Raw genomic sequence first — 144,179 nt, 5'->3', positions numbered from 1 at the left:
CACATTCCAAGAAATAGTCAGATACCTGACTAAGATGAAGCAGAAATAAGTTGTACAAATTGTCATAAATTTTCCAGGTAGGTTTGGAATTTTTTTGCTAAATATCAGCATAATTTGGGTCACTAAACCTAGATAATATCTATTCCACAGCATTAGAAACAGGATAAAATTTGTGTGTTCATTTTTAAGGATTCATTTTGAGTACTTGTCTTGGAATGGGACAAATAAGGAGCAGGGAGGTGTAAGAGGATGATGAGGCAAATAGTTCAGGTGACATGTTCTACTGTGAAGCTCACCTCCATTGTTACAAGGAGTGAGGGTTATGAGAATTAGGAATGGCAGAGTATGGAAACAGGGATTTGTAATTTTAAAGTCTTTCCAGATGATTCTAATTTTCTTTCCTTTTTCATTGAAAACTGTTAATTTTGAGAAAAGAAATTAGGTTTTTCGGTAAAGGGATTTGGAAGCAGCTGGTAACCACAAGATGGCCTCAGGGTTTTTCTTTTGAAAATTAATTTGGGGAAGGTATTCTATAATGTTGTAAAGATTTTGTTGGGTATCCGATGGACATGCGTCCTATTTGGGAGACCACCTCAGGGATACTGTGGATACCTGATCATGGCATTGTACATCAGAAGCTAAACATTAATGAATGCCAACTATAATTTTATATATATAATGTGATGGTTCAGTGTGAGGTCGGAGGGATAGTGGATGGGGGGAGGGGGGTTCACAGTATGAGGGATATAAATGATGAACGTCTAAGTATTACCTTGTTTTGTACACCTGAAACTAATAAATAAATTAATTAATAAAAAAAAAAAAAAAAAAAAAAAAAAAAGAAATTAGGTTTTTCATTTTATGGGATCATAGGAGATGTTCCTTATTAAAAAGCTATTAATATTTATAAAAACATATGTTTATGAACAAACAAATATAGATAATTTTTGGCATTAAGGCTGGGTAAACGGTTTTTTATGTGCTAAACTGTCCTACTCCCCTTGTAAATTAATACGTATCTAAGAGGCACTCGACTGGAGGTGAGGTTTTGGTACTTGCAGAACTATTCCCATTAAGTAACTCTGGCTCTCTCAATATTTTATTAGATTGGGAATAAAAAAATAAATTACAGATATTGCACATTATCAACACTTCAGATAGAACTGACTTTTGATTATGAATGAAAATGTAAAACATTCACCAGAAATATAAATAAGACTAACTTCTTTTGGATTTTCACCTATGTGCAGCGGCTGACTAAAATGAGATGAAGAATACATGTATGTTTTAAAAAATTAGACCCAGGGCATATATGGCATTTTAAGAATACTGATTATAAATTATTTCTGAGTATACAATATGGTTGGGTTAGGGTGAAGTCTTTAAGAAGAAGGGTTCCTCTCTCTCCACATTCTCACTGGTGTGTTGCTATTCAGTATCTATTCTCCAGGTAGTATTTGATTTGGCTCCTTTTGTCATAATAACTGCCATTCACTCAGGTGCTAAGCCTGGAGACCATTATGGAACCAACATCTTTATCAACTTGGTATAAGGAAAAACCAGCTTGTCTTCTGTGGGAGAGAAAAATAGGTGATCCAAAAAGTTCTAGAATAGGGTTTTTCACTGGATGAAAAATCCTCCTTGCTACATTTTAGCATGAAACAATAGGAGAACAAGCAGTTCCCATAATTAGCAGAGCCTATGAGACATTGTTTGTTCATGAAATGATACTGAATTATGTTTGCAGCCATAAGCCTTAGACAATGTAAATTGCACTTTAGATAATGTAATTTAGATGCAGGTATTAGGTAAATAAATCTAAAAAAGTTAGAGGATACAAGCACATGTTCTTGACTGGAAGTTATATATTATGTCCAGAATTTCTTAATTTATTTTATCCATGTGAAATCCTTTATATGGTTGAAAATTTATTTTATAGTGTTCCTCATAATCCATTTTCTTCTTCATGTATCTCTCTTTTGGGAGAGGCTACCAAAGACTAAATGTTATTGTAGAGGTAGAATCAGAACACACAATTTAAAATTATAACACTACAATGTCCTACTAATGTATGTTGGGAATTCTAGAGATTACCATTATGTGGAAAAAAATAAAAGAAAGTTATTGATTACATCCCAAAGTTAACAAAAGATTACAGAGAAAATTATATTAAGGTCTAAGACAAAAAAAAAAATCAAAACTATGTGTGTGCAGTATAAAGCTACATTGAATTAAAACAATGAACTGAATCTACGCTTTATAACTATGAACTAAATAAGAAAATAAATGCATGTAAGATATACAATATTTACAAAGAAGCAACAAGTCAAAGTCAAGATGATAATCAAAATCAGAGACTTCATCTTGTCTTAGGGTCTTCTCATCTTGTCTTAGGGTCTTCTCAAAGTAAGCAGCAAGAGCTGTTTCATTGGTGGTGGGTAAATAAAAGAAATACCTTCTTTTTTTTGCTAGATTTTAACCAAAGGAAAAACATTTATGCATGTTATGGCACACCTATGACAGTCAGTATTTCCCCTTTATCCATGGAGGATATGTTCCAGATCCCCAGTGGATGCTCGAAATCACAGAAACCCTATATATATACTATGTTTTTTCCTATATATACATACTTATGATAAAGTTTAATTTATAAATTCAGCACAGTAAGAGACTAACAACTAACAATAATACAGAACAATTATTAAAATATATTTAATAAAAGTTATGTAAATGGTTCCTATTAAGTAAAATAAGGGTTACTTGAACACAAGCACTGCAATACTGTGAGAGTCAATCTAAGGTGACTAATGGGTAGGTAACCTGTAAAACTTGGATACACTGGACAATGGAATGTCCCTGGTTAGATGGCCTGAGATTTCATCACACTAATGTAATTAAATTACATCACATGTAATTTAAAATTTATGAATTGTTTATTTGTAGAATTTTTTATTTAATATTTTCAGACCATGTTTGATTACACATAATTGAAACTGTGGAAAGTGAAATTGCAGATAAAGGAGGACTATTGTATATCACCAAGTTTATTTAAAAAGTATCAAGTCCAACAGATATATGTAAAGATTAAGAGTAATAAATTTCGATAGCTACAAATAATAGTTAAGAATGTAGACAAAAGTTAGTGCTTGTTTATTGTCAAGAAAACATATAGAACTTCCTTTTGAGCTACTACTATTTTACAATCACTAAAGATTTATTTAAGAAGGTAAAACCAAAATATGATCAGGATTTTGGTGAGACATATCTTTTTACAGCCATTTGTTCTATTAATTGAGTTATTTTTTAAAAGAAAGCAGTATGGCAATATGCAAAAGAAACATGAAAATGTTCATACCTTTCACTTAAAGAGACTCAGTTCTAGAAATTATCCTTGATAAAATGACCAATAGAAAAAAATTTTAAATGTTTATTCCAATGTTACTTATAATTTAAAAATATGGATATTAAAAAAATATGGATATTAATAATCATGAGGACTTTGTAGAAATTTGAAAAACGTTTATGTTATAATGATAAGTGGAAGTCTAATACCACACTGAATGTAAATTGTACAAATAGATAAGGATGGAAAAATGTAAGCAAAAATTAAAATGTGTGGTATGATGGTTTAATATATGTGTGGATTTTCTGTTATTAAAAAATTTATGGTGTTATCTTGATTTTATAATTTAAACACATAAAGGAAGTCAAGAAATTGTCATCAGAATGCATTCTGGCTCTGATTTTGACCTTAAATACTTAAGATACTAGACAGAAAAATTTAAACATGCACATAGAACTTAAAAATGTATACAGTTATAAATATGAAATATTTTATTAACCTTGCCATCAGTATTATTTTTGTTATCTATCAGTAACTTTTAGAAATTTGACATTTCTGCTAAACTTTTTATTTTATTTTGATATAATCATAATTGCTAGATTTTCTTACCCAAATGAAATGACAAAAACAAAACAAAACAAAACAAAACCAGCAAACCTAAATCTCTTCAATTACAATTACTATACAATTAGCCTTTTTTCATGATTTTGCATTCACATATCATACTTCAGTAATGAAAGAATGTTTTAGTCACTATTCACTTAACCAATTTTTCTCCCAAAGAAAAAAAGTAGTGAAATTTTGGTAATTATTTATACTTACAAAATCTTAGCTACAAATGGGACGGCTTTTCTAATCTTGAGTTATAACACTTTTATAAAAGCATGATAGCCACAACTTAACTGATGGAGGAGAATTACTGTTTTAACAATGACTTTATTCAATAGGACATCTTGTGATTTTAAGAGAAAAAAACACTGGATTAGTAGTCATAAAAGTTGAATTTCATTCAGTTGTCAAACTCTGGTTACATTACTTAACCAATGTGAAGCCCATTTTTCTAGTTTTAAAATTAAGTAATTAATTTATTTGATGAAATTGTCACATTCCAATATTCCAAGAATAAGAATAGCAAACCAAAATAATAATTGTATCTACATCATGTGAGAATAGTCACAATTTCAAGCAAAATATATGACACATTTAGATATTTATGTGCCCTTCCCTTTATAATAAGAGATGAATTAAATGGAAACATTCAATTAATTAAAAAATCAGGCCCAATGAATTCTTGCATAATTTGGTACAATAGATGTTTCTGCTACTGAAACATTTTCATTTTTTTACGTTACAAAACTAAAGTATTGATTTATGTCTAAAGGGATTCACTTTAAATCTATTTGGGATTCCAGAGGACAAACTATTTTTATTATCATGTTTACTGAAATTATTAACCTTTTGCTAATAAAAGTAGATAGAGCTATGGTTGATGAATTTGTTATTGCATTGTCATTTTTAAAATAATTATGGTATTTCCTTTCAAATGCATTGTCTTTTAGAACTCTGTGGAAAACAGTTTGAGATCTCATAATAATTACACTAATTAGAAACTGGATTTAATCAGAGCTAAAGAAAATTAATTTAAGTTTTACAAATTTAAAAAATGATACCGTAATAAGGGATTTTCTCACTCTGTCCAGCAATGTCAGCATTGCCTCAGCTTCTGAAGTTTGGAAGCTCAGAGAAAGAATACAAGTGATTCAAGCTTTATAAAGGATTTCTCCCCTCTCCTTCATCCTTTCTATTTTGTTTTTATTGTTAAGCAAAATATTATTATTATTATTTAACATTTGCTCTGGGCTAATCTATTTCCTGAAGCAAAAAAGGTGTGGTATAATCTTCAAAAGTTGACATTTGTCCTTTTCATTTTACTCAGAAGTGTTCTGACTAATTGTGCATCAGCAAAAGCAAAAGCTTATTTTTATAATTTAAAGATATTTCTCTGAGTCTATTTCTTTCCTTTGTTTTGGTTGTTTTCTTAAATAACTTGACATTTTATTAATTATTAAAGCAATAATTAATGAAATGACTACAAACGCTAGGTTTAGTAAACATTTTTGTAATTAAGATTGCTGTTTACATTTGCCTTGCTACTACTATTTGCGAATGTTGTGGACTCCAAGCTGGCAGAAAGTATTTGAAGACGGTAGCTTGTTTTGTATTCATGTTTAGCTTTCTAATGTAAAGTACTTCATTCCTGAACGTTAGTTTTTAGAGATTATAAAATGAGCTCAACTGAAACATTGGAAGCTAGCTGCAAACATTGCAGACTTCCTTGACTTTTTGGGACAAAAATATGAGAAAATGATGACTAATGAACCATGTTGACATTCCTTAATATGCATGGTACCACTAAACCAATAATAATTCTTTAAACAAATTGTAACAGAAGGTATGTAGTGCACCACAGTAACTATCTTGCTCAGGAGAAATGGTCAAGTTATTGAACAATATGAAATGTGAACATTTTGGTAGTTTGACATTTGTTTGAAGTCAGTAAGTTTTACTTTTCATGAAAATGGTGTTTATTACCAGAAAGATAGGACAACATCATGTATTTACACATGGAAGGTCTTCTTATGGGTAATCAGATTTGTGATGCTTTTCTTTCAAGTTAGCTGTTAACCTGGCGATGAACTGAAGATCAGATAGATGAAAGAAGATCCAGACTTTTAATCCTAAAGGTGAATTTGAAGGCACTGGACACAGCTTCTCCTTAGTTATTGGTTTTTAAATTTGTTCATATCTTTAAATTTTTTTTTTAGGAGAGCAGCCTATATTCTAAATCAAGTTACAAACCTAGATCTGTGTGCTTTACATGAAAAGTAATTTTGTACATGAAGAGGATGACTTGAGAATATAAGTAACTAGCTCTTAGTTTCAAAAGCCAGTATTTTAACCAAGATTTGTTTATCTTCTTAGCTTTTTCTTTTCATTGAACCAAAATATTTTGAAATATTTTTAACTTCTGTTAAAAGAATTTTTGATGAGTTATTATAATGTGTAAACTGTAGATAGAGAAACTGTCTTAGACATTTTTGTGTCTTTATCAGCTAGTAGATTTTCTTATATAAATTTAGGTGATGAATAATGCTTTTGGCAAAGTAAATACCAGCGGTGCCAAAAAAATACACATTTTAAGAGATGTCATCTATGTATTACTTTTTGAAGTTGAATTGAATTATGGTAGCAATGTACAGTATGATGTTCTTTCAAAAGATGGTTTTAATCAAATGAATGTTAGCGTCATTCATTGTATTACAATTTTAATACTGTTTTTTCCTTTCTTAAAATGTGTATTTTTTTTGGCACCCTCTGTATATATGAGCTTCTTTCTTTTTCTGACTTTGTTGTAAATTATATATAATCCAAAATTCTATAAAATGAGAGAAAACGTGAGAATTTCAATTCACAAGATGCCCTCATTACAGAGAGGCAGCCAACTTGGCTAAGAACAGCTACTGATTGGGACTGATGCTGGAGCTTTCAGATTTCTGCATAAAATTTTCATATCAAGGAGTCTATGTCATTGAGATTGTGCTTATTTTATTATCATCCTGATTAATAGTATAAATGGAAGATACTGATAAATATTAGAATAATGTTCCTGCTATGGTTTCTTGTCTGTTTACCTCTTGTTTTCTCATCAACCCCAATCCAACTTTTGCTTTTTCATCAAAATAATCTTTCTAAAGTACAGTTAACAAATTAACCCCTTGCTTAAAATTTTGATGCCTCCCATTGTCTATATCAGCATTTCCCAAACCATGTAACATACAACATTAGTTCTTGGAGCATCAGGAACACTTCATATACTTATTCTCATTTAAAGACTCCAGGAAATTTACCCCAGAATTTTATCAGTGCATTTTACCCTAAAGCTCTTTTAAACTCTTACAAACAAAATTAATTCCAGTGAAACTAGCTGAGGAAATGTGAGCTGTTAGTTATGTGAAATTTTAACCCTAAATTGCTACACATGATGTGATGGTTAATTTTATGTGTTAACTGGGCTAGGTTACAGTGCATAGTTACAAACACTAGCGTAGATGTTGCTGTGTAGGTATTTTATAAATCTGATTAACATTTGCGATCAGGTGACTTTAAGTAAAGCAGATTACCTTCCATAATGTGGATAAGCTTCATCTAATCAGGTGAATGCCTTAAGAGTAAAAACTGTCAATTCCTAAAAAAAAGAGGAATTTTTGCCTTGAGACTGACACAATGCAAACCCTATTTGAATATCCCACCTGCTGGTTTCCCTTGTGAATTTTGGACTCAAGACCACAATATCAACTTTTATTAACCTGTACTATGGATTTTGAAATTAACAATCTCCAAAATTACGTGAACCAATTTCTTAAAAGAAATCTCTATCATCTATCTATCATCTATCTATCTATCTATCTATCTATCTATCTATCTATCCATCATCTATCTATCTATTATCATTTATTTATCACCTTATCACCTGCCCCCTGCCCCGGAGAACCCTGACTAATATACGTGTCTGACACAATTTGATTGTTTTTGCTTTTGTAAGGTTATAATATCAGTCAAAATTTGGTATATCTGTCACCAGTCTCTCTTAGATCCACTGTGCTCTAACCTTACTTCAGTATTATTGAGCACACCAAGTATGTTTATACTTCTGATCTTTTCCACTTCCTTTCCCTCATCTTGAAACCAATGATTCCCTTCTTGTCCTGGTAAGCTCATATTCATCTCTAAGTATTTGGTTCACACCATCCTTCCTCTGGGAGCATTCATAGCCTAATACATGAAATCATTATTCACCGTTTCATGGAATTCATTCATTTAACATGCTTATTGAACATTTACTATGTTCAAACTTCTCAGAATTGAGCAGTGGACAAGGGGGATATGATCCCTTCCCTTAGGATGGAACGGTCAGCCATGTTTACTCAGGACACTAGCTTATACCTGTTGTTTTGAAGTCATTATTAATAGTCCTCCTTTCAGTCTTAAAAGTGTTCTGGTTTTAATTATAAATTATGTGATCTTTTTAATTATCCAAAGATGCAACCTATTAGGAAAGATAAATATTAAACACAAATTACAGGCTGAATTATGTCTTTTCCTCTCCAACCTCCAAATATGTTGGAGTCCTAACTCCTAGAATCTGTGAATGTGACCTTACTCAGATATGGGGTCTTCTCAGATATACCCAAGTTATAATGAGGTCATACTGGATTAAGGGGTCTAAGCCAATGACTGGTGTCTATATAAGTAGAGAAAAATTTAGACAGAGAGATACACAAAGAAAATATCATGTGATAAGGGAGACGAAGATTGTCGTGCTATATCCATAAGCCAAAGCATGTCAAAGATTGCCCGCAACCACTAGAAGTAGGAAGAAGCAAGGAAACATCCTCCTCTCAAACCTTCAGAGAGCATAAGTCCCTGCTGACACCTTAATTTCAGATTTCTATTGTACATAACTGTGAGAGAATACATTTCTATTGTTTTAAGCCACCCGGTTTATAGTAATTTGTTATAGCAGTCATAGGAAAGTAATACAACAAACAACTTAAAACATTATGGGTGTCACATAAAGCAAGATATTGTGTACCGTTGGGCATTGTGATGGCAGAATACAGATGCCTACATGGAAGTGACATTTAAGGCAGTTCAAGAATGACTCAGGGAGAGTATAGCATGTTCAGTGATCCTGAGAGAAGACATAGCTTGATGCTCTAAAGAAACCTAAAGAAGATCTATATAGTTGGGATTTAAGAGTAAAAAATGACAGCAGCATATCATGAGGCTTCATAGACACGCAGGGTCCCAGTTGTGGAGAATCTGACAAAAATCATGAAGATTTCGTACTTTATCCTAAAGTTGGTGCAAAGTCACTGAGCATTTTGAGTATGGAGATGGACGTGGCATGATCAATTTCTGCTACAAAATGTCACTCTTGCTTGAAAAAACCTGGGATAAAGAAGTGGCAGTGGGGATGGAGGCAAATGGATTCCTGAGGGCCCAAAGGTAAAAACTTTTTGTTGGGTATGGGGAATAAGAGAGAGAGGTGTGAAAGAAGAATCCCAGTTTCTGGCTTGGACAACTGTGCACGTGGTGTCTTTTGCTATGATAGAGGATATTAGAAAAGAGAAATTTGAGGGAAAGGGAATTTCAATTTAGACTTCTGTTATCTTTGAAAAATCCAAAAGAACATACCAACAGTGTTGTGGAAATAGACTGCAGATTCAAAATTTAATTCTTGAATCATTTATTTACTCTTAATGTGCAACAAGTAGAAGAATTGGGCAATGCCCATATACCACACACATAATGGCCCAATTCTCCAGTCTTCTTGGTACCTTGAGGTTATGAATATTCTTTAACACATCCTCATGTAGAGCGTCTTAGAACTGTTTTTCTTTGTGGTCAGAAGTCCTTTCATCTTAAATCTCTCCTTCTCCCTCTCTCTCTCCTCCCCTCATATTGCTATCAGGAATTTCTTATAACGTAAAAGATAATTTTATGTCACAGAGCAGGAGTAGCTGTGAGTAAGGGATACAGTGTGGACTGTGAAAATTATATCAGCTTACATTAGGACAGAGGGGAACTTTGGGTGGAGGTATCTTGTGTTAGAGGGAACTGTGGATTGGATCAGCTAGTGATTCAGAGCCATTTCTAGCCTTAGGGCTTCAGGCATGTGGTGACCCCAACTCTTCACATTTTTCAGTCTTTAGCTTAAATCTCACTTTCTCAGGAAAGTTGCCATTTCTTATGTGCCTAGATTTTTCAACTCTTTTTGGATAAATATACAAATATAAATATACATGTCCTTCTAAGTTTTTGTATTATTTATATTTAAGTCTTTGATTCATGTAGAATTTATTTCAGAGCATGGTTTTAAATAGCACTCTAGCTTGATTTTTCACCAAGTACTCAATTGTTAAAGCAAGATTAATTAACAACCACATCCCATGGTTTTGAAGTCCACTTTACCATATACTAAATTTTTATATTAAAATGTATTTCTGGGTTTTAACATGCTACCATAATTATTTTAGTTTATAGTCTACCTCATGGCGTAAATCCTTATTCCTTTCCAATCCATCTCCCCCCCATGTATACCGTTTATGGTTCATCCAATGCTTTGGCTTTTTATTGTTTTAATATAATAATAAAATTACAAGTCTCTATAAGTTATTCCAGAAGTAAGTTATTCTTTAAACAAACAGTAGATTTTCATTTTACTTACATCCCTCCTAATTTGAGAATTCTGCACTAGAATATCAAACACATCTACATACAATAAATCAGTTGCTGTCAAAAAGATTTATTGAAGAAAAATCAGCAAAGTGAAAACAGATTCATTTCAAAAGTCTGTGTCAGAGTGAAGTTATTTGTCCTTGAATTGCTAACCAAAAGCATGAGAAAAGTGTGATATCAGTGCTTAAGACATGAAAAAAATTGACAAAAATTTAGGAAAGAAGTGTTAAAGAAAGAAAATTAAATTGATTCATGTTTACACATAATATTGATTTTAATAAATGTACATGTTAGTAAAATATTTTGCCTTAGTTTGCTTGCAACATGTTCTTAGAAATCTGTAATATTTCTTGTATGTGGGTACAAAACAATTACTAAAGAGCCTTAGTTTTTATATTAGTGAGGATTACAAATTATCTTTTTAATAAATAAGAATCAGTGGTTGTAAATGAAAAAATCTGCTTAAAATAGGCATTTTAAATCTTTTAATACTATAGTAATTTTTTTTGAGATATGCTATTAATTTGATTCTCTTCATTTCTTTAACTCATACTAAATTATACAATTGAAGGTTAATTAAAATGACATATATCATTAAATATAATAGAAAGTGAGACTTCTTTATTGTTCTCTCTTCATATCCCTGAAGGCTGGGATTAAAGATTTTATATTAAAATAATGACTTATTGGATAAATCAATTAAACTTTATGATACTAGGGAATTCTTATACTGCTGAGCTTCATAAGTTTCTGTAAACATATTCTGCTGCATGACCTCTATCCCTAAGCATCTGCATTTTCTAAGTCTAATACTTGCCTTAAATGCACACCCACATTCTTTCTTTCATTACGTTTTTGCTTGCTGGACAAACTTCTTAGGTATTAAAACGAGCTGTCTAGGCTATTGTACATACAATTCTACGTGGCATTTCTTGTTGCTTTCAAGTAGGGACTCATCAGGTTCTTTTTACAGTAGTTTAAAGATGCCTACTTCTGTTGTAAAAGTGTCTTCCTTGTGGTTTGTGGTATCTAGGTCAGGTAGAGTTCTGGAAAATGCCTTCATGTCTCTAGTTACAGGTTCCATGCTATTATTTTCAGACAAATCTTCTTTTTTTGTGGTAGATGAATCTTCCATGAGCTTCATAGGTACTGAGTTAGGGAAGGTCGCCTCCCATGGGACAAGAGTTGTGGGGAGCGAGGAGGCTGGCGTAGGGTTAAGAAAAGACAGCAGCCAAGAATAAAGTATAAACGGGGCTAAGGGACTCCAGCCTCAAGGACTGAGCCTTGAGTCTGGCCAACACATAGCTTTTATTAGTTAGGTGTGGAAGTAAAAGAAGTAAAGCTTATCAATCTCAAGATCTGTGAATCTCATATATTATAATAGGAAACTGATTCAAGCCAATCACCCTTGCCTGCAGGCAGCAGAACCATAAGTCTCAGGATGTATATACTTCCCCAAGGGACAAAACCTTTATGCATATGACTAGATGGAGAGCACATCACTGAATCACTTCCCCTGCAGGTTGTGGGAAGGAATGCAGCCACAGAGGCAGAGGCTCTGCTTAGCCGGAAGACGGGTGCCCACCTCTATTGACCCTGCAAGTTCCCCAGATGGTCCCCACACGACTGTGTCTGGCTTGTGTTGTCCCCTCCATGGGGAATCTTACCCATTATTGACTAGCCAGCCATCTTTTTGGGGCCAAACAGGGAGATAAGGTGTAAGCACAAAGGTGAAGCGAAGTCCCTGAAAGGATCCATTTCACAAACTCTCCTTTCTTTAGGGGCAGGTATGAGGAGACAGATGAGTAGGCTGCTGCATGGCAACAAAAAGGGACAACAAAGTCATATCTGGATTCAGTAGCAGTAAGCAAAATGGGATGGTTCTCTGCTTCATTGGCAATATCTCTCTCCTTGCGAACACTGACTCCATCCACAGACTCTTTATTGGTTAGCAGAATATCTTCTGGATCATCTTTGTCTATTTTGACAGTGTTAGTAAGTTCAAACACAGTGATGATCTTTTCCTCATCAGCGGGCTCATCCTCTGGAAGATTCAAGTCAACTTCTATTATTTTCTCTTCTGTAAGGGAAGTTATGTCTGGAATAGTGGGAAACTGTTTTTCAGTAGCGGGGAGATTTCAGTCTCAGAAAACAGAGGAATCAATGATCTGGACAGCCTCATCAGCAGTGACATTGGATTTAACTAAGGAACTATAATTATTAATATCAGGTTCACCATACTTAGATGGAAGGGCAGAGGCGTCAGTAATGCCGGTGGTGCTTTCCTTTAGAGTGCCAGAGACTTCAGAAGTTATTGAGACATATTTATCCCCAGGTCAATGGTATCCAAGAGACAATCTTCTTTTGCCATGTTAGTGGAAAAATCTATTAAAGAAACAGAAGCAATTGGTGATGAGACATTACCAATTTTCACTGGAATGAAATTTTCAGTAATAGAGTTATTAGCCATGGAGTTTGTAGTACCTATCAGAGTGGTAATTTCTTTCTCCAGATAGGCGGACTCCACATCTTCTGATTTTAGCCTTTCCTTGGGAGATGTAAGTTTGTTGCTTGTAGTTGTTGAAAAATCACTTTTTAGTGTATAGTCATTTACTGAAGTAATGTGGTGTCCTTCTGAAGTAATAGTTGTTTCTGATCTAGGAATAGTGTTCTTAGTCCCAAAGAGAATGGTTGCCTCAATTGTTGTTTTACTGCTTTCTGTTGGAGGATAAGAATAAATTTTTGGCAAGCCATCTTCAGCCATGGGACAAAGGGGTACCTTGCACACTCAGAGGCCTTTCTCTGGGCCCAGTGGTTTCCCTAGGCAGGAGAGTGGTGTTCATTATAGTGATCAAAGCACTGGTCATCATGGTGATTGTTGTATCAACCACAGGGCCAATGGCACTGGCTCTCCTGGGAGGTTCTTTCTGTGCTTTGATTGGGCACCTAGTTGCAGGAGTATTACTATTAGACGAAAAGAAAATAAGAGTCCTCTCTGATTATGGAATCAACATTCACAGCTGAATATTTCAATTGCAAAGAATTTGGGAGTCCCCATGTTTCTGCTTATAAGGCATGTGCCTTCTAACATGGAGTTAGTGTCATTTGAAACAGACATAGCCGAGTCTGCCAGGTACAGTTTAGCGTCAAGTGGGGAAAGCTCTGGGATCCACAGGATAATCAGCAGCAGTTTCTAGTTGCCTTTCTTTCAAGTAACTGTCTTTATGAAATGAAGCACCTTCTCTTGAGATGCATGATATTTAAATGTCCTAAAAAAATCAATGGCATTTTGGCAGTGAATGTGTTGCAGAAAAACGGCAAAGACCGAGAAACTCAAGCGGCACGCGGGGATCAGGTAGAACACAGCTTTATTATGCTGGCGGGCTCAGCGGGATCCTTCCCAAAAGACTGAGCCTTTAGCAAGGTCTTGAGCAAGTTTTTATGGGTTGGGGACTTCCTTGAGTTGGGGAAGGGGTAGGTGTCGTCTGGTGATTGGCTCAAGGTGTGGCTTGGAGGGGCTTATGCGGAAGTGGGCTGGGGCTTAGGCTGGGGACTTTTCTCTCCACTAGGGCCACCATTTTAGCTCCGTTCCACATGGCAGGGAACCATTTTAAGGTCAGTTTCCCCATCAAATGAAGCTGCAGAGGTAATCAGGTAGCAGGAATTTCAGTTAGTTCTCTTCTTCAGAGAGGGAATTCTCAGTTGTTCAGTAGGGATAATAAAAAGTAAATTACTGGTCTATTAGAATCTTTGCAATTTGTCTTCTTCATTGTAATTCTTACTTTTTCTTGAATTAACTTGAATAACACTGAGAATGTCAGGTTTTGCAGTTTTAATTTTTCTAGGAATGTTTTTCTGTAGAGAGTGTTATTTCAGCCCCAAAAGAATTTTCTGGCAGGGAGTTAGTGTTTTATGCAAAAATTCACTCAGAAACAGATCAGGTGAGGAATAAGTGTATTAGCCTTGGGAATTATATTCTCAATTTCAGAGGGAGGGTTTCTATAATGATGTTAGTTATATTAGTCATCATCATTTTCTTATCATCCTTAAGGTTTAGCACATTAGATGGAAGGAGATTGTAGTCTGGTGTTAATCTTTTCCCAGTGTCTTTAGAAGAAAGAGGATTTTTAGACTCAGACTCAACTAAATCTGAAAAATGGCAGCCAGAGTAGTGGATTCTATCTCAAGTGCAAATGTTTATTCTTCTTAGATATGGACTCAGCCTCAAAATATAGTATCTTAGTTCATTGGCCACCTATAGTTATATCACCACTCTGTAGAAATATCAGATAGGTTTTAAGATAGAAATTTTTGTTTTAAAGATTTGGACAGATTTTCCAGAAATGTCTTTATTTCAACAGGAGGTCACAATTATGGGTTCCAATGTCTTTATTGATGTAGGGGATGGCATCAGCATCAGAGACGGGAGGAAGTCTCAAGTCCTTTATTTCTACCAGAAATACTGTCAATTCCAGTGACAGTAAAGGAAGTCCCAGAATAAAGACATTATTTGGATTGAATAACTTAATCGGAGGTTTACTAAACTCTATTTTTCTTTTCCTCAGCATCTGATGTTTGTGAAGCTTAATTCAGGAAAAGGCATGATATAAACAGAAGACTTGGTGTCCTTTAGGGAGAATTCTTTTTGTGTACAAAAAAGGAAAAGAGATGGGAGATGTTAGCTGTATACCTGCTAGAAGTTATCTTGGAATATTTGGTATTTATGTTGAACAGAGAGAGAATAAGGAGAAAAATATTCAATTTTTGAGACTTTAATCTCTGGTTAGAAATGTCAAGTGAAATGGTGATATCATCTTCATAGATACTAATTTGTCAAATAGTGTTTAATTTCAGGGATTATTTTGTGGTCAGAACAACTCTGCTGATATTAATATAGCTGTGAGGTGGCATCACATTGATTGTAGTGTAACAAAGCCTTTCTCTCTTATGGAGAATGTATTACCATTATCCATGTATTTAAAATCATTGACCTCAAAAAGGACACTTCAAATTGAGAGTGTGTGTCATCCATCAAAGAGCAGAAAGCATATAGTGAAAATCCTTATGGGACTGCTGTAATTTTAGCAATCTTGTGGATGGAATTGGAGTCATCTGCTCTAGGGAATATAGTGTAGTCTTATTTTACCAGTAAATCATTACCATAAAATATATTATCTGACTTAGGAACAGAGGATCAGATTTTATAGATAAGTTTCATTTTATTTGAATAATAGTGTCTTCCATTGTTGTTATGTGCAATTTTAAAAGAATCAACTCATACAGGTTGTGTCTCCTATGGACAAGAGAATTCTTCTTTTAGAAGGAGTCTATATAGCTTTAGATTTTATAAATTTATTGGAGAAATTGAGTTATTAACCTTCATTGAAGTGATTATAATCATTACTGGAATGTAATTGCTGAGGAAGTTTCAGGTTCAGTATCGTCATTCACAAAAGAATTCCCACTTTCAGAATCAGCAATGGAAGTGAGAGGAGAAATGACCTTTTGAGATTGGGTTATATCAATATCTACATTTTTGTTCTCTTCCCTTCAGTGATTGGAACGTTGGATACATGAGTAAGGGAATTGTAGTTGAAGGATGTGTTGGCTGTTGGGTTACCATTTCTCTGTTTTCAGGTAAGATGGCATTTGTAGCAGGGTCAATCATGACTCTCATATCTGCTTTGCTTTTGGTAGGCTCCTCAGGGATATCCTTTGAAGTAATTATTTCTATCTGTGACTGAGAAATATCAGCCCCAAAGAATGTGTTCACTTCAACCTCCTGTTAGCTTGTTGTCCAATATAACTTTCTTGAAGCCTAGATGATATTTTTTCTACCTCAAAAATGGATTCATGTGTAGCATTTGTGCTTCCTGAAGTTTGAAATTCAGTATCTGTTGCTGTGAGACTCACTACATTAAATTCTAACTGAGAATTTCCTTCGACTGCAGAAATGATCTCCATGTAAGATGAAGATTTTTCATCAGTAGGAATTGTGGTAATTACTTATGTGAGGAAGTTTGAGTTTTCAGCCATAAAGTGGGTTTCGTGAGGAACAGATTCACTTGAGAGGGAATCCTTGGGTATTTGAAAGCTTGAATAAGCTGCTACAGGGACATTGTCATAATCCTTATAGCTGATTTATTATTGGCAATGTCATTTTTATTCACAAAATAAGGGTTTAGGTTAGCATCTTTTGGAGAGTTTGTTTTTACCTGGATAAATGAATCATTCCCTATTATTATATTTACATCTGTAAAGTTATTTACTTAAAATTCAGTACCTATGTCTTTCACTGAAGAAGCTTTAGTTATTTCCTTTGTGTAATACACATTTGGTTTACTATATTCATTAGGAAAAAGAGTAGAAAAATTCATGGTTCTTTTCTTGGGTTCTAAGTTTTGATTACCAGAGGCATCAATATAAAAGATTTATTTTTGGTGACAACGTTAGCAGATGCGTTAGGTTTGACATTGGCCATATTGTCCAAAGAACCAGTGGAATCAACTTGGAAAACAGTTTAGACCAAGGGGACCCTTTTGACTTTTAGTATTTTGTCCTTCTGAGACAATGTCATCATTGAAGTAAGATGAGTCTGTAGACAAAGGCTCTGATGCTGCTAATATTAACATGGTTGAGTAATAAACATTTTACAAGTCTGGGGGTTGAGGTTTTTTTAATAGGAACATTAGAAGTTAGAAAGAAAATATCAGGTAGTTCCATAGATGTCTTAGAGACATGACACTCTCTGATGATGGAAGGCTATAATGGCCAATGTTCTTAGTGGGTATAGTAGGAGCATTTGGCATATTGGCAGCCATCTCTTTAAAAAGGTAAAAGGAAGTAAGAATTGTGTTGTTGCACCTTCTGTGTTTTCATTCACATTGGAGATGTCATCACTGGAAACCTGAGCTAAAGGAATATTACTAAACCTTGAATCAGATTCTGCAGCTATACCTGTTTTATCTTCAGTAAAATCAATTATACTAGATATAGTAGTGTCTGCTCTCTTGGATAGCAATGTCTTATAAATGGTAGGTGATATGTTTCTCCTGAGGAAATTATCAGTGTTTTTAAAAGCATGATTAGAAGTATCAATAGTGAATGTCTATAGGTTTTCTGTATGGAAAAAGGGAATTCTCAATTATTTCATTTCCTACATCAAGGTCTTCAGAGAGAATTGTGGTGTTATCATCACCATTTATGGTACTTTTCCCCACAGCTGTTTTATCAGAAAAAGTAGAAGCAAAATTCTAACTTGCATCAACTACAAAGTGAGTTATGGGTCTATGAGCTTGGGTATTGACATTGGCATTGGAATCTTTGAGAGCAATGGTATCAATGTCAAAATTCTTGTTTTCCTGTCAGGAATCATAGCTTGGCAATTTTATTTAGCTTCATACTCTGGGTATGCTGTTTTAAATAGACTGAAACAGCAACTGTGGTATATGGTACATGAGACACATATGTCTTGGGAGGCATATATAAATGCACTAATTTTCAAAGGTAATTATTTGCTCTATTCTCTAATTCAAAGTCATGCTTATCTGAGACATATTTAGAGCCATTGTCATCAGACATAATAATTATATGGTCCACATATGCTGGAGTGATTTTACCAGCAGAAGAAATGTCAATACACCATTTCTGAAATGTTTTCTGTAAAGTAAATGATTTCATATTTAACAGCAGTCTCTCTCTCTATGTTAAATCTGTACTCACATATATTCCCTTTAAAAGTGCTTGCCATGTCTTTTTCAGAGGTGATAATAGGTAAAAGGATAACTGTATCAGATACAATAATTATTTTCTCAGGTGGAATATTATAATTAATCTTTTTTTGTGGTAACTTCCCCTCTAATAGTAACAGGACCAAGTTCAGGATATTTGGAAGTTCCCATGGATGTTCTGAAATCAGAAGGAAGAAAAGTTGACATCCATTTTAGGCAATATAAATCAGTTGGAGTGTGTGTGATGGACCCTCCTGTATTAGTGACTTCATCATGACAGGCAGGCCTACATGCTTCTGGAAAAGTTAACATGGAATCAGCTAGAAAGATTCCTTTTAAATTGGGAAGTGTTCAAGGTTTGAAGGAAATAACATCACATTTAACAGTGAAAGAATCATTCATATTGTTGTCATCCTTGGAGAGAGGATTGGACTCAGTTGCTGATAATAGGTGTTTCTCCATAGCTAGGATGAAAACTAAAGTATTTGTAAAATGGTTTAATTCCAGTTTAGCAGCCGGATCTTCTTAATCGAAAAGATTAGCTTTTTTTCAATTCTTGTAGACACTATTATGAGAGTCTCTAGGGGAAAAGGCTTTCATTATTGCTTTTTGAAATTTGGAATACATTTTGTCTGTCTTAATTTTATAATTCTCAGGGGTTTCTGTATTAAGAGAGAAAAATGAACCAAATTCACTATCTGTGGTATTATCTGAAAAAGGAGTTGATCCAGTCAGAGCAATATTCTAGGCCAATGGATAGGAATGTAAGCTTGAGTTATTATGATCTGTCTTTTTGGAACATTGCCTCCATTAATGGCATCAGCATATTCAGTTGCCCTCTCTAACACTTCTGACATAGTTATTAAAGATTCAGACAGTTTTCTGTTAGGCCAGAGGTTTCAGGATTTTCATTTAAGGAATAAAGAATGAGTGTGGCAGATGTTAATAGAGACGAGAATCCTCTAGATTTAACATTATCTCCTCCAGGTAACATAGTATCACCATCCTCATAAGTCCCTTCCCTGGAGAGAACAATGGAATCACCCACGGTGTTAGTTGCCTTATTCATAGATGAGAAAAGGATAGAGGCTCTGTTGTTTGCTTCCTTAGTATTTTTATTGAGGAAGGGAAGATCATTATCAGGAATGACATAGAACTCAGCCAGAGGAATAATCTTGTTCTGTGAATGAAGCATATCTGCCAAGTTTGGTGTATGTTTATTTGCATCATATCTGGTGGTTTTTGCTTCATCTGGGAAAGCATTATTATAAAAAGCAGATGAGACATCTTTCCTGTTTAGTTGGTCATTATATTCTTTTTTTTTAAATTAAAGTTAATCGGGGTGACAATAGTTAGTCAAGTTACATAGGTTTCAGGTGTACAATTCTGTAATACGTCATCTATATATTGTACTGTGTGTTCACCACCCAGAGTCAGTTCTCCTTCCATCACCATATATTTGACCCCCTTTACCCTCATATCCCACCCACCTCCCCCCTTACCCTCTGATAACCACTAAACTATTGTCTGTGTCTGAGTTTTTATTTCTTCATTTGTTTGTCTTGTTATTTTGTGGTTTTCAGTTTTATATACCACATATCAGTGAAATCATATGGTTCTCAATTTTTTTCTGTCTGACTTATTTTGCTTGTAATAATCTTAAGATCCATTTATGTTGTCGCAAATGGCAATATTTCATCTTTTCTTATGGCAGAATAGTATTCCATTGCAAATAAAAACAACCATGAGATATCACCTTTCACCAGTTAGAATGGCCATCATCAACAAGACAAATAATAATAAGTGTTAGAAAGAATGTGGAGAGAAAGGAACCCTCATACACTGTTGGTGGCAATACAGATGTGCAGCCACTATGGAAGGCAGTGTGGAGGTTCCTCAAAAAAATTAAGAACAGAATTACCATATTACCAGCAATGCCTGGGTATCTACCCAAAAAAATCTGAAAACATTTATCCATAAAGATGTATGTGCTCTGATGTTCATTGGTCATTATATTCTATACGATTAGTGATCACAGCAGAATCAATGGGATAAGTCGTGAATATCTTACTCTTTTCCATTCTTGTCATTAGTTCTGAGTCTGGAACAAAATGGGTATTCCATTTTTTGCACTGTAGGGAAAATGCTGATGGTATTGTCTCCAACTAGAGAACTATTTTCCATAATTGTTTCATCTAGAAACTCAGGTGGAAAAGATCCACTTGATTCAGTTAAGGAATAAATCATCTAGGAGCCTACGTATTAAAATTGATAGTAGAACTTTTGACAACAGTTGCAACATTGTGAGAATTAGGGTTTTCCACTCTGGTGTTTGGTGTTTTTTGGTAGTTTTGATATCAATTGGAGTTCATTGGGATAAGTATTCCAAGATTGCAACACTGGCGTAGGGTGCATGAGACTCAAATACATTAGAATCATTAATGTGATCTTTCCTATAAGCGGACCATTCCCTTTCTTCACTAGTTCAAAATCATAGTTATCTGCAACATATTCAAGGACACTGTCAACAGGCATAATAGTTACTATATCCTCATTATTTGGAACAGTTTTACCTGCCAAAAGGATGTCATGTGCCTCTTCCGAAATGTATTCTGTAAAATGAGCTATTTTAGTGAATATATCTTTCTCTATAAACATCTTGTCTCCAAATTTATTGTTATTAATAATGTTTTTTATGTCTCTTGTTGAAATAATGATAGTAGGTGAAATAATGGCCTTGTCAGATGCAGTATTTCTTTCTCCAGGTGGAATAATATTATTAATCTTTGTTGTGGTGTTTTTTTTTCCATTCTGATAACTGAATCAAGATCAGAACACTTAGATGAACTCATGAATGCTTTGAAATCAGAAGGAAGAAGAAACAATTCCGTGATGGTAGGCCTATGCCCCACTGGGAATATTTGCAATGATCCCTTCTCTGGTAGTAGACTTCAAGAGAAGAACTTTGAACATTAGACCTATATGCTTCTGGAAAAGTGAATGTGAAGTCAACTGAAAATCCTTTTGAATTGCGGGTGCTTGAGATTTAGTAAAATCAGCACTGAATTTACCAGTGAAAGACTTATCTTTCAAAGTGCTTGCATCTTTTGGGGAAAAAAAATGCCTGCTTCAGAAATCTGGACTTCCTCCTCCACATTGTTGTCACTTTTGGACCGAGTATTTGGTTCAGATACTGAGGGAAGGATTTTCTCTATAGCTGAACTGAGAATGATTGCATTTATAATCAAATTTAGTAGCTGATTAGAAAAGCTGGCTATTTTTCTTTCTTCATAGACCCTATGTTGAGAGGCTTTTGTAGGAGAAAAGGCTTTCATGATTGTTCTCTTATTTTCATGATTGTTCATCTATATCAATTTTAGAAATGTCAGTAGTGTCTCTGTTTACCGAAGGCATTGAATAAAACTTATTATTTATGGGGTTGTCTGAAAAAGTAGTAGGACCAATGGGAAGTTTAGTTGAGGTCAAGGAGTAAGGCTTGAGGTCTGTTTTATTTTTAATGGGACCATCACCATCATTAATTGAATTAGGGTATTGAATCATTGTCTCAAACATGTTTGACCATAGAACTAAAGGATTAGCAAGGAGTTATTTGTCAATGGGTCAGAGATTTCAAGATTTTCAGTTAAGGCATTAGGAATAACCATGTACTTTTCTGGGATTTGTAGAGCTAGGAATCCTCTAAACCTAATATTGTTTTCCGGCAATGTAGAATCACCTCTTTTATAACAACTATCAGTGGAGAAAGTAGTGGTATAGTCCACAGCATGGACTTTATTCATAGATGAAGAAGAGATTGAAGCCCTGTTATTTAAAATTTCTGGATCTTCATTGATAAAAAAAAGTTTACCATCAGGGATGACATTGAACTTAGTGAAAGGAATAATGCTGCCCCATGAGTGTTGCATCTTGGCCATATTAGGTCTAACTTTAGCATTGTCCAATTGGGATGATAAGATGTTTTCTGCTTCACCTTGGACATCAATGTTATAAACAGAAGATAAGATCACTTTCCTGTATAATTGATTCTTATTTTTTAGTGGAAAGGTGATCACAATGGGATCAATTCATTCCTCTGGGAACAGCCCTCCCTCTACCATGGTTGCCATGATTTCTGAGTCTGGAACAAGTGTATATTTCATCTTTTTGTCTTCCGGGAGAATGGTGATGTATAATTGTCTCTTAGAGTGTCCCTTTTCATAATTGTTTTACCTAGAAACTTGTGAAAATTCTTACTTGCATGAATTATGGGATGAGTCATGGATCTGAGAACCTTAGAATTCAAATTGTCAGTGAGACTTTGGGAAACAAGAGCACCAAGGTCAGAACTGGTGAGTTCCTCTCTAGATATCAGAATTTGCAGTATTTCTTTAATTTTGATCTCAGTTGGAGCTTCTTGAGATAAATGTTCAGAGGCATCAGCACTGGAGTAAAATGGATGAGACTGAACTATTTGGGAGTCATAACAGAGAGTAATTTTCTTAATAATAGGATTTTTTCCCCTCCTGTAGTTCAAGGACATATTCATTTGTGACATGTTCAAGAGCTCTGTCATTAAGCACAATGCTTATTGCATTCTCATTATTTGAATTATTTTCACTATCTAAAATAATGTCTGAAATGCTTTCTGTAATAGGAACTACTTCATATTTGGTGATTATATCATTCCCTACAAAATTATTGGGCACAAATCCATTATTAAAAATAGTGTTTAATGTGTCTTCTGTTGAATTATTGATACATGGTGAAATGATGGCTTTTTGAAATGCAGTATTTCTTTCCTTAAATGGAACATTATTATTAATCTTTGTTGTAGTACCTATTTTCATTTTGACAACTGGATCAAGTTCAGAATATTTAGATGAACTCGCAGAAGTTGTGAAATCAGAAGGAGAAAGAGTTGATTTCCAAAGTAGTTCATAGGTTTCAGTGGAAGTGTTATGAAGCAAACCTGCTCTGTCTGCGTCTTCATCAGAAGGAGCAGAGTTTTTATACTTAGATTTTAAAGTCTGTTCCAGAGACATGGTGGAATCAGCTGAAAAGTTTCTTTTTAAATTGGGAGGAGCTTGAGGTTTAGCAGAAATATTAAATTTACTAATGAAAGAATTATCTTTTAATGTTCTTAAATCTCCTAAAGCAAACTTGCCTGCTTCAGAAAAGAAGAGTTCCTCCTCCTTGTTGTTACTGCTCTTGGAGAGAGCACTGGGTTCAGTGGTTGAAGGAAGTGCTTTCTTCAAAGTTGGAATGAATATTATTGCATTTATAATGTGACCTAAATCAAATTTAGCAGGCATGTCTTCCTCAGCAGAGAGTTTAGCCATGTTTCTTATCTCAGAAGGGAAAGGGCTTTTTTGTCTAGGTAAAAAAAAAAAACAAAAGCTTTCATTATTCTGTCCAGCATTTGAATATCTGTCTTAACTTTAGAAATGTTAATAGTTTCTCTCTCCACAGTAGATGTTGAATCAGCCTCCTCATTTGTGGAATTTGTGGTAAAAGTTATTGAATTAATAGGAGGAATAATTGAGTCCAAGGAATAGGGCTGAAGGTCTGTTTGAATTTGAATGTCCTGATTTTCTGAAATATCAGTTCTATGAATGAGATCAACGTATTCAGTCATTCTCTCTGATACTATCCATACTAACTTTGAGGAGTCAGTCAAGGAGTTATCACTCCTTAGGACAGAATCCTCGGTTAAGATTTTAGGCTTGAGAATGACACTATCAGTTGTTAATAGAAATGGGAATTCTCTAGATCTAATATTATTTCAATCAGGTTGCATAGAATCACCCTCTTCATAACTATTCTGAAGGGAAAGAGCAGTGGTATCAGCGATAGTGTAAGCTGTCTTCATAGGTGAAGACGTTGAAGCCCTGTTTTTCATATTCTCAGAATCTTCACAAAGGGAACTTCACTATCAAGGTTGACATTGAATGTAACTGAAGTGTCATGTGGTGAATGGTAACTCTCTGCTTTGAAAATTTTGTCTTGATTATATTCTGACTTGGGTGAAATAGTGGATTTTTCTGGTCATAAAGAGCAGTTAATATGCCATATTGCTTATAGAGCTGGCCTCTGCTTATTATTGGAGTTGCACGTATGGTGAGATCAATGATTTCGTCTGGGAATATCCTACTTTCTCTCAGAATTTCCATTGATTCTAGCTCTGGACCATTGACTGGCTGAATCCATTTGCCTTCTGGTAGAATGGTGATAATGTCATTTCTACTTAGGGTGCCCTGTTTCAGGGCTAAATCATCTGGAAACTTGGGGGAAAATTTTCTATTTATATCTGTTAGTGAGTTATGGTTCTAGGTGACTTACTTTTGATATTGGTATTGTAATCTTTGAAAAAGAGACCATTTTCGTCAGAATCAGGATTTTATTTTCCAGAGTCAGCATTTTGTATTTTTGTTTGGTTTTGAGTTCTACAGAATTTTCATTCAATAGACTCTCATTGACATGTGCAGTGGGGAAGGAAACATGAGATTCATATTGATGGGAGCCCTTGAACAAAGGAAGGTGGTTTTTTTGTTGTGGGTCTCTTGTTTTTTTCTCCAACATAAAAGGTATTTTCCTCTGATACATATTTAAGAGTATTTCATCAAGCCCAGCAGTCATTAAATTCATATTACTTGGTGTGGGGACAACCCCAGAAAGCAGTTTCTAGGCTCTCGACCTCACATAGAAAGGTGCTGGCTCAGGTAGTAAATGGCCATCAACTGTGATTGGATGGCCATCAGCTGTGGCTAGTTGGCTGTCAGCGGTAACCAGTGAACCATTGGCCACTAATATAACTGCTGTGGCTACGCTAGCAAAAAACGCTAGCAAGAAGACGGTGGCTGGCAAGTGCGGATTGCCATGGGGGCTAGGAAGGACAGTGGGTTGCAGATTATGTAGATCTTGCTTCCTGTGTCTCCAACCCAGCCTCCAGTGAGACTATAATTGTATGACTCCCCTACCTATCGCTCCATTGGTGTTCCTTTTTGGCCTCACCACATCCTGCGTTCTTATGTGGGGAGTGGGACAGCAGGCCCCGCAGGCCGCCCCACATGACACTTGGATTGTTTTCCCCTGCCAGAAAATCCACATCTGACTCTGCTGAAAAGTCCTTTGTAAAAGGAATTATTTCATATTGAGTTTCATTACCCCTTTCTGTAGAATCTATGTATCTTTTTCCATTTATAGTATTCCTCATGTCATCAATAAAGATAATATTGTTAGGTAAAATGATTTATTTGTCAGGTAGGACAATTGTATCATTAGATATAATAGGCTCATCCATCATTTTTATGTTGCTCTCTCTCATAATGAGTGCTGGATCAAGTTCAGAATTACTGATTTTAATAAAATCAGCAATAAAATCAATAGGAGTAAGAGTTGGTTTCAAGGGTAAATGATATAATTTATTATAAGAATTTGTGATAGACCTCTCTCAGTTATCATTATCAAGAGAAAAGGAGCCCCTAGTCCTGACCTTTGTCAGCTTTGTTGTGCTCATTGTGGAATTAGGGTAAAATATTTCTTTCAAAGTTCCAGGTGCTTTCTGCTCAGCAGAAGCAACATCAGGCTTCAGAATGAGAGAATTTACCTCTCTTATCTTCATTGGAATTTTGGCTTCAGAAATATAAGATTCATCCTCTATAACAGCTTCATCTTTACTGAGGAATGCTTTACCTTCAGTTTCTGAGGTAGTGATTTCTATTGCAGATGGATTGATTATCTGTTTTGTTTACATGGTGACTTATAGTAGGTTTCATTTATCTGTCCTTATTTTGTGGATTATAGGTTGAAGGGTTATATTGTGTGGAAAGTCCATGGTGTCAGTTTTATCATTAGCACCCCCATTCTCAGCGGTAGATAGGTCAGCGGCTACATTTATATATTGGATTCTCTGAAAAAGTAATAGGATCTTCCAGAGGAACAGAGGAGACCACAGAGTAGGGCTAAGGATCACTTTGCACCTTGGTGACTTCCCAGTTTTGGTCAATAATAGTAGAGTATTCACCAAATGGCTCTGATATCTCTAATGTCACAGATTTATTAGCTATAGAATCATCATTTTCACTAAAAGCAACTGCAGTTTTAAGTCTTTCCTGATTGGGAATTACAGAAATTTTAATCGTATGGATAAGACACAATCTACCTCAGGCATGGGGGAATCACCATTTTCATTGCTCTTCTTAGAGTCAAAGACAGAGGCCCTAGGGGAAATGGTGGTGACATTTGCTGGCATTTTGTTGCCATTAACAGGATTAAGAGAAGCTGTTTTGATTATACCCTTAGTAATTTCACCAGATAGTAGGTATTCTCAGCTTGAGAGGCAGTGTCCTGAGCCAAGCAGTTAATGATCCTCTGAAGGCATGACTTCACTGAAGTCCATTTTATTTTCATTGACTTTTGATTTTTCCTGATGTGATGGAGTCTTCTGTCTCTAGGGCAGCTGTGTTACAAACATTAGATGAAATGCCTTTCCTGTCGAAATGACCTTGATGTTTTATGGGGGTAGAGATCTCTGCATGGCCAGTAGGGACAGCATCAAATGCTCTGCTCTCTCCTGTGGTAATTGTTTCTGTGTGTGGTACAAAGAAATATTTGATTTTTTTATTTCCCAAATCAGAAAATTCAGGGAGAATGATGATAGCACCATATTTACTTAGAGTATCCTTTCCTGTAGATGATTTTTCTAGAAACGCAGGAGGAAAAGTCTCATCTGCATCAATTAGAGAGGGTGTCATGGCTTTTAGATGCTGAGTATTGAAGTTTTTGATGTAATCTTTTAAAGAATTGGCAAGAATATCAGAGTCAGACTTTTCTTCTTTGAGAATAATAGTTTGGTATTTTTCTTTAGTTTTAAATTCAGGATAAGTTATTCTATACAGAAGACTCTTTGAGGAGGGTGTATGAGATACCAATTCATCGAGTCCATGTGTAAATTGAATAGGATTTGTAATAGGACTATTTTTTTCCTTCTCTAGTTCAAAGGTGTACTTATTTGAAATATATTCAGAATCACCTTTATCAGGTTCGATAATGATCAAGTCCATAGCGTCTATGTTATTTTCCTTTGCCGAAGTGGTCACAGGCCTACTAATAAAGGAATCATCTCTCAATGTATTTGCATATCCTAGTAATAGAGAAGTACCTGTTTCAAATACATGGTTATAATTTTCCATATTTATGTCTTCAGAGGAGAGAGGAATGGAGAAGGTCACAGGTATAATGCCTTTAAGAGAATTTTTTATGCTACCTTTAGCAATTTGGTTTTTTTCTGTACCTGGATCAGTTTGCTCATCAATATAGGTTGCATAATTTTTCCTGGAAGTTTCTTTACCTAATAATTCAGTTTTTTCCATAGCAGAGTTTATATTATCTTTCATAGGCACCCTAAAATCTGATGTCATAAAGAGAGATTGTTCAGGGACAAAGTTATATATTTTTGGGATATTTTCTTTCATCACCAGATAAAATACATCACCACCAAAGAATGCATCATGTTCAGCACCACTATTACTATTTTTTTCAACCACCTTTTCTTGAAACTCAGGATTAAATTTTTCAAGTAGAGGTTTTGAGATGTCAGTCATAAAGGATGATGCAGGATTCTCAAATTCAAGTTGATCAGTTGTGATTCTGGTTGTTCCTTTGAGGCTGATGGAGTTATCTACATCAGAGTTAAGAGAATAATATTTGGCTGCCAAGTTATTGCCTTTAGAAACATTATCACCTGCAATAGGTATAATATGAATTTGATCCCACACATTTTCTTCTTTAAGCTTATGTCCCTTCTCTGCCATAATGGGGAGATCTGCCTCATTGTTTAATGTTATATCTTCCTTGAAAGAGTTTTCAGATTCATATCTTAGGATATAAAACATGGTGTCAGCATCTCCTTGGGAAGCAGTGGTGACGGCTACAGTTAAAGCTTCTGGGGTAGACTTACTCTGAAAAGTTTTGGGTATTATAATATCCGCCAAAGAGGTCTTTTTTATAGGTTTTGTTGCTCGAAGAAGGGCAACTGACTTCATTAAGGTAGAAGAATCAGATGTTAATAAAGTGCCATCATCTCTAGATACATTGGGGTCATCTCTGGAAATGGTAACATCATCTTCTAGTTTATTAGGTTTATTTTTAAAAGTATTAACTTCATTCATAGTCTGAATGCCTTCCTTTATTGGTGAGATGGCAGCTATTGAAGCCACGTCTGTTACAACTTCAGGGTTTTTATTTACATAGGAAATGTCATTGGCTACAGTAGTAATGTCAAGAGGGATATTTATTATTTCAGTCCTAGCCATTTTGTCTTCATTGGCTAGTGTCTTAGCATTACTTAGAGTGATAGAAGCAGGGGTTTCATAACCATCTCTGTAATCAGTAAAGTGTGCATTGAGTGATAGTTTATGTTTCATGATGTGCTGAGCAAGATTTGGATTCTCCATAGTAAGTGGATTATCACTGATTACATTGTAGTACATATTGGGGAGTATAGGGTGATCCATTCTTCCAGTTTGGAGGATAGAATTGCCAGGTAGAAGGAATTCAATGCTATCTGCTGCTTCCACATTTTGTTTCACAGTTGCACTTCCACCCAAACCATTAACTATTGTTTTGGTAACCATTGTCTTAAAATGTATTTTGTCATTTGCAGGTTTAGTGACATCATATAGAACATCAATATTTTCTTCCCCAGTAGTGGTAAGGTCTCTGTCAGTTATTATTACTTCAGCAATAGGTATAATACTACTTAAACGGGAAAGAGACTTTGTGGTATCGACAGTCACAAATCCATTCCTTTTAAAGCCACTGTCTCCAAATTCAACATACTTGAAATTATGTGCAGGTGGAAGGTCTTCCTTTCCCTGATAAACATCCGCTTCCACTACAGACTTTACTTCCACATAGGGAGTTAATTCTTCTTCATTAGCTATTTCTTTGTCTATCAAACTTCCAAATCTTTTTCTTGGTGTGAGACTGCCAGGTGTCTTTGCAGACAGGGAGGCAATGGTTATAGTGGGCCTTCTTTCTGGCAAAGTGGCCTCATTAATCATCGGTTCAGAGCTGTTAATCATGTTTATGGTTCCCTTACCTGAACTGGCAGTGAAATTGTATTCATCACTGGGAGAGATAAAATTAGCTGTAAGGAAAGCAGACTCCAGTGGAATGTTCAAAGGGTCTGCTGCTTTGTTCACAGGATCTGATATCCAAGTACCAGTCAAGGAATCATCTTTAATTAACGGGGAGTTTGGAGCTTGATCATTTCGGGCAGTAGACATTAAGGTAGATGATTCTGCTACTGGCAGAAGAGTGTATCTTTTGTTCATAGGAAAGTCTGCACCAGGGTTAGGACCTGCACCACCATCAGCCTGGTTGTTATTAGTAGATAAACTAATGGTTTCATCCACAGAGTCAGTAAACTTATCTAAAGAAGTGATACTGAACTTTGGATCTGAGATCATGTCAGCTCTACCATCTTCACTAAAGTCAACAGATTCAACAGTTCCAGGGTGAGTGATAGAAATCATAGGGCTGATATTGCTCTGGAAATTGGATGTTTTAAATGGAGTGTTTCTTTCAATATCCATTTTGGCTTTGGCAGTATTTGTAGTAATTGTGGGTGTGGCTCCACGGTCACTTCTGTCATTAATGAGGTTTGTGTGTTCCATTGCAAAGGGCTTTATTTTATATTTCAATAGGGGATTGAACATATCAGGGATGTCCGAAGCGAGGATGATTCTGTTTCCTGCTGTTTGGGCATAATAATCTGCCTCAGGGTTAATAGAGTAAACTTTTCTTCTAGTTTCTGTCATGGAAGTGTCTGGGTGAAGGAAGATGACTTCCTCTACAGTTCCATTATTTTGGTTCATGTTTGCAATTTCTTGAGCCATAGGAAAAACAAACTCAATTCTATCAATGTTCACAGGCTTAAAATTGTTCCTATCAGTTTTGCGATAAACATTGGCATCGATATTAGAATGGTACGTAGATATTAAATCACCTACTTTAGATCCAGTTGCTTCAGCAATATTGTTATTGTTAGGTGTTGTGATATTTTCTATCTGAACAGTGTGTCTGCCTTCTATTATTGTACCTTCCTTTGAAGGCCAAGTTATTTTAAAGTTAATATTGTTGTTAGTTGTTGGATCTATGGAGTTAGAATTAGCATAATGTTTTGTAGAAGTGATTCCATTTGTTTTGGAAACAATTAAGTCCTCTGCATGCATCATATTTTTAGCTACATCTAACATTGTTTTGGTATCATCAGAATTACTAATAACATTATTGCTTTCCTTATACATTCCATAATTAAGAAAAGGATTTGGGGGATTGATATTGGAAATAGTATTAATGGGGTTGATATTGGAAATAGCTTCATCAATATCAGTGGGAATCATGATAAATTTGGTATCAGCCTTGTTGTAAGTACTCAGAATAGGAATAGATTCAAAGTCATTGCTGTGTTTTACAGAGGTAAGGGTAGGTGTTTGAGTATTATCTGTAGTTCTATTACGATTCTTGATGTCTGAAACTTCAATCACAATAGGATTGTCTTTCTGACGAAGACCAGGAACATTGCTTACAGCTTTGCTATATTTTTCCAGGAGAGTGGTATCAATTATGACGTTTTTGTCCTCTATGTCAGGAATATCAAGTAGAGTTTTGTAATTTTCTAGAATGTCCGTGGCATCAGTTTTTGCTCTATTGTCTTCTTTCATCAGAGTTGTGGTACCAATAAAGGATATACTCTCTGGTTCTGCTTCTTCTTCATAGGTAGTAGTAGGAGTTCCAAGGATGTTGTTTGTGTTTGATACGGCAATGGCATTCTCCTCTTCAGAGGCATGAAACTCATTCTTAGCACTTTGGAGGTATGCAGCAGGATTAGGGGCAAAGAATGGTTTAGATCTTCCAGTGGATGGGAAGAAGGGTTCAAGACTCTGAGTTGCTTTGGAATCTGTCTGAAAGTGGGGAATAGCAATGGAATCAGACTTATATTCATGAGTAGTTATGGATACAGTTGCTGAGATGCTATTTTCCCCTGAAACAGTCATCCTGCACTGTGTTATTCTGGAGTTGGGTGCAAATCTAGAAATTGTGCTATGGACAGCAGAAATGCCCTGCATAGCAGCACATGAAGGTGAAGCATTGCTCTTTGGAGCCTTTGCTGAAGTAGAATTGTCTACTCTACCCTTGGCATAAGAAAAGATAGCTGAAGTCTGGATAACTGTGGGCTAATTGGTGTATAACCCCCAAATTGGATAAAGTTGTATATGTTAGCTTGAAGAGCCTCTGAAAAATTTCTCTTAGAAAGAGATCCAGAGAGCCTTGTTACTCTATCAGTAGACTCAGAGTAGCTGTTTTAATCTTCTGTACTGTACAGAAATTTATTTTATTCTTAGGGTGGAAAAGAGTTGACTTGCTATTTGGCTGTCTGATGAGGATAAAGGTCGATGGCAAACAAATGTTGATTTGCCTGTGTATTTCCTGATTCCCATTATACTAAAGGGAAAGAAGTACAACGTTTTTGTGAGGTTCCCCTTGCAAATTATATTTCATTAAAAACCTGAAATCAATAGTCACTACATTAAATTGATAAAATAAAGCAACATTCTGAAGGACTCTGCTTTCTTCTTTATCCATTGGTTGTTGAGTTGATCAAGTTAGAAATACAAATATCAGTGTAAAAAGGAATAGTATGTTAGGATTAAGTGCCCTCTATAAATATAGATATGTTAGGGTTTAATACCCTCTGTAAAAGTACATCCACATATCCAATGGCAAACTTTTCATAAGGAATTTCTTATGTGTAAAACATATAGATAATCTTATTCAAATCCTATACTATCATGCATTATAACTTCAGTTATCTTTACATTACTATGTATATGATAAATTTTTTAAAAAGGAGATTTATAAATAGAAAATAGAATTTTAAAAATTCAGTAATGTTTTATTTAGTAAAATATTCTTTCTTGCATTAAACATAAGTTGATAATCTAAATCCATTCTTTCCCTCCATCTAATTTTTAGTTCCAAAAATATTATCCAAAATACTGAAACTTACCGGGAAGTAAGTCACAAAATTCAAGATGATCACAGTCAGAATTAGAACGTTCATCTTGTCTTGATATTCCCTGCAACTAAGGTGCAAGATTGTCCTATGTTACATTAACACATTGACAATTTGAGTGGCAATTTAAAAAACATCGGAAATAATCTCTACTTTATTTTAATATCATTAACATTAACTAAAATGCTGGTTTACTTAATAAGATAAACACAGTGCCTGAACAATTCTAGTGCATTATTAGAAATGATAATATGCCGGACAGAATACTCTGTTTCCTGAGGTCAATACCATTTTAAGCCATCAGTGAATACAGGAAGAATGTTGACTGTTCTCCATAGCTTATAGAGAATCAAGGAGCAACAATGTAACTAGCAAATACATTTTGGACAGAGTACTTCAGTGAGGACTTCATTATATAAATTCACCCTTATTCTTTAGTTAATAATGATCTATTTGTTGCATTTTTCAGGACTCTGTAGACAAAAGTTAATTTGTTGAATCTATATTCAGCCAGAGTTTTAAGATCTGTCTTTGTAGATTCCTTAAACAAACAGTTTATAAGAAGGAGTAGGTATTTGATGAAAGAATAACTCCAAACCTGATTTATTCAAGCATTTACCTTGAAAAGGAATTTTTCCTTTCAGCTGCTTTCTAGCCTTCACTCTTGACTGTATCAGCCTGGTTCAGCAATGCATGGAGATGAAATCCTTGCTGAGAAAGTCTAAATCTAAAAAACACTGCTCCTCACTCTTCTCCCTTCTTTATTTCAATGGGGACACAAAAGCCTTCACATATAAGGGATTGCTTTTGAGCTTATCCCAAAACAAAAGAAAGGAGAGGAAGTGGCTGTTTGTTTTGTGCATGTCATCTCTCAGGCTCAGTGTGACCCTGTTAGCTTATCTTCAAATTGAAAGGCGCAAGGTTCATATTTTAAATATTATGAAAACTTTTAAAAGTTAACTCTCTAGCCTCTAGTGCCATGTCCTCCCTGTTTTCCTGTTTTGTGATTAATTGCCCCTTTCTCAGCTTCTACAGCAAAATTTTGATTTACTATAATAGCATTTAACATGTATTGCTATTTATTAGTTAACATTGGGATATGCTCTATGAGGTTGTAGTTTTTGTAAGGACATAATTTTATTTGTTACATAGTCTGATAATTATGTTTATAATATAGAAGAAGAGTAAGTTTTAAAAAAACAACATGCTTATAACAATCATTTTTTTCCTCTTTTGTACATGAGTTGTGTAGATTCCATGCTGATCTCTCAGGCATCTGCTTCCTTTGGTAAACTCAACACTGCTGATAGAGCTATTAACTTCAGTTTCTGAAACTAATTGTCTATGTGGAACCCACCAACGGATATCATCCCTATTGTGTCACTTGCTAAGGTAATTCCTTGGTATACATTCTAAAACCTCCATAAGAATTTGAACTTAAAATTTTATTGACTTTTAGTTTCTGCTATGCAAGGCATGGTGCAACAGTACCTTTATTAAACCATTAGTGCAGTACCTGAACTTAATTGGCGTGCTATCTCTCCTCATTTGAAGACACCTAAAATTTTACTTACTGGTAATTACAACTTTTTTTTTTTTTTACCCTGCATACTTCTTTCATATCATGTAATCCTAAAATTCAACAATAATGATTGTGACATATGGGTCTTACTAGGTAGAAAGACAAAGTTAAACTTCCTGTAGTTTTTTCCCCCCTTCAGGCTTCCTCAATTTCCCTATCTTCTGGCTCATCTTAGTGTTTTCTGTAGCTGACATTCTTTTATTACACATTGGAAGAAATACTGAATCCCCAAAGTTATGTCCAAGACTGGCACTGGATTGTTCCTTTAATGGAGATGAGTATTGATGCACAAAGCTTCTATGTACATTATAATGACCTCCAGATCAAAAGCAATGTGTCATGAGTTGAATAATTATAATGTTATCACTTTAGTAGCTTGGAAATCCCATTCCTCTGATATTAAGTATTTATCTTCAAGGGAATTAAAGTAATTGTTGGAAAGCTAAGTGCAGTAATACATACTTAAGGATGGAATGTTCATTTGATTAAAGATGATGTTTGCAGATCTTTTCATTTCAAGTAAGCTGCCAGAGTCAGACTCAGAATCCCTGGTTGGCACTAGTTCATCTTTATAAGATCCAAGATAGCTAAGATTTCTGCCTCATTGTTTCCAAAGTTGAACCTGGAACAATAAAATCAAGGGTTTGTCTGTTAAGAAATCTTTTCTTTTTCTTTTCTTTTTTTTGTAATCCAAGAAGTCCTAATCCATTGTCACATTTCATCCAGGTGAATCGTTCATTTTTTTATTTCACATGCTTTCCAATTTATGATCTACTCACTATTTCTATAATGAGTTAGTAGGCTAACACCAGTGATTATACTAAAATAATCACATTGAAGCACGAGATACAGATTGGAGAATGTGTTATTGGTGTGCACATACAGTTATGATTCTTACATGGAAAAAGTGAAGCTTATAGGCACAGCCCTAACTGACTTTTACAGAATTCTTGTTTTGTTTTATTGAATCTCCAAGCTTATCAGTACTATAAGTTTAAGGGATGAGAATACATATTGGTTTAACAAGTACTTAGTGTGTCTGTGAAAGGTACTGGTGGATAAACAGAAGTAGCAGATACAACACTTACTCTCAAATAATTTATAATCTATCTGAGGAGGAAAGGAATGTTTATGTTAACCATGTTCATTGCCATTTGTTTATTTATTCATTCAAGTATTAACTGAGTGCCTGTTAACTTTAAGGTTCAGCTCTAGGCCTGAGTAACATAATGGGGAGCAAAACAGGCAAAATCTGCCCTCTGAGTTACATAATCAAAGGACTAATTTGGGGGTTTCAAAAACGGAGAAATAACTTTTTGGGAAGGTTCTTGACTCTGAAGTTTGAGTAAGTTTTGAGGCTGGAGTTGAGTTGGGGGAACATGTTAAATGTAGGAAAAGGCATGAGCAATGGCACAGAAATGAGGATTCTCAGGGCTGATTGGGGTTAAGAAGAGGGAATGTCTGATCTCTATACTTCTGTCTTGCATTCATGGCTTGGGACAAGAGTAAAATCAGTAGAGACCTAGAGGAAGCTCTGGGAACACTGAAGCTAGTAAATTCTCCCGTCTTCTTCTTCATGTCACTACGCTCACTGGGATCAGGGTAGAATCTCACACACCTGGAGTAAGACTGGCCATTTTGGAGCCTTCATATATATAGGCCTTCCATATATATGGAGCCTTCCATATATAGGCCTCAAGACTTCAACCCCTTCCTAACCCCAAACTCAGCAACATTATCTGCCTTGAGACTGAGAAGACTAACCTTACTGTGACCTTTATTCCTTACCATATCCCACATATAGCTCCCCCTAACTGAAGACATGGATGTACCTGTCATTATTTTAAATCTTGTCTCTTTTCTTTTCCGTACCTCTGTACCTTTGAATCTGGAGGTGCGTTAGAAATCTCCCTTGTTCTTTATTGATGCGTCATGACATTTTGTGTCTCTCTCCAAACTTTCACTAGTTTGTACTCTGGTGTCATTAGTATATAACTCCTGTTACATATTCAATTAGTCATCTAGTAACACTCAAATCACTTCCCCTCTTCCTGTAAAGGTCTTGTTTTAGTCAGGGTTCTCTAGAGAAATCAGTAGATTATATATAGGAAGAGATTTATTATGAGCAATTGGTTCACATGATTATGGAGGCTGAGAAGTCTCATGCATGCTCTGCCATCTGCAAGCTGGTGATCCTGGAAAGCCAGTAGTGTAATTCCAATCCAGGTCTGGAGGCCTGAGAACCAGGGTAGCTAATGGTGTATATCTATCCTGGTCCAAGGGAAGGAGAAAATAGATGTCCCAACTCAAGTAGACAGGTAGGAAGAAAAAGGGCAAATTCCTCCTTCCTGGTACCTTGATCTTAGCCTCCAGAACTGTGAGAAATAAATTCATGTTGTTTAAGCTACCCGGTCTGCGGTGTTTTGTTATGACAGCCTGAGCAGACTAATTCAACAACTCAATTCTTCCCATTGCTCAGATCAAAAATTTTGAAGTCATCCTCGACTATTCATTCTGTTTTATACCAAACATTCAATTCTTGAGCAAATATTGATGGTTCTGTCTTGAAAATATATCCAGAATCTGATGACTTTTCACCAGCTCCACCACTATCATCCTTATACAGGCTTCCATCAACTCTCACCTTGATTACTGTTTTTATATTTTAACTAGTTTTCTGCTCCACTTTTTATTATCATTATACAGGCAGCTGTAATGTTCTTTTTAAATATTAGTCAGATCATGCTGCTCAAAGCCTCTAGTGACTGTTCAGTAAATAAAATTAAAGTCTTAAAGGTCCTGCAGAATATTTTCCCTCATTACCTCCCAGAGCTCATTTTCTGTTTTCTCTATAGCTCATTTTGTTCTAGCCTTGTTTCCTTGTTGTGGTACCTTGAATGTTCCAGTTATTCTTAGCCTTGACAATGAAGAAGAGGAATGACAGTAATTAGAAGCAGGAGACTTAATTTATAGACTGTTAATCCCAGTCTAGAACAGAGGTCATAAATCTCTGTAGAGGGTAAGTTTATATGAAAATAAAGTATTATTTATAAAAAAAATTATTGGGAGAGGATCAATAGAATATAATGCGTATTAAGAAGAGTTAAAGACAGTGTTGATATTTGTAGCTTGGGCAACTTTGAGGATGATAGATGATTGTAGAGATAGAGATTATAGGGCAGAAGGCTCTGGGAGGCAAAAATAACACATTTCTTTTCTATTTTTAAAAATTATGTATTTATATATATTTTTTCAATTACAGTTGACAATCAATATTATTTTATATTAGTTTCAGGTGTACAGCAACAGTGGTGAGACATGTATATAATTTATGCAGTGCTTCCCCAATTAGTCTAGTACCCACCTGGCACTATACATAGTTGTTGCAATATCATTGGCTATACTCCCTATGCTATACTTCACATCCTCGTGACTATTTTGTTACTACCAATTTGTACTTCTTAATCTCTTCACCTTCTTCATCCAACCCCCTCATCCTCCTCCCCTCTGGCAACCATCAGTTTGTTCTCTGAATCTATGAGTCTGTTTCTGTTTTGTTTGTTCATTTATTTTGTGCTTTAGATTCATTCCACATATAAGTGAGATTTTTAAAAATCTTTTAAACTGTAATTTTTACTGTACCTTTTCTATGTTTAGATATGTTTAAGTACACAAATACTTACCATTGTGTTACAGTTGCCTACAATATTTAGAACAGTAACATGTTGTAAGGGCTTGTTGCCTAGGAGCAATAGGTCATAGCGTATAGTTAGGTGTGTAGTAGGCTGTACCATCTAGGTTTGTGTAAGTGCACAAACATCTATGATGTTTTCACAATGACAAAATCACCTAATGATGCATTTCTTAGAACATATTCCCGTTATTAAGTGGTGCATGACTGTAGTCCACTTATGTACAACTGCTTAAAATGTATTGATTGTGATACTTATTCTTATGTTTGAGCTCGTATACCTGCCAATTTCACTTTTGAAATACCGTCTGAGTGTTTTCTTACTTGTAACCTCATCAGATTCCTCTACAACCCTTAAGTATTTTGTTAAAAATTATATAGTTTCTAGAGTGGTAGCTAGAGTTCAGTAATCTTTATTTTGAAAAAAGAAACCAAGTGATTGTGATTTAACTGTCTCTAAGCTATCTTTTGGAATTACTATTCTAGAATTCTAAGCTTTCTGACCATTGGCAGAAGTACTAAGACACTTGGATTCCAGTTCTGGCTTTGCTACCAGATGTTCTGAATTTGAAAAAATCCCATACCTCTGTATCCTATATGTAAAATGGGAGAATATCTCCTCAATTTCACAGAATTACCAACAAAAAAAATCAAAATTTGGGCAGATTAGAAGCAACCAGCTGTTATGTAAGGTGTCTGAAGACATATAGAACATTAGTGAATTTCCCCATCTAATTCTTTGCATGACACAAATAACCTGCCATTGAGATGTGCCTTTGCATTGCTTTTCCTGTGTGGAAGGAGTGCTACTGCCAGTTACAGGTGTAGTGGCTGTGGCTATAGTAGCAGGTGGTGGTTGCCACTGGGCCAGTGATGGCCTTAGCGTCAGGTGTGGTAGTTGCTGCTACCATTGTGATGGTTGGAGCAGTGGAGGTTCCTTCAGGAGGTAGAGTGGTAGCGTCTGCTGCAGGTGTGGAAACCACAGGGCATGCTGTGGATTTTGCAGGAGTCATGGTAGCTGCAGTACTTATTGCAGGGAGCGTAGTGTCATCTACTGAAGCAGAGGTTGTGTCATCAATGGAGGCAGATGTCTCAGCTACTGGGGAGGCAGAGTCCAATTTAGAGATTAAAGCTTCAGGGACTGGTAGAGATGGAACCTGATGGAGTTGTAGTGGCAGCTGCAGGGGAAATGTCATCTAGATTTAGGAATGGTCTCATTCACTGGAGTTGTACCTTCAGTGGTTGAAGAACCAGGTTCAGTGGAGGCAGCAGTAACTGGGATGGTGGTGGCAGTGCCTGGTATACTGGTACTGGCAATAGTTGTGGCACCTGAGGCTGATGGTATGGTTGCAGGGCTTTCAGCAGCTGAAACGACTGCGGTGGTGGCTACTATAGGAGCTGTGGTTGCAGATGAAGCAGCTGTTGCAGTAGTAGTCACAGATGTGGTGCTTGCTTCTAAGGCTGTGGAGTGAGTGGCAGCAGCGTTAGTGGTTGTCTCAGCTGCTGGTTCAATGGTAGCCTCTTCTCTTGTACTCGTAGCTCCAGGAGACTGGGTGGTGTTTTTACCCAGACTGGTCAACACGGCAGGGTCAGCAGTAGAGGCTGAAGTCACAGCGGGTGAAGTGGAATCACCTGCTGTATTTGAGGCAGCAGCAGCATTTGTATCACCGGTAGCTGAGGTTGTGACTGTAGCACTGGTCGTTGTATCCAGCTCTCGGATTGTAGAGGCTGCTGCTCCGGTGGTGACTGTTCCCACGGGTGCTGGGGTAGAGGACCCAGAAGTTGGAATAGCAGTGGATGTGAAATCTGTTTCTAAGGTTGTAGAGTCTGTTGCACCAGGTGTGACCCCATCAAAGTAAGGTGTGGTGACAGCTACAGTGGTTGTGTCCCTGACTGACTCCGTTGTTTCCTCAGTGCCCAGGGTAGCAGTCTCAGTGGTCGTGTTATTTGCTGTCTCAGAGGTAGTCTCAGCCACTGGTGAGAGGGCAGAACTTGATGCAGCCATGCTGCCAGAAGCACTGGTGGTTACAAAACTTGGTGCAGCTGTGCTTCTGGGACCCGATGCAGCTGTGGTTGTGACAGAACCAGAAACAGTCGTGGCAGTTCCGGGTATTTCTGTGGTAGCAGGAGCAGGAGTTATGGCAGCACTGGCTGATAATGAGGTAGCAGCAGCGCTGGTGGCACCGGTCCCTAGGGTTGTGAAAGTTGTTACAGTTGTGGCTCCAACACTTGTGGAGGTTGTGGCTGCAGCAGTGGTGGCAGCCATGGCAGGGGAGGTGGTCCCTGTGTTTGCTAACATTGTGGAGGCAGCTTGAGCGGTGGAATCGTCTGGGACAGTGGGGCCATCTGCCTTGTTTGCTTCAGTTTCTGAGGCCTCTGTAGTGAAAGGAGGTGTGAAGGTGGAGGCAGAGGTTATGAGGGTGGTGGAGTCCACCTCTGGATTTATGGAGTCTGCTATGGAAGTAGCAGCCTCGTGGGATGTGGCTTCCACTGAAAGTGTCACTGAGGCCACTACAGACACTGGGGCTGTTGTAGTGGAGGCACCTATTGCTGCTGTCATTTGAACTGTGGTGACAGCTGTTGAGGACAGAGTTTCAGGTGTTCTGGTGGCTGCATCTGATCCTTTAGTTACAGGGGTTGGGCCTTCAGTGCCTGTTGGCCTTTTTGGAGGTTTCGGTTCATAACAGAGTGGCCTATGAGGCAAATGAGTGTGGTGATAATGATGTAGGTGTGCCAGGGCATGTGGGGTATTTGGCCGTGGTCCTGGTGGAGGTGGAAAGAAGTGATAAAATTTCCATGGGCACTTATATAGTAGATTTGGTTGTGGACAAGGACGTTTAAATGGAAAACGATGAGGTTTAAATGGAAAATGTGATGGAAATATTATGGCTTTGTTATATGGACACTTTTCCGAAGCAGCTTGAACAGACTTAGATCCTTTTGGTTTAGAGCGTTTCAACCTTTCTTTGGCAAGTGTAGATTTCCTTGTTTTAAATTGTTTTACAGTTTTGCCAGCTAAGTGAGGTGGTCTTTTTATTCCTTGTAGGGATTTAAGCTGATTTACACCTAAAGGTTTAGACAGTCTTTTTTTAAATTCACTTGGCCTTTTCTTTGCTGTTAGAGATGTTGAACCAGAGGCCAACCCTTTCTCGGCAGAGGTCAATGTATTTTTCCTAAGTCTGACTTGTGGATTTTGTCTTTGTGATACGTGGACAGGTTTTTTCTTTTTATTTGATGTCCTAGACTTTGAAGATAATTGGCTGGCTGATTTTTTAGTCAATACAGGTGGGACAGAGGTATGAGGATGGGCTTGAGATTTCCTAGTGACCTGGGTGGGTGGAGATCTGCTTCGTGATGTCCTGGCATGAGAACTTTGCACAGGTTGACTGTTGATCACCTCCCCTATTGCCTGGTGATGTAATTGCTGACTCTCACTGAACTGAAGGGGGAGAAAATTAGAAGATATTACCAAGTGAAACACTCAACCAATTATTGTTTTGTATTTTCAGTTTAGTTACAGAAACTAGTCTGCTCTTTAGGCTGTGATGTGCTTTGGTATTGAGTATAATATAAATTTAGAATAATTTGCACCACAAACTTAAGGCACAATATGTGGGTGATTAGGGAAATGACCTGGGCATTATTTTTGAAGCTTAGAGTATTTGCTAAGGAAATCCAACTAAATATAAAAATGTAATTTGATGAAATCCAATTAATTGGTTTTTCTAAAATACCACCACCAAATCTATAAAAATTTGTTTTTTCCTTAAAGACTAGAGAGTGAAAATCATTGTCATGTCCTTTGGGAATTAACAAAAGAATCCTACAGGCATGTCACATGAATTCATGTTACATGAATCTCAATGAAAGTTTTACAGCTAAAGTCCAGTTTAAAAATTACATAAAAGAGAAATATTTTGTGTTAAATGCAGAAAGTTGGATATTTAAATATCAACAAAAATCTGAGTTTCTCTTGCCTGTCAAAGCTTTGTCTGAGGCATTGAATGTTGTAGGAAGAATTTGACAAGGAAAATAGTGATAGCAGAAAAGAGAAGAATCCTTGGAGAGAAGCATGGCTGGTTAAATAGAATTGAACAGATACTTGAAGATTGCCTGTAATTCTAAAAGAAATGGTGGATATAATGCTCTTTAATCCAAGAGAGATACAAGGAACTGGTGAATAGTACATAATTAAATCAGAAGAGCAAAAGATGGTATTTTTTAAAAGACTCTGCAAGAGATATAAAAGGGAAAAGCAAAAGGCCATAAAATTCAAGAGACTCAGGCTCACTCAGAAGAGTACAGAAAACCTTTGTGAACATGTCATATTTAGATAAGGCCAAATATGTGAAATATAACAATTACTTATTTTAGATACTAATAGAAGAGACTATCTTCCTTTTCACTGTGTTTATGTCTTGAGTGGAAGAATATATTACAGCTTTTGATTATGAGAACATAATAACAGACTCAGAGACTGAGTGAAAAACAAACTTGAGAGATGCATAAACTCAGCCTCATTTTTCAGAGAGGAACTTCTTTACAGTGGAGGCAGTGGGTGAACATGGACATTAAGGAGACGTGCAATCTTGATCATTTCTCTGCAAGTTTAGTTCTAGTCCTTCAAATTTATTTGGAGATTTTCTTATACCTTACTCTCCTCAACTAATAGTCATTCTCTTCTGTTTCTCTCCCTCTTTTTCTCTCTTTATTTCCCTCCCACATCTCCCTTTGCTTTGCCCCAAATTCCAGGTGATTATGAATAGACATATTTCTATGGGTGTTAGAAGAAGGTAATTGTTCCTGTTTCTTTCCATCTCATGTGACCCTTCTGTTTTTCGAAATTCAATCCCATAATGTAACTCTGAACCCCATCTCAGTGTTATGCAGCTCTTAATTTCAGGTAGTTCGAGTTTTCAACTGTATAGAATCTTACCAGGAAACAAACGGCAAAACTTAGGATAAGCCCGGTCATGACTAAAGTCTTCATGCTGTTCTCTTAACCCCTGTAAGTAAAGAAAGAAGAGAAATGATTTGTCATGTGCTTTACAATGAAAGAATGAGTTTTTACCAAACTGCTCAATGATACAAATTTAAGTTTTAGTAGCAATTTTAAGAATAAACAAAAATTTCCTAAAATTAAACTTAAAATGTGTATGTAATATTAAAAGATAAACATACATTTTTTTTGAAGACACCATCATTATTTAAAGACACTAAAAAATTAGGGTTTCCCATTTGGTTTGCTAATGAGACGTCTTTAAATTCTCACCTAAAAGGAGAGCTTCATCTTCTATTGGGAATTATAAAAATTAAGAAATTCTTCACTTGCCCATTATCCACTCACTGTGTGTGCATGTGTGCTTGCATGCACACATGTTCACACACGCACACACACATGCACACACACACATCCTACTTGCCCTACTCTTCCAACCTTTGTAATTTAGGAAAATTGTAGCAGTTCTGATGTAGAGTTCTAGGAAGGTACATTGTGTATTATCAAGCTGAGCAGTCAGCTTTATGGAACTCAGTTTCCATATGTATGAGTGACATGGTGCACTATATATATTTCTGTGTTGCAAGACAGGTTTCATGAAATCCTATTTGTCTTTTGCTCTCCTCCTCCCTTCAATTTATATTTTTAGTCTACTGGAGCCTACCCCTGTTCTTCTGAAAATATTTGATAAAATATTATTACGTACTTTTCCTGTGATAACTCAATTTTAGATGAGGTACACATCACAATTAAACATTTCGAATAATCAAATCTATTTCTGACCTGTGTTAGTTTAATTTTGAAGAATCTTATGTTGTTCTTCCTGATATAAGACAGTTATATGGGTAGAAAGTGTATGATGTTTCCACGATGCCTGTTTATTAGGATGAGTATACAGAAAAAAAAATCTCATATGAGAATTTTGTGAAAGGAAAATAAAAAATAAATGCAGCCTATACCTATGATAGGAATTACCTTTGGGAAGCTCAGTATAAATGAGCTAGTTTCTAATACCACATGGCTCGTGAGAATGGTGGTGGGACCATTAAAAGATAAACATATATTTTTTGAAGACACCGTCATTATTTAAAGACACTAAAAAATTAGGTTTTTCCATTTGGTTTGCTAATGAGACTTCTTTAAATTCTCACCTAAAAGAAGAGCTTCATCTTCTATTGGGAATTATAATAATTGCTGTCAGTGCCAACAGATCAACTTTTAGATCATCATAGAAAACCTGTGAAATGACATGGTGTGTCAGTCTGAGTCTGCACTGAACTGTTTACATCATCGTCTTTTGCTGTAAACAGTCTCTTTCAATTGTTCCCTGTTTCAGTGAATGGCACATTATTCACCCAAAAGTTAGTGTGAGCTAGAATCCTGAGTCAGTTTTGACTCTCCTCATTGTCTCATGTCTGTCAGTCACTGAATCCTCCCTATATTTTACCTCCTAGACAGTGCTTTGAATTAGTTCAGTTGTCTTCATCTTCACCAACAATATCCTACCCAAGTTAGCATCATATCTCACTTGGGCCACTTCTTAGCACAGCAAATATTATTATGTAGTAGGCACTGTTATGAAAAAAAAATGGAGATATAGTGGAGAACAGTACAATGCTGTGACCTACTGGAATTTTCATTTTTATGACTACCAAAATAGTCTCTTAACTGACTCAAAGTCCTGCTTTTAATTAACTACTGCCATTGTGATATTTATAAAATACTTGTGATATAAAATACATTGTGATATTTATAAAATATAAAATCTGATTAGTCTAGTTCTACAGATAAAATCTTTCACTGGTTTCCCATTGCTCTTTTTTGTACAGTTAAAAACAAAACAAAACAAAACAAAACAAAACAAAACAACCCACCCCCAAATTCTTCAAATGGCTTATAAGACAATTTGCAACTCTACCTCTCATTGATCTTCAGTCACATCTCTTTTAGTTTCACCCACATTTGTGTGTGTGTGTGCGCGCGCGCAAGCTCGTGTGCACGTGCATTTATGATACTCCTTTCTTCCTTGAAGGCCTTTACATTTTCTATCTCACAATCTACTGCAATAAGGCCTTTTATTCCACATATATATTAGAACAAGTCCAATCAATTTAGCTAATGGTGTGTTTATTGTCAATCTAGTTCTTATTTTATAGGATGGAATTCTCTCTAGTTTTTGACAAGGCATCCTTCCTCTTCTCTTGGCTTTTGTAACACCACCTTATCCTGGCTTTCTTTGTACTTTGCTGAAGTTCTTTTTTAGGTTTGTTTATGAATTTTATTCCCTCCCTTCCCACATTAAGGTTCTGGTATCAGTCTTGTATTTTCCTCACTCTATAGCAATGGCCCTGTGTGATCTCCTGCATCTACCTAGAAACAGCATCAAACCATATGCTGACTTCTAAATTTATTGATCAAGACTCATATATCCAACTCTTTCATGAACATCTCCATTTGGTTGTAACCATTGCATCTTTAACCCATGCTGTCTTAAATTGAACTCCTAGCTCCATCTTGATTAAGAGACCAGGATTAATAGAGAAAGTAAGATTCTTGAGTAGGAGTGCCCTAGAAGCATTGTCATAACCCACACAATTACCTTGAGTGAGGTGTCTCTTTTGGATCTTGGTCTGCGCTTGCTTCTTTTGACACATCCAGTGCCTCTAACACTTGATACCTGTAGATGTAAAAATAACTAATAGAATGCTTCTTCCACCTAATAAGGCAACTGTGCCTTCCCTTTGTACCTCCTACATTTCGCCTATTGGTTGTGGTGGTGGTGGGTGGGACAGGACTAGAACAAAAACATTGCATATGTGGGATTATTTCAGTTTAATTTTTAAACATTTGTGCTTTGGATTTTCTGTTCCAGGAGAATTGAGAACTTTATCTTTTACTTGGAAGTGGCAACAGTAAAATCTGATAGTTTCCAAAATTCATAAATTAATACTATAGCTTCTATGTATGTTACTTTTTTAAAAAACTATGGTTCAATTTCTTACTTGCAGTTATAGAATAAATTACATATTGTCAAAGATTCCCAACTGTTTGGAATTTGACAAACTTCATTTTTGTAGTTTGCTTCAATATTCCAAAGTTTAACAAAATTGAAGAGAAAAATGTCTGAAAGGACATAATAAGAAAATATAAATCATCTTTCTTGTACTGAGTTAAAACACATTTAAACACATAAACTCAATGTGCCCAGGTTAGTGAAATTTGTGAGATACATCTACCCCATTGCACTCCCTCTTTTGACTTAGAATCCCCCAAATTTTGAAGAGCACACATTAAATTATCTAGTAATCTACTTTCTGAATACTTTTACAGTTGCTGTGACCATGCAATGAGAGGTGTAAATAATTTCCATTTTGTATACTTGTCTTTATTAATTTTTTACTGATTGTTTTAGGGTGACATTATAGGTGATGGACTAATTTTTTTTTTCAATTACAGTTGACTTTCATTATTTTATATTACTTTCAGATGTACAGCCTGGTGGTTAAACACTTACATAATTTATGCAGTGATCTCCCTGATACAATTAGTACCCACTTGGCACCATGCATAATTATTATAATACTATTGACTATATTGCCCATACTGTATTTTATATCCTCATGATTCTTGTAATACTGATTTATTTACAATTTTTACATATTCATCTAGGTTAAATCACCTACCAGAACAAATGTCAAATTCTCTGATTCTGAACAAAATAGCTATGAGAAATCACCAGTGTATTCGAGAAAAAAAAACACACAAAAGATATTAAAGGCAATTCTCGAATGGTAAAAAGAACATTGAACTTGAATCAGAAGGCCTAGATTTTACTCCACAAGTTCTGTCATTTTATTGCTATGTAATCTTGGTGACCTTATTTGTAGATGCCATTTTTTCATATATAAAATGAGAATCATACCTGTTTTGTTTACCTGAATGAGTTGATGTTAGAATTAAATTGGAATATTCACTTACTTTGTACACTCTATAACACTATAGGACAATATTGTTTGTAATTTATTTTATATTGAATTTAAACCTAATAACTTATTATTTATTGATATATTTAATATAACTTTTAATCTCAATATTACTGGGTTTGAAATGACAACTTGCACATCCACTCTGTAGAAGGTACCATGGATTCAATTGGAATAAGACAGACCCAATTTCTGCCTTGAGGAAATAGGAATTTATTGCAAAGCAGTATAACACAAACAGAAAAGAGTGGCTTTGATCCACTGATATCTGTCCAATAGAGCAAGTACACCTCCACTCAGACATTTATTCTGGACAAATTCTCCTCATTGACATTTTCTTCTGGTAATCTTGTAAAGATCAGAAGTCAGGGTTTGGCTGCCCTTAAATGACTGGGTGTCTGCGTGATAATCAATTTGATATGAGGGCTCTGTGATGACATAGACATTATTGTCTTTTCTGAAAATTGAGATAATCACTTTAAAGTTAATAAAATTATATATACTTATGACCGATACACTGATTTAACTCATAATGAGGTGTGACACTTTGGAACTATCATAACACACTTCTTTATGAAGTCAAGATTGTTTTAGGTGTTCCAATATATGATTTTCATTTTACTTGAATATTGGAATATAATATAAAGGAGGCTAAGGAGTTTGGTCTGCATATTCCCTAAATTTGAGTTTCTACATAATGTTGTAAGGAAGGTACTTATATGGAACTTTTATCATATAACATTATAAGCTCTATGTTTATGTAAAAATTATTCATGCCTTCTCCAATGTGAATTCAAGGATACTCAAGAAGTTTTAGAAAAGTAGACCAAGCTTCTTATGATTATCAATAAAATGTATTATACAGTTATTAATATGTTATTGATATAAAGAAAATAAATTATTAATCATTTCACATTTAAACATAGATCAATATTAAATAAAATAATAAATATCTGGGCATATTTATATCAAATTCTTGGTTATTAATATTACCTTAGACATATTTCTATCAGGTTGTGTTGAGAAAAGTAGGAGACTAATTGCTGACATGTGGTTCATATCCAATAATTAGAGAAGGAAGCTTCATACCAACTTACACTCTGTCTTAAAATATAATGTTTAGAAAATCAATGCAATGTAAAAATACTGCCTATTAGAAAATTTGAGAGGAAAATAAATATATCATATATATTTTTGAAGGAAGGAAAAGAATGGGTGGATAAATAGAAACTATAATCTTAGATTAATTCCAAATAGTGGGTAGCAATTTAGAAAAAGGTGAGAATTTGCAGGTATACTGTCATTTGAGGAATAAAAAATGCATTAAGTAGACATATCTTCATTCTGACATGTATGTGCATATACAAATTCTAGGAAAAAATCTATTTTATTTCAATTAACTTCAGTGTGAATTGTTTTTTATCATTTGCATTTGTAATTTACTGATAATGCTTGTTTCTCTGCTCACAGTCATTATCCTCAACTCAGCATTATCACCATGATCAACCTCAAAATTATGGCCTTTTTAAATAATCAAACATGATTCTCCTCGATAGTGTATAATTTAAATTAGTAAATTTGTTTGTTGAATGGATAAATAAGTCAGAATTCAAACATATATATTCTTGTATATGGTGCTTTTTCTGAAGTACTGAAACACCATATTTTAGTTATTGATTTTTGGAACTGTTTGGACTCTTGAATTCAAGTGTTGAAGTAAATATACTTGTAGTAAAGTAAAATTTGCTGGTAGTAAAATAAAATAAAATCAATTAATTTTGCAAAATTCCTGTGACTTTATAATGTATAATGACTTTATAATAGTATACAGATCTCTTTTAAGAGAAATTTAGGTTTTTTTTGTGTGTGTTAATTCCTGTATTCTTGTATTACCTTTTACAGAAGAATTGTGTAGCCACCATTGGTTCCATATTGATCTTTTTTTTTTTTAAATTTATACTCTTTTCTTATACTGCCCTCCACACCTAGGTATTCATCCATTCTTATGTTATTCCAAAACTGGTGAGATAATCAGGGAGTGAGTTTCTCCATTCATTCCATGCTAGTGCTCAATAATTAGATGAATCTAACAAAAACTATTACTTATTTATTGTTACACAACAATAGATGCGTTATCACTAGTTCTATACAATATTGTACTGCAGGTCCTAGCAAGGGCAGTAAGGAATAAAATAAATAAATAAAAGACTGTAAAGAAAGAAAACTCTCACCATTTGCAGGCAACATGCTTATGTATGTAAAAAATTCAGACAAATATACAGGAAAATGATCAGAATGACTAAGAGAATATAGTAATGTCACTGTATAAAAGGTTAATGTATAAAACAATTGTATTTCTATGTATTAGCAACAAAGAGAATATAAAAACAACTGCCATTTACAGTAACATAAAATACTTATTAAATTTAATGATGTGTTCAAGCTTTGCACTAAAAACTATAAAACTATTTGTTTGGTATTCTGACATAACAAATTCCCATAAATTTAGTTGCTTAAAAAATACAAATTCATTATATTACAGGTTTTTTTGTTTTATTTGTTTATTTCGATCTTTAGATTCCACATATAAGTGAAATCACATCGCATCTGTCTTTCTCTGCTGACATACGCCGTGAAGCCTAATACCCTCCAGGTCCATCCATGCTGCCACATATGGCAAGAACTCATTCCCTTCTATGGTTGAACAATATTCCATTGTATACATGTACCACCTCTTTTTTATCCACTCATTCATTGTTGGACACCCAGGCTGCCTCCACATCTTGGCCATTGTAAACAATGCTGTAATGAACATATGGATTCACATGTCCCCTCGAAGTAGCGATTTGGATTTCTTCGGACAAATACCCAGCAGTGGGATTACTGAGTCCATCTTTGTCTCTTGTAGCCTTTGAATTAAAGTCTATTTCATCTGGTACAAATATTGCTACCCCAGCTTTTTTTTGTTGTTTCCATTTTCATGAAATATCTTTTTCTATTCCTTTACTTTCAGTCTGTGTGTCTTTTGATCTGAATATATGACAGTTCTTAAAGTCAGAAATCTAGTATGGGTCTCACCAGACTTAAACCAAGATGTCAATAGGCTTCATCTCCTTTTGAAGTCTCTAGGGGAAGATCTGTTTCTAGCTCATTTGAGTTGTTGGCAGAATTTAGTTCCTTGTGATTGTAGGACTGAGGTGCCCATTTTATTTTGGCTGCAAACTGAGTTGTTGCTAGCTTTTTAAGGATGCTGCATTCCTTGACTCATGGAATGAAGATAGAGCTCCTTTCTCCATCTTCAAAGCTGTACAGTCTTTCTGGTGTCATATCTCTGACTCACCGTTCTGCTTTCTTTGTTTACTTTTAAGGATTTATGTGATTAAATTTGACTCACCTGGATCATCTATGATAATCTCTTCATTTTAAGGTCCTTAATCTTAGTCATATATGCAAAGTCCCTTTTGCCATGAAGGATAACATATTTTTGGTTCTGGAGATTAGGCCATAGACATCTTTTGTGGCCATTATTCTGCCTATAATAATTATTAATGAATTAAAAATGACCTAATAAAACAGAGGATTGTATCATGTTTATGAATTGGAAAACAATAGTCTAAATATGTGAATTTATTTTTATTGTTAGACCCTCATGTGAGTCCCAAAATGTTGTGGAAATAATTCTCTAAGAAATGAAGGAAAAAGAAGAAAAGAAAACTTGGAAAAGTGGAGAGTTGTTTAGATGACTTTATACACATTGTTGAAGAGGAATTGAATCTGTCAAAATTATAAAAACTGTCATCTAACAAAAATTATATGAAGCTAGTGAATAATTATAATTAAGCTGAAAATAATTTTAAAAAGTATTTGATGAGTCTTTCAAGAAGTGTTAAATAAAAAACAGAGTGCTGAAAATTAAGGAGCTCAGTCTTAGAAAACCAAATAACAATATGGTTATATGACCTGTGTTTCTGAGTAGTTCAGGTTGTGAAACAACCGTGCACTTAATGTTTGAGTGGAAAAACTGTTTATTGCTTTTGATTTTTAAGACAGAATCAGAGGCTCAATTAGCTGAAAGCAAGTAAGTTTGAGATATGAACCCCTTCTTAACGTAGTCTTCAGAGGACACACGACCCACACATGCATTTGAGATGGGAAGATATGGAACTAGAATGGGATAGAAGCACAGGATTTATTAATCTCTTTCACAACTTGAATTCCTTCTAATCTGTCTAGAGAATTTCCCAAACTTCTCAATGCTTTCCACACTGCTTTTTCTTTGAATTCCCTATTTACTTACCCTTTATACTTTTGATCCTCCTTTATTTTTTTTATTTTTATTTTGTTGTCTTCTAAGCCATCGAGAGTCAGTAGACATGGTCTTATGGTTGTTGAAGGAAGGAAAGAATGATCACTTTTTTTTGTCATTTCCACCTGACATTGTCCAGTTTTTAAAAACAAAGTGCATTTTCTCACCTCAAAATATATTCCTGTGTTATATACACGTATTTCTTAATGTTAAGGACTAGACTTATTAAGGGGATCACTTCATAAATGTTATAGGTGTCTAACCACTACACTGTACCTGCAACTAACATAAAATAATATTAAATTTCAACTATAATTAAAAAATAGTCACAGATATATAGTATAGCATAGGGAATATTGTCAATAATATTCTAATAACTGTGTGCAGTCAGATGGCTAATAGACTTATTGGGGTTATTACTTTGTGAGTGCATAAATGTCAAATCACTATGTTGTTTTGTACATCTGAAATTATTATTTTTTAAACGTTAGGGAGTTCTAGGTTTCCAGTGTACAGAATGTTCACAAAGAAACAAGTAGCAATGGCCAGAATGAACCCGAGCAGTATTAAAACCTTCATTTTGTCCTGTCAATCTTTACAAGTTTCTAAACAAGAGAATTTTATATTAGGTCTCTGCCCAGAATTACTTTTTCAGGAAACCCTTCACCGTCTCTTTATTTTCTCTTTTAGCATTTAATGATTTTTCATAATACTTATCAAATTCATACATGAGTTTATGTAATTATGAGTTTAAAGCTGATTTTCATCCTAGATTTGAATTCTGTGAGGGCAGAGACTATATTTATTTTGGTTATAAATGTATTCCATTGTGTATTTTAGTGCCTAGCACATAGAAAACCATACGTAAATATTTGTAAAATGATTCATTATATATATCACTGCAGATATGTATAAACATGTTTCTTTTTACTCGAATTTTATTCATCATAATGAATATTAAATTTCTTGTTCTTGATCTTTTCAATGACCTAAGCTCTAATTCTTTCATGGTTTTATATTAGCATTTAAACATGTTGAAAACCTTCTATGTCTCCAACCTACGTTCTGCCTCTATTTACTGTCTTATTTCTCTTCTATGCTTCATAGTCAGTCTGCTTGGAAGGCATCAAATAATAATCTGAATATCTAACCTTTTCTTCCTTAGGCCACTACAACCTGGTGTCTCCCATCACGCCTTCCTTGAAATTGCTTGACAAGTTTCAAATAGCTTGTTAAGTTTGCTAGTTACAAACTTTGTTGTCAATACTTTACTTAACCATTTTGCAGTAATTGATATTTTGACCAGCTCTTCTCTTCCCTCTCATCCTCTGTTAAATCATCCCTTCCTGGCTTTTCTCTTAGTTCTCAGCCTCTTTCTTTTTTCCATTCCCTTATAGGTTGGTTTTTCATAGGATCGTACATCATTTTGATTACAATCTCCTGTAGAATTTCTTCATGTAGCAATCCCTTGGTATAAATCTGGTGGTATCTAGGTCTATTGTGAAGTACTCAAAAGCTTAATGAACTGCTTCTATTTTTTTTATTATTGCTCTTCTAACCCAGTCTGCCCCCAATTGACCTCTTAACTTTTTCAAGCTTCTTTTCCTCCCTTGAGGAATTGGTAGAGAAGTTAATAAAGAGATCTGAAACAGGAACACCCTAGAGCAAGGGTTATCCAACTAGGTACCTTGGCAGGGTGCTTTCCCTGGATCCTGATCATGAGTTGTTCCATTTTGAACCTGAACAGTGTCCCCAAATGACTTAATGCCTTTTGATGATCATAGAAGACTAATTGAATGATTCTTGATTTGATAATGTAATTCGGTTTTTCTGTGTCTCTCCTACTTTTCTGGGATAAAAGGAAGGTAATGTTTAGGGTAGAGGAAAAACATTTCATGTAGATATGATTGCTCCAAGTTAATCTTGGAAAAAGAGCAACTGTTTGAGAGGGGAGAATACTCCTCTTGACCCCTTTTGTGTTCTTGTGCCTGGGTTAATAATAAAATTGACACAAAACCAGATTAACAAGAGAAAAAAGCAATTTAGTATGTGCACACAGGAAATAAAAAATGATGCTCAAGATCATAATATGATGCTCAGAGAAATGATTAAACCAGCTAGATTTTTATTACTTTCAATGAAACAATATAGACAATAAAAACAATATAGACAATGAAACAATAGATTTATGAAGAATTAACAAGATGCTTAGTTTTGGGTGCTCATTAATGAGGAATCTAAACAAAGTTTGAGCTTGGGAGAAAATTTGTAGAGGAGTAACAAAATTTGTTTATGTAACTTTTTTGGCCCTGGATTACTTAGCTCTAGTGATAAGGATATTGCTTTCTCTCAGCCCTCCTGGAGCAAGGAGGGCACCTTTCACATGGGTGAAGGTGACTGTAGTGATATTCAGCAATGTGGTATGTAGCACTTTCTCTAGGATGAGTTTGCAAACTTAATTTTCTGACCTCATATATTTGATCCCCTTTACCTTCCTAACATCCCCCTTACCCTCTGGTAACCACTAAACCATTGTCTGTGTCTATGAGTTTTTATTTCTTTATTTGTTTGTCTTGTTCCTTTGTTGCTTTCAGTTATATATCCACATATCAGTGAAATCATATGGCTCTCAACTTTTTCTGTCTGACTTATTTCACTTAGCATAATAATCTCAAGATCCATCCATGTTGTTGCAAATGGCACTATTCATCTTTTCTTATGGCAGAGTAGTATTCCATTGTGTATATATAACACAGCTTCTTTATCCAAGCCTCTATTGAAGGACACTTTGGTTATTTCCATGTCTTGGTCACTGTAAATAAAGCTGCAATGAATATCAGAGCACATATATCTTTACAGATAAATGTTTCCAGATTTTTTGGATAGATACCCAGGAGAGGGATTGCTGGACCATATGGTAACATAGGTACTAAACTTACGGACCTTGGATTCAAAGAGGATTTTATTAACTTGACCTCAAAGGCAAGGGAAGTAAAAGCTAAAATAAATGAATGGAACTATTTCAAACTGAAAAGCTTCTGCACGGCAAAAGAAACCATCGACAAAACAAAGAGTCAACCATCTGAATTAGAGAAGATATTTGCAAACAATGCCTCTGATAAAAGATTAATATCCAAGATATATAAGGAACTCATACAACTTAACAACAAAAAGACAAACAATCTAATTAAAAACTGGGCAGAGGACCTGAGTAGACATTTCTCCAAAGAGGTCATACAAATGGCCAATGGACATGAAAAGATGCTCAGCATCACTAATCATCAGAGAAATTCAAATAAAAACCACAATGAGATATCACCTCACACCAGTTAGAAGGGCTATCATGAACAAGACAAATAGTAACAAGTGTTGGAGAGGCTGTGGAGAAAAAGGAACCCTCATACACTGTTGGTGGGAATGCAGATCGGTGCAGCCGCTATGAAAGGCACTGTGGAGGTTCCTCAAAAAATTAAGAATAAAGAAGGATTATTTTAAGATAAAAACAGATAAACCTGAAATATGTTCAGCCTGAGGAGAAAAATAGTCTTATTTTTTTCTTTTTCAATTCTAAATTACTTTTGTAAATTATTGTTGATTCAGCATTGTAAAAGGGAAGAAGAAATCTGTGATGGGAAATGAAAATAATAAATCAGTGTAGCTTTTCAGGTGAGCTATAGATTGATGGGAAAGTCTCTCTCTCTCTCTGTCTCTCTCTCTGTCTCTCTGTCTCTCTGTCTCTGTCTCACTCTCTCTCTCTCACACACACACACACACATACACACACACACAAACACACCCTATAAAATTAAATTAAGGACCTACTTATGTCTTTGAGGAGATGGAAGTTTTAAGGTAGCTACTTGGAGAGGAGGGATAGTGATAGGATTTCTCAGTTTGGTTCCACTTGGGTCCCAGTCTATGAGTCCATGGTTACCGTGGTGAGTAGGGGGTCAGTCCCAAAGATGCCAGTGACACTGTCCATGTAAGATGGTCTTGCTGGATCTAAGAAGCTCATTTCTTGCTCTACCAGTGCTCTATAGTTGAGGAATAATTTAAATATTCCTTTTTCATATAAAGAAATATTTACCGGCTTCTGGGATCCTCTTGGTATTTACCAGGGCCTAATGATCATGCAGGGGAAGAAGGCATGCTCAGTTTACAGATTCTCTGAATAATGTCTCTGCCCCCAGTTTTATTGCATCCTAGAAAACTCATGTCCTACATAAGAGATTCCTATTATTCTGTAGGTAACTCCTTTAAGTTTACCTGTTTATTTCCTTTCATAAGAATGAAATTTGCCAAGTTAATAAATTACCCTTTTAAAGTATAAGAGACATATTTTTGTTTGGTAATTTAATCAAGGTCAGTGAATGAGATTTCAGTGCCGAAGAGAGGGGAATTAAGAGGATTTAGGGAGTCTTGCTCTGAGGACATCAAGGACTTTTTAAAGTGGGGTGAAGACAAAAGACAAATTCCACTTGTATGTCAATTATTGAAGCCTCTGAAGTGAATTCAGTCATCATAATAAAATGCAATGATAATTCTTATGGTGCTTCCAATATATGATGTGATATGTTGATGATAGACAAGGAAGAATAAAAACTACTAAAGGTATGCTTAATGAACTACTATATTTTCACTGTTAAACATTTCAGTGTTTCTTGTGGTATATTCAATTGATATTCAAAGGCTATGTGTAGTAGATAGCACTTCTAGGTTCTGAGCAGTGTGAGCAGTTCTCGATTATAAGGCATTTTATATTGGAGCGGTGGTCCCTGGAGTTGAAGGAATAACAGCGCCTGTAGTACTAGATTCTGGAATTGCAGTGGAATCCTCAGCAAGTTCTGGGCCATATTCATATTCAGATTCAGAAGCTGGAACATAATCTTCAGTGTACTCTTCAGGGTTGGTGACATCTCTTTCAGGAACAGTGTTAACAGTTGTATTGCTAGCAGTGGTGGCATTAGGGAGGGCAGAAGTGATATTGATCATGAGAAGAGTAGTACCAAGGGTGTTCCCTCCTGGAGCAGCTGTTGTGGTTTTAACAACCTCGGTAGTTGCAGTATCAGTTGCAGTGTCAGTTGCACTGTTAATGCTCACTACAATGGCTGTGGGGCTAGTCGTAGAAGCAGTTATATCAATTCCTTCCATAGTTGTATAAGTATTTATAGTAGTGGTTCCAGTTGCAGAAGTGGTTTCACCTACTGCAGCAGCAGTAGTGTCAGTCATACTAGTAGTTGTGTCACCATCAAGTGTAGTGGTGTCTTATCCGGTGGTGGTGGTGGTGGTGTCAGTAGATTGGGTGATAATTTGAGATGCAGGGGTAGTGGTAGTAGGTGAAAGAACTTTTGTGGCAGGTGTAATTTGAGTTATGCTAGTAATATCATTTGTAAATCCAGTGGCTGTCATGGTGATATTTGCAAAGACAGTAGTCAGTGCTGTGTGTGATGCAGTCGTTGCTTCTACAGAATTCTCAGAAGTCTGCTTTTTTGGTCAATGTGTACAGGGTATAGGCTTATGAACATTAGATATCTGAGTTTGAATTTGAGATGGTTGAGATTTTACTGAATAAGAGGGTGGTGAATAAGGCTTTTGTCCACAATGCTTGGAATCACGTAGTAATGTTAGATACATTGAAGAATGGTTACATAGCAGAATGCAAACGTCTCATCTTCCTTTGTTTGCTTTTGGAAGCTAAATGCTGGCTTCTGGAGAATTGTATCCTTGAAACTTGATGGCTGAAGACTTACCAATTCTTTTTGAAATGAATCTGGAGCCTGGTAAATTGTTTGGTGGAGACTTCTTAGAATAAACTCTCCCTGTTTTACTCTTGGAAAGCTTAGACTGGCTGTTTAGACTTAAGAACCAGAAGGCTCCTACTGCACCTTGGGAAAATGATGTCTAAGTGCCAGTTGGGCATTTGGAATCCTGTTTGCTGTCTTTATAATTCATTTCTGTGAAGCACCGGAAACTGAAGACCTTTGTCCTATATCGTGTGACAATCATGTCCGCTTGGGTGTATACTTGGTAACTTTTGACTGTTTCTGTTTAGGCTTAGCAGTTTTCTTTTTCCTTTTTTCTTTTCTTTTCTTTTCTTTTCTTTTCTTTTCTTTTCTTTTCTTTTCTTTTCTTTTCTTTTCTTTTCTTTTCTTTTCTTTTCTTTTCTTTTCTTTTCCTTCCCTTCCCTTCCCTTCCCTTCCCTTCCCTTCCCTTCCCTTCCCTTCCCTTCCCTTCCCTTCCCTTCCCTTCCCTTCCCTTCCCTTCCCTTCCCTTCCCTTTCCTTTTCTCTCTTCTCTTCTCTTCTCTTCTCTTCTCTTCTCTTCTCTTCTCTTCTCTTCTCTTCTCTTCTCTTCTCTTCTCTTCTCTCTTCCTTTCCCTTCCCTTCCCTTCCCTTCCCTTCCCTTCCCTTCCCTTCCCTTCCCTTCCTTTTCTTTTCTTTCTTGTTTATACCAGTCTTGGTGGGGGATGACTGTTTTGATTTACATTTCTCAGCTAAAGTCAATTTGGTTTGCAGGTTTAAGGATTAAGTTCTGATTTCTTTTGAAGTCGATTTTGATGGAGACAGTTTTTGTGCAGTCTTGTTATCTAGAAGTTGCTTTTTGGTAGACCTTTTTGCTGCATTTTGGGAATATAATGAGCGCTTAGGTGTAGACTTGGAAATTAAAAAAAAAATTAACATTAGATGTTAGAGATTGGTTTGGTAAAACTGATAAAAATGATTTTAGTTGATTCCTGGTAAGTGAAGCCTGGCTTGATGATTGCTTTGACGTCTGGGCTGGAACTTGTTTTAGTGTATCCTGGGCATGTGAGGACTTTGTTTTCCAGTTTTGGAAAGTGTATTTAGCTTTGATAGCTTCTGTCTTGATTGATCATTTGTTTTAACACTCTCACTTCTTTGCAAATAAAAATAAATAATTAAATATGTATGACGTCAAGCCACATTGGCTATTTAAAGATATTTACTAGTAAATATCTTTAAATAACCCTTACAATTTTTTTTTTTCAGATTAGATTTCCATTTCTTTGTTTTCTTTTTTTAAATATTACTTTTGGGAGCAGTTTTAGGTTCACAGCATAAGTGAATGGAAGGTACACAGAGTTCCCGTATACTGCCTCCACATACTCACAGTCTCCCCCACTATCATTGTTACTCAAAGTCCATAATTTACATTAGAGTTTACTCTTGGTGTTATACCTTGTGGGTTTTAACATTTGTATAATGTATCCACCATTATAGTATCTTATAGAATGGTTTCGCTATCCTAAAAAGTGAAGTTTCACTACTTAGGGTAGTTTTACTACCCTAAAAACCCTCTTTGTTCTGCCTGTTCATCCCTCCCTACCCCTGGTAACCATTGATCTTTTTACCCTCTCCATATGTTTGATTTTTTCCAGAGTGTTATATATTGGAATCATACAGTATATAGCCTTTCCAGACTGGCTTCTTTCACTTAGTAATATGCATTTAAGTTTCCTTCGTGTCTTTTCATGGTTTAATAGCTCAATTTTTTAGCACTGAGTAATATCCCATTATATGGATATGCCAGTTTACTTATTCACTCACCACTTAAGGACATCTTGGTTGCTTCCAAGTTTTGGCAATTATAATACACCTGTTATAAACATTCATGTGCATATTTTGTATGGACAGAATTTTCTGATTTTTCATATGTATATTCCAATTGTATGAATAAATAGAAGAGACATAATAAAATTTATGGTAAAATTTTAAAGCAATGTAGCATGCATTATCTTGGTAACAAGCACCATAATGTTTTTTACTCTAAGATGTTTTGTGGTATATGATTGCTATGAACATGTTAATTGTTTTTTAAATGAGAAGAAAAGTACCCGCTTAAGAGCATTTGAAACTTATTAGGAAGAACATAGTGAGGTTTAAGATGATCATAGACAAGATGAGAACCTTCATATTTTCTTCATGAACTTTAGCAAGAAAAAAGAATAACAATAATCTATACTTAATAGTGTAGTGATAAATATGTTATTCAAGTCTACATTTATTTTAGTGAATTTTTATATTAAGACTCTGCAGGAAACAACACTATCACTAAATAATTTGCTGGTTACCAAAGGGCATTCTACACACTTCATGAAGTTTGAATAATGTGAGCATAATTTAGAGTAATTGGGGTTAACAGCTTTATGCTTATTTAAATTTAAGGTTAAACCCATTATTTAAAATTATTCTTTAAAAAGCTTTTGTTTAAAAAAGTGTGATTCTGTAGAAACCTGGAAGAGTTGAAGCCAGCATTGAAGCCAGCATTCCTTTATCACCAGGAAGTGCGTTAGGCAGAATGAGACATTCCTCCTATAGCAATTTTTACTCAAGAAAGACATGTTTGCCTTGTGATTGAGTTGTATCAAAAGCTGCTATTCGACTTGAGTAATTCATAGGAATGGCATTTGGTTAAATTGCAGAGATAGTGAAAGTGAGTGGGAATCTAGCCTCTGAGTGGTTATGACCCACTCAAAGCAATTAATGTAACAGTATTGGAAACAAATTCAACTTGTCTAAGTCAATAGATAACTTCAATCATTTCAATCATTAGTTTATTTATGTCCAAGTTGTGGAAAGCCCAGAGCCTAAAAGAAAAAAATCTATGTCCTAATCTCTTATCCGCATAGATACCTAAGAAGGAGTTTTCACTGTGTTCTACTCAGATTTTATCTTCTCTTCACCAGGCTGATTCTTCTCTGATGGTTGTTGTCTTCAGATAAGAACTAGTGAGCACCCCTTGAATAATGAAAATTTCATCTCTGAATGTTCCTCCTACTTTTTTTCTATTGCAGAGAGACTGAGAAAACTTAAATAAGATTATTGGTGACAAGGGTTAATACTGCTTAAAAGAAAGTCAAGTCTTAACAAAATCAGTTGCTTATGTGGATTCTTCTCATGGAAATATTATGTTTCACTCTTCCATCTTTAGTTAGGAAAAAACAGAATAATTTTATACCTTAAAAAATTTTTATTATTTGTACTATTACTTGAAATTATTAGTTTAAAAATTACTATTTCTGTGGCATGAGGTATGTCAAGGTTTTATTCTTTAAGGTTCTTGTCTTAACCATCCCAACATGGTTGTCAGTATTTTGTGATGAATAACTCAAAAGAATAATTTTTAAATATGAAAAATAACTATGTTAATTTAAAATATTAATTTTATAGGTATGTTTATGAGTTTAACTTGCCTTCAAGAGTTTTTGGGATTTCTCAGTATGTTTTAATAAAATACGCACATAAAAAGAATACACTTGATCTCCAAGCCTTGTTTTGTTCATCAATCTGGACTATTAGGTTTATAGCCTTTATTCGAATAATATGGGCGTCTGGCCACTACTACAGCATATCACATCAAGAAATTAGGAAGAAGACATGCCATTATCTCCTTCATGCTAGAGTCAAGATAATACATAATATTGATGTATAATAGCAATTTGGTTATCATTCTGTTGACATTCAGCTGTCTTTCCTTGAAAACTGAGTTTAAGTTATCAAAACATTCTCCCTCTAAACTTTGAAATTGCTGTGATTGATAATATGATTTGCAGCAATTTTCTTTTGACTTCAAAATTGGCCTAGCAATATATCACTGACTTTGGTAGTTTTATTCATGATCACTAAGACACTGCTAATAAAACACTGCTAAGGTCACCTTTTTTTCCCCCCTGGATTTTTGTAAGAAAAGCCTAGGTTATTTAATGAGTGTTCAACTGCAGTCATTGACAATCCATTTATTCCTTTACTTATTCGTTTGTTTAACAGGTATTTATTTAGCTCCTACACCTGTATTAGGCCATATCTTGGTGAGACAGTAGTGAGAAGAACATAGTTCCTAAGCACATGGGGCTTTTAAGCCCAGCGGGAGAGGTGGGCAGGCAAGTGTAACAGTCTGATGAGTTCCGAGAGGGAAAGGAACTGATAGGGTAGGATGATGTGGTAGCACATTAGTGGAGCACTTCATCTTGGAAGGGTAGCAAAGGTTTTCTTAAGGATGTGATATCTAAGTCAAGAAGTCAAATTTTGATTATGTGATGTGAATTATCAAAAGGACGAGTAGATTCAGAAAAGTGCTGGTGATGATGATGATCCAGCTAAAGCTGTTACAGGAGTTTTTGAATCACTGGGATGTGGGGTATAAGATCTAATGGAGAGAGGTAGGGTGGGAAGGTAATAACAACATCATGAAAGTTGACGTTATCTTGTGGACAGTGGATATCATTGGAAATGTCACTTAGGGAATTTAGGGATAAAGGGATGAAAATTTATTGAACACCCAGTTAGTAAATGGCATGCTAATGAATGTTTCAGATTAGAGGTTATATGTTCTAGTAGTTAGATAATGGAAACTGGTGAATTAAATTGCTAGAGTTCAAAGCTAAACTCTACCATTTAGTATCTTTCTGATGTTGTTCAAATTACTTAATCTCTCTGAACCTGTTTTCTAAGAGGTACCATATGGTACCGTGTGGGATAAAGTAGTACCTGTAAAATCCTTGGTACAGAGCCTGACATGTATATCAATAAATAAAACAAAAAGCAGTTGCTGTTCTCTATATTACTGAAGATCATATGGTTAAGTAATGTTGAACTGAAAATTTGATTCAGTTTTTCCCAAATCTAAAGTCCGTAAATTTTCCCTATGTTATGATTAACCATTTTGAAGTTATGTTCACATATACAAAATGAGGATCAATAGCACATTATTTCAAGAGGTTATAGGTGAAGACTAAGAGGCTGATACATGTGAAAGTGCTTTGTACATTTTTAAATGCTATATAAATGCCCATTATAGAACTCGTCATGGCATTCTGGAAGACCTGAGAACTTTCAGATAAGGCTGCTTTGTAGCGCCTGAAAATGAAATGTTTCTCTGAACTCATTAGACCATGAAGTCCTAAATGTGGAGAGGAAACCTGCTATATTCACATAGTGGGCATTTGACAAATACTTGATGAATGAGTCTGATCCAGGTCAGATTTCTTTTCTGTGCTAATGACCTAATTTCTATTAGTTACAAACCACCTTCACTTACAAGCACCCTAGTATCGAAAATAATTTATCCAAATCCAAAATAAGCAACTCATCAATGTATTTTCTTAACTTATTAATAGTAGTTGAGGGATTTACTATGCAATATTAGTTGCATAGAATTCTTCAACTAGTTACTCTTATTGGTACAAAGATGGGGTAATGTCATATCAGGGAGGTAAGTGTTTAACTTAAAATCCCACTTTTAACAATGCTTTTTCTTACTATTATTTAATTAGACATGTCATATTAATATGAGCCAATATTAATACTTATGTTTTTCTATTTCAAAGTATTTTGTTTCATATTTAATCTCACCCACCGGATTAGAAATGCTTTTATAGTAGTTTTCACTATAGCAAAATGGTATAGGTTTAAATCCCAGATCCACTTAGGGAAAATTGCTTCATTTCTCTCTCATAGTGATAATAATAATAATAATAACAATAATAATAATAATTAATCAATGCATACATATTAAATGAGCAAATGCCTGTAAAAAAAGAGATTGGCCTATAGTATGTACTATGTAACTGTTGATTACTTATTATTAAAATAATATTGTTTTGTGTCTCGCAATAATTCTTTCAGTACATTATACATAGTAGGTGATAAGGGGTTTTTTTTATTAATGAATTAAATTTTACCTCTTCTACACTTTAAAGTTGTTTTTCAAGAAATTGGTAATATTATTAATGATCATAGCAAATGAGGCTCAACCATGTCATATTTCTGACCAGCCTCCCTTCCAACTATAGCATTTGAGTGAGAGAGCAAGTAAAAGCTTGGAAATCACTCCTAATAATAGCACATCTATTGAGGGTTTCAGAAAAACATTTGATGGGTGGCCAGTAAGCACTTTGTAAGAGTTAAGTGATTTATATTCTTCCTGCCATGATGTGTTAAATATGGAGCAAGCACATAAATGACCCACTCATTTTTTTTTTGGTGTATTTGATTAAGGGAAACACTATGTTATATTTTTGGACTTTGAGTTTTCATTAATTTTTGTAGACTGGTGGACCTCAGTTCCAGAAGCTTCCTGGTGTGTGTGTGTGTGTTAAGTGTGTTTGGACAGCAGTGAAATGGTATCTTCCAGTCTGGAGGAAACTGGTCATGCAGGTCAAAAGCCTCAGTCAACTCCTGTTAATGTTGCCGTGCCTCTGTGTTTGTAGCTGTGGTCATCTACATCCTGAGCCTGACTGTGCCCAGGATTTGCTCTTGGGAATGATATAGACTAAACTTAGCAATACATTTGGACACTTAAATTTAATGCTAACTCTAGCACTCCCATGTCTCAGAAGAGTCACTTTGGGGACCTCTGCGTTGGAACACAATGGCTTAGTTCTTCTCTGGTCCCAATGACTAGGCCATAAATTTAGATGTTCCGGAATCATCCTGGAGAAGACATTCTTGATCAGTGTTAGACTATGTACCACTTTGAGAATCAGAAAAAATTATGAACCTTGTTCCCAGTTAAACTTGTGTACTCCAACCCACACGAAATTTGCCTTGGAGTTTCAAGATTTGAAAGACCCTGAGGCTTATCCACAGACTCGTCTCAAGTTAAGAGATCCAGTTGCATTCAATTGACTTTATTTTACAAGAACCAAAAAATTAAAAGTGGCATGAAAGTAAAATGTAAGAGGAAAAAGAAAGGAGCTGAATGTGTGAAAATGACATTCTCTCTTCACTGAAGGCAGACAAGTGGACAAAGGAGAATTTAAAGTAGTCATTTGGTTTCAGCAAGACCTATAAAAAAATGATGACATTTTAGGAATTTAGTTCATAATGTGTCAATAGTTATCATGATACGTAGATTTCATTTAGCTTCTATAATTTGTCTCTGTGTCTAAGAAGTTAGTATACAAGGAATGTATTAAGTTAAAATTTTTAATTTAAATATTTAAACTTGGCATATAGTGAATTGGAAATCATGAACTTCACCTAATATTTATAGATAGACTCTGTCCTTTTCACGCTTTTTTACAAGTGATATACAATGGTTTTAACCATTGCATAAATTTAGATTCATGAGTTTTGAGTAAATATAATGATTGAAATAGTGATTATTCTATTAAAAACATAATGATGTAATAATATATTTTGAATCAATAAAATACATAACTACATACTAAATTGCTTGCTTTCATGTTCTCTCCATTCGTTTTCTTATTTTGCTTTCTAAATTTTAACAAGTCAAAATTTATTCAGCTTATGTTCTTTCTCCTATTAGATGTCAATTATAACAATTAAATAATACAATTTACACATGTACTGATCTAAGGAAACCATAGCGTGTTATCTGTTCTGCAAATTAGACAGCCCATATGGAAAAACATGACACAGTAATAATTAAGCCTCACTTCTGAAATCAAACAAGGTTGATTTGATTCCCAGTTTTGAATTTTCGAGCTGTAGTAACTTAATATCTATAGGCCTATTTTCTCTTTTTTTCATTTATGAATTCAGGAAAGTAATATAATCTGCTCCATATGGTTGCTATTGGCATAAACTGAAATACATTATGTGAAGTTTATATCGTTTAGTAAGGATTTGAGATATTGGCTATAAGTAAATTTTACTATTTATTAACTTTGTTTTCTAATGCATTCCATTTTACAGATTTATTTATTTATTTATTTATTTATTTATTTATTTTCAGAAAGTTCAGGGAGAGTAATAGCTTGCCTAAGGTCACACAATGGAAGAAGCAGCCTTCTCTGATCTAATGCTATTACCATTATATCACAGATCACTGTGTTCTATTTTAGATCACAAAACATGAAGACAATGTGATGCACTGAAATTATTTGTTGCAAAGACTCTCAAAATTCTGTAACTTTCTCCCCAAATTATTTCACACTCTTTGGTAATTTCCTATTTCATTAATCTTCCTTTTTATTTAACTTATCCCCATATGTTTCAAATTATTTTAGACTCTGCCATTATCTATTGATCCAAATAATAAACAGAAAAACTTTGCATCACATTTAAGGTTCTGAAAGTATCCTCTAAATATATATGTACTTTTCAAATTAAGAATTAGAATTCTTCCATGAGTTTATTTTAAAATAGGAGAAATTTGGGGTGCCTAACTTTGTGGATCTTTTCAGAAATGAAGTCTGAAATAAAGGAATGCATGGAAAACATTGTTTCCTTTCACTTTATTTATACCAAAATTAGGTGTAAACACACTGTTAAACAATTAAGTTGTATTTAAACTCACACCCAGTATAAATTGTTCTAAGAAAATTCATTTTTGAGGTTAGAAAAATCATGAGTTTAGCACAGTATATTACTTTACTAACTTTGTGTGTAATTAAAAATGAAATAAAACTAATAGATTCTAGGAGTGTTCCAATCGTTGACAAAAATTTAATGATAAAATCCTCAAGTATTCTTCATTTTGTAAAATAAGATTATTTTTCATTTCTTGTTGGAACAGAATCTAGTGTATCAATGCTATGGTACAACCAAGTTAAAATTATAGTCAGCACATTTTGCCTGTCCCCATAACAGACTTAATTTATCCATTTATAGTATTTAGATTTTATGATTGTATTGGTAAATCCATGAATTTTGTCTTTATTCATTTTCTTTTCTTTTGCTCATTTACCTGAGTTATCTTCTTTGATGCTTCCATAGAATTTCTAGGCCATGGATGAAATAAGTGTGACTGTGGTAGTCTCAGGTATGCCTGTGGTGAATTCTGAGGAAGCTTTTGGAGTAGCTCCAGTGTTCACCGTTGGTTCAGTGGTAGGAATAAATGTAGGGTTAACAGTAGCAATGGTATTGATGTTAGGAATGACTGTTTTGTCTTGAATTTTTTTGGGGGGAACAGCAATAAGTGAAGGATGTTGGTATGAGTGATGTGCCACAGTGGGTGGGTGGATATTTGGCAGGATTTGCCACTGAGGAATTTGGACACGTAGCCTAAATGCAACTGGTTTTGCATAATATGGATAAGGCATATATTGGTTACTAATTGGTACAGCTGGTCTATATTGGTAGGAATTGTGTTCAAAAGAAGGGTAACTATTCAGCACATACTGAATTGGAATATATTTGACTGTGTATTGATCAAACAATCTTGCATTATTTTCATGGCACTGCAAAGAGAATAAATTATGAAGAATGGTATTATTGTATGGTAGAATGCAGAGATATCTTAAATCAGAATTTTTTGAAATAATATGTTATAGTATTTGACATTGAGTAAATACAATCTTGGAAGTAGTGAACACAGCAACCACATTATTTTACAAGCTATGATTTGTACACTTTCCATTCACTTCTTGATTTTCATCAAATATTAAAAATAATATTAGTTTCAAACAAATTAGATGAGGTAATCCATAATGTAAACCACATAGCCCAGAGCTTGGCATATATGAAAATTGCTCAGTAAATGTTGGGCATTATAATAAGTACACAGCTAGAAAAATCTCATAGAGAGCTTTGACATACCATATGAGAGAAACATATATATTATATTACATATGTTACTGCCAAAACACATTTGTAATTATTTACAAATTTTATCTAGAGATTAGACTGAGGGCACTTTTTCTTTTCTAAACTAATTATGGCACAATAGTAAAATAATGTGATATGTGAGAATTCCTAGATTTATACTTTGGATGTTTTTTTTCAGCCGAATTTTATCCATTAAAAATCAGTTAAGGAATTTTCAATTTTTATTTATTTCTGTTCTACTGCTTATGTGTAGTTATCAAAGTATATCATTAGATCTTTCCATATGAATAGAAACAAATCAACAAAATTACACTGTAAGCAAGCATTTCTCACGAAAGAAAGACGTATTTAAGTGTATCTATTCAAACATATTTGGGAAACAAAAAGAGGAAGTAAATATAAGTTTATGGGAAATAGTCAAAGATGGGTCAGAGCAGGATCTTTTCCAAAGTCTTGCAATGTAGGCAAGAAAGATATTAAACTTTACTTTTGTTTTCATTTTTTTTCAATATTAAATTCTGAGTTTTCCCATGTAGCTAACTATATAGGAAAACCAAAAACACATGACTTGAGCTGTAAAATGAAACCAAGATTTTCAGTTGAACACTGATGTTGATTCACATAATTGGTGGTTAAGGTGAAGTTTTTTACAAAGATTATTAAATTATTTATGGAGTTTAAATATTTGTTTAGATTTTTAAAGAGAAAGCATTTTAATATCTTTGAACTTTGCAGAAAAGTATACTTGGAAATTTGTCTCGTCTACCAGAAATAATTAAAGTAAACTTACCGTTGGTTGTTCCTGGTTTTGCACCTCTGCACCCTGGTGAGGTTCAGAGAAATAATAAGAAATAAGTTTTTAAAAAGCAAGGAATAGTCTAGATTTTTTTGTGTGTGTGTTTTTAAAAATTACAATCTTTCATTTTTCTCATGGCACTGCAAAGAGAATAAATTATGAAGCATGGTATTATTGTATGGTAGAAACCTGTTTTGTTTGTTTCTGTTGTAATATTGTAAAATATTATAAAACATTTTGCATAGTTATTTAACCTATAAGGTCTGTGAACCAACCACAAAAATGACATCAATATAGTAATTGAAATAGTAATAATGATCTCCTTAAATTGTCTTTAAAATAAGACACCAAGGGAGAAAAATTCAAGGTTGAAAATAATATGATCATCTGACTCTTGTTCCAACAAATACATATTTGTTTAAATGAAAAATATGAATAACCTATATTTAGTTTATATTGAATGCACATTGTTAAAAATAAGAAGAGCATTGAGAACATTTTCTTTGTTTCCTTCTAAGATGCTTTATGAGGTTTACTTAGATTTAAAACAATTGCCTCTAGCATAATATGTTATATAAATAATAGATTTTGAAAAATCAAATTTCATTTGTTTTTATAGTACTTTTCTTAATCTAGATTGCAATGTGTATATGTAATCAGGAGTGAGAAAATAATTTTCATAGACAAGTATATATAAAACTTTAAAAACTAACAAAAAGTTTTATAAACTTTTGAGATGAAGTCACAATACTAAATATTTAAAAAATGACAGCTCTAGTTTAGGACTTTTCACACATATCCCTTGGATAAACAAAGACTTATAGAGAGGACAATAATTCTTTGGTAGGAATTATCAAATTGTACATAAAGGTTGTGCCAACTTATAATGCCACCAATAGCTTATAACATTGTGCAGTTAATCTAGAAATCTTCTGAAAGTTGTAGGTACAAAAATTAGAAATTTGATAAAAATAATAAAATTCAGGATGTGTTGAGACAAAGACTAGTTTTCCTCTAAAAGTATTAAATTATTACCATGTTTTCCTGAAAATCAGACTGGACAATCAGCTGTAATGCGTCTTTTGGAACAAAAGTTAATATAAGACCCTGTGTTACATTATATTATAGCAAAATAAGACCGAGTCTTATATTAATTTTTACTCCAAAAGGCGCCTTAGAACTGATTGTCCGGCTAGGTCTTATTTTGGGGGAAACACGGTAGTTTAAAGTTTTAAAAGTAATATGAATATTGTAGAAACTTTGCCTACACTCAAAAATTCTGATAATCTAGACCTCTTAATATAATATCAATCTATATTATGTATTCCTGGTACATGTTTATTTTAGTATCTTGTATCTTGCTTGTTTTGAAGATGCATGATCTCTCATAATATTTTTCCATTTATCTCACAGTTTTCAGACTTACATATTTCTAGTTGAAAGATAGATGATTATGTCATGAAAAGATTTTTTTACCTTTGTTGTTTGCCATTAAGCCTCTTCTTTCAAAAAACGTTTTATGATAAATAGATAAATAATATTTGTCAACTAGTGACCTTTTTAAATACTTTTTATTGATTCCCTAAGATAGTTTTTAAAACGTGATTTTTAGAGAGGACAATAATTCTTTGGTAGGAATTATCAAATTGTACATAAAGGTTGTGCCAACTTATAATGCCACCAATAGCTTATAACATTGTGCAGTTAATCTCATAATTGCTAGTAATACATATTATCTTAACTGTTTTTATTTTGGAGAGAAGAGATAAATTAGTACATAAAAGATGCTATCACACTGCTGTTTTCATTTACATAATTTTGACTACTCATAAGATGGAATGATAAAATCTACAAATTTTCATTCTTGTTCAGAATTATTTATTCAACTCCATAGGGCTTGAAGCTTTTGTAAAAATGGGAAGGAGTGTTTGGGGGCTAGAGAAGACTCAAATAACTCAAGAAGACTTTGCTATATGGCAGGCTGTTGTGGATCATTTTCTGATTTCAACTTTAATTCCTAGTATCACTTAAAGAGAAAACCAAAGGTAGCCACAATAAAATGGAATTTCAAAGAATAAATGAAAGAAAATAGACAATTCTCCAAATAGGACATACAGATGCCCAATAGACATATGAAAAGATGCTCAACATCACTAATCATCAGAGAAATGCAAATAAAAACAACAATGAGATACCACCTCACACAAATCAGAATGGCTATCATCAGTAAGACAAATAGTAACAAGTGTTGGAGAGGCTGTGGAGAAAAAGGAACCCTTATACACTGTTGGTGGGAATGCAGATTGGTGCAGCTAATATGGAAGGCAGTGTGGAGGTTCCTCAAAAAATTAGGAATAGAATTGCCATATGACCCAGCAATCCCTTCCCTGGGTATCTACTCAAAAAATCGAAAACATTTATCTGTAAAGATATATGTGCTCCATTGTTCATTGCAGCTTTATTTATGGTGGCCACAACATGGAAACAACCAGTGTCCTTTGATAGATGATTGGATATAGAAGATGTGGCATATATACACAATGAAGTACTATTCTGACATAAGAGAAGATGAAATACTGCCATTTGCGACCACATGGATGAATCATGAGATTATTATGCTAAACAAAATAAGTCAGACAGAAAAAGTCAAGAACCATATGATTTCATTGATATGTAGGCTATGCAACTGAAAAGAAGAAAGGAACAAGACAAACAAATGAAGGAATAAAAACTCATAGAAACAGACAATAGTTTAGTGGTTACCAGATAGTAAAGGGGAAGGGGAATTGTAGATGAGGGTAAACGGGATCAAATATACGGTGATGGAAGAAGTGACTTGGTGGTGAACACACAATGTGATATACAGATGATGTATTACAGAATTGTACACTTGAAACCTATGTAACTTTACTAACCATTGTCATCTCAATAAACTTTAATTTAAAAAACTAAAGAAAATAAATGTGAAAGTCATAATACAAATTTTTAAAGTTTGACTCTAAGAATTAACCTAATAGAATTATTTAATAGATATTAACTTAAAAAAACAAGTCTAAATTTAATAATAAATGAATTATGAAACAAGGACTAGTGCTCTCCCAAATTTTACAATCTAAAAGGAGGTCATAAAACATCATTTCATGTTTGTTTTCCTATTCTTACTGTTGGCAAATAAGTGCCTAAGATCCCCAAATGAACATGAAAATAACACAGAGCAATAGCCATAACAACAATAAAAACAAGTTAAAAAATTAAAAAAGAAACCCAAAATCTTTCTCTTGTTTTAATAGCCATAGTACACAGAATGTAATTCATAGAAATACCTGAAAATCTTAGAGTTGTTCATGTATATGATCCCTGGGGAGGAGTCAGAGTCAGTCAGTTGACATAATAGATAATATAACAAAAGATCTGATAATGTTTGAATGGTAAAGGTAGATGTGTCAAGGTCTTTAAAACTGGTGGAAAAGCTTTAAAAACTCCTCATTCTTTAAGGACTTAAGCCCTAAAGAGATTGGAGTCTGTGTGAAATAGGAATTTAATTTTACAAAGTTCTGATTTTGGACTGTGATTTCTGTATTATTCTCTTTTTATCTTTATTAAATCTGTTGGGATGACAATGGTTCATAAAATTATATAGGTTTCAAGTGTACATTTCTATAATTCATCATCTATATATTCCATTGTATGTTCACCACCCAGAGTCAGTTGTCTTTCTATCGCCATATATTTGACCTCCTTTAGCCTTTTCTATCACACTCCTCCTCTCCCCCCTTACTCTCTGGTAACCACCAAACTGTTCTCTGTGTCTATGATTTTTGTTTGTTTGTTTTGTTTGTTGCTTTCAGTTTTATATGCCACATATGAGTAAAGTTCTATGGTTCTTGACTTTTTCTGTCTGACTTATTTTGTTTAGCATGATAATCTCAAGATCCATCCATGTTGTCACGATGGCAGTATTTCTTCTTTTCTTATGGCTGAGTAATATTCCATTGTGTTATTCTTTATAAATCATTTTTAGAACTTCCTATAATTTGAAAATATTTTCAGTATTGATTTTTCTCCCAGAACATATTTTCTCTATAGTATGAGAATTTTAAAGGTTTTCTATACATGATAATATGTGATTTCCTAAATCATGGAAACTAGAAGGATATTCAGAAGAACATGGCTTTAATTTTATAATAGAAATAAATATAAAAATAAATTACTTTTAACAAAATATAGCTAGTATGCAGCTATTTTGTTCTGTAAATTATAATTGTTTTAGAAATTTGAATAATTCAGGTCCTTAAAAATTTATTTTTTAAAAAATTATTTATTTATTATTTTTATTAGTTTCAGGTGTACAAAGCAATGTGAAAAATGTTAAAGTATTAATACAAATTGATTAGAAGATATTAACTCACCAAAAAAGGCATGGTTAATGCCAGGATATTCACAACTAGGAAAAAACTCATCGTTGCACCTAAAAATAGAAATTAAAAATATTAAATTAAAAGGATCTGTTACTAATAATTTAGGAGTGATTTGGAGAAATGTTGTCTTTGCTTTAAGAAAAAAAGCCAGATTTATGGGTAGATTTAACCAATGTGGAAAATCTATTTTATCAAAAGCTTTAAAAAAACCAAACTTGGAGTATAACATTTATGAATTTAATTTTTGACTATATTACTGAAAGTATCATTACAATGTTAATCATCAATTCATTTACCATATGCCAAGAACCTACTAGGAACAAGTCATGGTATCAAGTGTTGAGATTATCAGGGTGAATTGGTCTTGCCAACAAGTAGCATCAATTTTAGAAAGAAAGTTGTAACATACACAAATCACTGTAAGAGAAAAGAAAATGGAAAATGTCACAAAAGTGGTTTTCTACAGAAAACACGTTTCAGTTAAGAAATCGACAAGTTCTTTGTGTAGGAGATAGCATATACCATGTTTCCCCGAAAATAAGACCAGGTCTTATTTTTTGCTCCAAAAGACGCATTAGGGCATATTTTCAGGGGATGTCTTATTTTTTCATGTACAACAATCTACATTAATTCAAATACAGTTGTGTCATCTTCTTCTGGAACATTGTCATAATGTACTAAATGCACCTGACTGATGATCTTAACTGGAGCTTATTTTCGGGGTAGGTCTTATTTTCAGGGAAACACGGTAGGTGGGACTTGCCCATGCAGAGATTCATAGGGAGAGAAATTTTCAAGTAGAGGAGAAAGCCTTGGGAATACAGATGGACATTTTGAATGGAGAGTTTTATGAGTAGGGAAAGATAAAGTTGGAAAGAAAGTTTAAGGCAGAAAAGGGAGAGGCCTTAAATGCCAATTTAGAGTTAGGCATGGCTTTGTAAATAATGAAAACCAGATGAGTGATTTTGAATTAGAGATTGATGTAACTACACAGTCCTTTGGAAGACTGAGTACTATCTCAGACTCTATACTTGTATAACGTTGGCCAAGTAATTTCTCTTACATGGGTCTTACCTTTCTTACCTATAAAATGGAGGCTTGAACTAAGTAATTTCTAAAATTCTGCAATTCCGCAATCAATCTACCAGGAAAAAGCAAGATAAAAGGAGGAGAGTATTCTGACACTGCATTTTCATAATCTGTTTTTCCAGTAATTGTAAATGATATGATTAACTTGATTGTGTTAATAAGAAATATAGATATTACATTTATAGTGGCTTTAACTGAAATAGTTAAAGAAATAAATTTGCCTTATATTTCTAAAGGAGTATAGATTTCACACCTGCTTATTTGATCCTTTTTTAATAATTTTCTTTTTAGAAAGATACATTTAACACTTCAAAATTTTAATATTTAAGTACGTATTGTATTTGTGAAGTAAATAACTATATATATATTTTCCGGCTATTTTTATTAGATTTGTTTCCTACAAACTGAGTTTTATAAAAGATGGTCACAGAGTTAAAGTCCAGGTCAGGGAAAAGGGAGCACATGAGGTTCCATTTGCCTCTGATTCTCAAGTGATAACGATTAGGAAGGCTGTCTACTAAATTGACTTCAGAACCACTGATAATATATCATTGGATGGAAAAGAATTCATGTGGAAACAAGTTTGAACAACCTATAGCAAACTCAAGTTTCCTTGAGAGGGATAGAGTTCCTTATTAATTTTCATTTGCCAGTTAACTTTTTTCAATTGAAATATATTTGACATATAAAATTGTACAAACTTAAGGTGTACAACACGTTGACTAGATACATTTATATATTGTTAGGTGATTGACATTGTAGTGGTAATTAGCACCTCTATGACATCATAAAATTATCTTTTCTCTTCTTGTGGTTGGAATAATTAAGATCTAATTTCTTAGCAAATTGTATGATTATAATACAGCTAACCAAATACTTTGCCTAGATAACTCAGGAAAGAATATCTTCTTTTGTAAATATAGATAACAATATTGTATTACACTCGCCAGTAAACTGATAAGTTTATAGATGAAACAATAATATGTCCACGGTGAATCACACTCCTTTTCAATTCACACAGAATTATATAACACACACAAATATTCAGTAAAAAATGATAGTAATACCTCTCTTTTCAACATAAACAGAAATCAGAGAGATAAGACCATACTTAAGTTAGCAGTTACTTTTATGCTTAGTACTTAAATTTACCCTCATCACATGGTAAATTTGTGAAACAGTAGAACTATTCAGTTATCATGAAAATATGAAAGGCATGTTTTAAAATAATAGTTATACTATAACAAATAAAATTGTGATATTTAGATAGAAATAAAATTTGAAATTAGTTAAGGGATCCATCAATATTATTATCACATGCCCATCTTCCTGAGAAGTTAGCTTACTCCGTTTGCCTGTAGGAATAGGATCATTGTTTTGATCACCTTCTTCTTTACAATTTATACTGTCTTTAGTAGTTTAGCCAGCTTCAAACCTTGACTTTAACCCAAAGTTGTTAAAAATAAATTTGATCATAACACCATATAAAATCCAAGGTTTAGTTTAGAAATTAATCTCAAAATGATGCCAAGATATGTTCAAGATTAACAATAAAGATTCGAAGACAGAAAATATACTTCTAAAATAACTTTGGTGGTATTATTACTGACTAGTGTGAAAAGCAATCATTCTCTCTGGATGTTTCAACATAATTACCTTTCCTTGTGCCTGTTGTATCTTGCTTGCCAGTAGGTTGAGTTGGCCTCTCAACTGTAAAGGTAAATAACTGAAGACTAATTAAAGGGTATCTGTGCCTTGAGTCATGCAATTTATTTTCCTCTTGTGTTTTACCCAATAGGAAGATGACAAAAAGGAAAGGTTTGACAACAGCAGGGTTATCTTTGGTTCAATCTTAGTTAATGAAATGTAGAGGGGAAATAGAGTTGTCATTCATAAAGCTTAAGAGACAAGTCACACTTTCTAAAGAAATCATTTTTATATTTTATGAAGAGCTATAGAAGAGTTTCAAAAAATATTAATTAGGTTCTTAATCAACTAATTCCACCTATTTGAATTTAAAGCTATTGTTACAATGAAAAAATAAGCTAGCCAAACCATTTCATATTTTAAATGTTTCTTTTTAGTTTAAGAACCTGGATATCAAGCAACCCTACATATACCGTGTTTCCCCGAAAATAAGACCTAGCTGGACAATCAGCTCTAATGCGTCTTTTGGAGCAAAAATTAATATAAGACCTGGTATTATATTATATTATATTATATTATATTATATTATATTATATTATATTATACCAGGTCTTACAGTAAAATAAGACCAGGTCTTATATTATAGTAAAATAAGATTGGGTCTTATATATAGTAAAATAAGACCGGGTCTTATATTAAGTTTTGCTCCAAAAGACGCATTAGAGCTGATAGTCCGGCGACGTCTTATTTTCTGGGAAACATGGTATTATGTGCTGTGGTTAGTCTTTTTCCTTCTAGAATTACAACTATTGATTTTTTAAAATTAGAAAACTTACCATCTCTTACACACCCAAGTGCAACTTCTTACAAGTTAAATCTAGATATAAAATACTGTAATCAATATAAATAGGGAGCCATTTGCATTTGAGCTGCAATATTGTTCTTCAGTAAGATTATGGTATAAGCATTCAATATATAAGCAATCAACTTGCTGATTAATTAACATCTTATGAATCAAAGTTATTTTCAGATTTTTAAATTTTAATAATGCAAATGAGTTATTCTGAATGTACAAAATTAAATTATTGAATTGGAGGTAATTGTTCTGTTTCAAGGACAGCTCCTTCTGATTTACAGAGTATATATCACAAAACCAACAACATGGGAGATGTTTTGGTAAAATACAGCTACACAAATAATTTGCCTAAATAACTCAGGAAAGAATATTTTCTTTTGCTTGCATTTCTCTTGGGAAAATGTCAATTGTGTCTTCACTTTAGCTGTGAAGGACTGGCCAGATTGACATATTTACAGAAATAAATGTAGGACTGCCAGAGTACAAACAAGAAATAATATCAGCATTGTGGTTATTCTTATATTCCTGTCTTTTTCTTAGAACTATTTCATGTTTTATAAAGTTAGGAATGATGTTCAGAACCCTAGAATGCTTATTCAGTTTATACAGAATAAGTTAAAGTTTTCTATTTCTCAGAATAGTTGGCTTCTGCTGTTCAGAGAAAGATGGCAGAGTTTCAAAACTGCTAAAACAAGCTGCTAAAGTAGTAAGACCGGCCATTCTATCTGGACTGTTTAGTCGCATCATTTTACTTTGGTTGTCAGGGTGAAGTGATAGGTGGAACATTATGATCTGGTTCAAATTATGAAGGTGTCCAATTCCACATGGCAATTTCTCAGTCATTGATATAGAGTTATATGTTGATATTGATTTTATTTATTTAATTCACATGTACCAGAGACTCCTTTAATAACAAGAAAATCTATTTCATCTAGGAATGCTAGGAATCCTTCCTCCCTATTGAGAGGAAACCATTTCTATAGTGGCATCAGCTATCCACATCAAATAGGAACATGGCTCTCTTGGCAGTTTTGCAAAACTGAATATTATTCTTTGAGCACTTAAATTATTTCTGGTACTGTTATAGGCATTAGGGATACATTACTAACCAAAGCAGGCAAATATCCTTGCCCTTGTGGAGGTCATAGTCCAACATTTACTTGAATACTCGTGACACTGAACATTCCCCATATACAAGTATATTGACCTAAGGCCATCTACGAAAGCTAGAGTTTTGAGTGACTCTTGTAGGTAAACTAGATGAACTCTGTATTGGAGCTATTCAAATACCCCGCTGTTCTCCATAGAAAAGCAAAAGGGAAATCAGAACTCCCATAATATGAAATCCCAGGATGTTGGGATGGTGCTGAACAAAGTCTCAAAACTTAAGCGAGTGTGTAATCTAGAACTGATTCACCAGCCTTGATCTAGTTACATATGCATCTTAAGTGTCATGGCCTACTCCTGAAACATCCCTGGAGTCTGGAAAGAGGACCAGCAGGGCTTCTCTGTCAAGGTACAGCTTCTTTTTGTTTAGGTCCGATAATCAGTATCTATCTCTATAACTACTCACACAGTCAAGCTGGGTAACAGGCTATTGGCAGTTCATAAATTCACATTTCAAGCACTATGAAGTAAATATTTTGTGATGTGAAATGATGCTTATTAACTCATTATACATTATTTTATCTGTAACAAGTTCTTATTGTTCTGTTAGCATTTCTTACATCTGATACATATTTCATCTCTATTTTCTCTTCTTTGGTTTTATTTTTTCTGTCTCATTTTCTTTCTCAGCTACTTCATTAGTACCAGGCTGATCTCAATACTGTATTGTATGCTTGAAGGACAAAAATACTTGTGACAGTTGTTGCAATGTAAATTACTAACACAAGTTTCTATATGATTAATTCTTAAGGCATCACAAAATGAACATTTTAGTGCAGAAATTTGTGTGCTTTGTAAACTATTGCTATGATATGTGAAAATAGCATGAAATGCTCTTAAATTTTTTTCAACAGTAGCAAAATGGAATGTCACAATTTTGCTCTCCTATAAACAATTCAGTTAAATAAACAATGCACACACACAGTTTTTATAAAAAACACGGCACTTTGAAGAATATAAACAGTCACAATCTCTGCTTGCAGAGAATATGTAAAAAGATAATGCTTTCTGTAGGGCATTGATAAGAAGACTTTTTGAGGCAGTGAGGAGACACTTCACATTATCTGGAGCCTAGAATGAAGGTCATTAGGAATTTAGCATCATCCCACGAATAAATTCAGGCTTTAGTAACTTTTAGGATCTCAGGGTTTCTGGATCCATTATAAAGACACAGATTTAAAAATAAAGTAAAAATAAAAATACAATAATCAAGAAAACTTTTAATTTACATAAAGCATAATTTATCTACTATCATCCTTAGGACCCTCTGTATTTTTTTGTATTTACTCCAAAAGGTCTTTTATTCCTCTCATACCATTCAAAATAGATAGCCAGGTCAACTACGATCTCCATGTGGCCAAACTCAATGCTGATGTTTAGGTCTTAAACTCAGCAACTTTTGACATGGTGATTGGTGTTTCTCACTTGCATTGATTTTTCTTTTGTTTTTTCCTCTCACATCTTTGGTTACTCTTAATTTTTCTTTCAGTTCCTCTTATTTTCCTCAAACTCTTAATTTGGGAAAACTTCAAGGATTCCTTCTGAGTTCACCACCCCTTTACCTTTTCTCCCCTCTCTATTTTGAGTATTGTTATCATTTACCTACTCGATTCCTATAGCCTTAAATATCGTCTACCATTCAAATTCAGGTATCCAACAATTGTTTTAACATTTCCATTTTTATGTGACATAGACATTACAAATTTATCACGAACAAGGTAAAATGTTGATCTTCAAACATATCCCTTTTCTCAATCAAGTCCTCTAGTAGTCTTTTCCTGTGACACCATGATACTCCCAGTGGCTCAAGAGAAACTCCTATGAGTCATCTTTTGTTCTCTTCTCCCCAACAATCCATCAGAAAAATTATAAGTCCTATCTTAACCTGAATCTGCCACCACTGTCTCGTATTACCTTTATCGCCCTCTTCAGTCCCATCTACTGACATCTCACATCTGACCATCCCATTGTTCCCTTTCTGGTATCACTAATTTCACTCTTGTCACCTTATGATCATTCGTCACATAGTAATAAAAATATTACTTTTTGGAAATATGTGTGATATGATTATTCTGCTTAAAATCTTTCATAACACTTAGAATAAATTCCAAATATTTTATCAAGGCCTCAATTTCTGTAAAATTTAGTCTCTTTTTATCCCTTTTACCTTGTCTTTTACTACCTTTTCTCTTACTATGTGCAATATTTGAGGACCTTTCTGTTCCTAGAAGATGCCAAACTCTTTCTCAAATCAGGGACTTTTCACTTGTTTTCATGTTCTCCGATGTTCTTACCCCAATTCTTCTCATTAGTGTCTCCTTTAAATAATTCAGGTTTCAGCTTCAATATTTTCCTCTTAGAGACACTTTCCTTGGCACCTTTTCTAAATAGTCATTTCCTTTACTTCATCTCATTTTTTTTATAACATACCACAACATGAAAAGATTTTTAAAATTTATATATGTCCATTTACTATTCGTTGTTTTCTTCCTCTTGAAGATAAGTTTTTAAGTGTATAGACCTAAATCTGGTACATATTAGAAATAAATGTTTTATGCACAAATGATTAATTATTTGGACTATTTGTTTTAGTTTCAAATTCTTGCCTCAACCCATCCTACTAGGTCAGAATTTGTAAGGGAGAAATATTCCTGGAAATCTGCATAGCTAATAAGCACCTAAATCATTTTTTTAAAGAGATGAAAGTTTGGAAATCACTATTTTCTTCTGAATGAAGTCAGAACCTGGTTGAAGAACTTCTAAAGTGCATAGTCACATTATGTGTTTCCTAGAATTCTAATTTATTTTACTGGGATTTCTGTGAAAGCATTAGCACTAACATTTCCTAAACTGTTGGGAATGGTGAGCTGTCTTTTGGTGTGATTGCAGCTAAATTATAGTGTCGCCCTCTGGTTTTATTTTGTTTCTCATACTGAAGTATTGGGTAGTTGAGAGAAACTAGAGGCTTTTTCAAGCTGTTGGAGGGAGGGGCACTTCAATTGTCAATACCTCACTTTAAAAAATAATATTAAATATTGGGGTGACATTGGTTAATAAAATTATATAGGTTTCAAGCATACAGTTTTATAATACATCATCTGTATATTGCATTGTGTGTTCACCACCCAGTCAGTTCTCCTTCCATCACCATATATTTGACCCCTTTTACTCTCTTCTACCACTCCTCCTTCCCCTTTCCCTCTGGTAACCACTAAACTGTTGTCTATGCCTATGAGTTTTTGTTTGTCTGTCTTGTTCATTTGCTGCTTTCAGTTTTATATCCTACATATGAGTGAATCATATGATTCTCAACTTTTCCTTTCTGACTTATTTCACTTAGCATGATAATCTCAAGATCCATCCATGTTGTCACAAATGGCAGTATTTCTTCTTTTCTTATGGCTGAGTAATCCATTATATCCATGTACCATCTCTTCTTTATCCAATATTCTGTCAAAGACACTTCAGTGTTTCCATGTCTTAGCCATAATTAATAATGCTGCAGTGAACATCAAAGTATCATATGTTTATGGATAAATGTTTTCAGATTTTTGGGGTACATACCCAGAATGAGGGATTGCTGGGGTATGTGGTAATTCTATTACAAATTTTTTGAGGAACCTCCACACTGTTTTGTATTTTTACCAATTGGCTATACCAATTTACATTCCCACTAGCAGTATATGGGGGTTTATTTCTCTCCACAGCCTCTCCAACCTTGTTATTATTTTTCTTATTGACAATAGCCATCAAAACAGGTGTGAGGTGGTTTCTCATTGTGATTTTGATTTGCATTTCCCTAATAGCTAGTAAAGTTGAGCATTTTTCATATATCTGCGGTTTGTTTTCTTGGGAGAAGTGTCTGTTCAGGTCTTCTGCCCATTTTTGAATTGGATTGTTTGTATTTTTGTTGTTCAGTTGTATGAGTTCTTTATATATTTTGGCTATTAGCCCCTTATCAGAGATATTGTTTGCAAATATCTTCTCTCATTTCATTGGTTGCTTCTGTTTTGTCAATGGTTTCTTTTGCTGTGCATAATTTTTCAGTTTGATATAATCCCATTTATTTATTTTTGTTTTTACTTCTCTTACATTTGAGATCAAATTCATAAAATTCTCTGTAAACCCAAGGTTAATAAGTTTACTACCTATGCTTTCTTTTTTGCAATTTATTATTTGAGGTCTTATATTTAGGTCTTTGACCCATTTTGAGTTAATTTTGGTGTATGGTGACAGCAGTCTACTTTCATTCTTTTGCACGTAGCTTTCTAATTTTACCAGCACCATTTATTAAAGATACTCTCTTTTCTCCATTGCAGTGTTTTGGTTCCATTGTCAAAAATTATCTTTCCATATATATGTGGGTTTATTTCTGTGTTCTCAATTCTATCCCATTGCTCTGTGTATCTCTTTTACTGTTCAATATCTCACTTTTCGTCTTGTTATGTTGCTGTTAACTATCTTGGTTTGACCTAGCTTTGGTCAGATGATTCAACTCTGTCTGGATATTATTGAACTGAGATAGAGTTCTAGGAAAAAACTCTCTACTGGGTATCTTAACCATTTACGTAAGGAAATAGCTTATCTGATGATATCTGTTCTCAGTATCTGAATGAAAAGTTCGGAATGTGTATACTGAACAAGATTATTACTAAGAGTGTAAAGGGTGTCAAATATATGGTGATGCAAGGAGAACTGACTCTGGGTAGTGAACACACAATGCAGTATGTAGACGATGTATTATAGAATTCTACACTTGAAACCTATACAATTTTACTAACCAATATCACCCCACTAAATTTAATAAAAATTTAAGAAGAGAATGTTACTAAGATATTTATTACTTTCGGTTTTGTTTCTCAGGTCAGATATATTCATAAAGTTAATTTGTATATATTAATTTGTATATTCATTAGAAATAGGTTCTAAATTATTTTACTCTCATCTTTTGCTCTCTTTTACTTTGCCCAATGAAGCTAAATGTCATTAAAAATACTAATTTGTGTATAGAGTTTATCCATCCAGTAAACATCTATTGAACATCTAATTTGTGTTAATCTACTTGTCAATAACGTCTTTATCCATTAAAGTTCAGGTCAAAGTCACTTGTGTGCTTTTTCCTACTTGGCAGAGCTAGTTTGCCTTAAAAACAAACAACAATTCTGGGAATGCTTTTTTGGAGCACTTATTACATTTATTGAAACTGTGTACATATTTATCTCCCCTCACTACGTTGTAGGATTTATAAAGGTGAAAAATAAATCCCTTTTCCAAATCCTTAGCATTTAATGCAATGACTGGCACCATATAAAAGATATATGAGGGACACGTGGGTCCTGTACTGAAGGAATCAATAGAATAGGGGAGGTGAATTTAGCTCTCTGTTTATTTTTCTATAAAAGCTCTTGTCAGTAATTAGTATATAAACACCATGTGAATATGAAATCTAGTGTTTCTATAGCTGATTACATTTTAAAATAGCATAGTGTGTTCAAGGATACACTAACTTTATCAACTGTCTTAGATGAGATCATTCTATGATCAATTTAATTTGGGAAACGTAGCTAAGCAAAGTGATATTTTACACTGGCAGTTTCAAGAATGTTATCATATGTATGTATACTGTAGATTTCCAAGGGATATTTTGAGGACAAATATTTATTTTGAGGGCCATATGGTGAGGTTAATGCTTCAAGAAAAACACTTTGGGAAAGAGAGTTTTTCTGGATCCTATCCCCATAAGCCAACATTAAATTACAAAAGGTAATGAAGGTTTGATGATTGGCCTATTGAGAAACTGTCCCACTAATCACAAGCACAAAATATGCCACGACCAGGTATGATGATGCCCAGATTCACTGGAGGAATAACTGATTAATTTTAATTGAATGTATTTGCTTCACAAGTCTAGTAGTTAAAAGTAAATGATGACAGTGTCTTCTTTTTCACCCAGAAAGTTGCAATGGCATAATTTGAGGTGAATAAAATAAAACTTCTAATCTGAGAGTTGACATATATCAAAGACTTAAAAAAAATACACAACAGAGGAAAGAGTAAATTATAGAGCTGGCCCTCTAAAACTTGAGAGAAGCAAACATTTTCCTTCATCCCCTCTTCAGTCTCTGCTTTCCTAACTTCTTTCCAAGCCCCTCTGCCTTGGTTTCCCATTACTGCCTTTTCTCAGTCATGCAATGGCCTCCAATGTGTCAGCTATAAGGTTGGGAAACACTCCCTATAAAGTTAATTTACCAAGTTATGTTGAGGACACTTTGGTCTTCTTGCTGTCCCTCCCATAGTTTTAACTGAGATCACTGACGTTAATACCAGAGAAGGAATATTTAATGTTTGAGGAACCTCTAATCCCTGAAAATGGGTAAGAGGACAGCAGTTTCCTTGCTCAAGTCATGCCAAGAGTCTCATTAGGCTGGCCTTGATTTGTAGCCAGCTTATGGGTTATGGCACAATTTCCCTTATTGACACTAAGAGTCTCAGCTACGAACAATATAAACTTGGGGGGAGAGATGTAATCTTTGTTCAAAGAGAATTTTTATAATTTCCTGATAATTTACCTGTAGGGACAAAGGCTGCCATTGTGACACAATGAAAGGCTCACTGTGTAATCTTATTGGATGACTTTTGTCTCATATTGCAGGAAAGTTTATTTTCGTCACCACCTGCTACCTTTTCCTCCTTCAGGGTTTTGTTTCTAGAATGTTCATTATGGGATTTATGGGAACTGATGATCAGGACAAATTGTCCCTCCATAAAGTTCACAGAGCCTTTGCTATGTGCATTTACTTTACATGGAAGAGAAAATACACTTCATAAACTAAAAACCTCTGAACTTGGTTTTCCCATAGCTGATGGAAATGTGAAACCCTTTAAGATATGTATAATCTATATATACAGTTGCATTGTCTTGAGACAAATAATTTTATTCACAACTTTGCATTTTATGGGCCCTACAATTTTTATAGCACAGTATGAGTGATCATGTTGTAGCTAAGAGAGAACTGTTACCATTTAAATATTGATTTTAAGAAGTTTCTTTTCTCTCTCACAAGAAGCAATCTTTTACTAACTAATATGTTCATATAGGTCAGAGATATAAAAATATGTTTTTGAAAAATAAGAATCTAAAGTTTTATTAATATATTCCATTTATCAAACATTCACTGAATATCTTCTACTTGGCTAAGTACCGGGGAACAGTTATATTATTGTGATACTCCAGGAACTTACAATCTCATCAAGAAGGATACAGAAGTATAAATGAATTATTTATTAGAAGATAAAGCATAAGATTCATACATAAGTGGAAATAAAATGCAGTGGGAGAGGATCAAAGCAGTGAGTACTTCATTCTGTTTGGAGAAATAGGAGGAAATTTCTCATAAAAGTCATAATACTGGACTTGTATTTTGAAAGATAAATTGGATTTCCACACTGAAGCAGAGGAATGGACATTCCATGAAGAGAGTGCACCATAAGCAAAGGCACAGCTGTGAGAGCATGAAGGACAGCAGTAGGGAACAGCAATGGTCTGGTGACATAGAGGATGTATGGTGTATGGGAGGCTTGGCTGCTTGTAGGGGATTTGAAAAGAAGCTCAAGGTTAGTATTATATGTAGAAGGCCTTGAATATCATGCAAAGAAAAATGGATTTTATATTGTAGGCAATAAGAAGACTTCCAAGGCATTGAAGTAAGTCAGAAATATAAGTCAACATATGTTTTGAAAGACAACGCCATGCAGAGTGGCTGCTGGATTAGCAGAGGAGTAGATGGGTGGCACTTACCATTATTAGCATATGTTTGATTTTTGAAATAAAGTGAAAACAGATGGACTTAACTAGTCTTTGGTACTGCCATCATGGAGTCATGGATTCAGAATTTCTTTTAGTAGATACAAAGTTGAAACAAAGACTTAGGAGTTGGATAGGCCTGGCTTGTATTCTTTTCCCATCATGTACTAGATCTATTACTATGTATGTCCACAGGACTTTCATGATCTTCCATTTCCCCACATTAGAAACATGATTACTATACAAAGATTATATGTAAAGATTTGATGATATAATGATTCACAAAAGCACTTTGTAACCTACAAGCATGATATAAATGCTGTTTTTAGGATCTCACTCATTGTCAGTTTTTTGAAGTTTGGGACAGTACTTGATTGATTTTGAGGTCCTTTATCAACACATCAAATTTAATATCTTATTAGAAATAAATTACAGATTCAATTGAGTAATTGAAACAATTAATCAAATAATCTTTTGAACTAAATTAAATTGACCTCTAGCTCTTATTAATACAATCAGCACAACTACACAGCATAAGCTGCTGAATAGACTTTTATTCAATATATTTCCAAAGCTACCTTTACTCCCCATACTTTCCCTAGAATAGTTAATCAAGTATATATTAAAATTAGCTAAAATTTAGTTTGAATTTCTACTGGTAATGCACATTTAGAAAATTGGAAACCAAGATATTCTTGTTTTATGTTTACAAAAGAAGACCAGTAAAGAAATTGATAAGAGAATATTGTATGCTACTTCAATTACATTTATTTTTCTTTTATTAACAGGAATAGTGATTCTTCAAGGAAGTGGCTCACATTCAATTTTAGTGACCTGAAATAAATGACAGGCATACAGTTATTAATCCCAATGGGTCATTTGCTTGTGCTTGTAAGGTTTTTGCTTTTAATTACAAATATTGTCTCAAAAGTACGTCTAGTTCAAGGACCGGGAAATGTTCTGTTCAAGAAGACTGAGTAATGCAAGAAAGAAGGCAGAGGCCTTTCATGGTAGATATTAGCTGAAAGTATGTTTGTTTCCTAGAATAGTCCTTTGAATCCTAATATAATCATTAGTATAGTCTACTTTCCCTCAGTTCATCTGGTAATTGACATACCATTAACTTTGTTTTTGATATGATGAGATGATAGCGGCATCTACTGTAAGTGGAACATTCAGTCTTTAGTGTTTTTATAATAATGTGACAATCAGAAGGTAGATTTGGGTTTTAACATTAATTAGAAAAAAAATACATGATTTTCTAAGGAATAGGTTGAAGTCTATTTTAGATCCTAGATCCACAATTTCATCTATTATAATCTGCACATCGGTTAAAGTTTTACCTTCTTTAGCTTTATGATTCAGCTCCAAAACACACAGTTGTTAATGGTAGTAGAAAACATTAAAATACGTTTTGTAAAAATATTTTAATAAGAAAGTGTTTGTTTCTATGACATCACAGAAAACGAGGAATTTGAACACTATGCTGGTTGGATCCTGGAAAGTTAGTCTCTGAGTAGGAACCCTAACTGATCTCTGTCAGAAAAAAAAAAAATTGAAACAAATTGTCACTTAGTGGGGCTAAGTGAAAATATTGTAATTTTTGTCATGGAATGATGTATTCCAATCCACAGACAACAAATTTTAAAAAACACATGCATTGTACTCACATACTTACCACCTATTTCATCTTAAATTGCCCTGGGATTTTTCTTTCTTGTTTACTGTCCGCTAATAGGAGTAGGTGGAGGGACAGACACAGGTATTGGAATAGGAAAATAATAATATCTAAACCATGGATATCTTTGATATAGGAATAGTGGATATGGGCCAAATGGATATCGGTAAGGAGGCACATGAAAGTGTGAAGGTAATTCATTGCTCCCACTGACCTGTTGAAAGAAATTAAATAGGCTTGTTTTACTCTTTACAAAAAAACAGAGTCAAAATAGCCTTTTAACACGTGAATCTTCATTTTTAGGTAGAGGCTTTAGAAGCTCTAAAATGATTTACTTTTTCTATGTGTACTGTGAACAGGGATTCGATTAATTTGCATCATTTTAGAAAAAAATAGGAAATTACTTAGAGATAAATATGTTGTTGTACCTTTCTTCTCATAGCCAAACTTTCCTGATAGCACTTCTATAATTATAAGGTCAAGGGGGAGGGGGTTGATAAGGGGACATCAAGTTTTTCCCTTGCTTTTATACAAGGTCTTCACCTAAACCATGTGTTAGACACAGTCTCCTCTTTATCTCTTCTTTCTTCCGTTTTTCCCTCTCCATCTTCTATCCATATGCCTATCAAGTTATATATCCTTAACACTATAAGTTTCAGCCTCAAAACCATGCTTCCTTTAAGATAATAAGATTTTCATAAGTATAAGCAAATCCCTAAACAAGACTCTCCCTTTAAAAAACATTTTTGATTAACTGTTTAGCCCAACTAGTCTTTTAGTGAATTTAACACTGGTGGGATCATCAATGCTGGCCCACATTTCCTAATTCTCAGGTTTTAATTATTATTATTTTTCACCTTCTCTGGAATGGACTTTTTAGTTAAAGCAAAGTGGAGGCATGAACAATTATGAGCCTTTATTAGGCTAGATAATTTTTGTAATAATTATTATACCTCAGTATAAGCGTAATAATTATTATAAGTGTAATAATTAAGTATAAGTGTAATAATAAGTATAATGTAATAATTATTATACTTCATCACAGTGATTTAAGTTTTAATTTGGGTCCCACTGTTACATGAGATACTGAGGTAATTCCCTTTCTATATGCAGAGATCAAATCCCTGAAGTCTACTCTATTGAATGCTAATACCTAAACTCTTTAAGGATTTCTCTAGGGTTTGAGCTGTTTGGATAAATAAATATCTTTAACTACAGCTATGGATATTTCTCATGGAAATCTTACATGTTAAAAAGAAGAAATGTAACTTACACTTCGTGGTTCTCTTTTCTGGTCTTGAGAGACCTAAAGTTGAAACAATGAAATTAATTCAACTCATGCTGATGAAACACACAAACTAAGAAATATATACATATATGTGAAGGAAAGAATTTGATTATCCACTACTTACTATAATCTTATAGCATTTATTTATTTATTTATTTGACAATTTAGGATTTGAACGTCCAGAAAACATTGTAGGAATCATTTTTCTGAAAAGTATTAATATGTATTTTAAATAATTTAAATTTGCTACTGTACCAAGGCTATGAGGTATTGAACTATACACTGAAAAATACATGATTTATAATATTTTTCTAGAAAATAATATTAAATGGGAAGGTTTTAGGCATGTTTATAAAGTAGAATACAGTGTATGGAGGAAAAAAAATCCTGGGATTCATGATCAGAACAAAAACACTAAATACTCCCGAATGTAGAAATGGATACTTACCGGGAAACCAACAGTTATTGCCAAGATGGCTGTGATCAGAAGCAGAACTTTCATCTTATTCAGAAATATTCTGGAAGTCAGCAGAAAAACCAAATGTTAACATAAATTCAGAAAATCCACTTATACATGTATTATGTTACTAATAGCTCTTTGACCTTTTCCAAGTCACTTAATCTTAGGGCATCGATCTAGTTGTTAATGGGAAACATTGTTTTACAGGTAAAGTTAAAGGTACTTTGCAATTTACGACCATGTTACATAAGTTCTTTTATAAACAAACATTCATATATTACTTAAGAATAATGCTTGTCTGAACATAGTAATAAAAGTAGTCTGGAATGAAATACACCCTCAGTTAATGCAGAGAATTTCAGTGTGGAGTAAAAGTTATTTCGTGGTCTCAGGAAGTTCAAACCACATCTCATATAAGGATCACAAAATTAATTTAGGTGACAGAATTATTTGCGTTGATTCCTAAGCAACCCATAAAATTTCAGGTGTTTAGAGGGACCTATTTTTGACATTTTGGAAAGAACATTTCCAAAGCATTTGGTTTTATTTTAATTTTTATTGTAGATTCCTTCTTATGACACAGTTTGTTATAATTAATGCATCAGTTATGATTGCTAATAAATATTTGAGAAAACTGAGCTCAATTAAATATGTAACTAATGAAATAAACAATAAAACAGAATCTTCTGCATTTATAAAAATTCATCACTAATACAATAAATATGAGTATAATACTTGATTTCAAACATGAATAGGTAATTTTCCCTACGTAATGGTATCACTAGTCATTAATCCCCTTTGTCCTGGCGTAGATGTGATAGACACTAGAGAATATATGGTGGGAGGGGATGGGCAGGGGGGAGTTTGGAAAGGCAATCAAATTGGAAAGAGAAGTTAGTTAGGGAACTTTTCTTCAACTTGCCCCCATATTTACTTATTTATTTGTTTATTTATTCATGATTTCCTGATTACTGATTGTTAGACACTATTCTAGATGTCAGGTATATATAGCTTTATGAAGGTCCTGGTTTCATGGACCTTCATGAGCATACTGTTATAGGTCCAGACATTACGAAGTTGTCTGAAGATTATTTAATGTAAAGTTTTACATTGAGGAAAATGTCATTACCCATATCATCATTATTATTTTGGGGTGGCTTTGAAGTGGTTAATGAAGATTCTAGGGGGATTTCATCACCTCCTAATGCTTCCTAAATATCTAGGAAGAGACAGAAGAATAAAATGAAAAAGAAAAAAGTACTAAAAAAAAAAAAAAAAAAAAAAAAAAGTACTTAAATTTGATTATATTGTCTTTATTTTATGATCAGCATATTGTCTTTATTTTTTATCATATTTACCAAAATTCAAATTGGAATAAAAAAATACCAGATGATGTTATGACTGTGACAAACAAAAGCTAAGTTCGGGGTTCCATAGGATGACTGGCAGTATAGGCAATTAACAGCAAAAATTTTACACACACACACGTATGCTTCTCACAGACACATATACATAGCATAATTTCTGTGTGTAAAGCATTGTGTTAGGTCTTATCAGGGATGTAATGATCAAGCATGATTTCCATCATCTGGCAGCTAGCAAGGAAAGACAGATAAAGATATTTTTATAATATAAAGCAAGGTGTGATAAATACTATACATGGAAATCTATACATAGAAATATTGAGAGTATACAGAAAATAAAAGATAAATTAAGGAGGCAGTTTTGGAGAAGATAGAATTCAAGTAGAACATTTACAATAGGAAGAAATTCAACTGGTTTCAAAGATTATTCAAAACCACAGTGAGCAAATCATATCACAGACTTCTAAATCATGTCATGTAGTCAGGACATAGCATAACTACCAACTACCACATTTTGTTTTTCTACTTCTCAAGCTGTAGTACTAATAGAACTATATTGTTGTTGTATATCTCTGAAAAAAATTAGATGCATTTTCCTGGAGCTCAATTTTACTCAAGAATTTAGAGAAAAACACTTATGTAACTTTTATATTAAAATCAGCATGATATATTATAGAATGTAATGTAAATACAGCAATTTTAAAAGATAAAACAGGAAGGTACAAATAAATTGGCAGTTGTTCATACTTTAGAGAATATCTGGTATTGCATGTTCCCTTTCTTTGCTGACTTGAGACCCCAAAAATTCAAAACGAATGGCCTGAGGCTCTGGAACAGTCTCACTGTACCACCACAGCAGCACTCCACCCTCACAAAGATTTATTCATGGTTATTCTAAAATATGCACTTATTATGGCTTGGTGGAGATTTTAAGAAAAAGTTTTGTAACCGGGTATATGCCAAATGATTGTTTAATTACTTAGTTTACATGATAGTCTCAATAATTTGGCTTTTGATAGTTTAAAGGATATGTGTATATATCTATCTATATAGATAACATACGTAAGATATATATCATAATATACCTTAGTCTACAATGATATTTAAGACCTCTCTTACCTCAAACTTTCCAGTCAATTTCTTCTTTAGAATGCTATTATAAGAGATGGGAAGTGACTGGCCCTGGAGTATTACCACTATTTTATACACTCAGAAGTAATTGAAATGAAGTCTGTGGCTTGAAGGCCTCTCCCCTGGGATCAGTTATTACTCAGTTTTGTCATCAACCATCACAATGTGTTGAAATTTGGGAGTAACCGACATTTACAGTTTCATTGAAACTTTGGCTGACTGGCCACCAAATACATCTATTTGTGGTCTCTTTTCAAAATTTTATGTATCTTGTGTATTTAAAGCTTTCCACTTCACATAATGGTGTCCCATGCTCATATAAATTTTTTTTAAGTTCCGTAATTTAAAAAATATTTTCTCAGCATCCTATTGGTATTGATTATAATCTATTGGAAAGCATTTTTTGGTAGTGTTGTAATTTTAAGAAAACAAAGAATGTTTCAAAAATGTTAAAGATGAGTGAAAACTTTTTGCATGATTCTGCTTTCAGCTTTTTGGTTCTAGTGAGCAGATTTAGAGCGTCACAGATCAGTGGACCATATTTGGGAGCATCAAATCATTGTGGTTACCTTCTGAGACACTATACTCTGTTTTTCAACTAAGGTGTACTTAACAGAAAGAGTATAACCATCAAATGTAGGAGTAAAAACTAGAGCCCTCAAAAACTTCAAGAATCATCTTAAATATGTATCATACTCTGTGTGTGCTATACTCAAGTCATAGAACTTGGGCTTTTTACTATTTGAGAGCCCTCAAGAATATTGCATCCTTGAGGTCAATTTCTATTTCGGTAGAATTTATATGACCTAAATTGTAGTAATACATCAATTTCCTTTCTCATTTATCCTTTCTAGGAATTATTTCTCAAGAGAACTCAGAAAAATAATAACAGCTTACATTTCTTGAGTACTTTACGTGCTCAAGCACACACACATCTAAGCACTTTATATGTATTACATCACTTAATCCTGAAAACAACAAACCTTAAGAGCAAAATACTAATATCAACATCATCCCCACTTTATAGATAAAGAGACTGAAAAGTAGAGAATGCTAGTAACTGGTCTAAGATACCGTAACTAGTTCTCTGGCGGAGATGGTATTAAACATCGGCAATTGAGTTCCAAAACCCACAATCTTAATTAGTGCCTTATATTGTCACTGTAGCAGAAAGTTAGAAAAATCAGTGCAAACCCAGAGAAACACTAAAATTTCTTTACTTATAACTGAACATGTAATCTTATCTCACTGATTTAAATAAAACTGCTTCAAAATGGAAACCTGATATACTAAACCTAATATTGTGTTGTGTATTGCTTTTCATTTTGACCAATCTGGGGTTAGAGTTGGTTTCCCTGGAACTAGCGATAATAAGTTTGTGTGTGTGTGTGTGTGTGTGCATGTGTACATAACATACTATTCACTTTCTTATAACCTGTGTTTCAATTCATTCTACTTATCTACTTATCTGAGACTGTTCTAACATAGGCCGGCCATTACCACTTAATTGTGAAAACCATAAATGCTTTTCTGTCCTCATGTTACTGATATTTGTTGGCATTTAATAGTGGTGACTATGACCATCTGGAAAATTGTCTTTCTTTGTTTGGCTTGTTAAAAACACTTTCCCTTGTTCTTTTTCTACTTTTCTGATAGCAACGTAAGTCTTTGCTGATTCTTTTTTCTCAAGTCATTGTATATGACCTCTTACCTTTTTAGTTTACACTTACTTTGAATAACAAAATCTACTCTGACTTCGTAACCTATGCTTTCAGCTCAAAGTCTTTAATCCAACTGTATATACCATTTAGATGTCTAATGGGTACAACTCATAACTGAACTTATTATTTTTCCCTCCAAATCTGCTCCTCACTTTTATTTCATCTCTCAGTTGATGGTCATTAATTACACATTCATTCAAGTCAAAAATCTGAGATTCACCCTGTACTTTCCTTGTCCCTGCCCTTTGGCATCTAGTGGTAATTAAGTTTTCTCTTCTTGTATATTATCAGAAGCAGTCTCTTTCATCCTCATTACCATTTCCTTCATTTAGTTCCTAATTCACTTACAATAGCTTCTTAATTAGATTCCCTGTCTCCATTATTCTCCAATTCTTCTTCCTCATATGTTTCTAAGATGGCTTTCAAACCTTTTGAAACGCAACTGATGGTAAAAAAAAATGCATGATATGTCATAACTGCGTATATCTGCACACAGACATACACAACTGAAACAGGGTTGTTTTTTTAAAAAAATTAAGTTTCATTTATTAAACTTATTAAACACATAGTATTTTTCCAGTTTTATTGAGATATATTTGGCATATAACATTGGGTAAGTTCAGGTGCAATGTAATAGTTCGTTACATGTATATATATCGTGAAATGAGTGCACAATAATGTTGGTTAACACATCTATCACTTCACATAGTACCATTTTGTGTGTGTGTGGTAAGAACACTTAAGATGTAACTAACTCTCTCAGCAACTTTCAAGTATAAAATACAGTAGTAACTATAATCACAATGCTGTGCATTAGGTCCCCAGAACTTACTAATTTTAAAATAAGAAGTTTGTACTCTTTGACCACCATCACACATTTCCCCCACTGGCAGGCAACCACCAATCTATTATACTTTCCATTTCTATGAGTTTGTTTGTTTGTTTGTTTTTGTTTTAGATTTCACAGATAAGAGAGATCGTACAGTACTTGTCTTTCTAATAAGAACTGTTTGCTTTCCTAATCTTTGATTTCCATTTGTGTTGGCCCAGAAATAGTCCTAATTAAACTAGCAGGTTACATAAAGCTGTGGTTATCCTGTTACTGACAGTCTAGCTATTAAGAGGCAGCAGGAAAAGTGACGTCGATAATGGATACCCCCCCCCCCGCCGCTCCCCCCCAGCTAAATGAAAGGGAGAGCTCTAGATTTGACTGATCTGTATTTAGACTTTTAGATCATCTTCTTTTTCAGCTGTTAAGTGGGCAAGTCAGATTTTCTGAGTCTTGGTTTTCTTATCTTTAAAGTGAAGATAAGATAATCATCTCTGGAATTGGGAATTAAGTGAAATGAAATGTATACAAGTACTCATCATGGTGTCTGACCTTGTAAATGCTGGTTTTATCAGTTTTATCAGCTTTGAGTAGATCATTCCTCTTTCTGCCACACAGCCTCGGGATTCCTTAGATAATTACATTCCTCAGCTAACATAAAAATATATGAAAGCACCTTACATAGTAATTGGAACTGGATCAGGGCTTACTTCATATGTTAGTTAAATCTGAATATAAGTAGGGGAATTTTGAAATCAAGCAGTATCAGGAAAGAGGAATTATTCTTTCTGGTTGGTGATTTAACTTCACCTTCCACAGAATCCACCAAGCACTGACTCACAAGTTGTAATTCTGGTTGAATTCAGGAAATAGAAGTGGCTCTTATTTTCTTGTGTTAATTTTAATTCAAATGGCTAGAATGTGATAACAGAAAACACCCTGGTCTAACAGAATAAAAATTATAGATGTGAAAATCCCTTCTGTAAGTCTTCTGCATGTGTTGGTCCTTCAAAACGCAATGGTAACTGAAGAAACACAACCAGGATGTTTTGCCCAGAAGGAGGCCATGAGTGGCCTTCAAAAGCTGAGCAGGATATCATATGACAGAGGGCTTGGATTTATTTTTGGGGACACAGAGGGCAGAGGTGAAAATTAGCATGTCAAGATATTAAAAATAATCTATAGGGAAAAGCTTTTTAAAAGTGAAAAACACTTATCTCTGCAGATATTCAAGGAGAGGTGAGGCATAACTGGGGTGTAGCTGATGGAATTTTTGTGTGGTGAGCAGAATTGGTTAGATGACTTCATTTGTACTCTTTCAATTATAGTACACTCAGACCGGGTAGTAAATAGGGATGAGAATACCTACGGGAACAGGTTTAGCAATTAATTTTTTTTAATGGCCCATAGGCCTATTCTCATTACAGGATTAGAATTAGTGCATGGAAATGCACATTTTAAGCCATACTATGGGAATATTTAGCTGTGTACTAAGTATTACTTCAATAAGAGAGCAGAAATATTTTGTTCTATATCTTGTGGCTAACAAAGTTCTAGAAATGCAATATGTACACATTCTTTAGGCATTCTTACTCTTTTTGTTTGTATGTGTGAGTTGAAAACCATGAGATATGATCTAACCTTTAATAGGCTTGAATACGTGTCAACACTAAGGAGGCATTTTCTTGTTTAAAAAAGTCTGTGATATCTTCCTTCCAGGAGAATAGATATAGACAAACACCTACATTCTCTTCAAAGCCTCTGAAAATGTTATATATTCAACTAGAAGTGATCTTAGTGACTGTGGATTCCTGAAAAAGAATTAGAATCCTATGTGGCCATGTTGTAGAATCTAAGTGGTTGTCAATACCCCAGTCTCCATGGAACACTAGACCCCCACCTGTTAAAAAGGAAAGTGATCATAGAGTTCTCATGCCTGGAATCAGCACCAGCAAGTGCCAGAGTCATGGCCAGAGACCCATGTCCACTGTAGTGTCCCCTGAAATGGGCCTGGCTTATAGTGGTGCCAAGTATGTGCTTAATACTTATTGAGTAAACAAATTAGGCTCTTCAAAAATTGCTTTGGGTATTTCCTGGTGCTCTTTATCAGTTATACAATAGCTTGAATCCAAAAGGTCAATAGCTGAGAAACCCTGTTATTAACTCTTCCCCACACTCATGAAACATCATTTTATCAGCATAATTTAGAGTTTACATCAAATGCCATCCATAATTTGCTATTTTTCATATGGCTCAAATGATGGAAATTGCCATATTTGATATATATTGCAAGTAGCGTATACAGCCCATTCCAAAACGTTCCTTTTGCAAAATATATCATTTCTTTACTCAAATTTCAACTAAAAATTATAAATACCAAACATTAAAATACTAATGACTTCCTCCTATGCATTTCACTTTTTCTTCAAATGTTTGAATAGAAACTCATATTTTGATATAAAACATGGTTTGTAGAACTGCTACCCAAAATTGCTCTGTGACACAGAGCTTTGTAGACCCTTTCTGTGGTTCCTCCTGAGTAGACATTTTCCCCTGATGCGTGCTCTTCAGAAAGAGGTTAAGAAGTGGCTTATAGAGTCATGCATCAGGATCTGAATTATACCCTCCATTTACTTTAGATGAATGTCTAAACATTTTATAACCACACATTCAGCATTAAAATAACAACAACAATAATTTTCCTGTTTGCCTCATAGCTTTAACAATTTAAATAAAAATGTTTTCTATATGACAGTGTGTTAAAATCCAAGGTCTTTAAATTGAAAATGGTCTCCTTCACGTATGTATCTGATCTCCATGATCATGATCTGGAGTTTCAAGTATTTTTCTCCTTTTATTTTTATCTTTGAATGATCAAAATATAAGAAGCTTCCTGTATTTAATAGAGATTCTAATTATACTAAATCCTAAAGGATCCACATAATTAGAACATGTTCCATTAGTTTTACGTTAATTAAGATAACATCAAAATACTTATGTGCGAGAAGCTGACAAATGCTTTACATGAAATATATTATATGTATTCACAATAACCCTATGGGATAAACTATGCATTTATTCCTATTTTACAAATAAAGAAAATTTGGCTTAGAAAGTTACGTATCTAAGATCACAAATCTAGTAAAGTGTGCAACTGTAACACAGAATTAGTCAGTTCCTAACCACGACACAAATAATATGAAATAAATTAGGGAAAAATCTACTTAGTGAATCATAAAGGGGCTGTACAGATTTTAAATAGTTATGTAATCTGTTATTTTAAAAACTTTTTATATTAAAAAGGTTATGTTCCAACCCATTTGGACAAAAGGATATAATGTATAACAAAGATAATCTTTTAATTTTATGTACTTGAAATAATAACTATATATTCAAAAAGATGATACATTTTGATTTGGACAAGGAAAGTTTTGGAGCAGCCACAAAAATATTTTTTACAATAATTGTACTTCTTAGAAGTCAAATATTAAAAGTTGTTTGTTTTTAAGATATATCAAATATACAAAAATATTAATGGAATTTGCTGTGATATTCAAAGTGTATTGGTAGCATTTTCATGTTTTATAATTTGGGGAGGATTAGTAAACAGGAGTGCTCAGCTGTTGGCCCTTGCTATTTACGAAATTACTTTTGGAGAGAATCAGGTTGTATTCAAAGTAAGTTTTACTCATTAATTTATTAATATGTTAAGCATTTATTATGCTTTATTAGAGATCAGGCACTATGCAAGTCATTATAATGCTGATCAGAGAAGACAGTATCCAGGCCTTCCTAGAGCTTACACCTTCATAGACAAAATAAATAAAAATAACAATAGCATTTATAAGTGAAATGATTAAGGGAGTATGGGTACTGCAGAAATACAGAACAGGTACCCCAGACTAATATAAATGGTCTATGAAAAAGTGTACCAGAAAAAGCAAAAACTTAAGAAGTGATATGATACTCGTCAAATGAAAAGAAGAAGGAATAATGTTCCAGGCAAAGGGAACAGAGTGACATTTCACGTTTCTGAGGTTCATGGCATATTCTATGAAATGTAAAGGAGTATATTTTTGGCTAGAAGGTAGTGATCAATGGGCTTATAGCAAACGTATCAGCAGGATGTAGTAATATGAACCTCGTAAGCCAATTAATGGAATTTAAACAGAAACCAACTTGTTGCATGGTTTTAAGCAGGGGAGCAAAAATGATCAGAGTTCTATTTTTGAATAAACACTCTATTTTAGGGGGAACAAATTCTATAGAGGTGGTTATATATTAATTCTCATAAGAGATGAGGATGTTCTTCAGAGGGTAGAGATAGTGAAGATAAAAGAGATTAAAAAGAGATTTATGAGAGAAAGTCTTCAGAATATAGACTTCCAGCTTTTGTTGTGTGCAGAAAAGTTTATATTGAACTAAAGCTCCTGCTAATAAGAATTATAAACTCTGGGCATAATATAAATAAATAAATAAATGAATAAATAAATAAATAAAACAGTTGAAAGACATTGGAGAATGACCAAAAGTACGTAGAAACTTAAGGAAATTAGACTCTTGCAATAAAGATTAAATCTACATTTACCATATATCACTTTTCTTTAATAGGCACTCCCCATCTGCAGGGTGTGGGGGCTGCAAGACCTCAGTAAGGAAGTCACAGTTTCTGAGACATCAGAGGAAATTTGGGGATGCCAGAGGGGGAAAGTCCCATAATGGAGGGAACCTCTGAGGTAGGAGCCTCAAAATCTGTGTATAAACTCCCCAAATCCTTTGCTGACTATGCATATGCATATGCAAAGCAAGATATCAAGTATCCCAGGGAAAAGCAATAGCTGGAAAAGTTGAAAGAGCAGAGATTTCAGCAACTTCCTGTTGCTGTGGAGACTGAGTTAGGAATTAGAGTTCCAGCAACTTAGAGGAGCTTGATAAACACCACAGACCAGAAGGGCAACCTCATAGGTGTCAAGACCATGTTAATAGGACGTAGTTTTGCCCTAGCACGAAGGACAAAACTGAAATATATGATTATACAAATAAGTAAAAAAAGAAAAGTCTCCATAAGATCAATATGATCCTCCAGTAGATCAACTATGATACTATATACAAATATTGACTAGCTTATCTATATAAAACACATCAAACTACACACTTAAATTATGCATCTAAAAATGCTACTAGAATGTCAGATGAGTGGTAGACTTGTTGGGGTTATCAGTCTGTGAGGGGTGTAAGTGTCTAATCACTATGTTGTTTTGTACACCTGAAAGTAATAATAAAAAAGAAATAAAAAATAAAATTAAAATGCTACTAGATGATGATGATAGATTGGATATGCATGTTATGTTGAAGGGGAGGTCATATATGGATTCTATATTTCAGTTTTAAACTAATGCTGTTATAATCCATTTAGCTAGGAAGCACCCCATGTAGACGTTTGATAGGGAAATTTTTGAATTTATACTGTGGATTATAGAATCTAAGCAAAGCTGATTTTAGAGAAATTATTCTACGTAGAATTTATCTGGTCAACCCTGTGCAAAATTGAGCTCCTTTTCCTGCTTCATCTTTCTTTCACTGGCCTGGGGTAGGAAGATTAGGATGCCAGACTTAAAACAAATAAACAAGCAAACAAAACCTAGTTCTTTGCATGTGTTCTGGTGATATTTTCATAAACTGTACACTCTTGTCTTCCTAACTTTGGTAACAGAAATGATAGAGTTTAAAGCTTTTTTATAATATATTTTGAAAACAGAATGTCTCATTGATAGTAATTATAGTATTCAAGTTTTCACATAGTTGTTGCTCAAGAATACCTTACGACAACATCTTCCTGAAGCAGATTGGATCCTAAACAGAGATCAAGGAATTTATTTTTTAAGTTGTCACTAAATTGGATCTGTTAAAACTATTCAGTCAGAAGTTCCTGTTAATATTGCTGGGAATAAAGAAATAAATTCAGCATGCTTAGTTTAATATTAATGTTTTTATCAACATATTTATTCTTGAAGTAATTTCTCAATGTTTATTATTGCATTTTTTGTGTAGTAATTATCCACTTCATGGTTTTATATGTTAATATTATATTCATATAATCCCCATGTTTCTGAAAGTATTTATTATTATAACCCCTAATATTATCAAACTCTTGATTTGATGCTTAGAGTTTTACAGTTTTCCCTGCAGTTCACTTCTCTTCGCTATACCCTCGGACAGAATAGCTATGTTATACTCATATCTCACTTTAGTTTCTGACTAGCCCCTTTTTCTTCCTCCTTAAAGAGAAAAGTTGAATACTTGCTTTGTTCCAGAATATATTTGAAACACTCAGCATGAATTACCTCATGTAATTTTTCTCAACGACCTCGTGAACTCTTGGAATTTTGAGGCACAATATTCCTAAATGCAGAATACCTCCATTTTATCAGAAAGCTTGGTATTTGACTTCCTATATTACGTCCAATATTAAGCGGTCAGTCAATTATATTCATTCAACTCACCAATTTAGGGGAAAATTATAAAGTATAAGATAAAGGTAGAACAGGTGATTAGTAGATTACTCTTTCATAGGGTAAGCAGTAAATTCCAATAATAACATTACTAAATGTTGGGAAAATCTGTGAATTGTGATCAACTTTAAAGCCTAGAATACTAACCAAATTTGTTTGAAACCACATAATGCATACTCATTCACTCGCTCACTCATTCAGTTTTCTTTTCATATATATATATATATACACTCACACACATCGACATACATCTACATACAAATATCGTAAAGTATATTGAAAATCAGTTTTCCAATTTTCTCAGACTTTCAGCTGAAGGTTCACAGCTAAGAAAATAAGTAAAAAGTACTTCCATAGTCACAGGTAAAAGAGGAAAAATTAACAGTTTCTGAGTACTTTGTGTGAGCCAGGTATCTTACATGTGTTATTTCATGTAGTACTTCCAGAAATTCTAAAAGGTAGATATGGTTATCTCAACTCAGGATAAGTGACTTGCTGAAGGTTCAAAACCAAATTGAAAGTCAGATCTGGTGAAATCCAAAACCAATGCCCTATTATATACACGATATTTCCTTCCCAGCATACATCTTCCTGGGGAATTTATCCTTTTGGATCAGGACAGTCATCTCTCTGTGTAGCTGTGTCACACTGGGAGCATGCACTTTATGATATCTGCTACCAAATAATTTTAATCCTAAGGGAGAGTGCATAAAAAGGAATCTAGCTGAATGGGCCTGGGGGAAATAATGAGAGAATATGTCAAAGTTAGGTACATTTGTTCATCAGTCACAATCATCACACTCAGAAATCCAATGACAAATCTTTATTCTCATCAATTATATCATTTTCCATAACCATCTTTTATTAATGCAATTATCCAATTAATTCAGTGATATTAGTTTTATTCTCATTATTCGCATTAGTGTTACTTTCTAGATTATGCAATGATAGGGTGTTGGAAAAGAAATATAATCTTGTAAAGACAGGACTGATTAAGTGATTGCTTTATTTTTCTAGTGCAAAATTACTTATACATTAAAAGAAATTCAGGAGAAAAGCCAAGATATTTTATATATTTCAAAGAACTGATATTAGCATTGAGGAAGCAAATAGCCTAAAATGATATCTGAGGCACCACCATGTCTTTTTCTCTGAAAAACAAGAGAACAACATTTTAGTACCATTAGACTATGTAAAATTTCCTAGATATTTTCTAAATTGCTTAGAGAACAAATGGAAAACTTTACTTTTTCTGGCATTAATGCCCTGTAGAGTGAAGGTCACACTATACTGAAATCCTGTTAGTATTTCTGATTTAATAATTTGAATTGTATTGTACAAAATGTTGCATTACAGGAGAGACTTTTCTAAAAAGGTACCAACACTATTCACTTCTGGTTGTATTTTCATAGACTTTTTTTTGTTTTTTCATCTGAAGAATGCTGAGTATTCATTTTCATGGAAGTTGGAATCAAAAGAGACTCATAGGCAGCAGGGAGGAGATTTCAATAAACTTTGCCTTTCAATTTCCCCTTCTGGCAAAATTATTTGTGTTTTAGTGTGTATTTTTTACTTCTTGGTGCCATGCCAACCTATCCTCCTTTCAAACACCCACTGGCCTAACATCCAACCGAGCCTATTGGTACAGGTAATTAAGGTTATGTTTGACATAAAAGTCATGGAATTTTAAATGTTCATGTGATTGTGCAATTTTTTTTATCACTTTGAGACTTTATTTTATCCCAATTTAATACAAATGTATTGGCATTACAACTTACAGTTTGCAATGTGAAGCAATGATTTGGGAGATCTGACTCTGTATATAGTATCTATAGAATATCTTTTACATGGACCTAGTATATTTACTCTTTGTGTTTTCAGAGTTTATACCAAGTTTATGGCATAGGCAGACATGATTCTCAAAAATTTATTTTGATTTTTAAAAAATTGCTGATGTCCCATAAATATTATTAGTTTTGTAGGAATATATAAACACTATTTTTTTTTCATTTTGTTAATGTATCTTCATTAGTTTCCCTGACAGTTTTTTTTATTTGTTTGTTTTTCTCTTTTAATTTAGGATATGTCATAGTACTTAATGCATGCCTCTTGTCAAATACCTACCAAAAACTCTGAAAGATTAGGACAAAATCTTATGGTTCCTTTAGGCTACCAGTCTTGGCCTATTGAGAAAAGAACATTCATAAGAAGCTCTTATTAAATTAAAATTAATTATATTCTGATTACTTGATTGTCACTGAGCAATTATTGACCTCCCCATTTAAGGTTAAGACCATATATTCTACTGTATCATTAACTTTCTCATTATTTCCATAACTAAGTCCTATAAATTAAGCACTAACTTTATAGAGAAGAATTCTATTAGACAATAATTTTGTACATAAAATGAATCTTTGATTACTCTACCTTCTCTTCCATGAGCTCTGGGGTAATAGTTGGGTCTATATCAGAAGCATAAATACTTGTGCTGGGTTTCTGTGGAGTTGAAGGAATGAAAATTCCTCCACTGGCAGGCCTAAAGTTTATAATTTCTTTTTGCAAATATGGTATCACTCCTCCTGCTGGCTATAGAGAATGAGAAAGAAAATAAGCTAGTTACAGGATCAAGCACAAGGTCAAATTGGAAGAATATAAAGCAACAGGATTGAGATGCAGGGCAACAAATGTATTTAAGAAGTAAGTGCTTTAGTATTTTCTAGATTATAATCTATCCTTTAGAGAGACCATGCCTATATACCCGGAGATGTGGATGTCTCTTTCTACCTGATTTTAAATGAGTGTATCTAGGAGAGTATCTGACATACAGTAGTCCCTCAATAAATATTTGATCAACGAGTAAATATTGGCAAAAAATTACAGGGAGAAGATGTAAGACTCATTGATGGAATAATGATAATAAAGTTTTCATTAAAATGAACAATAGTGCAGGAAACTGGAGGTTGTCAGTCACTGATTTCTAGTACCTAGCAATGTGTGGTAAGGAATCTTACCAATGCTCCAGTTTCAGGAGCTGTGCCTATGAAGGTATCAAACGTTAGTTGTTGCTGTCCTGGTATAACCTGAAAAATTGGAAAGTTTTAAAAGTTTAAATCATTAATCTATAAAATATATTGTTTTGCACCCAAGAGACTTAAACATTTCCCAACTTCTTAACCTACCTAGTTTCTTTTCTTTTCTTTTTTTTTTTTTTAAAGATTTTATTGGGGAAGGGGAATAGGACTTTATTGGGTAATGGTGTGTACTTCCAGGACTTTTCCAAGTCAAGTTGTTGTCCTTTCACTCTAAGTTGTGGAGAGCGCAGCTCAGCTCCAGGTCCAGTTGCCAGTTGCTAGTTGCAGGGGGCACAGCCCACCATCCCTTGCAGGAGTCGAACCAGACAACCTTGTGGTTGAGAGGATGCGCTCCAACCAACTGAGCCATTCGGGAGCTCAGCAGCAGCTCAGTTCAAGGTGCCATGTTCAATCTTAGTTGTAGGGGGCGCTGCCCACCATCCCTTGCGGGACTAGAGGAATTGAACTGGCAACCTTGTGGTTGAGAGCCCACTGGCCCATGTGGGAATGGAACTGGCAGCCTTCGGAGTTAGGAGCATTGAGCTCTAACTGCCTCAACCTACCTAGTTTCTTAGAAACAAAAATAATCATTTACATTTAAGAAAGAGAAAAACAGCCATTAACTCAGGGAAACTGGCCTGACACAACAGCTCTGCTTGTGTTGTCCGATGCTTGCCTGACATTCTTTGCTAGGCCCTGGACTTCCGTTGAACATTAACAGCCCTATAGAACACCAACGTCAGACAAGGTCGACTGTAAACACTTTGTAATTTTGCCTAAAGCAAGATTATGGTGTAAGCCACGAAAATACCAGACATCCTTGTATCCTGGCTAATCTGAGTAACTCACTTCTTTACCAATCAGAGTATTGCCTTGCTCCATTGTTCTTACCTTCGAGATAAGAATCATTAAGTTACCCAATCATAGAATTATGCCTCCCCACATCTTGAGAACATCCAATCTAGGGTGAACGTCACTATTTGAACTCTCCCCAAAATTTCCTGACACAACCCCAGATCCTATAAAATGTAATTTCAATACCTTCCTATTAAGACACCCCACATTTCTTCATGGTGCGTGTTCTCCCTCATTGCAATGAGTGGATAAATCCAACTTTGTTCTTCTAGGGATCTGTTCTTGGTTTTGGGCTGAATGGCACTGATAGATTTATTAGGTTATGCAGCAAGTAGTTACAAAAGTTTGCTGTTTTTCTTTTCTAATGGAAAAGTATGCATTTACTTACAGGTTCTGTTTGCTGTGCGATATATCCAAATTGAGTATAGAATGGTATCTGTCAGATTTTTGAAAACATACATTAGAATTTCTATGATTATTTTTCTCATAATTTTGTGATAAATGGTTATATAAAATTATATATTATATCAAATGCTTTTTTGAAAGTTCATATCTTCTTTTTTTAATTAAAGTTTATTGGGGTGACAATGGTTAGTAAAGTTACATAGGCTTCAGATGTACAATTCTGTATTACATCATCTATATATCACATAGTATGTTCACCATCCAGAGTTAGTTCTCCTTCCATCACCATATATTTGATCCTGTTTACTCTCATCTACCACCACCCTCCCCCCTTACCTTTTGGTAATCACTAAACTATTGTCTATGACTTTTTATTTCTTTGTCTGTTTTGTTCCTTTGTGGCTTTCCATTTTATATCCCACATATCAGTGAAATCATATGGTTCTCAACTTTTTCTGTCTGACTTACAATGAAATACTATTCTGCCATAAGAAAAGATTAAATGGTGCCATTTACAACAATGTGGATGCATTTTGAGATTATTATGTTAAGTGATTTTATTCTTTGAAAATCCAGCCTTAGAGCATTTCCAAATTAGTGATATGTTAGGAGAAAGCACTGCATCCTTTTATGACCAGCAGTTCAAACTGTTGAGTTTTTGCACTAAACATACACAGATATTTTCTCCTCTGAAAATGTACGTTATCCTCTCTTTTCTTACATGGAACTAATCAGATTAAAATCAAACACTGGAAGTACCTGCTCCTCAAATTGCTGTTGTCCTGTTTGTGGAGGTGACTGTGTTACTGTTTGCTGAGGTTGTTCCCAGGGTAGGAGCATGTAAACCGGATAGTACTGAAGCATCTATTTGTAGACAGAAATGTTTGTAAGAGCTTCTTTTGAATCAGCATAGGCCTTTAAAAAAAGTCTTCTAATGTCAATATTATGTTAAAGCTGATATATATCCAGCAATTTTATGAACAAAAGAATGCATAAAGCAGTCCTTCCCAAACTTTAGAACAACTTACATTGCATGTGATACTGAACTTTGTTTCGAGGTTGCTTGTCAAACACATTTAGGAAGTAGTGGGTTCAACTAAAAGAACATGCTTTTTAAAAAGGGCACCTTGGACTTTATATACAAATTTAAGACTTTATATACAAATTACTTTGCATATATCTAAGAAGAGGACAGACTATACAGCATTTCCTCTATATTTTTTGAGAATCATTTTTCTGCATGACAGGGTATTAGAAAATCTACCATAATGATTGGAATGTGAAGAATTAAATTGCCTTTAATAATTGACATTTTATTAAAACAATCTATATAGATTGTAGAATATTTTGAAAATATTCTACAAGGAACAAATAAAATCACTTACAACTTCACCACCCACATTATCATCTACTGGCTTCCACTTAGATCTGCATTTCTATATATGCATATGTGTTTATAGAAGATGGAGATCATAGTACATACATAGTTTTGTATGCTGTTTTGTATCCAAGTATAATTAAATAAGAGACTATATTAGACATAAGAATTCAAAAAAGCAGCAACTATGATTTGAGAAATACATTTTGTGCAGTGGTTCTTAATCTTGACTAAAAATCAAAATCACCTATTGAGCATTTTAACAGATAATCGTATTTGTGTTCTACTCATGTGGTTTTGATTCATTAGGTGTGTGTAGGATCCAGGCACTTGAAATTTTCAAAATTACTACTAGAGATTCTAACCCAACCGATGGTGATGAGCCACTGGTTTAGTGGTTAAAGGAAGGGTGAAAAATTATGTTTTAACTCAGCTATTTACTTCAATTAGGATTGGGAATTTAATCTCATTAAGACTTAGTTTCCTGATACTTAAGATGAAGTAATTCCACATATAATGTGTCTAACTGTCTAAATACTATGGCATACAATGAGATAATGTCTAGAAGTAATTTTTGGTTTTAGACAAAATTGTATAATTATCATTACAGTAGAGTCAAGTGGTCTAACTTTTTATGAGTGATCAATACTCTGCTGGTAAATAATATAATTTATATCCTTATTTCTTTGATCTCATAATATTATAAAATTAATTAGCCCAATCCCGAGAGGGTTTTCCATGTTATTCTAATGATTCTAGTAGTTTACATTCAGGTTTTGAAGATTCTCCTATTTTATGAAAATAACCACCATTTGACTGTAATGTGGAATCAAACTGAAAATATATAGGAACCTGGAATGTTTTCAGCAGAATTTCATAACTATAGAATATTGTGGGCAAGTGTTTCTTGCATCATATCATATTTTATCATATTTTATCTTGCATCTCTACCTCATATCATATTTTATCAATTCAATACATCTTCCTCTGAAAAACAATTTAGTGTTAGGCAAAGTCCGCCCCTAGTATTTCTTTTGAGTGTTTCCCAAATGCCCGCACTTTGAATGCAGAAAAGACATTATTTAGGGCTTAGTGAGCTCCTTTATTCTCAACACAGTAATGCTCTGGGAACTCAGGGGTCCTGGGGATTCACCTTAGGAGCCTTTCTTCAGGCATTATTAGATGAGCCTGACATTAACAAATGACAACAGCCCAGCAGTAGCAGTATCCAGACAGTAATATCATTGTAGGGGTTTTTATAACCTTGCTATAGGAGTCAGAGCTACAGATATTAAAACAAAACAAAACAAGCAAAAAAACATTCAACCAGGGTGTATGTACTATTTCTATAGGACTGATGATATCCTATTTATTTACCTGTGCTTGCTCTTGAGGCATTTTGAATGAGAACACATAGGGCATCGCCTGCCAAAAAAGGAATCATAAAAATGTTTTATTTGATTTTTTAATTTAAAATTCCAGAGCTGTTTTTCTTAGCCCTAACCCACATAAATCTATCATGTGTATTAGTAGACTTCTATGACAACAAAGGTCATCTATTATACGTACCATCATTAATGCAAATTGTCTCTTTTTTAAAGGTAAAGTTTCCCTAATTATCTTTTCCAAGACATGTTTAACAATTTTGATTTGTGGCTATGATCCTACAATAGCTGATTTAAATGGTATTTTTCATGTTAGAAATCAGAAGATACAGAAGTACTTCCAGTGGTAGTAGAAACCTATTGTAAGACAATTCTTGCTCAATAACTCCTACCTTATTTCAACAATCAACTTGCATTGTCTCTCCTCTGAACACCAAAATGGAAGAGGCTCAACTTACGTGATTCAGGCCCTGTTGGGTCTGCGATAGTGTTTGAGGCTGTGAGGGGTCCAGTTGTCCCACCTGGGTTCCTTGGGCAAAACTGGCCTGGGCTGGGAAAGTCATCTGATTTGGGAACAGTCTAGCAAACTGGTCTAGAGTTGATAAAGAGAATGGGGAGAGTCCCGGAATTTGAGATTGTTGCTGCGGTTGCAGGATCCCAGAGAAAGGAGGGATCCATGAATTAAATGGGCCCTGGGAAGATACAAAAGAAAGAAAACATTTCTGTTTCATTTAAAAAATAATTGAAAATCAATCCTGAGCAGGAAAGAGGCAAAATGTAAACAATTTCTATATTTTCATAGCCACATTACCAAAAAAGGACAGCATCTTGGCACATTATGAACTATGTAAATAACATGAACAATGCTCAACTCCCCAAGGTTGTGAGGAATATGGGGCAGAATAAGGGGGATAAAGAGTACAGTTTCTGCAGTTGCTAGACTAGTTTCAAATCTTTTTTTAACCAGTAAGCTGAGTATGACTTTATGTAAAATAATTAATTTCAGCATCTCATAGCTGTGAGAATCGGTGCCTGGCATATACCAACGTCTCAATGAATAAGTTAATCAGATTTTTTTTTTCACTGTAGTCTCCAAACAAACAGTCATTAGAATATATGGGGCAAGTTCATAACTTTAAAAATTGACATTTCAAAAGTGAAAAATGTTTGTTCTCATACAAAGTACCATAACAAGAAATGGGCAGTAGAAAAACATTCTTAAAACAATTATTGTGGTAGAGGTACCTGAAGCCGTAGTGGCTGAAGCTGAGCATTATTAAGATTCAACAGTAACTAAAAAAAGAAAGATAATATGAAAACAAGATTAATATACATGCTAAAATTAAGAACAGTGTTTACTACAAATACAGCACAAGTCAAAGCTGATGGATCAGTTTCCTGTTAAAGGTGAGTTTTCTCACTAAGCTTATACTAAATTGCGATTAGTATAAGTGATTAGAGGTTGGAATTTAACTACCTCTCCCCTGCTGTGTATGAGACTGTACAACTTTAGCCAATTCCAGTGGTTTAGTTACTCATTTTATGGTCTTAAACACCTATATACACCTGTATTAAGTGCTATTAGAATAAAAGATATGCAAGACTCTGTCATTGCCTTTAAATAATTTACAATCAAACAAGGGAGGAAAGTAATATTTTAGAAGTAATCCAGTATATAAGACACAGGTGAACATTGAAAATGCCTTTGGATATAAGAGCATTGAAGAACCAAAGAAACTTACTGTCTCTAACTAGGTATTGAATTTTACCCCCTCTGGATTTTTTGAAAAAGACAAACAAAAAGGAGGAGATTGTTTTAAGTTTTTAAACTAACCTCATTGCTGTTGCTTGCAGATAAAAGGTGCTGTGGGATAAGCTAAAAAAAAAAAAAAAAGTAAAAGAAGGATTTGTTACAGGTTTTACACAATAATTTCAGTTGTACCATGAAATCACTTACCGGAGCTGACAATGTGGCTCCCAGTAGCCCCAAAATAATTATACTTTTCATTTTCAGATGAAGTATCTAGAAAATAAATTGTGAGATTTAGCTTTAAAAAGACCATGTAAAATCATGATAACAAAAATTAGCTGGTATTGTTCAATCAGAAGAATAGTTGAAGGAAATTTAGAGTATTTCCTTATATATTAGTATTTAAAATAAAAAGGCATATTTATAAATAGCTATAAGAAAAAATATTCTTTTCTCCCAGAGCATCCGCTTATAAAAAACAAAATTGTTTGCTCGTGATTTTAGCTTGACTAAATGACTCATTTGGTGGCATATGATGCAGTTGAATGAGTTATGAACAAGACTGCCTCATCCTTTGTACTGTTTTACGCTGAAGTGTATTAATCCTTCTGATCATGGGAGGCCCATGACTAGATCCTTATGAAGAAAACAATTTTAATGTCTATTTAATGTAATAGTAAAAATACTTCAATAAAGATCTGACAATAGAAGTTCAATACCAGATAATTTTCATTTAAAAGTCTAGTAACATTAAAATATATTAAAATGAAGAAACTGAGTCATTATTTTTCTAATTCAGGGAAAAAGTTTATAAAATTAAGCTGCAAAATTGATTTATAGTGCAACCCATGGAAGTATATTATCTTGTCCTCCAAATGAGAAAACCCTGCCCTACTTCAAAATCACTGACCTATATAAGCAGTTAGGGTGACCTTAGTGGTCTATCCTGTAGAGTTGACTGATTTTTGATTCACACAAATATGAAAGCAAAGATTTAATATCTTACCTCACTCTTTTGCTTATGAAGAGATAGCTAGACCCACGCAAGATCTATGTTCTTTTTGTCTTTCAGCTCTGCTGCTTAGAACATCTCTTATATTTTAAAACCCATCTTTGAAAAAAAGGACCAATCATTGTTCAAAAGGACCAGTGATTCAGTGGGTTTCAGACAATGGCTTAGCTAATAACCCCTTTCCTAATCATCTAGGTGGTATATGGATTCCCACACTTTAGTAATGTCATTAAATTACCCTCTAAGAAATGTTTCCCTGTGATCATTCCTGGTTTCTGCTTTGCTTATGATTAAATCTTCTAGAATAATTTCATCCTACATCCTTAAAATGGATACCTAATAGAGTAACTTTAAAAGTCTTTATTAAGTTCAAAGATCAATGGGGATTTTAAAGAATAAAACATGGAATTATTAGACATAAGGCATAGGTCTAAAAGACAAAAATTCAAAACCTAATTAGGGGCAGTAAAAATTCTTTGGTTCTTCAATGCTTGCCTGAGTAAATGTGAGCTAGTTTCTCTTAGGTTTGACCTTGAAAACATCAGTAAATCTTCCACTATGGAATGAAATCCTAAAAACAATTACTAAATCTCTATGTTTATGACATGTATGTTCCCATGTGATCATACTGCTTAGAATAAGTAATTTAATAAATACAAAGCATGATGGCCTACATTTTTAAAAATAGTGGTAAGTGAATGTTTTGCATTTAAAAGTTTTTCTTTTGCTAGCGATGATTTTAATATTCAAAATACAACTAGTATTCTTATCTCTACATCAGTGTTACTTAAATTTTCTTCATAAAGTGAGTTATATGTTTACTTGTCTTGTTGGTTTTTTTCTACGTGTCAATATTAACAACATGTTAATATCAATCCCACTCTGATAGCCCAGGATCATAAATGTGATAATGTATTACCAATTAATTTCTATTGTGGAAGACTTCTTTGGCAAATTTAATATTAAACAACTAATTGTGGCCTTATCAGACAGGAAAAAAAAGCTAGTGCCTTTAAATGAATTTGTTTTTTTCAGTTGGATGACACACTTCTTAGAACTTGAATGGCTCATTAATACTGAAATGACATTAGCATTTTTTTAAATCTAGACTAAAAAACCAGAAGGACAAAAAAAGTTAGTTAAAATAACAAAAACCTTTTCTTACTAAAAAAGGAAAGTTACTAGTAAGATTTTATATATATTAGAAAGGAACTTTCCCAAGATTTATGAATGTTATCTGTTTTAGATGAGCTAAATAGACCACCCTGGATGTTGATGGCAGATTTCAGTAGAGTTGGGTGGTTAGTGTAATCAATTGTAGCCTGAAAAATACAGTAGATTGATTGAGTGGGTAAACAAGGTAGATGGTGCTATGTTGCCTATTGATATATATATTTATAATTAATAACCTTGGTCTATTCTGAATATTACCAAATTAAATTTAATACACCATAAACTCTCACTCTCCTGAGATTTTCCATTGCGTTGTACAAGGTCTTAGACAGTTAATCCCACTCTTAGCCAAAAAGTTGTCAGGGCCAAGTACTGAAAAAGTTAGGAACTGTATTACAGAGCCAAAATTTAGTCAATGTAAAAATATCCTAGTGATGAATCGTTTCACCTAGCTACATTCCTCATATTCGAAGGTAGTTAGATAGGAGATTTATGTCATTACTTTTTGTTTTTGTTTTTATTTTCTGTTACTTGAATAGTCTAAACAAAAGTGGTTCAAACTCTCTGGTTATACAACAAGTGAAAGTGGAAAAGAACAGGCTATGCTTTCCTACCGAATAGCTTCTAACTCCCTCTGTCCTTGGAGGCAAAGTTATCTCTTGGTAGGAGGGGAAGTGGCAAGGGGCCCTAGTTTAATTCTTATCACATTATAGTATGGATATTGTCTTTGTATTTCTTCCATTTATGTATGTTGAACTTATTCATTTTTCTATCCCACGTGAGTCACCCCATAGGTACTCCTACTAGGAAATTAAATAAATGGGTTCCTTTATTCAGGGGAGAAAAAAGGTGACACAGATCCAGAGCAATGTCAGTCTGTATGGATTAAGGTGCGGAAACCTTAAATTGAGGCACCTTAAGGTGAGGAAATCTGGAACCAGATATTGTCACTGTGACTTCATTATTTTGTTTTAGTTCAATTACCAGAACACCAGACACCCTTTATTCACCTAAAAGTACAAGAACACATATCAATGCCAAGTACATACGACTGTTGGATTGTGTACTATTTTAATTATCTTGGTCTTAATTCTGTTCCAATAACATAAATGATGAAGAGGAAACAGCTGGCTTATAAGTTAGTCCTTTCAAAACATCTGATTCTTTTCCCCTTCAACTAACCTGAAAAATCAGTTACAAGGTTTACAGAGAACCATTGGGAAGTAGACCAATATTCTGTGAAGCAAAAGAATAGATTTGAATTTTAGCACTGCTTATAACAAAAAATTATTTTCTTACATATGAGTTTTAATTTTCCAGGAACTTTTATTTACATATCAAGGTAGGCGGGATACATATATCACCTCCACATTTCAATGAGGAAGATGGGGTACAGAACGCTCAGTTCATTCATTTATTCATACAACAATATTAGTGTGCAGCTTCTACGGTCCATGTCCTTGCTAGGCATTGAGCACTTAGTGTTAATGAAAGAGATGTGGTTTCTGCCTTCATGGAAATTACTGTTTTTTTCCACTGTTAAGAAAGTAACAGAATTGTGTCTACTATGCAGATTTTGATTACTAATCACATAGTTTTTGTAAAGCACTAAGCTACCTAACCAGAGAGGAGAAAGGCATAGCACAATTTCAAATATAAATAACAGATAGAAATAATAAATTATAAAAATGAGTGTTTTCATATGTTGCCAGAGTTTAATCATGAATCTCAAATCAATAAAGGTAATAGGTTTTGTGATTTTAACAATTACTTTATTAGTTACTTGTGCAGTAAATAAAGAGAACAAGCAAGTTCTCAATAAAATCTCTTCTGTTACATAAAGCATTTACTTTTAACTTCTATGAGGATCTACTAAAGTGTCCCATTCTGTTTAGTAATGTACATCACTGGACATCAATCATCATATGTCCACTATAACAATACATCCTAAGTTAACAGCTCTAGCTTGATTATATGAGTGTAAATTTATTAAATATTTGTATGTATGTGCATGTGCATTATGATAATAAAGTATAATTTCTAGGAGTAGTTTGTTCAGGAATAGAGGTATTAAGAAAAATAAAGTGATGCATACCTCTTCCTTTCACAAGAGAAGCCATGAGTTTCATAGTAATTGAGAGAGGCTGGCCCACAAAACTAAACTTGGGCTACAAGCTGTCAACTGCCTATGATTTCCTGAAGTGTGGCCTCCAGGGCATTCAATGAGAAGCACATCCTCTCAAGTATAACCCATCCTGGTCTGGGCATCATCAGCATCCACCTTCTCTGAAAAATCACTTCTTTTGTCCCCTTCCCTGAAATGGTTTCTTTTTCTACTGAACCTTTATAGTATTTATTTGTGTGCTTTGTTCTTTGTGAATTTCAGACCTGCCACTTTCATGAGCCTTGTATCTGTTTCTTCTTTTTGGGCCTGAAATCAAGGTTTGGCCCAAACATGGTTTCTGTACTATAACCTCTCAGAAACAAACTCATTTTAATCAAAATCTTCTAGTAACTTAATTTAAGGTTAGTATCTTTGGTTGATTTCTGGCTTTCTCCTTCTCAGACGTCTAGCCAGGCTCATGCTGTGGTCATGGGAATTTCTTGTGAATGTGCCAATCAAGGGCAGTAGTACACCAGGCTAGTCAGTCGTAGTTCTCCCTCCGAGTTCTGTTGATTCCTTTTTCTTTTTCATTTTGTTACATTAAAAATGTTAAGTGAAATAAGTCAGACAGAGAAAGACAAGTACCATATGATCTCACTTATATATGGAATCTAAAGAAAAGACTATGTGAAGGAACTAATCAGAGACAGTTTTGGGGACGCAGAGCAAAAACCGAGAGTGGTTAGATGGGTGTGTGGGAGGGGGTTGGGGATAAGGGGAAAGGTGAAGGGATTTGGAAGCAGCTGGTAACCACAAGATGGCCTCGGGGTTTCTTTTTTTTTGAAAATTAATTTGGGGAAGGTATTCTATAATGTTGTAAAGATTTTGTTGGGTATCCGATGGACACGCGTCCTATTTGGGAGACCACCTCAGGGATACTGTGGATACCTGATCATGGCATAGTACACCAGAAGCTAAACATTAATGAATGCCAACTATAATTTGATATATATAATGTGATGGTTCAGTGTGAGGTCGGAGGGATAGTGGATGGGGGGAGGGGGGTTCACAGTGTGAGGGATATAAATGATGAACGTCTAAGTATTACCTTGTCTTGTACACCTGAAACTAATAAATAAATTAAAAAAAAAAAAGTTTATCTCCTTAACAAGGTTTTATGTTGTCTGATAGTAATGGCGTTCTATTGCTCAAATTTCTTTTTCTATTTTGTCCTCTTTTCTTCTTCCCCTCTTTCTTTCTCCTTGCCTTCTTCTCATCTATTCATTTACTTTTTTTTCCTTATCTGCTCCTCCATTTTTTTTTCTTCTACCTAATCTGGTTTACAAAGCCCTCAATGATCCCACCTTTGCTTTACTCTCCCACTTCACTGCTTTTCACTCAGGTCCTTGTTCATTAAACTCCAACCAAGCTAGCTTGCCTTCAGAGTTTTGAACATGTTAAATTTCTTCCTGCCTTGAGGGCTTTGTACTTGCTGTTCTCCATGCCTGGAATGTTCTCTCTCTGATCACTGAGGCCTGGGGATGACACCTTCTTGTCATTCAGTTTAGGAATCACACCACAAAAGGACCCAGATTACCCAATCTAGAACAGAAACTTCTATCAATCAGCCTATGTAGATTTTCTGCAAAACTTGTGTTACTGTCTCAAAGTTGATATGATTGTTTAAGTAGTTAGTTTTTACTTTATCATTATGTTTTTTTACCTTCCACCACAACAATATAACTTCGTTAGTTCAGAACCTTTGTTTTGTTCACTTCTTTATCCCCAGTGCCTGGCTCATAATCTGCACTCAAATATTGAACAATTGCATGACAATTTTTCTGACATGGAAATTTCAAACACATTTTTACATAATGAGATTAAATGTTACAACACTAACAAATATTTAAAGTCATTGAAGTGTTTGATGATAAGATATTGTACTGTTTAAAATACTCTTTCTAGAAATTCACTCTGTCATATAGATGTATCATAATTTCATCAAAACGGTTAATGCAATGTTGTTCATATTCCAAAAATGTCATACACCTAATCTGATTTAAATACTTCTCTATGATAGAATCTGTTACCTCATTTCTGGTGAACTAACTTACATGACAAATTTGGTAGGAAGGAGTGGTCATTTATAATTATCTGTTTCTCTATTTGTAATGTCTTAATCCACACCTTAGCAATTTTAGAAATATCTACTTTTTTTTCTGCTTACTATTTGAACAGTGGAAAAAATAACAGTTATTTTTTTGCTTAGAAAATAAAGATGAGTATCAAATCTGGTTGTTGAGTCAAGGACAGGAATGGAAGCTAGATTGGTAAACAGAAGATTAGAAGTAGGAAAACATCAGTATGAAGTTTATGAAAAATAATACTATCAATGGGAATGGTATACTGAAGGCCATTCAATACAATAAGCTCCGATTATTTAGACACATATGGGTGAAAAAGAGTTTATAGACATTAGTTTGTCATCTTGCTTCACTTTGGGAACTATTCTGTCTAAATTACCAGTGTTGATCAGTTGATCGCCCACATTCACATCACCCTGTCCTCTGGAGTTGGTGATGGGAAAAAGAGTCACCTTTACTTTCTCACCTTGTCAGAATTTTGTACCAGTCTCTGTAGTAGATGTTCTGACTCTCCAACCAGAGCTCCATTCAGAAATGAAGGATTAACTCCCCAGCTGCTGGGAGTGGTACCAGCAGACAGCCTTTTCAGGATTTGCCTCACCTTACTCCTCCAGGGACATTCTCCTTCTGCAGAACAATGAACACCCTCTAACTCATTCACTAAAGGCCAGCCTCTCACCATCTCAGCTCCAGAATTTCTCATGGGTTGACTGAAGACTTTGTAGACTACACATACAGCAGCTTGACTTCTCATTTTGCCTGTTCCTGCAGCCTTCTCCTCCATTCCATGGTGTTAATTCCAAGGGCCCTTAACAAATTTTCTGCACATTAATCCCCACCTCAGTTGGCTGCCTGGGGATCTCAACCTGAGATAGTCACCAAGGCTTCAGTTATGAAAATATTATCTCTGAATGTCATGTTATAAAGAATTGATCATAGTTCATCAGGTGTTAATTATTTCTTATCAGTTAGGTAGCTCTGAATCACTATAGAGAATAGATTATTTCTGAGAAATAACCTCTAACTTGCTGCTTTCATTTATGGAATTGTGAATGGCTATCTCTTTGCCTTAGACCATAATCTAATTCCAATTAAGCTCCTTAGACTTGTTATTATATATTCTAGGGATTAGATGTATATTAAATAAGATCCAATATTATTTGACGTGATGGGCATAAAATGCTTAGACAGAAAAGCCATAAGGCCTTACATATAGAGTCAATGGTAAGAGATTTTTGCTGGTCATTCTTTTTATAGAATGCTTTACAAAACTTGGCCTCTACCACGTCATTTCAAAGCATTTCTGACCAAGTTTCAGAGAGTGAGAGAGAGATCGGAGACCTCACCAGAGTAAAAAGTACCTGGCAGCTTTGCAGAGCATACGCCAGAAAGCTTAGCACTGCATGCATTTGTGGAATACCAAGGAGCAAGGTAAACCAGGTTTATGGAAATCTAATTTCCAAACACCATCACAGAACCTCACAGTTTATTGCATTCATTTGTTAACAGTTTTTAACTCATCTTCATATCAAGTAAGGGCTGTATAGGATCGACATTGAAAGCATGGACTCTGTAGTCATTTTGCCTGGCTCTAATCCTAACTGCCAGCTGCAAGTTCTTGAATTGTGGGTAAGTTTTAAACCTCTCTAAGGCTCAGTTTACCTTTCTGTAATGGGGATAACTTTATAGCATAGTTGATATAATTAATGCCATGGGCATATAAAAAGTACTTGATGTTGAGTATCTCAGAGAATGGCACAAGATTGGAACCAAGTATTTATTAGTTGAAGGAATGAGAAAACAAAGCATACTACACAGAAATACCTGTTCTTATAAAGATCATCATGGTAAATTGAATGGCATTTGGTGAAGAACAAAGTGAAAAAAAAGAACTAGTATGATGTTAGAAATAGAAAGTCCACAGATGACTTGGGTGAAGATAGGCCCCTGAACCAAAACTAAATGAGGATATGTGTAATCAACCAATTAGTTCTTTAATTAAAAATATTCTTGAAAATTTCCAAAATGTTAATTTCAACATTTTATTAAAGAGAATGCACTTGCTTCCACCAACCCTTCTGTAATAGCCTTAAGAAACTCATTCTGACATGAGGAAATATAACCAGTATTATTGTTCCAGTCTCCAGCTTAAGTGACCTCAGCTTACATTACCAACCATGAAGGTCACCTAATAACAGTACTTACTGTTCTGGTGACTTTTCAATGAAGGAAGTTTGATTTTCTCTATTCCTTTTCCAAGGTCTTCCACCTGCATAAACAATCACTTATATCATCAGAAGCCAAGAACTAAGAAAGCAGTGTCACAGACAACTTCCTTCATTAGGACTGCTTTAAAAAATATAGCAACTGTGGAAACATGTTGTGTCTTCATAAAGAATCTGCATTGTTGGATATTTTAAATTCAGTAGCGAGAAACGTTTATAAATTACCGGTCAATTCTGTTTGGTCAAATAAGAATTTCATACTATTTTTGGTAAATAGTAATATTACTTACAAAGAGTTCTTTCCTTCTGAATTTAAATTCATGATTATGTTGAATACATCATCAAATTTCTAAATGTATGTATTATTATCTTCCAGATCATATTCTTGCTTTTGTATTCTTTATTTTTCCATATATAGGTGTGTAAACCAAACATGTAAACTTTTATTTGCAAACTTCTGTAGTGTCACATTCGCTATCTATTTCTAAATGGTGATGTTAATTAGAAAAAAAAATTGCTTACTAACATGGGGATTGTACAAAATATTATAGTGAGTGCCCAATTTACACAAATTAACTCAATTGGGTTAATCCTGCACAACCTTGAGGTTTAGATATTGATATTCTCATTTTATAGGTTAATAACACAGATCACTGATTCAGAAATATTCCCAAGGGTATGTAGTTAATGAGTTCCAGGGCCGGGATCTGAACCAATGTTTGTACAACTCCAAAATGCTTTTCTTAACAACCATACTATACTTAAACACATAATTTATTATGGACCTATTGCATAACTAATTTTTGCATTTTCATACATGCACAAATTAAAAAAAAATCCTGCTTAGTGAATTGAAGAGTGTTTTGGCATGAGCCTGATGGATATAAACCTACATGTCTACAAAAGCATTTTTCTTTTTTCATATTCTGTTGTAGCATCCATATATAGAAGCCAAAGAAATTTAACCTTCATTGATAATTTATTATTAAAATGTCCCTTTCTGTTGTCCTATCTGTTTTACATTAATGAGGAAAAGATCAATTTCTCATGCTGTCAATTATGGGCAAAAAGTTTTTAAAAAATAGTATCTTGAGATAAATTAATTAAAAATTATACAAAGTAAGTTCTAACCCTGAAGGTATGAAAGGATGAAAATGTAATACTGAGAATGATTTAAGAAATTGGCAACTAATCTCTATAAAGGAGACTAAAATAGTTCATGAGTAAACATTGTGTAATGATTTGCAAAATGTCTGAGGGTGGTTTATCTGTCTAAGCCCAGACTTTGACTAAGTGTTAGGTTGGGTTGAAGTGACTCTCTTAAAAACAGTTTGTGGGAAGTTATTTTGAAGCAACATGGCCTGTTTTGTTGCAAGGATAGCAGAACTAACCACTTGGGCACTCTTTCTTTAGTTATTAGTCATCCTGATTTTCTCTAGAAGATAAAATTTACTGAGCAGTGAAGTATGCTCATGGGGTTTTCTTGTTGTTGATAAAAAGTAATTGCATGTTCTTGGGGCCTTCACACAAATTCTAAGCCCAGGATATCACTGAAAGCTGGAATTAACAAGTAAAAGCTCTATTCCAAGTAGAAATTTTGAAGACATTTTTTTTTTAAATTTATTTATTGGGGTGACAATTGTTAATGAAATTACATAATTTCAGGTGTACAATTCTGTATTACATCAACTATAAATCCCATTGTGTGTTCACCACCCAGAGTCAGTTCTCCTTCCATCACCATATATTTGATCCCCCTTACCCTCATCTCCCTCCCCCCACCCTCCTTACCCTCTGGTAACCACTAAACTATTGTCTGTGTCTATGAGTTTTTGTTTCTCATTTGTTTGTCTTGTTTTTGGTTTATATACCACATATCAGTGAAATCATAGGGTTCTCTGCTTTTTCTGTCTGACTTATTTCGCTTAGCATTATACTCTCAAGATCCATCCATGTTGTCACAAATGTTCCTATATCATCTTTCCTTAACGTCGAATAGTATTCCATTGTGTATATATACCACAACTTCTTTATCCATTTGTCTATCGAAGGACATTTTGGTTGTTTCCATGTCTTGGCCACCGTAAACAAAGCTGCAATGAACATTGGAGTACACGTGTCTCTATAGAGAAATGCTTTCAAATTTTTTGGGTAGATACCCAGGAGAGCGATTGCTGGGTCGTATGGTACTTCTATTCATAATTTGAAGACATTTTTAATACTTCCATATAAAAATATGCCTGTAAAGAATACAGAATGATTTTATGTTGGGTGGTAGAATGAAGTTCTTTGTTCTGTATTTCATAGGCACTTCAGAGAACTGACATAGATTCAATGGTTAGATGTGCCTTTAGATAAAAATTCTGTTGACACAAATGGATATAATTTGAGACAAGCAAGGAATAATTGTGAAAACTGGGCCTGAGGCTAAATGTGTCCATTTAGGAGAATGTGTTTTAAAAATCCCTAGAAGTTTCATGGCGATATTAGGAAATTCTTGGGAGAAATTCCTAGAAAACAAGAGCATTGCTTTTTTTTTTTAAATGTCAAAAGTACCAAAAAATTCAGGGACATATTTTACCCAATGACATGTGACAGCTGGGGTAGGTGAGATGGTAATATGATTTCTGAATGTTTAAACACCATGAAATACCAGGTCCAATGTAGGCCCTTGACTTTGGCAAAAACATTAGCAGTTTGTGAAGTACAACTTCAGCAAAATTTGAGAGTCCCAAACTATCACTTATATAAGTGATAAAGCCTGAAATTTATAATTTATCAATGCTCTTTGGATTAAAAACTGTGTGAAGAGAAGACCTCTAATAAAACACAGGATATGGTGATTTATTAGAATATCAACTTCCATAATTGCATGAGTATGATAAATTTACTATCTATTACATTTATTACATAAATGGCATTGTTGATAGCTTGGCTTTATCATAAAAACATCTTGAGTTCGAATTTCATTTCAGGCATTTACCATGTGTCTGACTTCTCTGAACCTTTTTTCTTCTCCGTAAAATTGGACAAATTTTACTCATCTCCAGGGTGTCTACAGAAAGTAAATGCTACTATATGACAAGATGCATTGCTCACCATATTTGGTTGAATATCATAGTGATTCTTAAGAAACCATTTTATGGGAAACGTGACACATCTGATTTCCAGGGAGAAGTCTCTAAGAGACAAAGGTAGATTTAAAAAGCCTCCCAAACTGATTTACATATATGTGACCCTCCACTTCAATTTAAAATAGTTTCATTAAAGAAAGGTTACTTAGAAAAAAAAATGTTAGCTTTTTCTGTAAAGAAAAAAAAGTTACTGCCCATATGCTTATCCCTTGTTGTCCTACATATTTCTTTCAAATCTTCCCTAGTTTATTGATGATAGTTTAATATTCATGATGTACTCTTTTTGCTAATCTTGGTATCACCTATTAAAATGCAGATCATCTATTCCTTCAACCAAATATTGAGTACTATCAATGATCCAAAGATATTGCACTCAAACCCTTAATAGTCTAATATATGAAACTTATTGTAAGCAAATGAGTGTGATACCATTTGATGAGGATAGAATAGAGGTAGGGCCGTGGTATGTGTGGATCAGGGATGGAGTGAGCTGATAAAACTTTATAGGCAAAGAAAACTTGTGTTGGGTGCTAAAAGAAGAGTAGGGATTCACCAGGCATACATAGGTGGAATTGAAATTTCAAGCAAATTGTACATCAGATGCACATGCCTGGGATATTACATAGCTTGATAATTAGGGCCATAAATACTGATTTAAGATAATTGAAATATAGGATACTATGAGCGATTGATGGGAGATGAGGTATGGCAGGTACTCAGAAGCCACATCATAAAGGGCTTTCTAAGACAAATAAATGTGCTTGGATTCTATCCTGTTGGCAGCTGGCATCCATCAACTAAGCGAGGAATACATATGTTAGTCATCAGTAATGTCTAACAAATATTTCCATTTCTCCTCCTGGTCACATGTAAAGTTCTACTTTCCAGTCCTTGAACTTAGTGACTGCTTTGGTGCATTAAGTATGAATGAGAAATAGTATGTGTCACTTCTGGCTAGAAGCTTTCAGATAATTCACCCACCATTCTCTTTTTTGGCTGTGGCCATTGGCAATGTCCCAGAGAGTAGCTTTTCCATCAACATGAATTCCTTCCACTGGGATCCCTCAGTGAGAACAATATGGAGCAGAGCCTCAAATGGACCCACTGTGAATATGTAGTATAAGGAAGAAATAAATCTTATAGTTTAAAGCCACTGAGATTTTGGAGTCAGTTTCTGCAGAATTATTTAGCTTGTCCTTATTATTACCCAGTCACATTATTACTTTGCCATGATACTTTCTTATTAAAATGCAGATGACTCAAATGTATTTTTTCCCCATAATCCTACTAATGCTTTTTTCTAGGATTTTCCATCCATATTGTTTTCCAGTGGGAGACAGTAAACTGTAAACTGCATTGGCATCAGACCATTCTAGCTTTGTGATATATTACCTATGTGACTTCAAGTGAGCTACCTAAACTTTCCAAGCACTCATTTTCTGATCTGTAAAATAAGACTCGTAATATCTGCTTTGTGGGCTATTGTGCGAATTAAGACACATTCTAGGAAGTACTTTATCATAGTCTGATATATAATGGATACTCATTAAATAGAAGTTGTAACCATCATTATTATTATCATTGCAAATATTTCCACTTAATTGATTTCAACCTTTCAAATCCTGGCAGTCAATTTTCATAACAGGTAATCAGTTCAGTGTCCAGTCACAGCCTTCCTTTGAATATCAAGTCCTGGAACTCTGTCATTGATGTCTCAGCACATCTTTTGAGCTCCACTGATCTAATGATAGCCTGGATGCTATCAGTTCTTTATGATTTCTAATTACAATTTCACTCTTGAAACATTACCAGCTACTTGAGGGTTCCCATTCACAAATACATATATATATTCTCAGTGTCCATGAGCTATGTATAGAACCAGTCAACATTACAAACTGTATGACTCTGTGTATAAATGGGGTGATGATAGAATAAATATCATTAGATTGTCTTGATAAGAATAAGCTACAGGTAACAGGCCAGGAGATCTCTAAATGAAATAATGCTCAAGCACGATGTGTGTGTGTGTGTGTGTGTGTGTGTGTGTGTGTGTGTGTGTGTGTCTGTTTATGTGAGCAAGAGAGAGAAAATACATTGTTGGTGATGTGGTATTGTTGAAAGATTGTTTCTTCCTATCCTGCTTGATTTTGGAAAAATTGTTAACATAGAATTAGTAAAATGTAAAGATTAATGTAATACAAAGTCAGAGACTTGAACACAGGAGTCTTACCAGTTCCCGGTGAATCTGATTACCTTTGGGTGTTTTACCTAAATTAGTCTGTAGTTAACTACGGGAACTAAAATTTTATCTTAAGTGACAGTCACAACTGATTGTATGTAGTTTCTTAGGATGTTGTCCTAAGATAGATTTTAAGGTTAAATCAATTGGTAACGGCTTCAGTGGCACATGATGGGCCCCACGACAGGATAAAACTACCTGTCAGCCATAAAGGTTAGGCGGTTACCAATACATGTAGGATCAGCTGTGCATGACCACATGGGGGCGCACTCTTCATCAGATATATATTTTTAGTGTTTTGTTTTTCCTTTAGTGTAATTCTTTTTTGTTAATAGAAAATATAAACTGTAATTTATCATGCTACGTTAAAAATTTTCCAAACACACTGGATCCATGCCATACAAAAGACATTCCAAATAACTGAAACGCTACAGATACTAGGGCTATAGGGACAAATTAAATGGATGGATTTGTGGTTACGGTGCTCAGTGGTAATCATAAATGTGGATGCATAACTGGTACTTTGTTTCTAAGTAAAATATGGAGGTATAAAAATAAAAATATTCAAATTGGCTCTGTCAGAACAGCGCTATAACTGTTGAAACCTAATTATGAGATCTAATGTGTGATGGATAGGTGACATTTGTTTGGTTCTTACCATTTATTTAGTAATGCCAATACATAGGACCATCTGAAAGTAAGGCAACATAGTGGTATCTCTGCATTGAGAATCAGTTAAAACCGACCAATGATGTTTTTTAATGTGGCAAGCTTTCAGTATGTTAAATGCTAGAAGAAATTCAGTGCCAGCTCAGAAGCTTACAAATTAATCCCTCAAGCCCCATGTCAACATTAGGAGGTATATCCAGCTTCTGTAAGAATTCCACTTAGAAGGGCATAAACTAAGGTCACTTATGGCAACAAAGGGCAAACTCACCTGAAGCATACATACCAGGAATTAAAGTTTAGTACAAGGAAAATAAATATGATGACAGAAATCAATAAAGACATTTACAGACAAGAACAGAGACATGTTGTTTGCCAGCCAGAGAAAAGCCAAAGGAAACAAAGGCACAAGGAAATGTCAATAGAACTGATCTCACCCCCAATTAAGCCAGTGGCTTGTTCAAAGTGTCTCGTGGACAATGATGATATTTGGTTCTCTAAAGTTTAAATGGAAAGACCAGAGCTCAGTCACCTGTGTACACACTTAAAGGAATGATTAAACAGTATTCTTGTCAGTTGTTTATGTGGTTTGGCAATTTCAAGGGCCATATTTTTTTTTTTGATCCGAGTTCTGCTTATTACCCACCCACTCACTGATGCCAGAACTCTACCCCAAGCAGTGAGATTTGACTTTTATTAGAATTTTTGAACTCCATTCAGGCTTTTTTAGAGTTTTCAGCTCTGTTTAAATGCTTAAACATTTACCTAATGAATAAGTGCTCAGGACTTAGAACCTCGGAAGGTTAGAAATGGAAGTGCAGGCTGCCCCCAGACAGGAGAAGTAGCTGGAAAAGCTGACTAATATTAAGGTATCTTTGAGAGACGAGTTTTAGCTAAGAATAGAATAGGAAGAAAATGACCGTATATTGGGGTAAAGGGGAACAAGTTTATGACCCTGGGGGCACTGAAGATATTTGCCCATTTTATAATTATGCCTGGAGGTGGTATCATTAAAAATTGTCTTTTGTGTATTGTCATTTTCTTGACTCCTCAGATTGCTGCAGTTAAAGAATAGCTCTCCAGGGATAAGCAAAATGTAATTCTAAATTAGGCAAATAAATGCTAAATATTCATGTTACTGTGTCTAGATTTGTAATTTGAGATGTCTGGAGGGTCTGTAGGTAATCTCAGGGAAACAATTGAGATAATTAAATATCTGGGAAATTGATTTCTGCATATGAGGTCAGACAATTAAGTTCGTGAACTCATCCTAGAAAAAGTGCTACATACCTCATTGCTGAATATCACTATGTCACCTTGGAAGTACTCCCCTTGGGAAGCTATGCACCGACGCCAGCACCTAGTCCACCCTTCAAAGCAATTTGGAACTCTTTTTCTGGAATGGCCATCAGAGCTGTCATCGTATGACCTGAATGTCATCAAAACGTCTTCCTTTCAATATTTCCTTTACCTTCGGGTAAAGAAAGAAGTCATTGGGGGCCAGATCAGGTGAGTAGGGAAGGTGTTCCAATACAGTTATTTCTTTACTGGCTCAAAACTCCCTCACAGACAGTGCCATGTGAACTGGTGCAGTGTCGTGATGCAAGAGCCATGAATTGTTGGCTAAAAGTTCAGGTTGTCTAACTTTTTCATGCAGCCGTTTCATCATTTCCAAGTAGTAAACTTTGTTAACCATCCCGTTGGTACAAATTCATAATGACTCATCCCTCTGATATCAAAAAAGGTTAGCAACGTCGTTGCAACAAGTTCATGAACTTAATTGTCAGACCTTGTATAAAGGACTGAGATCATTTGGTCTTCATAAAATAGGACTACTGAGTACCATAAGTATTTAAAATTATATTACACAAAGTTTAAGTGGTGGTTTGTACCTCTTCCCCGTGTCACTCTCTTTCAGACTTTCAGGGCTTCAAGTCTGAAAGCTGGTATTAAGATTTTTCTAGGGTAGCCATTGGAGGCTTTGTTTTGTTTCTTCAGGAGGAATTTGTGATGGAAATAAAGCTTACAGCGAGGCTGCAGAAATTGAAATTAGATAATACAAAGAATTTTTAATGTGAATATCTCTTTGCACCTATGAATACTTAAATCAATTGAAGAGAGATGGCTTTGCAGATATTCTATTTGAATCCTTTCATGTGCATCATTCTGCTTTTCTGTTGCGTTTGTCAGAGTGAGTCAACTCCTTTCCACAATGATGATTTTAGCCACAATTATGACCTACCACTCAGTCTTTCCTCTGCGCTTTGCTATCAGGCACCATGCAGATACCTACAGGAAGACTTTCACCTAATTTTACTGTAGTTCTCCCCCCACCATTGTGTCACTTCTATTATGAGTTTATTTTCTCTCTCCAACCTGCCCTCAACATTTCTATAGCTATAATACTAACACATACAGTCCTGCCATTTTTTTGTATATCAGCTTATGTTATGATTTCCTACTTTTATTTTGTCTAAAATTAGGCCATAAACTCCTAGAGGTGATACCTTTTTAGTCTCTGTATATTATATATTTGATGGGTAGCATATGTTCAATCATCATCTGATGAATAGTTGATTAAGTAAAACTTTTGATTGTCTTTTTATGTAAAATGACATTCAAAACAGATATTTTTGTTATTGTTCTTCAACTTTTCTAGACTTTACTTCCAGGAATTCAGCTGTCAACTGTAAAATGATTGGGCCCAGGAGGAATGCTCAATATATGCTAGATGAAAATCTGTCATAGCTTTATCTCCAGTTTTCAATACTCACATGATGTTTTGTTCTGTTTCTTTGTCTACCTGACATTTCTAATTGGATGGTCTTCTGTCACATTTAGCATTTCAAAACTGACATAACCAAATTGTCTTCTTTCTTTATTTTTTCCCTCTTAAAAAAAAAAAAAACAGAACTCCACATAACAAACAATAATTGGTTATCTTCTTATAATTTGCCTATTTTCTTTCCACTTTCGTTTGGTAAAAAAGATCTAGAAACACTGAATTCCTCTTGTCTTCTTTTCCACCCTTGGTCTGTCTTATCTAATTAGTCACGAAATCTTATTTAATTTTTTTCTAAATGTCTTTTTTTCCACAGTATTTTTTTTTTTTTTTAATTTGTATTGTCAGTAACCAAGACTTTCTAACCAGTTCCTTGTTTCAGGCTTTTCTCTTTCTAATACAGAACACACATTGTCTCTATATTATTACAAAAGTATTACTTTAATTGCATTATTTCCTGATCAAAAAATTCTTAATGGTTGCACAATGGGCCCTGTTCAATTCCTCATTATATACTGTGTATAATCTATATTCTCAGGCTACTGAAATTTAGATCATCTTTTCAGAGTGTCCTTTAAAATGCCTGCAATCCTTTTCAATTTTATTAACATTTGGCCATAGATAGGCTACTTTTTTTAAACTTTCAAAAAACGTACTTGCTGTTTTTTGAGTAAATGGTCTTTCATAGAATTTGGAGGATATAACTTTATGTGCATAAATGAATGAAATTGTTTTTCTAGGCAGTAATTAAATAAATGTTTCATGTCTTCTTTTTCCGTGATATAAAGGTCAGTGAACCCAACCCTATGTGCCCTTTAGAATCATCTAGGGAACGTGCAAAATGCTGCTATGCAGACCCAACCCATCGATTACATTAAAATTTTCTGTTGGTCTTAAAACAGTTTTTTTTTTTAATGTATTTAAGTTATTCAAATGTGCAGTCAGGGTTGATGGTGAGATTGGCTAATATTTAACACCTATTCTTGATATTGGGGGGAATACTTTGTGATACTTGGCCACTATATACTGTTGAATGTGAGTAACCTATTTTTATTAAATATTTGTTCATTTACCAAACATTTTTAATGTAATCTCTGTGTGTCAGCTCTGATACTGGTTGATTTAGATATAAAGCAACTGGGCAACAGTAATAGTAGCTTAAGTACATGAGTAGCAATTGCTTTGTATATATTGTGTCTTTCCATAGTTTGATATTATGTCTTGTTTTCAGAATGTGAAAGTCTGTCTTAGCGAAGTTGAGTTATATGCCTAATGTCATGAAGCTGATAGTTGTTCCGGCCAGGACTAAGACCTAGGATACAATCTTTCTGTGTCTAGAACTCCGCCTATTAAGTAGTACTCTCTAAGGACAACCCAGCCTATTAAGTAATACTCTCTATTACTTCTGATTCTGAGCAATAAAAATAAATAAACCTGTTAACAAATCACACAGGTATTCCTTGGGGGCAATTATGGCAGTGGATTCATCTTTGTTTCCCAGTTTTCTAACACCATGCCTGGACTCAAGCAAATGTTCAGTAGTTTGTTGAGCTCAAGTGAACCCGAAAAGGTACTAATGGCTAGCAATGGGATAATGTGTTATCTCTTAAGTACTAGTTGGCCTTTAACAGGAAATCTATGGAGAAATATTGTAACATAATCCCTGATAATTGGGTTTTCTCTTTTTTTTATAATATAAATGCCTGACTTATGCTTTGATTGCCAAGGCATCCATTTCAAAGATGGCTATCTCAAATAAACACATTACCAGCCACATGACTACATAAAAAGTCAGGCAACCCCCACCCCACCCCAATTCCTTTGTTTTAGAGATTTTCATAACTGACCAATTGAGCTGCTTGTTTTCTCTTCTTGCACTTTAAATTCCTGTCCTTATTTTTAAAATTTAATAATACTGAGCCCATGCAACCCTAGGCCCCCAGCCTGGACCCTAATAAAAGCAGAACCCTAGGTCTCTCTCTCTCTCTCTCTCTCTCTCTCCCCCCCCCCCCCAGGGATTTTGCTGTGTGACCCCTCCAGAACTTCTAAGTGATAAACCTCTTTTTTTCAAAGTTTCATGGTGGTTATGGTAGAGGGCCTCTTGCCACCATATTAAGAACCACAAGGGCCAGTTCAGCCACAACATTATGGTAATGATAGGTTGAGACCGGTACCCAACAAATGTCTTAATACAAATGAAGTTCTAATAATGGGATTTTGCACATCATAGCAAGTGTGTGACAAATTGGGACTCATAGTAGATCTTCTTAAGTTTGATGTAAGTATTGGAAGCTAGCAACAGGCCAGGTGATGCAAGCTACATCTAACTTTTTTTAACTGGAAATCTTTTACACAAAGTGCCATCATAATCCTGAAAAACAGAAATGTGTTAAAGCTATCATACAATTCGACTAATCTCCAAAATTGACTCCTATGTTTATTAAGAGTGGTATGGATATGAATAAAGATATGGATAATATGAATGATGTGGTGGGGACATTTAGGATATAATGGATTCACTTGAATGTACAAAAGAAAAGAGAAAAGTTACAGACTGATGAGACAGTGATCGAGTTCCTTCATGACATTACAATTATCTCAAAAATACTGCCAATAATATCTGGAAGTTCGTAGGTATCAAATGATATCTATATAGGTATTTTTTCAAAATTTACTTTTATATGATTATTCATTTTACTTTTCAGTGAACTATTGACAAGAACCACTATGTATAAAATAGAGTATGAAGCATTGGTGTCCATTGTTTACTGGCAAATATCTCATTTTTTAACCATCCATCTGGTTATCACTAATTTAGTCCAACTATTTGATCAGAGCCTGATTCTTCTCTCAACATTACCTTTGATTGCACTTGAGTCATGCCAAGGATGAAGAACTTCTTTAAGCCAAGTCATTTTATTTTAAGGCTTTCTAGTTGTTAAACACTTCCCACATATTGAGTCAACATGTCCTGGTAGATTTGTTACACAAAAAATGTAATGCATCTTCCCATGAAGATGTAGAGATCTTTCAGATATTTGCAACCAGCTATCATGTTCCCTTAGCAATACTTTTCTTTTACAGGTTAAGTCTCCTACTTTCTTCATCTATTCTTAACATGGTCTAATTTCTAATGCCTTCAAGTTCCAGGTTGTTTTCTCATAACTCTTGCTTTTAGAGCTCAGTAAATTTTAACCTGTCACAATCATTTCACACCTTCATCTTGCATTTCCTAATGGAAATATCTCCCAACAAATGTTTGGAAACAAAGCAAGGACTTTTATTTCCTGGTTTATCTGCATGAAGGAAGAGGGTCTAGACTTCCATTAGCTATAGAGCAAAGAAGAATGTTAATTATTAAGGGTTATGCTGCTCTCTTCTTTCTTCCTCTCTTTTTGTGGTGTGGTGTGGTGTGGTGTGGGGTATGTGTGTGTGTGTGTGTGTGTGTGTGTGTGTGTGTTAAATCAATCAAATAGGAATAAATAGGATCTGTTCAGTCATTATTTAAAGGATCTAGACTTACTTGGTTCTAGGAGTGGGAAAGTGGCTATAACATCAGAAGAGTTTATTTAGTTTCTTAACAGTGCCTAAGGAATTTTTAACTAGAGGTTTTATAAAGAAAAAATGCAAAATAATTGGTGCTGGTTTTTAATAAAGTACAGTTGTTATTACTGATCCCTGATGGGTTTTAAACAATTTGAGAAATGAGTAGAGCAGTTAAATAAAGATTTAAAATCCAATAAGAACTGTTTTCTAATGAACAGTGAGACCAGATTGGTTGATCTATCACCTGATTTTTATTATTTCACCTGATTTAATCATTGAGGCAACACAGGTGGTAGAAGACATGTCTAATGTCAAGTAACCTAGAAACTCTTAGGAAGCAATTGAAAAATGCAACCTTATTAATATGTGTTAGTTGTTGCTGGCTACATAAGTTGAAGTATTACAACAAACAAAGTGAATTAAAAAAAGAACTGGCTGGTGAATAGAGGAAATATAGAATGTTGGGACTTTTTAAGGTTGGAAAACTGCCTTCTTACACACCCCAAAAAATAGGTAACAGGATTTAAAAGTCTTTGAGCAACAAAAGACAAATAAATGTTTTAGTTGAATAAACTTGGAAAAAAGGTCAGTTTAATTGTGTGATTTTCATTTATTTTCCCTGAAAACTTTATTGAAGTCATCAGAAAATTTAGAGAGAGAAGCACTGGGTGAGAGAAAATTATTTAGGAAAGGATAATTTATACAGTTACTGACACGTGTAATTGACTGGATTTCTACAAGATTTTTTATTGAACTAGAATGTCATTAAAAACCTTGAACCCAGACTAAAAAAAATCCTTTGCCTGTTTGAAACTTAAAATAAATAATTCTTGAGCTTTGAGTCTTCCATGGCAGAAGGCAGGCTATGAAAGCCACCAAGCATGGAAAATCCACTTTAGGTATGTCTGCAGACAACAATAGATCCAATACTTATTTCCAGAGAGAAAAATCAAGTAACTTTTTCCACCTCAAGTCTTTACAATTTTTGTTCTGTGAGATTTTAGAATTTTTGTGGACAGTGATGACTTTCTAAATGGAGTGTTTATTCTTCTTATCCTGTCTCAGTTTTTTCATTGCACATTGGTATGTTTATGGGACAGATAACTTGGCTTTTCAACTCACTTTTCAGGAAGAGGAGGAGTCATATTACAGTGTAGTAGATAATTAGAATACTGAATTTTGTCTTACTTGGCAAGAAAATGACACTGTTCTATGCTTGGGTGGAAGAGTGAAATGAATGTATATTAACTAGCAAGGTGAGGCGTGGAGATATAGGCTAATATTCACTAATCTAGTTTTTCCCAGATATCCTTATTATTATTGGGACTACATGACTGCTTATTAAATAATGGAAGATGGGCAGAGGTGATAAAGCTTCTTTCAGTCCTGGCCATAGAACTTTCTTTGAGATCTTTTACCTCCTCTCTTCCCTTTATCAGCTTAGATTGAAGCAAAGTATTTTGAAATTGTAAAGAAACATAGTGAAAGGATCTCAGATTTTTGATTCACTAATTGAAAGAAAGGCCCCTAGCAGAACCATATGACTTGAGCTGGACTGTGGTGTAATTGAGAAATAATTGTTTATTATGTTAAGCTGCTACGATTTTAGGGTTCTATGTTGCAGCAATCAGCTTTTAATTAGTACTTGGGAGAGTACCAAGGTAAACAAATATATGAAATCCTAGAAATAACGGGTGGTCCTGTCATCAGGGGTAAAGGTTATGCATTTATTCTGATACTGGAAATCATAAAATTCTTTAGAATTAGGGAAATTACATGATCTTAGCATTGAAAGAGATAACGGATGTCCAAGGGTGTTTGCAGAGTCATCAATTAAGAGGCTTTTTCAGTAATCCATGTCAGAAATGATAATGGCTTTGACCAGATAGTAGCAGTGGAAAGGGAGAGATTTGTTCGATTCTGCATTTATCCAATAGGTAGATCTGACAGTATATACTGACAGCTTGGCTGTGGTTTATGAGTGAAAGGGACAGGAAAAGGATGACTCCAAGTTTTGTGTGGTAATTTCCTTTATGGGAAAGGGTAACAGAAGAAGCAACTGTTTGTGTCTATATCATGAAAGGTGAGCAATTTAGTTTTTGTTCCAGAAGGCTCAGGAATAGGGAAAACTGGGTATTTCTCAAATCCACTAATTAAGGTTATCTTACGATCCATGATAAAAATTGTGAAATTAAGTACTACAAATTCCTCCCAATTATTAAATTCTCAAAAAATTAAATTACTTTTTCCTTGTAAAGTTCTATTTTTAAAGTCAAAAGGAAATGACCTCATTTTCTTATTCAGTTGAGTCTGACCATTTTATTACCCATGCTGGATGGAGTTGGGTCTTGTACTCAGCAACTGCAACCTGGGCCATAAATTCTCTTTCTCAGAGTATGTTTCCAAGAGAATTCCCAGGACTGAGTATAGGGTTGATCCCTGTCATTGATTTTGCTTATCAAAACTGAGTATTGGAGGACAGAGAAATAAGAGAAAACAGGAAAGATTAATGTTGCTACCTCTACGTAACTAGTTTGCACCAGTAATTTTTTATAACTATAAATATGAATACTAGCATCAGAAATTTCTCAGATGATTGTCATTTGTAGGACCATATATCTCATTTGATAGGGAAATTTGACATATGTATAAAGCCTTTTTAGGGAGTGATACTGAGGTTGAAAAATTTTTGAATCTTGGGACATTGCTATTATTGAACTTTCATTCAAGGTCGTATTTATCCTTTTGGTGTTTTTCCCATCTTCTTAAAAATCTTAATTACATGTTGTTTGTTGCTTTTTGTGTTACTAAATGTGCAGTCCTACACTGAGTATGGAATTTATGTCAGGAGATGGAGAATCACCCTTAATCATTTCCTGAAGTCAAAATTTTAATGATGTCAGAGTTCCCCGTCCTTTGGGCCTCAAGGAACCAACATTTCAAAACCCTTTTCTCAGCTTTTGAATTGTTCAGGCCATTAGTAACCCGTGTCCCTGCACCAGCAGCAGATGGATAACTTTCTGCCTCCACTTTTCCACCAGCAGTGGGATGTGACTCCAGTGTCTCTCTGCCTTTAGCCCTCCTTGTACTTCTTATGAGCAGTCCCAGATAAATTTAAAAAATATCAACCTACTTCTTAATCAAGTTCCTTTTCTTCCTACTTCATGTAGGAACAACTCTTTGCAGGATCTCAGCCCTTTATATTTTCTTTCCCCTGATTTTCAGGTTCAAACAGACTTCACTAAGAACTAACTTAAGGAGATTCATATATTTGAATATATGAAGCTATGAGTTTGCCATAGCATTCATTCATTGCTCAAACAGATATCATCCATCTTTCCATGTCTATGTAAGGTGATTTAATTAAGGAGTTCTTTAATCAATCCAATACCTAACTGCATTCTGAATTCTATCTATTGCCACTGTGATAAGATATAAAATGCCCACTCCTAACCCCCACCCCCAAGAGCTGTCTCTGTTCTAAGCTCTGGAACCTGTAAATAAGTTAAGGATTTTAAAATAGGGAGAATTATACTGAATTATCTGGGTGAACCCTGAATGTAATCACACATGTATCCTTATGGTGGGAGAGGGAGGAAGATTTGAACACAGGGAAGAAAGCAGTGTAAAGAACAGGATAGATAAAGAGTTTATGATGTATTCCTTGAAGACTGGAATGATGCAGCCACAGTTAAGAAATGCTGGTAGTCACAGAAAGATGTTGGAAGAGTCAGAGCTCCCCAAAATACCATCAAGGGACCAGGACCCTGCTGACACATGGATTTCAGTGCAGTAAAATTTACTTTAGACCTCCAGAACTGTGGGAGAATGAATTTTTGCTGGTTTAAGCCACCAACTTTATGGTAATTTCTTGCAACAGCTAGAAGAAACTAATACAACCATCATGCTTAACTTCATGTTAGTTTGTGTTATCTTCTAATTTCTAATCAAGTTCTAACTCCATGTTTTCTTGGTGTGCTTTCTCATCCTGCCTCTGACACTTTTCTAGTTGTGTAATCTTTGGCAAATCAATTGTCTTCTTTTTACTTTGTTTCCTAATGTTTAAAATAGGGGTACTATTAGTACCTACTTATATGGTAACTATAAGGGCTTAATAGGTTAATATTTCTTAGGCTCTTAGTAAGTGTTGAGTAAGTTGATACTAAATAAATGTTTTAAAAAGTAGATGAAACATTTTGGGGTAAGGGGAATGGGGAGAGAGCCATGGAATGATTGTTGTTTCCCCTTCAAATACCTTCTGTTCACTTTCAGAAGAAATAATTTGGAAACAAATAAGTAAAAAAAATTCTATTTGTGTTGTGAGGGATTCTTGTTTTTTTTTTTTTTTTTTTTTTTTGACAGTGCTCATTCAAAAGAAAGGCACACACTGTCATTATATGTTTAAATCTCTCACAATTCTTATTTACATATTCAGAAAGCAGACTTTAAAATTTTTAAATTAGAAAAAGTACATCATAGGCATTGTTTCTGTATAAATTAAGGTCAATGAAAAAATATCACAAACCAACCTCTATGGTGAGACTGATATTTTTAATATAACAGAATGAAAGTCTTTGGAAAAAAAGTAAATTTTTTTGTAGATTTCACTGACCTCTGCACCAGTATCTAAAAAAGGAAAATAACATATCAGTTATGTATAGTAAAGTTACCAAATTACTTGTACTTACAGCAAAATAACTTTTGTTGTTTTATAATTATAGTGTTAAAGGACTATCTTAAATGGTCCTCTACAAATCCATGCAATAATTAGAGTACATATTTAAGAGAATTAAACTTGTTTTCTTTTCTTTTCTCGTAGACATTATGCAGTCTTGTAACAATGAACTCTTTTAAAATGCAACATTAATTCAATGTTATGATTGATTTGCATTCATGTATATATATCAGTATTATACAAGATGTTTTATTGTGTGGGGGTATTGATTCAGATACTCCTCCTGACACTGAATGATTTGAAGTAGAATTCCTTCTCTGCCTTAAGAGACATTTCTAGAAAAGTAGCACTCTGTCCTTTACCTGTTGTGAATTAATTAACATAGTAAGAAACTAAATACAAATACTTGCTAAAAATGCGAATTTATTAAATTTATCTAATATCTTGAACTAATTCACTAACCAATATCCTTTTATATAATAATAAAATAAGGGAAAACCAAAAATATATAGCAATATTTGGGTTTAACTAAAAATTAAAGCCTTTTCTTTTAATTTCCTTGGCAACAGCTGCTGTTAAGAGGCATCAATAAGAATACCAACTTAACCGTTATCACATTTGGTTTTCAATTCTACTTTAGTTACTGATGTTACCTCAGTAGAAATTCTGATTTGGCTGATAGCCAAATAAAGTCTTGCCATTTTCCCATCCGGTGAATATTTAGGACGGTAAAATTGGAGCAGGTTTGGGAAGGAATGAGAACTTGGAATGAAGTTAACCTTTTTGTTTTTTTTTTGCTTAGATGACTAAGAAGGAGTTAACCCAGTTGAGCTTTCTGAGCCGTGCCTTTGTTCCCAAAACAGTGTATAATGAGGGATGGGAACAAGGTTGTGGGGGAGAAGGTGGGCACTGGGAGATTTCAGATCTAAATTGTTTATTTGTTACTAAAACAGTGGTTCTGGGTGTGGGGTAAGGATGGTGGCTGAATGGAGAGTATAGAGGATGATTTGTGAGAACTTTAGCAATGGTTTTCTCATTCACAATTCAAAGCCCTCCCCTCATTTGGAAGTTTCTTCCCTATACGGACCAATGTTATTTTAAAATACTTGTTATAATCAAATTGGATAAATTTAAGGAAGAACATTCTAGTTGTCCAAAAGTTGCCTGAGTTTCTTACACAGGACATGAGTTCATAATTTCAGAGCTTCTAGGACACAGATTACCAGTACCTCTCCACACCCCACCTTCTTGTTTCCATGTGGTAAAAATATATTCAACGGTAGTTTCAGATGATGAGTCAGATTAGTCTCTTTAATGTGATTTTAAAATTTTGTTATCATATATGTCTTACAGAAACAATTGCATGGTACTCTCTTCTCTAGAAAATTTCATTTCTTTACCTAAAAAGAAAAATCTATCATACACAATAAAATGTACAGCATTTCATAGTATTGGGCCTATCTTTTCTGAATAATCTTTATTCTTTAAGAAGTTGTATCCTGGTGATCTCTTTCTGACTCATAGTTAGAATATATTGTCACCAGATTTAGCTTTGGAAACAGAGAACTGGTGAAATCACTTCTTTCAATGAAGGTCCTTAATGGATAACTTTGGCTACAGGATAAAGAACAAAGAATTTAGCAGTGTTTTCAAGATGCCTTCTTATTAAGTTCTATTTCTTTTTATCCCTACTTTTTAAAACATTTCCCTCTATCCCTATGTGAGCCATAAATTACACATATATACTGGTAGGTGGAAAATGCTTTGTGTCAAAGAATCCTACGAAATGAACGTGTTAATGTGTGGAGCATTGTAGAATAAGCCTAGCGCTATACTTCTCTGGAATAGTTCTAAACAACCATTTAACTTGATCTGGATCCCTATTAGGAAGAAAAGAAAAGAAAAGAAAAGTTTGCACCTCCTTCTAGGAAACAATTTCTAGGAGTTTCCCTTTAGTGGCATTATATGGCAGAATTTATTCACTGATGGATTTAAGCTCCTGTTTCTTTTCAGCCTGTGTCTAGTGTTCAGTGTGTCTTCCATATAGTTTGGAATCACACTTTTCCTTTTATAAAATAGCTCAATTACTTGGGCCACATCTATTAAAACTTAGTGACTAAGTGCTTCTTAAATATTTTTCAAAAAAAAATAAGATTGTTTTTAAAAAGTTTAGAGAAGTGTACTTTAGGTCAAGATGAGTAACAGAAACTGGATTTACCCTCTTGCCTGAAACATATTTTAAAAATGTATCAAAATTATGAGAAGCAACAGTTTTTCAAGATCTGAACATTAGACTTTGAAGACAGTGACCCCTATGAGATAGGAAGCAAATAAAATGAACCCTGTGGTAGTCCTAGCTTACTGCCTGGAGGGAAATAAGACAAAAGGACATTGGTCTAATCACTTTTATTTAGCATTGAGCTGGAGGTTTAAGCCAGTACAGTATGCAACAAATAAATAATTAAATGAAATAAATGACATTCAGTTTGGAAATTAAAATGTTCATCTACAGATGAATTGGTATAAAATTATGATATATTCATATAATGAAATACTACTCTGCCAAAAAAAAGATGGACCATAACAACATGAATAAATCTCAGAATAATTATGTTGAGTGAAAAAAGCCAGACAAAAGATTATACTATAGTATGATTACACTTATATGAAAGTCTAGAAACTTCAAATCAGTCTGTAATGACAGAAAATAGAGCAGAGGTAGGAAAAGGATAGCTGCAGTTACAAAGGAAAATGAGGAAACTTTTCATTATGATGGATATATTCATTATCGGAATGATTTTTTTCATTGGTGTATCCATATGTCAACAGTTACTAAAGTGTACACTTTCAGTACATGTAGTTTGCTGTATGTCAATCATTATCTCAATAAAGCTATTCAAAATGTTTAAGTTTATAGTGTGCTTGTGGAGAGATTGTGTTTCTTTCCCTCTCCTACAAATTTCATGCATTACAGGAATAAGATTTAGGCAACCCACCGGGTGAAGAGAAGTAGAAGACTGAGGTTCTGGGGCAGAATGTGTGGCTGCAGTATGTGTGGGTACATCTGGCTCTGCTTCATCATGCTCATTCACAGTAGGCCCAACTGCAACCTCTGGCACAGGAGGAGTGGGTGAAGTAGGTGGCTCAGCTACGTATGGGTCAGCTGCAACTGCATCATATGAGGCATAAGGACCTGCAAGTCTGCTTGAGACAGGGATGGGGCAGGAATCCCGAGGAGGGGCAGGAGGTACGGAAAAACTAAGAATGTGGTTGAAGGGGGCTCCGGGAGCACTAAGAATCCAGGGATGAGCAGATGTTCTTGGATTAGTGTCAGGATTCCCAGGGTACTTGGGGAAATTATTCTCTGAAGGAAAAACAGGAGGAGTGAAATCATTGTCTGATATGGCATAAGGATTATCCAGAGATGGGTTAACTGGGTAAGGATTGTCATTGTAATCCTAAAGGAAAAGCAAAGAAAACAATTAAAATTTTTTTGTTTATATTTTTCCTATCTACATATTACTCATGTTATGACTGTGATGATATACAACGAATAAAAGTAATTTTCTTTTTTAATTCCATTAAGTCTCTTAAGACTGATGTCAATAACAGACATTATTTATGAACATAGACCTAGTTTTCATGTTTGTTGGAAAATACTGCCTTTTTTATCAACACTACTTTTCTATGATATAAAAGCTTTATTTATATAATTAAATTTTATTTTAAAGAGTTTAACCTAATAAGCAGGCAGTGAAACTAGGCAGGGCATCAGTAGGAATAAAAAATTATGTATATTTTTATATAAATGTAAATAAGATGTATAAATATAAATATGATTATACTTATATATGCATTTTTAAATATTTATTAAAATTTTGGGGGTGACTTTGGTTAGTAAACTTATATAAATTTCAAGTATACATTTCTATGATACATATATTGCATCATGTGTATACCACCCAGAGTCAGTTCTCCTTCCATCACCATATATTTGACCCTCTTTACCCTCTTCTACAACTCCCTCCCCTTTTACACTCTGGTAACCACTAAACTATTGTCTGTGTCTATGATTTTGTTTATTTGTTTGTCTTGTTCATTTGTTGCGTTTGGTTTTATGTACCACATATGAGTGAAGTCATATGGTTCTTGACTTTTTCTGCCTGATTTATTTTGCTCAACATGATAATCTCATGATCCTCAGCCTATCACAGCAAGAAAAAAGAACATGTTTCTAAATTACTTTCTTAGCTTTTCAAGGAAAAATATAATAGTACTGAATTCTTTAACATTATGAGATAGGAAATGCTCTTTTAAAAGAAAATTAAAAATGTAAAATACATTTCAATATTTTAAAGTATAAACAAATATGATATATTTTACTTCTTCACCGGATGAGAGAAATTTCTAAAACAACAAAGAAAACAATGTTGGTTTTAAATTTTATGCAACTGAAAGATATCTTCTTTTAGATCTCTGCTTACTTTCAGAGTGACTACAACTGGCAAAACTCTCCAAGTAACTTTGAGTGTTTTTTCCCTTGATCAATATAGTTGTTTACCTTGTTTTCTTGTGACTATATGGACTTAGTCCTGTTATTCTAAATACGTTCTTATAAAGTAGGTATGCAATGACTGCTTTTAATGTCCTATTTAAGTGTTTCTATACTATCATTATATTTCTTATACATATATATTTATGAACTTTCATGTACAGGGAACCAAATGCTTTTATTCCATTCTGTGGTAGTTGCTTATTTATAACAGATATTTATATTAGATCATGATTTCTATTTATCACAAAATCCCCAGTGACTGCTTAAGCTTTGCAATATAAGTTCTCAACAAATGCAGATTGTTTCTCAGTAGTCTTAGGATATTTTAAAGTTTTTCTTGATGGATAGTCAATAATTTACTTTAAAAAGTATAAAATGAGTGCCCACTATGTGCTGCCCACATAGTACTCACATGGTAGGTATTGGAAAGAACAGACAAGGCTTCTTTGCTTGTGTCTGGGTTCCTAAATCTCCCAGGCAATCCAGCTTCCTCATTAAAATTCAATATTGTGAATAATAGTTCTTTCCAACTTTAGATTGCTTTTCTGAATAACTAAGTTAAAATGTATGCTCATGGACCCTGTCTTCCTGTGGTATGATTCACAAGTGATATGTGTTCCAGAGTGTTTAGAGACAAAGGTTAGTTGTTTGTATTGTGACCATAGAGCCCTAGACTCTTATGATTAAAATTTTAACTCATAAAAGATTGAAACTAATATCTCATACTGTTTTAATTTTTTAAATTACATTTAAAAATTTCCTGCTCTTTCACCATATGTCTAATGGTATTTTGTCAAAAGTGTGTACATCCAGACCATATCTCTTGGCCTTTCTTTTTCAGATCATCATATTTATCTACTGCACACTTGTGGATAGGAGCACTCATAGTTTTCTTAGCATACTCCTGTCATAATTTGAGGCAAAAATAACAAAGAACTGAAAAAAAATCTAATATCAGTCTATCGATGAATGATTTGGTCACTTATATAGGGATACTTTATGGGTATATCCTACACAGAAGAAGTCAGCTAACTCTTTGGAACACACTACTCCTGCTAGTATTTCCTAGATCAAACTTTCTTCTACTCTAATCTTTCATACAGGCAAAGCTTTCCTGGATTCATCACTTAGTTTGTTCAAGTAAACTTAGTACATTGTCATACAATTTTAGAGGCATGAGGAGGAAAGCTAGGATAGCAAAACTCGTGTCACCCTACAAAGGGAGTACACTTATTTAATTCTTCTACTCATAGAATAGAAGTAAAGACCTTAGGGTAAATATGTTCAATGCAAATATATTAATAGTCCATAAACATTTTTTTCTATCAAATAAGAAGAGATTATTAGCACTCATATTTTAACAGCAGTAGTAGTCACAAAATTGCTTTGTAATGGAATCAGAGTTTTAAAATGTAAAATACACTTTAAACTAAAGACAAAGATATTTATATGTAAATAATAAAAAGTTTTACCTCACCAAGGAAGTGTAAACGCTTCTAAAACAAAGAAAAACAATATTTTACTATTGTTTTTTATTTAAAAAACCTGTACACAGACTTATGTATTACTGAAGAATTTGTATATTTAAGTTTTTGGAATATGAGTCACTAGTATAAATTATTTATTATAATAATTATAATTATGATTATTGCCATTATTATTACCATTATATGTTTTGACCTACACAATTGCCTCAGGAAGTTATATGTTGGTTTATGGATTTTCGTTTGTAATAGTCTACATATACCTAAATCTTACCACCAGAAAGATCATTAGACTCTTACTCACATATTCGATTTTGCTGTTCTCTTTCACACTTCTTAGGTTGTGTTTGCATTCTGTGTGTGTGTGTGTGTGTGTGTGTGCTCTCACACGCGTGTGTATGTATATGTGTATATGTAACTGGTCTGTTGCCACCTCTTTACAAATGTAGAAGAACCATATATTCACTTCTTCTCCAGTTAAGCTTTAAAATATTTTATGAATTCACTACAGATTATGCCTAAGATAAGAATAAATATGGTGTAGGAAACTCATCATTTACTATTTTTAAAAAAATTAGAATTTAATTCAGGTGATTTTAGGAGATAGAATAATATCTTGAAAATTTCACAGGATGATAATAATTGTAAAGGTTATAATATCAACCATTATCAGTAACATTTGGTTAAGCACTATGTTAATCATTTTGCATAATTATCTTATTTAATTTTCAAAACCATTCTATGAGATAGGTGTCATAATTTTCTTCTTTTTACAAAAGAGAATATTTAGCCTACCCATTGGCTAGAATTAAAAAATTTCCCTCAGCTATTTCTTATATTAGAATCTCATTTACAGTACATTGAAGGTCATTGTATACATTTACTTTTATTCCATCAACTAATCCTTGTAATTACATAAATACGCCAGCAATGGGACTTCACTACCAGACCAAGTCCAGCCCAGTTTTTGACAATTTGAAGACATAAACTCTGTTAGGATTATCTACATGGTATTCTGGTTCCCTATAACTTTATCGTCCTCCAGCCCACTGCATTTCTAAACTCATCTCTTTTCCTTACTGCTTACCTTCAGATAACACAATTTTATTATTTTGATTTTTAAAATTTCTTTTGAAAAGATTGGCACAATACACCTCATGTCCATTAACATGTCTCTGTTCTGCAGCATTATCAATACTATAATTACTATTAACATGAATCCCTGTCTACAGTTATTTGATAGTTATACTATTGCTACCATTTAAAAACTTCATTTACTCACCTTCTTTGTAAAAACAACACACACGATGCAGGCCCAAAGTAGAAGCTTCATTTTGATTGACCCTATAAACATTAATATTATAAATTGGTTGTTTCTGAAAATATACAATATGTTTCTTAGTTTTTTCTCTTCTTCTAGAGGCAAAAGAACCCATGGCTTTATTAGTCTGACTAATAAAATTTCTGTCAAATTTTCTTGACAGAAAATTTGGTCTCACTATTTAACTACTGTCAGCGTGGCCTAACAAGAATAACACTACAGCCAAAATTACTTTTTTCGGCAGATGTCGTTCAACAATTAATTGGCTTCTAAGTAAACTTCTTTAGGTGGAAATCAACTCATTTAGTTTCCTAGGGACACATTTTGCAATTAATTTGTCTTGGAGGGCTTAGCAGGAAATAAAATTGCTTAAAATTAGGCATTCTATAGGTGCTTTATTGAATTTTTTTAAATATATAGATTCAGTGGCAGATTGGTATCACCTACCAGAAAAAAAATTCTAGTCCTAAAGCTTTTGCCACCATTTAGGCTCTTGGTCACCAATTTTTTCCTCTCTCTCTGAGAGGTAGTGGAGCAGCCATATATCCGGGAGTGTGTCTTGACTAGGCACAATTTTCTTTAGAAAATATAAAACCAATATCTAGTTAACACTTTAACTATTAATATTTATGGCTTCTCCCCTCTTCAAAAACATAAATTATCTCCACTCTTAACAAAACAAAGGTATATCCAAGACCTTTATTAAAACATTATTTTGTATCTCAAAATGTGAACCAGTACAAATGCCCAATAAGTATTTTATTAATTATAATATCATGTTTATGATCTATTGCAAAATGAACATTCAAATGTTCAACATAGCTAAAGTATTTTATGGGTTATTTTTAATAGATGATGGCTGATTTTTAAAAATAATTTTCATAATTTCATCTTCTATAGTCTATATTTTTGTGACGTGAGAGTGTACTACTCGTACACTATGCTAACTATATTTTAATAATATGAAGAATTTTCAACTTCTTGGATGAGACTGAATGCTTTACTGCCTAATTCTTAACAAAATCTAGGCTGGAAAATTATATTCATGGAGGAAGCCCTGGAAGTTCATCCATAAAAAATATTTTTTTTACTTTGGATCACCTACTTATCTGTCAACATGATTTTGTCCACATATCAAATGATCTTTGCTATACTATTCTGTGGTATTATACACCTTATTTTTATTCAGAGATGATTTAAGAAAAAAACTAACAGGTTTACTATTGTTTTTAAGTTTTAAAGATATATGGGACAAAGACCTGTGTGTGCTTCATTCTGTTTCCTTATAAGCAGCACTGGAAAAATTGTGACAGGCTCCAGTAGTTAGGCTTTTCTTGAGCTATTGGTATATTTTCATGACTTGGATACACTGATATTTTTTATTTCTTGGTTTTGTATTTGTTTTTGTTATTTTCCTACCAGGAATTTCATTGTTAAGTATCTTGCCATTTTTAAAACTCTATATATAGGTCATGATGGCACCTGATTTATGGATGCTTATGTCATCTCTGGCATTATTTTATTTCCTCTAGTCTTATTTTTTCTCATCAAAATATTTACATGTTCTTTTAAAATTCTGTTTTGCTTATGTTGCAAGTTGCCTTTTATCTTTTTAGAATGAATCAGATAAACAAACAAAAAAGGAACAAATTAACAAATCAAATGAATAATCCTAAAATTGTTTATAATGTATAATTTCCTTCTGCTTTATTTTAACATTTTTGTAAAAAGAAAATAAAAATGGATAATTAGTTAAACAAAAATATCATGAATTTATGCCTAAAGAAGATAATATTTTGCTCCTTAATACAGTTTGATTATTTTTAAAACAGTCTATCTCATTGTAGAGAACATATGACCTAAAGATTAACAATATAGTGTTAACTGAGGTGATCTTCTCTCTAAAATCATTACTTTTGAGATTTTTCCATGCAAGATTGTGGAGTAGGTAAACAATCTGTACCTTCTCTCACGACCACATCAAAATTACAATTAAACAACAGAACAACCATCATTGAGAATTGACTGATGTCTAGTTCAACTGAAGCTCTACAACTAAGGATATACAGAGAAGACACCACAAGACCAGTGGGAGAGGCAGAGATATGTAACAGGCTGGCCCCCCACGTGCATGTGACCAATAAAAATAGGAGGGATATCTCGGCTGTGGAGGTTACCCCGGGAAGGGCAAGGAGTACCAGGCTGCCTAGCCCAGGGTTCCAGGGCCACAGAGAGAAGTCCCCATAACTTCTGGCTGTGAAAACCAGCAGAAATTGTGGCTGAGTGAGACAAGTGTAGCTTGAATCCAGGTGTTCCTCTTAAAGGACCTGTGAAGGACCTACTCATTGACAGACTCACTGGCTCAGGGCTCCAGTGCTGGGGCAGCAGCTCATGGGGCATTAGAGACATATGGGGACGAATTGTATTATTTGGCTTCAGAGTGAGGGCTGGAGGGACAGCTTTTTCCCAGACAGAAACTACTGGCAGAATCCATTGTTTCATTTTGAGCCCTTCCCCTACCAGCATGCAGAAGCAGGCAGGTTTCATACATGAGTCTCCATCAACCTGCCTAACACCATTCTTCCCACCCTGGTGATTCCCTGAGACCTGCCCCATCAAACTTGCAGACCTAGTCAAACTGCTTCCAGGGGCTTTTCTGTACAAATGGCTTGTTTTAGCTCATGGTGCAGACTTTCCTAAAATCTCTCAAAGGTTCACAAAACCTCAATAAGCAGGATCATGTACCTTTGGCTAATTAGACCTAAGCCCAGCATTAGCAACAGCTTGCCTCCATTCCAGGCTTGGCCTCTTGAGGCCCCTCCAAGCCCATTTGAATATTGCTCAACTATTTGAGTATTGCTTTGTGGCTCATGCCATGTGACACCCAGTAGGGTACAGGCTGCTGCTGAACTTGGCCTTCAGTGGGTCCCCTCCTAAGGAGGCGCTGGGATGGCATGCCTTGTGTCCATC

General features: G+C 34.2%; 4 protein-coding genes across 4 annotated transcripts; all 4 read right to left on the bottom strand.

Moving 5' to 3' along the window:
• Positions 1 to 11,612: 11,612 nt before the first annotated feature.
• Positions 11,613 to 13,409, bottom strand: CABS1 (calcium binding protein, spermatid associated 1; the record flags this gene model as incomplete). The annotated part of the gene is given in 5 exon segments (XM_081052435.1): positions 11,613 to 11,848; positions 12,471 to 12,779; positions 12,782 to 12,794; positions 12,796 to 12,983; positions 12,986 to 13,409. Coding segments are annotated over 5 exon segments (1,170 nt in total).
• Positions 13,410 to 65,719: 52,310 nt separating this feature from the next.
• Positions 65,720 to 83,109, bottom strand: CSN3 (casein kappa; the record flags this gene model as incomplete). Its single annotated transcript, XM_081052430.1, has 4 exons — positions 65,720 to 66,178; positions 67,336 to 67,368; positions 71,751 to 71,809; positions 83,088 to 83,109. The coding sequence occupies 4 exons, from the start codon at positions 83,107 to 83,109 to the stop codon at positions 65,720 to 65,722; spliced, it is 573 nt and encodes a 190-aa protein (XP_080908556.1).
• Positions 83,110 to 86,043: 2,934 nt separating this feature from the next.
• Positions 86,044 to 87,790, bottom strand: FDCSP (follicular dendritic cell secreted protein; the record flags this gene model as incomplete). The annotated part of the gene is made up of 3 exons (XM_081052403.1): positions 86,044 to 86,214; positions 87,274 to 87,306; positions 87,737 to 87,790. 3 exons carry the CDS (start codon positions 87,788 to 87,790, stop codon positions 86,044 to 86,046), a joined length of 258 nt encoding a protein of 85 aa, XP_080908529.1.
• Positions 87,791 to 101,458: 13,668 nt separating this feature from the next.
• On the bottom strand, positions 101,459 to 108,407 carry ODAM (odontogenic, ameloblast associated; the record flags this gene model as incomplete). Its single annotated transcript, XM_081039501.1, has 10 exons — positions 101,459 to 101,488; positions 101,733 to 101,891; positions 102,317 to 102,385; positions 103,620 to 103,667; positions 104,396 to 104,500; positions 106,392 to 106,439; positions 106,858 to 107,091; positions 107,645 to 107,692; positions 108,234 to 108,275; positions 108,357 to 108,407. 10 exons carry the CDS (start codon positions 108,405 to 108,407, stop codon positions 101,459 to 101,461), a joined length of 834 nt encoding a protein of 277 aa, XP_080895627.1.
• Positions 108,408 to 144,179: the final 35,772 nt, after the last annotated feature.

Source organism: Rhinolophus hipposideros (assembly GCF_964194185.1).
Source record: "Rhinolophus hipposideros genome assembly, chromosome: 1".
Lineage (NCBI taxonomy): Eukaryota > Metazoa > Chordata > Mammalia > Chiroptera > Rhinolophidae > Rhinolophus > Rhinolophus hipposideros.
The sequence above is the reverse complement of the archived record's forward strand: the minus strand, read 5'-3'. Positions and strand labels throughout refer to the sequence as shown.